The sequence below is a fragment of the Lepisma saccharinum genome, chromosome 24 (genome assembly GCF_977018435.1).
Source record: "Lepisma saccharinum chromosome 24, izLepSacc3.1, whole genome shotgun sequence".
In the NCBI taxonomy this organism is placed as follows: Eukaryota; Metazoa; Arthropoda; class Insecta; order Zygentoma; family Lepismatidae; genus Lepisma; species Lepisma saccharinum.
Window position 1 is genome coordinate 48,851,883 of NC_139252.1, and position 119,368 is coordinate 48,971,250.

Here is a 119,368-nt window from a genome sequence, read left to right on the forward strand (position 1 = left end):
TATTACGGATTATTTTATTACTTATGATTTCATTAAACTACGCTTAATAAAAGAAAACTGAAATTCTAGGTCTTCCGATAATTACCACAAATTTCCAACTCTGCCTGGAAACTCTATCTCCGCATTCAGCGAGACCCTTCTTTGAGTGCCTCAGCTGGTCCATCACCCCCTGGAACTAATTCCAGCGGGTGATGGTTGAACCAGGAAATGGGCGATCCTTAGTCCACAAGGCCATTCTGGAAGACGAATGCAAAAGAGGTTTGTGTGTGGATTCGGTCAGCATGAAATTTCTGGATGAAAAGTGGATATGTTATTGTTTTCTATGTATGTTCGTTTTTTTTAAGTTTCGTCAATCAATAGCAATAATAGACTGTGAGAGTGAAATGAAATTATTCTTATTTTCTAATCAATTGTCACAGGAGAAGAGCGATAGGTATTCCTCGTATTTTCGATTTTTGTAAAAACTAATTTCCAGTCTGTGGTAATAATGAATTATATTATTGTGCGAGATATGTTTAAAATCAATTTATGTTCATCTATGCAGGTGTAATACATAAAGAATGGCCTTCATGATGGCGTAGTGATAAGGTTGACGCCTTGCAATCAAGGGGTCTTGAGTTCGATACCCAGTGGAGGCATGTTGTGGTTTGGATCCCACTTTAAACTGTAGGTCCAGTCCCGATTAGCCTTACTCTGCACAAATGGACTTGAAACACCAACTCAAACTCAAAGATCGTACAATGCAAATTTGCAACAAAGGTTTTATTTTTTCGACTTTATGCCATGCAACAATTGTTGCACCATTGCTACGTTTAATTCTATTATATTGTCGCCAGGAAACGGATGATAAACTTTCTGTAGGGTTTTCAAGTACGTCCGCACTAAGGGTACTATATAGGAAGAGCTTCAGTGGTCTATCAACGTTAAGCCATTTTAATACTAGTTCTTGCAGAGTTGATGTCGCAGTCGCCTAATCATGGAGTTCCGGGTTCGATTTCGGTGGAGCCGAAATCCAGAATCGTGAGTATTTCACTTTAAACTTCCACAATATTTCCAATATAGATTAATTACCAGTTTAAATCTTAGTCACAGACGAATCTAGAATTTTCCCCAGGGAGGGACACGGAACATGTAACATTAGAAATATAATGTGCATATTTATATATACATATATCACATTCACATCCAGGGTTCATTTTAGGTCTAAATTCTTGTCGGATGAACTAATCGGAACTGGACTTTAATTACAGTCTGAACCACTGTGCAATGTACCTCCACCAGGAAACGAATTTAGAACCGATTGACCATAAAATGATAATATTCGTAGTATTTTTTTTAATGGAAGCAATTGTAGGTTATTTGTATTAACAATGATTGCACAAAGAATGAGAAAATTGAGAATTCATTTCCTCAGAAGAAATTGTCACAAACATCGTAAATATTGAACTTAGAATGATCTTCCTTGATGTCATCTGTTAACCACGCCTTGTATTGGGCAAATCAAATAGTTTCGGATTCGATTTTCAGTTACGACTTATTTAAGTGTCTATTAGTATATAGTCGCGATTAATGTCTTTGTGATAGACTTTGTTTTATTTTTTTACTATCTGGAAGAAAACTGTTCGAACATATATTTGTTCCTTGTAATATAATAGGAACATTTTATGTCAAAGTGACCTTGAATCTCATTTTTTTAAATTAAATGCAATGCTGTAACTTTATTCTACTTTGTGGGTCAACAATCTAAAACTGTCATTAGGATAAAAATTCAATACACATAATGAAGTTAAACGGTAGAAAGTATTTTACATATTGTTCGTTCTTTTTAACTTCTTGATTTACTATTGTTTTGTATTGTTTTCCCGATGTCGCAGTGGTAGCGTCCTCGCCTTGTAATCAAGGGATCCTGGGTTCGATACCCGGTGGAAGCACATAGTGGTTCGGATCCCACTTTACACTGTAGGTCCAGTCCCGCTTAGCCTTCCTGTGCATAAAGTGGACTTAAAACAAAATACATGATCGATTGATTGAATTGTTGTTTTAAGTCCACTTTGTGCACAGGAAGGCTAATCGGGACTGGACCTACAGTGTAAAGTGGGATCCGAACCACTAACAATTACCTTCTCTCTTTTTTCATCAGTTGAAAATTCACAGAAATTAAAATAAATATCTTACTAAATAAAGAGGTGGTGTTTTGTCTGCCCACCCGTGACAGAAAATTGTTGACTTATCTGGTAATGTATTGTAACGCCCGTTTTAGACTAAAGCATTTTCTTTGGCATTTCTGCTACGATCGAATTCTATCGTGTAAAATGAAGAAATCTTATAGCATTCTGGTACCATGTCATATGCAATGGAATTATTCACGGGAAGGATTCGTCCTAATTTCTTCAGCATTTCGCGTAGCATAACCAAACAGAAGAGAGCACTAGGTAACGAGTGCAGATGTAATGTCGGCTGAGTGAGGTGTAAACAATGTACCACTTCTCATTTTTAAAACCCGGTAACTATTGAACCGAGAGGAATAACGTTTCCTATAAAAAGGCGTTAGGTACAAATCAATGACGTTCATTAAGTACATACTTTATAGCGCATATAGTGCACGTATGGAAGCTAATACTATAGTTGTTAACAGCTGGCAGCGAAACCAGAGTTGTAAATAAAATGTTGCATTGCTTGGTATAAGGAATGAAAGTATGCATTTGTTGACAAGTTTCGGGTGGCTCTGCGAGGGAGGAAGAATGTTGTAAAACAAGAACCAAGAAACTCTGCTCAAGAAAGAGAAGTTTGATGTTTTGTAGAGAACGGTGGAAAAAAGACCAGAGAGAGATTATTGTTTCAGTCTTTTTTTGAGAGTGGAATACACAAGTTGCAAATACCATAGAGCTACGATAAGTCCTGGTAGGTTCGAATTGAAAGGCATATTCCTAGGCGTGATTCTATGACATATGCTCATTCGTGGCATTTAGTGACGAGCGTAATGAACGATTCAAAGCCAGATGCGATGGGTGGAATACATTGATGCAGGTGCTGTAAAATACGTACATGTAAGAGTTACTTAAGAAATGTTAGCTGTTTGAATTAAACCCATTCATAATGTCTTAAGAATTGGTGACATTTAGACGCTCTCACTTGTATTCGAAAGTTCAACGAAAATTTTAAATAATCAGAGTCTAATCTTGCATTTTGTCATAGAATAGTCAATCCAATTCGTTATACGAGAATCTGTAACTTATACTATGTGTCACTGATTTGAGATACTTTTTGCAAAGAACTAGTTGCTTTTGATTAGGGTTTCGAGGATCCTCATAACAATGACTAAATTGAATAAGTACATTAAAGAGGCAATTAACTGAAGTGTACGCTGAAATGTTTATCATTAAATTTGGGTTTCTGGTGGGACATATTTGTATTGAAGAAAGATAATATACATTATTAAAACACGGTAATTACACAAAATACTGGCAATATTTTTATCCCTTACAAACCATAGCAGTTTATCGACATAGAGTTGTGATTTTGTCAGTTCGTCGAATGCTGAATTTTCTAAAGGTCACGAAAGAGACCAAACTACACATCTTCTCTCGTGGTCGATTAAATAAATCACTGTGGTATTTAGAACTTGTAATAAACCCCATATTTATAAATTTTCATGAAATATGACTCTGATATCGTCTCATTATGAATGAAAGGTGCGTCATAACTTGGATTGCCAATACAGTTAGCAGGAATATTTGGGTGGGGGTAACAACACTTCTGGACGCGAGGCTGAGGTGCACACCTATAAACCCAGACCATCACCCGCAACTGCATACTATACCTCCAGCTAACCATTCTAGAAATTCATTAAGAGCATCAGTTATAAAAATATAAATGTTAACGTTAATATACGACATTTAAAGCAGGTGCATCATTTTAACGAAGTACATAATGTCATTTCTATCTTTGTTGTAAGACAATTTTACTTTAGAAAGTGAATATCGTTGATTTGGTTTTGGATTATGTTACTTCGCTTTTCTGCCACTCTTGGCTTACCGAGAAGATGAGGATGAGTGATGATATGATGAAATTGATGAAGGGACACACACAAAAAGAACAGCTTTGGAGAGGCCGGGATTCTAAACCGGCACCTTTGGTGTCGTAGTGCGCTGTAATAACCACTCCACCACGGAGGCCCGCAAGTGAATTTTGTATTTCGAGATAAAAGCCATGTAGTTTCTTATTTGAATCACTAAATTAGTAATATTTACCCTAAGCAAAGAGATGGACAGATTTTCTTTTATAGTTTGTTTCTCACTTCAAAGTTTGTTACCAAGCAACATATATTGAAAATAACTGGCATCACAATTTACAATGTAAATTTGCAACAAAGGTTTTATTTTTCCGTAGATATGTTTAGGTAATTCTATTATCTTGTCGCCAGGAAACGGATGATAAACTTTCCGTAGGGTTTTCAAGTAGGTCCACACTAAGGGTACTTTATAGAAACAGCTTCAGTGGTCTATCAACGTTAAGCCATTTAAATGCAAGTTCTTGAAGAGTTGATATCGCAGTTGCCTAGTCAGGGTGTTCCGGGTTCGATTCGTGTGGAACTGCAATCAAGAATCGTTTGTATTTCACTTTCATCTTGCACAATATTTCCAGTACAGAGTAGTGAAAAAAAGTATTTCTCCCGTGGAGCTTTAATACTACCCTATGGGAGAAGCATGTATTTCCGCTTCTCTACATCTAATGCACAGTTACCATGTTTAAACAGTAGATATGGTCATATTAGCTTAAATTAGCATGTAATCATGTACTATTTTTTGCTAATCTCGTTATGTAATCGGTTCTTGTAATAAATACAGGTTCGATTCCCGATGGAGGCACGTTGCACAATGGTTCAGATCATGTGACATTTAGCCTGTAGGTCGAATCCCGATTGACCTATCTGAGCATAAAGTGGTATTGGATAGCAAACTTTCGTTGCAACTTTTTTTCCCTATCGCCTTGTAGTCAATGGGTCTTTAGTTTGATCTCCGGCGGAGAAACATTACATAATTATTTTATCCAGGCTCAGCTTTAGAGTGGTTTGGGGCCTCAGTATGCCAAGTGTTCGATGGTTTCAAAAAAGGGCAAACTAAATATTCGAAATGTAGAAATAGGAAATAATAACCCGTGGTGAAACAGCCCCTGAGGGCCATGGCTTACCGACTGTCGACGTCACTTCCACATACTTCAGCAGAGGTAGACGATCATCCAGCCAGTTACGGGGTGACGACGAACCCCCTGTCGATGGTTACGTTTTCCATGATCGGGTTATGCTACTCATTCGTAATTCGTAACTCCACAAGCCCCGAGCCCAAAGCCTAAAAACACTTTAGACCATACGGCCACGGTACGGGACGAAATGTAGAAATAACGATCCGTAATACTGGTTAACAAATTTAAACATTTTTCTGTAATGGAGATAAAAGTAAGAGCTATTTACTAATTCGAAGGCACCAAATTCAATTAAGTTCACAGAAGTGCAAAAGTCACCTTTGTGCCAGGTTGAATGACTAATTCAGGATGCAATTGAATGAGTCGTGTTCCAAAACTGGACTGAAAGAACGGTAGCACAAATGCTTTAACTTTTATCATACACGTGGGCCTAACTTGCAGGCTAACTTTGGGAGAGGGCGTAGAATCGAAAAGTTTTCCATCACGTAAATATAGCGTCCAGGAGTACTTCATTGAATAACTATTATACACTTGCAAAATCATAAAAAATACCCTTAACTTTTAACCTAACTTGTAAATTTTAATAATGTTGGCTGCAATAAGTTACGCCTATGATTATACATAAATTGCATTCAAAGTTTGTTAAATTTGTGCTTAATTTTGTACAAATCACTGGAATTTCCCTCATGCTCAACTTGTAACAAAAATGTGAGATATATTACACTGTAATGTGTTATTCTCTTGACGGAGAGAGACTTCCAGTGTTTCCACATTAGATTACGAGAACTAGAACGAACTGTATAAATACGGTATTAATAATTGATTTAAACTGTAGCCGTAATGCTACAGTCCATTCAAGATCTCGTGTCAAACGTTCTGTGTTCGGGCCCAGACCAGGAACCGTTAACATTTCTATCTGTTTCATCTAATAACACTGAGGAACAAATTAAAACTTTTTGTTTTGCCGCTGGATTAAAATAGGTGATCTTTAATAAATCGGGTGCACTGATTTCAAAATTCATAACTAAAATGCTCTATCACGTACCATTTCTGGCGGAAACCAGTTTGAAAAATTTTCGCCCTACATTAAAGAAGGGTAAAATATAGCATTTTGCTCCAAACCTTAATATGATAAAGTGAATTTTAGTAATACATTGGGTTCATAGAATACCAAATATGATTATATTATTATGATGTAGTTATGACATGCACTAAAATTTGCAGTTGCAGTCAAATAGTAAACATTAAAGTAAACAATAAAAGTAATAAAGTAAACAGTAAAAGTAACACACGTTCAAAACATATTTCTGTATGATTTACGCTTGTAGCAGGCATGTTGAACATCTAACACTGTGTTCCAACAGTAATCCGCTAGTAAACTGGGAGACGATCTGCCTTTAAGCTTATAACGTTTTTCCATTTCTGCGATTTGTTGGTGAAAGAGCTCACCCTGCTCGTCACTCACTGCACCCAGATTATTGGGAAAAGTCTAAATGGGAACAGAGAGACACATTGCATCCCATTTCTTTGTATGTTGCCAGCATATGTTCTACAAGTTCAGAGTAATTGTGAGCCCTATGGTTGCCAAGGAAATTGCGACACACACTTTTGAATGCACTCCATGCTGCTCTCTCACATTCACTTAACAGTTCTTTAAAATTGGGATCATTCATTACCTCCCCGATTTGAAGGCCAACAAAAATGCCTTCTTTTATTTTAGCATCGCTTACACCAGGAAATTTGCTTCGTAAGTACTCAAACCCTTTTCCCCTTCTTTGTTCATGGCCTTCACAGAGTTCTTATTTAACCCCAACTTGATGTGCATTGGGGGGGGGGGGGGAGTAACACATTGTTGGCGTCGACAAGAGGTTTGTGAGAGACATTTTTTTCACCAGATGTGTAACACTCTCTGGGAGGCCAGTGTTTAGTTTTGTAATTCATGTCCTTTGCTCTGCTATCCCATAGACAGAGAAAACAACAGAATTTCGTGAAACCTGATTGCATTCCCAAAAGAATTCCCAGTACCTTCAGATCAGCACAGATTTTCCACTGGTGTTTGTCGTAGCTAACACTTGTGAGATTCAAAGGAATGTTTTCATATGTTTCCTTCATTTCACTCGCATGAGCAACTGGCACTGAAGGTTTCTCATTTTCATTATGCAGGAGGACCGCCTTCAAGCTAGTTTTTGACGCATCGATGAACAACCTCCATTTGTCTGATTTATAGTTTTCTCCCAACTCCTGCATTAATCCAGTGACATTGTTGCAGTATACGAGGGACCCATTCATAGAAAAATGAAAGAACATTTTAGTTGACGTTTTCTGAATTTAATACTTGTCCCTGGTTCTAGCAGGTTCCACCCTTCCAGTCTTGAACCCAGCAGTTCCGTTTCTTTCTTTGTAAGGTTCAAATCGCGTACTAAATCATTTAATTCTGGCTGGGTGATAAGATGCGGTGTCTTCCGCAACTCTTGAAAGTCAGGATCATGTCCGAGAGAAGATATCGGTTCATCTGAGGAAGTTTCTGTTTCCTCTTCCAAAGACCATTCCAATTGTGGCTTTGGAGCATCATGTTGCACTGGTCTTATCGCAGAAGGTAAATTTAGATACTGTAGGATATTTTTGGATTTTCTTCAGAATCCCATAACATTAGTTAAACAAAAGTAACAATCAGTAACGTGATCTCGAGGTTCGCACCATACCATGGAAACAGCGAAGGGCATAGATAGATGGGTACCATGTAACCACCCTCGTAAATATCGCGAGCATCTACTGCAACAGACATGAGGAGCTCACCCTTTATCTTGGTCTTCGATTTTGCATCCGAAATATAGCTCGTAAGCTTTCTTCACTATTGGTGTAATTGAGTTTCGTTGGGATTTTGTCGTGAACTCCCTACACACATAGCAAAAGAGATTGGGTGAATTTACACAGTTACAAGGCATCACTGCACTATTTTCAAATACCACACGAAAAAATCGCAATGAAGCACACAACCTACACTTCCAGCGAACAGAACGCAACTGATAAAGACACAGTAGAATAAGTCACCTTGCCTCTAACAGACTTTTCTCTACTCTTATCTTATCTGGTCAAAAGTAAACAACAATGTTTGCCCTTTTTTGTTGTCGTTACAATGCTTTCTTCATATTATGCAGGAAAAACAGCCACACGTGTTCTCTTGAAGAATTCCTGTATATCATGTGGCGAAAAAAAGCTTTGTCACTTTTACTTCAATTTTGTGTTATTTCAAAAACTAGACGTGGTGGAGGAAAAAGAAAATCATTTTCGTGTTCAGCAATTCAAAAAACATAGAAATAGGTTGTTTTCCGGTCGCGGCAAATTTCATTGTTCCTCAGTGTAATCATTCATGCTCACTGTCGCAATTATAAAATTGTACAAAACCGTTAAAGAACCAAAAATACAATATAATAAAAGTTAAATAAGACTCAGGGGCGGCGCCAGGGTGGCGCGAGGGAGTGCTTGCGCAACCCTTGATTTTCTTCCGCACCCTCTTCAGCACACCCTACGTTCAACTAAAAACACTAATTCCTTAGAGTGTCATATTATGTCAGGTGGTCATATTGAGCGCCGAATGTTAAGTACTGCTAAGACCGTTAATATTGCAACAGGCAAGCACTGAAAGAGATGTCGATACACATACTTTCCTGTACTGGCGGCAGCCTCTATAAGGAGCAGCAGCCGTTTTTAATTTCGTCAGCATTGTTGTTATGAATATTTCTTCATTTGCTTCGTCAAGTGGTCTGTTTGGTTCGATAATTGCCTACAGCTTAATGTGAGTTGTTTATTTTCCTCCTGCTTGTTCTTCCTGGAACTGAAACAAAAATTTCAGCTGCTTTCAAAGGTAAGGTATCGGGAAATTGTAGTTAATGCGAGTTGTAACGTGAAGGGTAGTTTTCTTGTTAACACGTTCTGTGTATTTGTTCCACGTAACATGTCTAGTAAACGTATATATTAAGTTACCTTGAAACGTACCATTTCAAGCTTTTTTTTTTTTTAAAAAAAAAAAAAACTGTTAGGAAGATGCCCAATGTTCACGAAGAAATTTTACAGTTCGTTGTTGGGGATAGTGACGAAGACGAAATTGCTGTGCACTTCGCGTTTTGTCCTGAAGTAGTAGACGGAAGGTACCATCAGTGGCGGCTGCTTAATACGTGCTACCGTGCTATAGCACGTTGCTAAATTTGTTAAAATGAAAAGAAGAAAAAAGCAAATCTCACAGATGCAAGAAGTTTAATGAAGCCCCAAAGTGAAATGAAACTAGCGGCGCCACGTATTTCCCTCACGCTGGCTATAAGGAATAGCGTACCGTGCTAAAATCTCAACAGCACGTTTTCGCCCCTTTTTCATCCCTCCGCGCATGAATACTGTACACCCCCACTCCTCGATTTGTACGGGGGATAGGGTCTCCGCTCGAGAAAAATCGTCTGCTATAACTTGACAAGTTTAAAAACAAGACGCTGCAATCCATTGTTTGCGCACCTCACATCACATTTCCCCTCTCCATTGTCTGCGGCGACGTTCGTTCGCAGTGTTGCAGCCCGGAGGCAGCGGAATTGTCTGTGAATTTTCAACGAAATTTGAATGTGAAAGGCATGAATGAGTATCCCCTAACCTACGCTACCTATTGATTACGCTAAATTCTAAATACATTTTGATATTATCCCTTTAAACCTTAAATGAATTAAGTTATATTAGGGATATTTCTTACCAGCATAAGAAATGTATGAAATACAACGATAGAAAAATGAAAAATATATAAACGATAGAACTGAGCTCACCTTCTAAATGTTTTCCAGTTTTCCTTCTTCAGTTTCACTCTCTTACTCATCCGAGTCTGTGTCTACCGATGAATCTGTGTTCGTGTCTGAATCGGCTTCACCAAGTCTAATTATCAGTTCATCGTCCATAAGTCCATCTCTTTCAAAGTTTCAATGCTTTAGAAAATAACACAGGCAAGCGTGTTATCAGATTGCCTTCTCGTAGTGATTGTTGTACGATAAACGATAAACAAACGAACCACCACCCCACTCGGTTAAAAAAAAAAAAAAAAGAGGCCACTGCTCGATGTCGCATTCAGAAAATGAAGTCAATCGCCCTGTAGTGTCTCTTTGTTATAAACCTTAACGCACGTGCGTAACACTACAGTTTGCGATCGGCGCACCGCACGCATTTTCAAAGGCCGGATTAAATAAAATGAACCACTGATATAATAGGAGCCTGCATGCAGTGGCGTGCCCAAGGAGGGATTGGTGGGGGTTATAACCCCCCCCCCTTTTGGTCCAGTTTTTTTTTTTAAAGAAGGTCAAAGGCAGGAAAATATGGCAAAATGAGGACTGACTACTTAAAAAACGTGCGCATAACCCCTCCCTTTCGCAAATCCTGGGCACGCCACTGCCTGCATGCACCGTCACGCTAAAAAGTGAAAATCGTTTGTCATATTTGTTTTAGCTTAATTTTGCTGAGTTCGCACCACTGGTATTCTCAACGCCAGACCAGTGAGAAGAAGAGTGGTGGGGAGGATGACGTAATAGGAAGTGCTCCGCAGCGATCTGCGCATATCGGGACTTAACTTGTCAGGCTATAGCGTGCTACAGGACGACTCAGCACGGTAAGTGTGCCATCTCAGGATAAGAAGAAAGTCTACGACAACCTATTGCCTCTGTCAGAACAACGTTTTTTAATGTCATTTTCAAACGTTCTGTACGTTATCAGTGTAGAGTTATGTAATGTTTGTAGCATGTCGTATACATTTGCAGCACCTGCAAAAAAGTTGGAACGCGAATTGACACAACCCCTCAGCCTTGAATCTATTTCGGTGGTAAGTTGTAAAGATTGCAACTCTGAAACTATAATCCGTGCCTTTTTTGCTTCCGAAAGTGGATTCTGCTACGTAATTTATGTTTAGGAAATTCTAATTTTATATTTTATCTAAATTACCTGTTTTTAAATGCTAGATATTTTCTTGTTTATGTAGCACTTCAATAGTCAAGAAACAAACTTACAGAGTTACAGAGTACCGTCATTTTTCCCCGGCTTCCAGACCCGAAAATTTTCCGCGCGGTTCATTGTGTTAAAATCGCGTGGCGCGTGAAGTGCTGGTCATTGTTGTGAAGGATTAGCTTTTTGTTGTTGTTAGAAGTGAAAGTGAGTGTGTGTGTGTGTGTGTTAGTGTACCATGAATTCGGTGGATTCTTTGTTGCAGCGACCTTTCTCTTCAAGAACACTTGAAGAAAAGTTGGAAATAAAAGCGCTAGGACGGCCGTTGCCAGATTTGGATCTATCGCAAAATGCAAAGGGAGGTAAGAACGCTACGCATAAAAGACGATTTAATAGAAAACTGTAATATAGCGAACCATGGCATCAGGGACGTCGTTAGGGGGGGGCCTGGGGGGGCACTGGCCCCCCGAAACGTTCACATGGCCCCGGCAAACTGTTCTACATTTGCTGAAAATTTTACTTTCATGACAAATATTGCAAAATAGTTTTTCAGAAATTTTTTCTTTCAGTTAGAAACACTGTTCTTAATTTGAGTGGCACGAACCCAAAACCACATTTCTTTCTCGTTTTTCTGGTTCTAGCTATAGTGGATGTCAGTGTAGGAACCTAGAACTTCGTCGTTTCTCGGAATTTTGAGAGAGCGGTCTTTCCACCCCTAGCAGTCGCAGGTCGACAACAGGCAGGGTTGGCCGTTAAGTGTTGCCGTTGCGTCCAACCAATGTTTTGAGCTTGAGTAGATTGAAGAACGATCGCTTGTACAGCGGTAAACCACATATATGCAAACAGTTACAACTGGTCCCGAATCAGAGCGCAATACACGCTAAATAAGTATAATGGTGGCAGGATGCCTCATATCTCCGGGTAAGTAATATTATTCGCACCAAATATCTATTCTACTATTGAAACAGTCTAAAACACCCAACGTGTTAAAAGTAATTATCTTCACAAACTTACGATTTCTCGAGTCACATATTTTTCTCGATATCGTGAAGACCGATTTTGAGAATCCTCCTTAACAAACGATGCCTCTCCGATTGCGCAGTGATAGCGTTGTTGCCTTGTAATCGAGGGGTCCCGGGTTCGATACATGGGTGGAGGTACACAGTGGTCCAGATCTTACTTTAAACTGTAGGTCCAGTCCCGATTAGCCTTACTGTGCATAAAGTGGACTTAAAAACACCAACTCAACTCCTTAACAAACTATTCGAAGAATCGAAAATTTAAACAAGAACAAGTAAATACATTTTTGTAATTTTGAAGTAAATTATTATTATTATTGTTATTATTTTGGGTATTTTTGGTTCGTATGAATCTGCCTCACACAGTAAGCTTATTTTGTTGAGTCAAGTACAATAACAAACCCTTGCAATAAGTCACTGGAAAGACATGTGAGGTTGCACATATATTTAAGCATCTATAAATAAATAATAACCCGTGGTTCGACAATCCCGGAAGGGCCTTGTCTATCTCCCGACTGCCAGTCCCTCCCACAATCCTACCTAGAGGTGTGGAGATCTTTAACCAGTAATGGGGTGACGTGGGGTCAGCACGTCGAACCCCCATCCGTTATAGGGGATATCCGTAAAGAATAATTATATTCTTGTGGTAAGGAGTCGTTGTCATTTAACAAACTTTATTGATTTATTCTATCAGCATTATTTAAAATGTAATACCATACTGAACTTACCAACTTAACAAAGGAACATTAATTGCTAAATGAGGCATTTTCCTTGTGTTGCAGAACAGGTTCAGTTTTTGGAGTACCGTTCGAAGAATTTTGAGAATATTGATGTTTTGTCAAAGGGACCACCCCCGAATAAATTTCTGTGGATGTTTTACAGGTTTCATCGTATTTAAGAAGGTAATTTTTCCGGTGCAACTTTCCTCCGTACATCATGTCTTTTGCCACTCAAGCTGAAGAGCCGATTCATAGGTGCAACGACCGTGGCAGAAAGAAACTCTGATTGGCACCATGTTGACAAAAGACTCAAGAAATCCCGCAACCGACAGTACTTGAAGCGCTCGGATCCTACGGTGACATACACTTTGGTTGAACACAAACGGATGCATTGGTAGGAAATGCAGTGATTTTATGGGCCGTCGGGGACCTTTTGAAAACACACTCCCTTCATGCACACCAGGGGTCCTAAGCCAGATGCCAGGTCACCCCTTCCCACAAAATCTTCTCTTCATCTGGCTCTGGTTATCGGCCGCACCGAAACGCACTGCAGGTAGCTAGGACTTTCTGGTTTAATTACTTTATGGTTCAGCATGGACATAGGCTTTTCAAATTGCAAGAGACAAAATTCTACTGTTTGTCCCTTTTCTGGCGGGAGATGAATAACAAAGATGTCACGGTTCCTTCAGGTTCCCACACTCAACCCTTGTGCTCATAACCTGCAATGAAGGGAAAGGCCATAATAAGCCTTTGTAATGTACCAATTTTATATCCTTCCTTGGTAACTTTCAACTCATTTTGAAGAAACATCTGCTTCTTTTTTCCCTACTGTGTTGATTGGTCGACAATTGATGACTGTCAGCTAGTTCGAAGAACAGTTTGATCCAAGAAGTGGTTTCATAGTTAGCTTCTGTAAACGTGAGATTCCGGTAGGATCACGGACTGCTTGAGATCTCATTTTCATGCATTGCGAGTGAAATTTCGATTGATTTGGTTCATTTTACTTTGCTCATCTACCACATTTGGCTAATTGCAAAGATTGGGATGAGTGATATGATTAAATTGATCAATGGACACCCATGCTCAGTCCAGAATTCGAACCCGGCACACCTGGCATCATAGCACGATGTGCTAACCACTCCGTCACGGGGGTAGGCGAAGTGAAATTTCGAGTGTGAAGCTGCCAGCTCGTTTTCCTCTCGAAAAAGTTGAAGTAGGATCGACTGATCGACCAAATGTCCAGCACATTGACTTTCTAAATTGGTGTCCGACTACCACACAGGAGACCGCGTTTGACTCCCAGGGCGGTTGATCTCACATGTGATGAAGAATAAGTCACATTTCAATTAAGGAAGGAAACGAGGTATGTAGTCAACTTTATATAGTAGTGTGCATGCTCTATAAATAATACGTTTCAAAATTCTGCATATTTTGTGATTTTTCTTCATTTAGCCTCCACCAGGGTTGTCAAAGGTTCATCTACCCATAACTTCTATGGGTTTTATTGGGTTCCGTTGCAGGACCGGAACCTTTCTTCTCGCACAATTTTAAATTCGGTCTTAGTAGTGTATTGTTCCATTAAAAAAAGGTTACCGGATCGTATTTAAATTGATCCGGAAAATATTCCAGCACCGAATTTAAATTGATCCTGGAAAAAAGGTTCTTGGACAGTGTTTAAATTCAGCCGCAAAAGAAGGTTCCTGGACCGTATTTAAATTCATATGGAAAAAAGGTTCCTGGACCGAAATGAGGCCTAGAACCCATTTAGACTTGCTGATTTTCTCTCCCGGATGGGAAATGAATTTATTTACAAAACCTGGACCTGGACCATGAATCTAGTTTTGATCCATTTTAATGCGAAAACATGTCGTTTTCTGCGAAGGGATACAATGTATTTTTTTTGTATAAGTATCAGAGTGTCACAGAAATTCTGGTGAGGGATTGAGCATTAAATTTGTTGGATGCTTCTTTTTTTTTTTTTTTTTTTTTAAGTTAGCTCCGTGAGAAGGTTGTATCTTCAATTCGGCCTGAGATTTAAAATGACTTATTTTGTGTTTTATTTATGGATGGCTAAGTGAAACGGTAAATGTCTGTTATGTCGGACACACTTTTCTTCGAATTTACAGGAGAAACTACTTACGGAAATGAGTTTCTGTTGCATTTATCAAACTTTGTGGAGATATTTTGTCACTATGGAATGCTGCACGGCAGAAAGTAGGCGCTTTTGATGTAATAAAGTAGCCTTTTGTGCGAAGCGACAACATTATAATGTTGTTTCCATTACGTACCTGCAGATGGCGCGAGCGTCGAAAGTCATGCGGTCTCGCCAGTGTTTCCAAACGTGTCTTTTTTTTTTACCAGAATTTTATTTATTTAACTATGCTTATCTAACCTAACATAACCTTGCCGGAAATGGTTCGTGGGGCTATCGTGAAGGGTTTTTGGGGCTATCGTGAATGGTTTTTGGGGCTATCCGTCAATGGTTTGTGGGGGCTATTGTGAATGGTTTTGGGGCTATCCGTCAATGGTTTGTGATGACATAATGAACACGAAAGTAGGTATAAAGATTATAGGGAACGCATACATTCTAATTTGTTCTATAGGATTCCGTTATAGGACCGGATCCTTTTCTCTCGCACAATCTAAATTCGTACCAAGTTGCGAATTGTTTCATTTCAATACGGAACTGTGACCCTATTTAAACTGATCCGGGAAAAAAATGTTCGTTGACCGTATCTAAATTCTTCAGGAAATAAGGTTCCTGGACTGAAATTAAATTCATCTGGAAAAAATTCATGGACCGAATTGAAAACGTTACAGATGAAGAGGTTCTTTACGGTCCAGAACCCATTTACGCTTGCTGATTTTCTCTCCTGGACCGGAATTGAATTTATTTAAAATTCCTGGACCTTTAACAACTCTGGCCTCCACCCGCAAATGCAGATGCTGTGGCTGCTGCTTAGGCGGGAAAGTTGACTAGACATACAAATAAAATTAATCCAAAGTTATATAACGAATAATAGTTACTTCCATAATAATATCATGAAATATGGAGAGCCAAATTACTTATCAAGCATTTTCTGTTATTTGCCTATCCTAGTGGGAGCGAAAATCTTTTGCTCTTGGTGGTGAACTCGGTTCCTGCGAATTCAAGACGGCATTTTCTCATTTTCATTTCTATTTGGGCCGACAACTCCATGGTGGAGTGGTTAGCAGGTTACGCTAATGTCCCGTGTTCGAATCCCGGCCTGAGAATGTCTTCTTTGTGATGGTCCTTTCATCAAGTTAATCTTAACTCATTCTTATCTTCACGAGTAGCCAAAAAGTGTCAGAAAAGTGAAGTAAAATGAACCAAGTCAATCAATAATTTCTATTTCGTTATTTTATGCCGTTTTTTTACCTTATGGGTTAAATGCGACGATGAGATTGAATGATGATCCGAAGGAATAGCGATGCGAGACATGATGCAACCACACCTGTCCAAGATCCGAACCTTGGACCTCTGGTTTCGTAGTGCGTCATGCTCATGTTTCGGGAGTGGAATCCTTTGAATGAAAAACTATAAAAGTAGGGTGAAAGAAAACAACATTGTACTGTGCATAAAAACCATGTTTAGGTCCTCTAAAGAAAACTACAGTTATTTAGTAAAATTAATTTTGAAAGACAAAGCCTCCGAAGTGTTTTTCCATTCCGTGACGCGTGGTAATCACATCGAGTCCCATCTAGTTTTGAGAGTGGAATTCGCTTACATATTGATTTCAAGTAGCTTCTCAATTGTCTTCACGATGTTAGGCCATCACAGAAATTTTGGAGTTCCTACCAGGGATCGAACCTTGAAAGACTAGAGCGCAATAATTTGAGCACGTGGAAATTTTGTTGTTTTTATTGCCATCATATATTCAGTTTTGCACGCGCAAAGAAGATTACTTTTAACAAACTAGATGTGTGCATAAAATTTCATATATATCGTCATCATTCTCCAATGTGTACAGTATGACGCCACAAAAGACTCGTGCATGTCCCATAGAATAGTGGTTAAGGGTGTCACCTTGCACTAAAGGCCGCCGAATTCTATTCTGGTATAAAAAAAAAAAAATGGGATGCCTATCTTGAACTCATTACACAAACATTTCATTTTCGCACCGTTGTCATACTTGTGCACCTGATTCCAGTACCTTTTTATATCTAAACTGACGGAAGAGGGTTTTCTATACTTCTCAATTTTCTTCGAGCAAATTTACAAATCTAAGGAGTAAGGACTAATGAAATTGTACTTGGTGTCTCAAAAATCTGACATAAGAGAAAATACATGGATTTTTGAAGACTGTCTAGAAATTTTTGGGGGCTACAGGAGAAAATAATGTTCTCTTCCAACAAAATTTTATATATATATATATACACACACACACACACATACTGTACATATACTTATTGGATTGATTTGGATTGGATTGATTTGGTGTTTTAAGTTCACTTTATGCACAGTAAGGCTAATTGGGACTGGACCTACAGTTTAAAGTGGGATCCGAACCACTATGTGCCTCCACCGGGTATCGAACCCGGGACCCCTTGATTACAAGGCAACGACGCTACCACTGCGCCATCGGGAAGGCCCTACATATACTTATGTAGGCCTATATGGTATATTAATAGTTTGTTAGTTTTTAATGGTTTGATAGAAAAAAAAATCTTAAGTTTTGGCCCCCCCGAACTGATCAACCTAGCTACGTCCCTGCATGGCATTGTGGGTGTCAAATTCGAAATGCATTATTCTGTTTTCCTTGCATACTTTTTGGAAGTAATGATTCGTAGTCTAAAGGAGGGGTAAAAGATCTAGGACATTTATGTGAATATATGAGAAAGCATAGTGAAAGCAAAAAGCACATGAATAATGAGTTAAATTTTGTCTCTCTCGGAACTGTCAACATAGCAACGCAGTTAAGCCACGTTTATGTAGAATCGCATAATGAGCAAGTTGAAAAAAATCGCCACGTCTTGTCAAAAATCATAGACTGAATCAAGTTCTGTGGAGCTTTTGAATTGGCCCTGCGTGGCCGGCCACGATGAAACAGATTCCTCCGCAAAACCTGGGGCATTTTTAGGGCTCCTTGATTTTGTCAGCAGTTTAGACAATGCTGTTAAAGAACATCTAGACAACAGCACTGTATCTAAAGGCACTCGATCTCGCCATCGAAGTTTCGGGTTGGAGTCTCGGCCCGGATATGGGTATTCTTTGTAATACTTTGTAATAATGAAATTAATGAAGGGGCATTCACAAACAATACCCATACCCGGGCCGAGACTCCAAACCGGAACTTCGATAGCGAGATCGAAAGTCGACCACTTAACGCTCGTGGCCACAGAGCCGGCACGTATGTGTGTGTGTGTGTGGGGGGGGGGGGGGGTTTAGGGGCATTATAAGTACATGAAAAACAGCATCAGTTGTAGCACGCATCTTTGAAAAGTCACGAGCCGCCGCTGGGTACCATGTATTTTGTAGTTCCTCCATTGGTTACATTGAAAAGGTTCAAAAATTGTTTTTAAAGACAAGGGTAATTTCATTTTCTATTTCACTACATAGTTCAATAAGACTGTAACCTGTATCTGAATGTTTGCACTGTGACCACTATCTTGGAGTATAAGACTTAATACATATCATCATGGACGTCCAGGGCTAGGGCAAGGGGGCACAGTCTCCCTGGAAAATGGATGTCAATCTAAAGTTACATATTTCATTATATAATTTCATTTCAGTCAGTAATTTATGATATTCAGAGGCGGCGATTAGGGGTGTAGTTGTTCCCCGCTTTTTGCTATTTTTGCCCTTGCAGCTAAACTTATCTACCAAGAGAAAGTAAACTGTCCTTGCCTCCCTTCCCCAGTTTTGGCACTTTGTTTCCCCAGTTTTCAATGGTTGTATGTGTGTTTCATGTTTTCTTCATTTTCAGCATCGCACCCCCTACATTTCTTTCCGCACCCCCTCAGCACCCCTAGATGATTAATCCTGGCGCCGCCGCTGATAAGACTGTAGAGAATTGATCTATATTTTCGATAATGATAAACAAACGTAAAAATCACACACAAGGCTCTGGCCTTATACACAGTCGCCATCTAAAGGCGAAAAAGTGGTGGGGTGGGGGGGTTAGAGAACCTGAAGATAAATATCTCACTATACTACAACTTATTTTTAAATGTTTAATCCTGCTAAGGAAGTAAAATTAATTTTATTATACACTATTGAACTTAGATATTTGTAGGATTTTGGGAGGCCTTCAGACCCCGAGCCTCCCTTGGTACGAGGAAATATTGTAGTTCAAACACCAATTGCCGTAAATAGATGAAATCGTGCTTTTTTGGAATGACAGGGCTTCTAGCAGAAATGAAATTTCTGTGGCCGAGTGGTTAGCACATTGCGCTGCGACGCCAAGGGTCCCGGGTTCGAATCCCGGTCGGGCTTGGTTGTTTGTGAATGTCCATTCATCAACTTCATCATTTCATCACTCATCCCCATCTTCGCAAATTAGCCAAGAGGCACAAAAACGCGAAGTAAAATAAACTAAATCAAATAAAAAAAATCAAATCAAAGAAATGAAATTTATACATACTAAGTTCTCACCTGGTCCCTCTGATGTACACAATTTCATATAAACGTATCTTACTAGTAAGACATTCGAACTGAACTACAAACATTTAAGTGAAATTATGCCTCGTGTCTGTTAGTCACGAACATGGAAGAAGTGGTAAGTGGCTATCGTCTGTATCACATATCGACGCACCAATGCAAGATCCACGATATGTGCTAAATCTTAGTTTGAGAAAAAAAAACATTTTTGTATTCGATGTCCTGGCGAAAAAAAACGTTTTGCATTTGGTTAAATGTTTTCATCCGTAAAATATGAGTCCACTTATGACTGTTAATTAGGTGATATAAGTTAGCATTTGAATCTATCAACAAAAACTAGTCAGACATTGCTATAGATGAAGAACAAAAAAAAATAATAATAATATCCGTGGGTTTGGCATTGCGGCGACTAGTATATGATACAAGGTTCGTCCTGTGGCGAAGAGTTCCTTGAGAAGCGGTGGTTAGAAAATTTGAAATACCTCTATTAACTGGCTGGTTGGTTGATTTGGAGCTAAAGTGCAATCTATGCTCTCTAAGGCTAATCGGGACTGATCCTACAGTTTAAAGTTGGATCCGAACCACTGTGTGATCCCAACGGGTATCAAACCCGGGACCCCTTAATTACAGAGCGACACGCTACATACGGGCCATCTAGGAGGCCCTGAAGTATTCCTAATAAATATGTATATAAAGTACTGTAATTAAACATTTTAAGATTATTTTCTCCGAAGAAAGAGGTATAGGAATATAAAGAATTTTTCCTTAAACATGTGAGAGGGAGTGGTGGCTGCCTCGTAATGATTCGGAATAACTAGGTAGAATGTCTTTATAAGAAGGTGAATGTCAGGCTATAATGCATAAGCGACCCTATATATTTTACCGTTTCGGCGTACTTTTTTGATTCTGTTGTTACACACATGGCTAGCGTGGTTTTCCGTTTCATATAACGGATATAGCCCGAACCGGATTAGTTCGGTGGCAATTACCCACGCTATGCAGTGGGTTTAGTGTGTGATGTGTTTAATAATGGGAATTCTAAAAATTATTGAGAATAATTTCGCTGATTAGTATTCAGAATATGACCTCTTAACACACTGCATGCAGTTAGATGAACGTGTAATTCTAGGATTCTGTTGTTACGCACATGGCTAGCGTGGTCTCCGTTTCATATAACGGATATTGCCCGAACCGGATTAGTTCGGTGGCAATTACCCACGCTATGCAGTGGGTTTAGTGTGTGATGTGTTTAACAATGGCAATTCTGAAAATTATTGAGAATAATTTCGCTGATTAGTATTCAGAATATGACCTCTTAAACGCACTCCTTGCAGTTAGATGAACGTGTAATTCTAGGATTCTGTTGTTACGCACATGGCTAGCGTGGTTTTCCGTTTCATACAACGGATATTGCCGAACCGGATTAGGTCGGTGGCAATTTCCCACACTGTGCAGTGGGTTTAGTGTGTGATGTGCTTAACAATGAGAATTCTGAAAATTATTGAGAATAATTTCGCTGATTAGTATTCTGAATATGACCTCTTAAACGCACTGCTTGCAGTTAGATGAACGTGTAATTCTAGGATTCTGATGCTACGCACATGGCTAGCGTGGTTTTCCGTTTCTTATATCGGATATTGCCCGAACCGGATTAGGTCGGAGGCAATTTCCCACGCTATGCAGTTGGTTTAGTGTGTGATGTGCTTAACAATGAGAATTCTGAAAATTATTGAGAATAATTTCGTTGATTAGTTTTCAGAATATGACCTCTTAAACGCACTGCTTGCAGTTAGATGAACGTGTAATTCTAGGATTCTGTTGTTACGCACATGGCTAGCGTGGTTTTCCGTTTCATACAACGGATATTGTTCGAACCGGATTAGGTCGGTGGCAATTTCCCACACCGTGCAGTGGGTTTAGTGTGTGATGTGTTTAACAATGAGAATTCTGAAAATTATTGAGAATAATTTCGTTGATTAGTTTTCAGAATATGACCTCTTAATCGCACTGCTTGCAGTTAGATGAACGTGTAATTCTAGGATTCTGTTGTTACGCACATGGCTAGCGTGGTTTTCCGTCTCATACAACGGATATTGCCCGAACCGGATTAGGTCGGTGGCAATTTCCAACACTGTGCAGTGGGTTTAGTGTGTGATGTGCTTAACAATGAGAATTCTGAAAATTATTGAGAATAATTTCGCTGATTAGTATTCTGAATATGACCTCTTAAACGCACTGCTTGCAGTTAGATGAACGTGTAATTCTAGGATTCTGTTGTTACGCACATGGCTAGCGTGGTTTTCCGTCTCATATAACGGATATTGCCCAACCGGATTAGGCCGGTGGCAATTTCCAAATGTATGCAGTGGGTTTAGTGTGTGATGTGTTTAACAATGATAATTGTAAAATTATTGAGAATAATTTCGTTGATTAGTATTCAGAATATGACCTCTTAAACGCACTGCTTGCAGTTAGATGAACGTGTAATTCAAGGATTCTGTTGTTACGCACATGGCTAGCGTGGTTTTCCGTTTCATACAACGGATATTGCCCGAACCGGATTAGGTCGGTGGCAATTTCCCACACCGTGCAGTGGGTTTAGTGTGTGATGTGCTTAACAATGAGAATTCTGAAAATTATTGAGAATGATATCGCTGATTAGTATTCAGAATATGACCTCTTAAACGCACTGCTTGCAGTTAGATGAACGTGTAATTCTAGGATTCTGTTGTTACGCACATGGCTAGTGTGGTTTTCCGTTTCATATAACGGATATTGCCCAAACCGGATTAGGTCGGTGGCAATTTCCCACACTGTGCAGTGGGTTTAGTGTGTGATGTGCTTAACAATGAGAATTCTGAAAATTATTGAGAATAATATCGCTGATTAGTATTCAGAATATGACCTCTTAAACGCACTGCTTGCAGTTAGATGAACGTGTAATTCTAGGATTCTGTTGTTACGCACATGGCTAGTGTGGTTTTCCGTTTCATACAACGGATATTGCCCGAACCGGATTAGGTCGGTGGCAATTTCCCACACTGTGCAGTGGGTTTAGTGTGTGATGTGCTTAACAATGAGAATTCTGAAAATTATTGAGAATAATTTCGCTGATTAGTATTCTGAATATGACCTCTTAAACGCACTGCTTGCAGTTAGATGAACGTGTAATTCTAGGATTCTGTTGTTACGCACATGGCTAGCGTGGTTTTCCGTCTCATATAACGGATATTGCCCAACCGGATTAGGCCGGTGGTAATTTCCAAATGTATGCAGTGGGTTTAGTGTGTGATGTGTTTAACAATGATAATTGTAAAATTATTGAGAATAATTTCGTTGATTAGTATTCAGAATATGACCTCTTAAACGCACTGCTTGCAGTTAGATGAACGTGTAATTCAAGGATTCTGTTGTTACGCACATGGCTAGCGTGGTTTTCCGTTTCATACAACGGATATTGCCCGAACCGGATTAGATCGGTGGCAATTTCCCACACCGTGCAGTGGGTTTAGTGTGTGATGTGCTTAACAATTAGTGTTGCCCACGAGACGAGACGAGACGAGACTTTGGTCTGTCCCGTCCCGTCTCGTGAAAATGCTGTCTCGTCTCGTGTCTCGTCTCGAAAATATTCGTTTGTCCCGTCTCGTGACCCGTCTCGAAGGGTTCTGTCTCGTCTCGTCTCGTCCCGTCTCGTTTTGTCTCGTCTCGTCTCGTAAAAGTGATCCGGGATATCATGCCAACAAAAGTCAAAAGTAGCAGAAACACGAAATATTTTTCCGGAAAGTGGGATAAAGCTCCAAATATTTTACCCATTGCGTGGTGATAATAAATAAGGTTCGTTAATCATGAGGACATTAATATTAAAAATGCAGTTTGTTGGTTACTGATTGCTAGGTATCTTATGAAATCTACCTTGTGGTTTTTCTCGCTTCATACAACTATCTATCCATCGTACATTTATACCAAGTTTGTTAGAACCTGTCCCGTTTCCCGCGCTAGCGATCGCTCGCCAGTTTTGGTGCCAATGAGAAACGAGAAAAAAGTCGTCTGCTGGGCAGCGAGGAGCGAATGGAAGCCAGAAGAGAGGAGCTTACGTAGACGTTGTTGCCACGTTGCGTATTTTAATTTGCTGCCTGGCTTTGGCTTTACCCAGCACGGAGTTCAGGCGGTCTTCAGCAGCAACACCGCTTGGTTTATGCTAGAAAAGCCAGCGATCAGCTACCGCGGGAAGCCGGAAAGGTTGTAACAAACACGGTATAAGTGAGTGCTCTCTTTCATTACTGCTATACTTTTTGGAAGTCTTCAAATGTTTTCCAATAGACCTTCTTTCTTTCTGAATGTCGAACTTCCGTGCACTATGAAAATGTACATTTTTTTCTTTAAATTCTAAGCTTGGCGCTGGGGAGCAACAAAAAAGTTTTTAAATGTGTAGTACGAACACAAAAGACTATTTAAAATTTCAATATTTAGTATATTACAAATAGAAAGCATTTATTGTTCTTAATATTGTTAAACATCTTCTATGACATAAGTTTCAACAAGTGTTTCTTTGTGATATTGTGCTGTTTCTTATGCTCAGCTTATGACGCACATACTTCTTTGTTTTCTCTTTAGCCTTTAAGTCCGGTACCACCACCGCTTGATCTAATTTATCCTTCGGCAGGCACGCATCTAGAAATATATGTCGGGGGAGGGTGTCTGAGCCAAGTGTTTCAGAAAAAATGATAATAATAATAACATTAACGACAACAATTAAGCAAATGTTTAAGTTAATGCATTAATTAAATTCATAGGTCTATTAACTTGAATATGTAAATTAATCAATTCTGTTATTGTTATTGCATGACATGTTACAAAGATGGTAGAAGAATAGTAATATAACAGCACAAATATTAGCTAATATTTAGCTTACGTGTAGTTAAGATCGTCAAAATCTGCATAAAAACAGCTGTCCTGGCAAGAATATTAATGTCAAAAAAGGTGATGAATTGAATATTTGCTGAATAACAAAAGACGATGTTACATCCAGTTGACGAAAAATAAAGTTCCTGATTAATATTTTATGCTCATTATTATAAGTAATAGCGTACATAAAACTTCATTGATACTGTCATTCAAAGCAGTATGATCCTAATAGAATCCTTGTTTTCTAGTACGTTCGGCAGGAATATGTAACCGTCGATTATGCTAAACAAATATATTTTTTGTTTAGCTTGAGCAAGGCCCCAGGAAGAGGCTGGCAACAAAATATTGTAAGGGGGCAGTCACATTAAAACGCCCGAAAACACTACACATATATATACTTATATAATAATAATTATTATTATTATATTCATGTATGGTGTTTTGTGTGTGTCTTTTATTTAGAGTGGACGTTTACTGCCTAAATTTACTTCTTGATTACGAGTTTATCTTCACATGATTCGTTTTAAGAAAGACATTAATTCTTTTTTATTGGTAAGTTGCATTGTCTCTAGTGGCCTATTTCAGTATTGAAAGACATTCATAATTTTATAATTCATCGTCTTTCTTGAGATGAAACTACTGATATAAATATTTAAGTTATAAGATAATAATATAAATTATGAAAATAATGCTTCTAAGAGTTTAATTTTCTTGCAAAATAAACGTGACGTTGGAAGAAATGAATCTTCTTAAGTATTAGAAACAATGTGAGGTACTTAGTGAAGTGCAATTCTCTTGTAGTAGAAATCTGCTCTATGTGCTTTGGAGAACACATTGCGCACCTTTGGTACGTCCAGGACTTGACATTTCTTCTCAATGGCAAGAACAGCCAAATGAGGCAGTTTGGATCCAGCATCCTGTTTCGAGCAAGCCTTTTCAAAGATTTTAATTACAACCATCTTCGTAACGCTGAAGAGTTTTGGGCAAAATTTGTGTTTCACCTTTCAGGGAAATGTTATCACAGATAAAAAATCAGACAAAGGTTACAGTTATCTCATAATTCAAGAAATATTCTGACCCTGGTAATACTTACTCTTACTCTGCCACTCCAACGTATGTCTGTGCTACCCAATTACAGGCACCTATGGAGTTTGTGGGAAGAAGTTCTTCGATTTTGATATGTACGAGAAAGAGCGAACCTGCATCTAATGATTGAAGAGTGGCAAATCCTAATAAGCGTTCTTTTACCTGCCCGCGATATGTTTTGAATCGAATTTTAAGTGTAATTTGCATTTTAAGGTTCACGTTCAATACATTTCCAAACAATATCCCCCATTAACTTCAAGAGTATCGAAGAAATCCCCTTTGTTAAGGTTTCCTCAGACTCGTCATCTCGAAATTCAAGTCCCTGAATAGTAAGAAACCGCGATGAATCCACAACAACTGACATGCAGTGTCGGGTTTTCTTCGATCACATTTGGTCCCAGGTTCGATACCCAGTGGAGGCACTTTAAACTAGAAGTCCAGTCCCGATTAGCTTTACTGTGCATAAAGTGGACTTCAAACGCCAAATCAACCAACCAACCAAATCTTGAATCAACTTTGAATGTCTTTTAATAATTAGCGTTGTCACTAACGACCACGATTAGAATAATTTGCCCGTACTACAGATGATGTCTTGTGGTCCTGAAAATATTCGTGATGTTTTAAAATCATCCACATTCAACACTTTTTCCCAGTTCTTAAGACTGGTTAAAACTTAGGTTAATCTCGGCTATTACAGGACATAAATGAATGAGAAATCACCTATGCCCAGGTCGGCGCTCGAATCTTGGACGAAGCAAATTAATATTTGTTAATCAAGTTGGTATTATAAGCAGGAAAGTGATATCATGCAGAATACACCACTTTGAAAAGGTGAAAATCGTCATACTCTTATAAATGAACTCTCTTATTATTCGATATTTAATTAACTTCAGATGGGGGCCCTGGTGGGGGGGCGAAGTGTCTGACATGGGGCGTCCCCTGCCCCCTCTGGCGTCGTCACTGCTTCCAACCCTCTTATAACTTCGCTGCTGATAGCCTCACCTTCGAAATGGAAGCTTGTGTGTTGGCGAATAATACAAAGAACTTGTGTTCACTGTCCCTCTTTCATTCAAAGTCTGCCGTTTTCCTTTTCAGCTTTTCCTGAAAAACTTCCTGTCAGCAAGCAAACCAAATTACAGAATTTTTATTACCCCTCCCTTGCATCAACTTTCATTCCTACTTTAGGCCTGGATTTATGGCACGTACCCGCTACTGCAGGTCAACCTCGCCCTATGTTTGGTGTTTGCCCCCTGAAGCAACGGTGTCCATTGTTCAAAGCAAACCTCTGTCAGTGGGGAACGGCGAAAAATAGTCTCGGAATACACCCTGGTCGTAAACAAGCTACCTCCACCCTGACATTGCTGTCAGTTTCCCTCTGAAGTTCGATAAAACTACTTTGTGAAATGTGTTTAGTAACGAGTGAAAATGTAGACAGTAGATACTACATGTATTTTGCTCATAACTTGAAGACTAAATTTACAGAAAAGAAAATAACAGCTACAACATTCCTTCATCTGATTTACAGAAAGGCTAATCGGGACTGGACCCACAGTTTAAAGTGGGGTTCAAATCACAATGTGCCTTCACCGGGTATCGAACCCGGGACCCCTTGATTACAAGGTGACGACGCTACCACTGTACCATCGGGGAGTCCCCTCATAGAACAAATTTTCCTTCTACGACGATTATACAGAACTTAGTGCACTTCCTTCATTTGAAATCTATTCTATATCAGCCTCAGTATTTCGTTATTACAATCCAAGGAATAGTATTCTCCTTAAATAAGAAAGAAATAAAAAAAACATTGGAAATAATCTTCAAACAGACGTAAAAAAATCGAATCCAACCACCTGCAGAATGCCTGAGGGAAACAACAAGAATTTTCTCAACAAAGACATATCCGAAATTTCTATAACATTCTAATAATTTCGCAACCCGTGCAAATAATCATGTGGTACAATCTTGTCGTGGTTCCCTGTAAACACTAAAATCACCAATTTACTTCTTTCCATATTTCCCGTATTTTCTCCTCCTCTTTAGCTCTCAGCTGTTCGGAGTGGGATAATGCAAGATTATTTGTCCCTAATTATCTCCTTCTCTTAGTCTTGCTGTATCTTGGACTCCTTAATAACTTTCCCAACAACTCCTTATCAATTTGTACTGCCATGTTTCCTACAATGCTTTTCCTACTTCCTAATAACAACCACTTCTGTACACCCTTTGATGTAAAAATTAAATAATAAAAATAAACCATATCCGTCGGTCCGTTTATCTTTCCAACCTATAGAGCTGAGACTATTTTTACAAGATAAACCTCGGACGCAGACATTCCACGATCTTTTGGCCCCTCCTTCCACCTTCTCTACCTGTCCTTTTACTTGATGTTATTCAGAATTGTATTAATATCTGGAGTACTATCGTAACATAAAGTTATTAACCTGGAATTTTTTTTAAAAAAATGGGGAGTAACGCTGTGTTTCGAAAGAGTATAGGAAATAATTTTAGGTATTCATTCATGCCTCTCTCTAGAATAGTCTTCTTATTTTGACTTAATACACGCTTATCAACGTTTCTAATTGAAATACTTTATTCCAAGCAAACAAGTATTTGCAACTGATTAAAAATTTTGCTTTTATTTTTTCGAGACATTCGAGACGAGACGAGACTTTTCAAAAGCCGACCCGTCCCGTCTCGTGTCTCGTCTCGAAAACGAGACGAGAAAGGCATTCCGTCTCGTCCCGTCTCGAATTTCAAAAGGCTTGTCCCGTCTCGTGTCTCGTCTCGTTTTCGAGACGAGACACGAGACGAGACGGGACATGTCCCGTCCCGTGAGCAACACTATTAACAATGAGAATACTGAAATTTATTGAGAATAATATCGCTGATTAGTATTCAGAATATGACCTCTTAAACACACTGCTTGCAGTTAGATGAACGTGTAATTCTAGGATTCTGTTGTTACGCACATGGCTAGTGTGGTTTTCCGTTTCATATAACGGATATTGCCCGAACCGGATTAGGTCGGTGGCAATTTCCCACACCGTGCAGTGGGTTTAGTGTGTGATGTGCTTAACAATGAGAATTCTGAAAATTATTGAGAATAATATCGCTGATTAGTATTCAGAATATGATCTCTTAAACGCACTCCTTGCAGTTAGATGAACGTGTAATTATAGGATTCTGTTGTTACGCACTTGGCTAGCTTGGTTTTTCGTTTCATATAACGGATATTGCAGAACAAAATTATGTCGGATGCAATGTAATACGCTGTGCAGTGGTTTTAGTGTGTTATGTGTTTAACAATGGCAATTCTGAAAATTATTGACAATAATTTCGCTGATTAGTATTCAGAATATGACCTCTTAAACGCACTCCTTGCAGTTAGATGAACCTGTAATTCTAGGATTCTGTTGTTACACACATGGCTAGCGTGGTTTTCCGTTTCATACAACGGATATTGCCCGAACCGGATTAGGTCGGAGGCAATTTCCCACGCTATGCAGTGGGTTCAGTGTGTGATGTGCTTAACAATGAGAATTCGGAAAATTATTCAGAATAATTTCGCTGGTTAGTATTCATAATATGACCTCCTAAACGCACTGCTTGCAGTTAGATGAACGTGTAATTCTAGGATTCTGTTGTTACGCACATGGCTAGTGTGGTTTTCCGTCTCATATAACGGATATTGCCCAAACCGGATTAGGTCGGTGGCAATTTCCAAAGGTATGCATTGGGTTTAGTTTGTGACGTGTTAAACAATGAGAATTCTAAAATTATTGAGAAAAATTTCGTTGATTAGTATAAAGAATATGACATCTTAAACACACTGTTTGGATGTAGATGAACATGTAATTCATGGGTTCTGTTGTTACGCACTTGGCTAGCTTGGTTTTTCGTTTCATATAACGGATATTGCAGAACAAAATTATGTCGGAGGCAATGTCCTACGCTGTGCAGTGGGTTTAGTGTGTTATGTGTTTAACAATGAGAATTCTGAAAATTATTGAGAATAATTTCGCTGATTAGTATTCAGAATATGACCTCTTAAACGCACTGCTTGCAGATAGATGAACGTGTAATTCTAGGATTCTGTTGTTACGCACATGGCTAGCGTGGTTTTCCGTTTCATACAACGGATATTGCCCGAACCGGATTAGGTCGGTGACAATTTCCCACGCTATGCAGTGGGTTTAGTGTGTGATGTGCTTAACAATGAGAATTCTGAAAATTATTGAGAATAATTTCGCTGATTAATATTCAGAATATGACCTCTTAAACGCACTGCTTGCAGATAGATGAACGTGTAATTCTAGGATTCTGTTGTTACGCACATGGCTGGCGTGGTTTTCCGTTTCATACAACGGATATTGCCCGAATCGGATTAGGTCGGTGGCAATTTCTCACGCTATGCAGTGGGTCTAGTGTGTGATGTGTTTAAAAATGAGAATTCTGAAAATTATTGAGAATAATTTCGCTGATTAGTATTCAGAATATGACCTCTTAAACGCACTCCTTGCAGTTAGATGAACGTGTAGTTATAGGATTCTGTTGTTACGCACATGGCTAGCGTGGTTTTCCGTTTGATACAACGGATATAGCCCGAAACGGATTAGGTCGGTGGCAATTTCCCACGCTATGCAGTGGGTTCAGTTTGTGATGTGCTTAACAATGAGAATTCTGAAAATTATTGAGAATAATTTCGCTGATTAGTATTCAGAATATGACCTCTTAAAAGCACTGCTTGCAGTTAGATGAACGTGTATATCTAGGATTCTGTTGTTACGCACATGGCTAGCGTGGTTTTCCGTTTCATATAACGGATATTGCCCGAACCGGATTAGGTCGGTGGCATTTTCCCACGCTATGCAGTGGGTTTAGTGTGTGATGTGCTTAACAATGAGAATTCTGAAAATTATTGAGAATAATTTCGCTGATTAGTATTCAGAATATGACCTCTTAAACGCACTCCTTGCAGTTAGATGAACGTGTAATTATAGGATTCTGTTGTTACGCACATGGCTAGCGTGGTTTTCCGTTTCATACAACGGATATTGCCAGAACCGGATTAGGTCGGTGACAATTTCCCACGCTATGCAGTGGGTTTAGTGTGTGATGTGCTTAACAATGAGAATTCTGAAAATTATTGAGAATAATTTCGCTGATTAGTATTCAGAATATGACCTCTTAAACGCACTGCTTGCAGTTAGATGAACGTGTAATTCTAGGATTCTGTTGTTACGCACATGGCTAGCGTGGATTTCCGTTTCATATAACTGATATTGCCCGAACCGGATTAGGTCGGTGGCAATTTCCCACGCTATGCAGTGGGTTTTAGTGTGTGATGTGCTTAACAATGAGAATTCTGAAAATTATTGAGAATAATATCGCTGATTAGTATTCAGAATATGACCTCTTAAACGCACTGCTTGCAGTTAGATGAACGTGTAATTCTAGGATTCTGTTGTTACGCACATGGCTAGCGTGGTTTTCCGTTTCATACAACGGATATTGCCAGAACCGGATTAGGTCGGTGACAATTTCCCACGCTATGCAGTGGGTTTAGTGTGGGATGTGCTTAACAATGAGAATTCTGAAAATTATTGAGAATAATTTCGCTGATTAGTATTCAGAATATGACCTCTTAAACGCACTGCTTGCAGTTAGATGAACGTGTAATTCTAGGATTCTGTTGTTACGCACATGGCTAGCGTGGATTTCCGTTTCATATAACGGATATTGCCCGAACCGGATTAGGTCGGTGGCAATTTCCCACGCTATGCAGTGGGTTTAGTGTGTGATGTGCTTAACAATGAGAATTCTGAAAATTATTGAGAATAATTTCGCTGATTAGTATTCAGAATATGACCTCTTAAAAGCACTGCTTGCAGTTAGATGAACGTGTATATCTAGGATTCTGTTGTTACGCACATGGCTAGCGTGGTTTTCCGTTTCATATAACGGATATTGCCCGAACCGGATTAGGTCGGTGGCATTTTCCCACGCTATGCAGTGGGTTTAGTGTGTGATGTGCTTAACAATGAGAATTCTGAAAATTATTGAGAATAATTTCGCTGATTAGTATTCAGAATATGACCTCTTAAACGCACTGCTTGCAGTTAGATGAACGTGTAATTCTAGGATTCTGTTGTTACGCACATGGCTAGCGTGGTTTTCCGTTTCATACAACGGATATTGCCCGAACCGGATTATGTCGGAGGCAATGTCCTACGCTGTGCAGTGGGTTTAGTGTGTTATGTGTTTAACAATGAGAATTCTGAAAATTATTGAGAATAATTTCGCTGATTAGTATTCAGAATATGACCTCTTAAACGCACTGCTTGCAGTTAGATGAACGTGTAATTCTAGGATTCTGTTGTTACGCACATGGCTAGTGTGGTTTTCCGTCTCATATAACGGATATTGCCCAAACCGGATTAGGTCGGTGGCAATTTCCAAAGGTATGCATTGGGTTTAGTTTGTGACGTGTTAAACAATGAGAATTCTAAAGTTATTGAGAATAATTTCGCTGATTAGTATTCAGAATATGACCTCTTAAACGCACTGTTTGGATGTAGATGAACATGTAATTCATGGGTTCTGTTGTTACGCACTTAGCTAGCTTGGTTCTTCGTTTCATATAACGGATATTGCAGAACAAAATTATGTCGGAGGCGATGTCCTACGCTTTGCAGAGTGTTTAGTGTGTTATGTGTTTAACAATGGCAATTCTAAAAATTATTGAGAATAATTTCACTGATTAGTATTCAGAATATGACCTCTTAAACGCACTGCTTGTAGTTAGATGAAGGTGTAATTCTAGGATTCTGTTGTTACGCACATGGCTAGCATGGTTTTCCGTTTCATACAACGGATATTGCCCGAACCGGATGAGGTCGGTGGCAATTTCCCACGCTATGCAGTGGGTTTAGTGTGTGATGTGCTTAACAATGAGAATTCTGAAAATTATTGAGAATAATTTCGCTGATAAATATTCAGAATATGACCTCTTAAACGCACTGCTTGCAGTTAGATGAACGTGTAATTCTAGGATTCTGTTGTTACGCACATGGCTAGCGAGGTTTTCCGTTTCATACAACGGATATTGCCCGAACCGGATTAGGTCGGTGACAATTTCCCACGCTAAGCAGTGGGTTTAGTGTGTGATGTGCTTAACAATGAGAATTCTGAAAATTATTGAAAATAATTTCGCTGATTAGTATTCAGAATATGACCTCTTAAACGCACTACTTGCAGTTAGATGAAAATTCTAGGATTCTGTTGTTACGCACATGGCTAGCGTGGGTTTCCGTTTCTTATATCGGATATTGCCAGAACAGGATTAGTTCGGTGGCAATTTCCCACGCTATGCAGTGGGTTTAGTGTGTGATGTGCTTAACAATGAGAATTCTGAAAATTATTGAGAATAATTTCGCTGATTAGTATTCAGAATATGACCTCTTAAACGCACTGCTTGCACGTAAGGATGTAATTCTAGGATTCTGTTTGTTAATGACATGGCTAGCGTGGTTTTCCGTTTCATATAACGAATGTTCCCCAAACCGGATTAGGTCGGAGGCAATTTCACACGCTTTGCAGTGGGTTTAGTGTGTGATGTGCTTAACAATGAGAATTCTGAAAATTATTGAGAATAATTTCGCTGATTAGTATTCAGAATATGACCTCTTAAACGCACTGCTTGCAGATAGATGAACGTGTAATTCTAAAATTCTGTTGTTACGCACATGGCTGGCGTGGTTTTCCGTTTCATACAACGGATATTGCCCGAATCGGATTAGGTCGGTGGCAATTTCTCACGCTATGCAGTGGGTCTAGTGTGTGATGTGTTTAACAATGAGAATTCTGAAAATTATTGAGAATAATTTCGCTGATTAGTATTCAGAATATGACCTCTTAAACGCACTCCTTGCAGTTAGATGAACGTGTAATTATAGGATTCTGTTGTTACGCACATGGCTAGCGTGGTTTTCCGTTTTATACAACGGATATTGCCCGAAACGGATTAGGTCGGTGGCAATTTCCCACGCTATGCAGTGGGTTCAGTTTGTGATGTGCTTAACAATGAGAATTCTGAAAATTATTGAGACTAATTTCGCTGATTAGTATTCAGAATATGACCTCTTAAAAGCACTGCTTGCAGTTAGATGAACGTGTAATTCATGGATTCTGTTGTTACGCACATGGCTAGCGTGGTTTTCCGTTTCATATAACGGATATTGCCCGAACCGGATTAGGTCGGTGGCATTTTCCCACGCTATGCAGTGGGTTTAGTGTATGATGTGCTTAACAATGAGAATTCTGAAAATTATTGAGAATAATTTCGCTGATTAGTATTCAGAATATGACCTCTTAAACGCACTGCTTGCAGTTAGATGAACGTGTAATTCTAGGATTCTGTTGTTACGCACATGGCTAGCGTGGTTTTCCGTTTCATACAACGGATATTGCCCGAACCGGATTATGTCGGAGGCAATGTCCTACGCTGTGCAGTGGGTTTAGTGTGTTATGTGTTTAACAATGAGAATTCTGAAAATTATTGAGAATAATTTCGCTGATTAGTATTCAGAATATGACCTCTTAAACGCACTGCTTGCAGTTAGATGAATGTGTAATTCTAGGATTCTGTTGTTACGCACATGGCTAGCGTGGTTTTCCGTCTCATATAACGGATATTGCCCGAACCGGATTAGGTCGATGGCAATTTCCAAAGGTATGCAGTGGGTTTAGTGTGTGATGTTTTTAACAATGAGAATTCTAAAATTATTGGGAATAATTTCGTTGATTAGTATTCAGAATATGACATCTTAAACACACTGTTTGGATGTAGATGAACATGTAATTCATGGGTTCTGCTGTTACGCACTTGGCTAGCTTGGTTTTTCGTTTCATATAACGGATATTGCAGAACAAAATTATGTCGGAGGCAATGTCCTACGCTGTGCAGAGTGTTTAGTGTGTTATGTGTTTAACAATGGCAATTCTGAAAATTATTGAGAATAATTTCGCTGATTAGTATTCAGAATATGACCTCTTAAACGCACTGCTTGCAGTTAGATGAAGGTGTAATTCTAGGATTCTGTTGTTACGCACATGGCTAGCTTGGTTTTCCGTTTCATACAACGGATATTGCCCGAACCGGATGAGGTCGGTGGCAATTTCCCACGCTATGCAGTGGGTTTAGTGTGTGATGTGCTTAACAATGAGAATTCTGAAAATTATTGAGAATAATTTCGCTGATTAGTATTCAGAATATGACCTCTTAAACGCACTGTTTGGATGTAGATGAACATGTAATTCATGGGTTCTGTTGTTACGCACTTGGCTAGCTTGGTTTTTCGTTTCATATAACGGATATTGCAGAACAAAATTATGTCGGAGGCAATGTCCTACGCTGTGCAGTGGGTTTAGTGTGTGATGTGCTTAACAATGAGAATTCTGAAAATTATTGAGAATAATTTCGCTGATTAATATTCAGAATATGACCTCTTAAACGCACTGCTTGCAGTTAGATGAACGTGTAATTCTAGGATTCTGTTGTTACGCACATGGCTAGCGTGGTTTTCCGTTTCATACAACGGATATTGCCCGAACCGGATTAGGTCGGTGGCAATTTCCCACGCTATGCAGTGGGTTTAGTGTGTGATGTGTTTAATAATGAGAATTCTGGAAATGATAAAGAATAAGTTTACTGATTAGTATTCAGAATATGACCTCTAAAACGCACTGTTTGCAGGTAGATGAACGTGTAATTCTAGGATTCTGTTGTTACGCACTTGGCTAGCGTCGTTTTCCTTTTCATATAACGGATATTCCCCGAACCGGATTAGGTCGGTGGCAATTTCCCGCGCTATGCAGTGGGTTTAGTGTGTGATATGTAGAGCTAGGGATTTTAGGTGCAAAAATTTGCCAATAAAGGTGCAAAAAAGGTTCCAATTTTTGTATAAAAAAGGTGCTTAAATAGGTGCTAATTTTCAGATGTAAAATGTATTGTGAGCAGTGCATACATATTTGATTCAACTTGTCTGGATAGACACATAGAGTATTCTCTGATGGTAAATCGTTTAATATAACTAAGCAAAGAAAATTCTCTGATACATTAGAAAACGACATAAAGGAAAACATGCTTCTTCTTACTTGCTTAGAATTAGTCATTTAGAAAACTGTTAAAATAGATTACATTCAAAATTTCTATGATCTTCTGAGTGAGGCTACATCTGCGGTCACTGAGCAGATACTTGTAAGTTGAAAAAGAACGTTCAACGTCAACAGACACATACGATGTTCTACCTATTTATTTGACTTTTACGATGGTCCAGAACCCAATTAATGTCTCCGTAATCAGAGGCGAGGGCCACCTGCACCAATCACATCATGAGAGCATCCAAACAATCCTCTCAACACCAAAATTACAGCAACTTCAAATTTATGTTTCGGATAGCTCCCACGAGTTCTACCTAGTAACGCCGGCAGCGCTGATTTGTTGTATACTGTGGAGAACAACTGACCTCGAAAGGGATTCCTTTTATGTGAACAATATAAGTTTACTTAATAAGATCAATATTCAAATAAGAATATGCCTGTCAGCCACCATATAATTTAATCTTGGATATCAAATTCAGAGCTAGTACAAATGTATGTGATGCAGTTTACATGTTTTATCCAGTCTACTTCCATATCGTTCAAACCTGTCTAACGGAATACCAAATTTTGTAGTAACCCAACAACCTGATCTTTCCCTAGCTGATTGCCAAACCAATTACCAGCATGAAATAATATGAGTTACGTTGGCAAAACACACAAAGTTCTTCCCTCTGAAAGAAAACACACAATATTAAGATATGTCAACATGCAATTATCACATACCGATTTTGTAAGCATATATGGAATGAAATAGGAGTTTCGAAATAATTAAACATTTATTATATGAGAAATTACACCTCTCCCTGATCATTAACAGGAGCTGTTTATATTTTCACTTGCACTCAGCTCGTAACTGAATTTAGTACGAACAGCTGAATTAGAATTAAATATCTTCACCGTGCGTCTGATTTGGCAACATCGCCTCATTCAAGGTTATAACTCGTCAAGTTTATATAATTAACCCAGATAATTTTACACAGACAATTTCAAGCAATTGCACATTTCTTACTAACCGTGCAAATTTTCACTAATTCGTCTTTCTGCCGACTACATACCTGCATTACGACATGTGACCTTGAAATATTCAGACGCAATAAAATACCTTTTGTCTCTGATTACTACCCAGATTTAAAATTATAAGGATAAGCACTTATTCAAGGTTCTCTGGATGTATTGTATCAGATCATGTTCAAATTATTAGAGAAAACTCCATTTTTACATGTAACGGCATCGCCCGCCATTAGCTGTCAACCACGAGATACGGAACGCTAAATTTTCGATTTATTTTCCACACTAGATACACACGCTAGCATGCTTTATTCGAAACGTACTTTAGATAGATCTACCTTTGAAGTATATAAACATGAGCTCATGAAAAGTGATTAAACTGCTGCAGCTTACCTCCTGAAACGGTGGGTCACGTGATCCTTTTCACACCCTACCTTTGTAATGGAACTGCCTAATCGCATCACCTTACTTCCATTAATTGCTCGATCCAACGGCCGATCTCCTGTTGTACAAAGTGCAGTACATTCCTTCACTGTCGAACACTTATCTTCCGTAAGCTAAACAATGAGGATTCCTTCCCACATGGTTCCGTTATTTCTCTCCTGCTTCACCATTATACCGGCTTCCTCCTTTCTCCCGTTTTTTTTTCTTCTTTCTCCTTTATACATCACGTTTTCTGCGTGACACGAGAAGTTCTACTGAACATAATATTAAGTACAAATATTCATATATGTATGTATTAATAATCAAATGTCATAAAGACTTAATTGATTATAGTTATTTTATTCAAGCACAATAATGGAGAATACTACGCTGTAAATTTTATAAGTTTTCGCCATCACTGCAAATTGTCCTTGCGTGCAGCCGCCGTCACAACAAAATGTCCTTGTGCATAGCGAAAGCAAACTGTTTTGGCGGTAAATTTTATGACAATGAGATATACAACAACAAGAGATTAAAAATTGTTACAAAGGCACTTGCAATACCATGACTTTGAATTTAACTTCGAAATAACATTAACGAACAATGTGATTTTAAAATTTTACAATTTATAATGAATTACAAATAGTGCCATCTAGCGTTATTTTCTGAACTTCGTAATGTACCGGTTTACGGACGTAAGTAAATTATTTAAATGTTCTCAGCATTCATTACATTCTTGTAATTTTATGATACCATATGACAATAACCGTCATATTTGGCGCCCAACAAGGGGCTCGACCCCTTTCAACAAGTTTACATCATCAAATATATATATTTTACCTTTACACCAGATAACCTAACCATTCGTCAGGACATATACACCTAAAACATACACTCGCATGATTACATTCATAAAATCTTGATATAAATACAATATGTACAATACAATTGTTTCTTACCGGAAGGAAGAACTCCGTGCGTGCCCCAGATGTAACCCTTCTTTGCCATTTATGCCCAAAATTTTAAGATCAGGAAATCCCTTGCAAACCCAAGAAAGAAAATTTCAGGCCCACACCTCCTGTGCTGGTGCGCCGCAGAACTGCACCTACTTGGTTCCTTACCCGCCGCAGGTACAAATTTCACTTCACCCACAGTAGAATGTTCCAAACCTCAGTCCTCACTACCCCCGACCTCATCTTGATTGCCCTTAATGGCAACACCTTGTGTGATGCTATCTCTCATCATCTGCAACCATTTTTCCGTATCCTCTAAACCCAAATCTGATAACTTTTTCATCCATACCATCAACTTATCCTCGGAACAATTCCATATTTTACAATTTTCAATAGATTGGTTCTCTATTTTCTCCCCATTAATACAATCTACCAAAGACAGTGTAGAATCTTTGTTGTTTTTTACGCAAAGGTAAGGACCGACAAAGAGCTCACAATATTTCCGTATAACTTTATCCCCTATACCACTCTGCGCTTGATTTTTAACAAAGACCAATCTACCTTCGTCAACTACAGGATTAGTGACATGTCTTGCGTTAAGTACTTTCAATCTTTCTCGCCTTTTGCTGATACTGCCTAAACTTGCCATAACCAATTTTTCATCCCACGTGAGCCTATTAATTTCTGCTCCCAACAACGGTATTTTTGTTAAACTCTCTTGCATGTTTAGCCTCAACTCAGCTGGTGAATAACCCGTTTGAGAGGAGATTGAACCATTGAGGAAGTTAAGGGCTTCTGGAATCCTTTCTGGCCATTTGGCATGGTTGGATATACATAGTACCCTCATCAGCCGATTTAATTCCAAGTGATACCGTTCCACTAAATTTGAGCACGGGTGGTACACAGGAGTGTACAGGAGTTGTACTCCCCAGCTTTTCATGACATCCTGAAAATTTTTTGATTTGAACTGGGGTCCGTTATCAGACATTATCTTTTGTGGTACACCTAAATGAACAAAGTATACTTTGGTTAATCTATTTATAATTGTGGCCGCATTACTGTTAACGACCGGATATGCTACTAAATATCTCGTGGCCGCATCCAACACGGTAAAAAGAAATCTTTCACGCCTTGGTCCTAGTACAAAGGGACCTTGCAAATCGATAAATAACAACTGGCCTGGTTTGTCTGTGACATGCGACCTAGCAACGAACTTGGCCGGATGCTTATTAGGTTTGGTGCGTTGGCAGATATCACAATCTTTAATGTACGACTTAATATCAGATTTCATGCCTTTCCAATAAAATGCCTGATAGATCATTGCAAGAGTCTTAGCAACTCCAAAGTGCCCCATGTCATCGTGACAAGCTATTAAGACCTTTCCTATCAAGTTTACGGGAATGCAAATTCTATGACGTGAATTGTCATGGAAGTCTTTGATGTAGAGTACGCCACCATTCAAACAGTAAGTTTGATTCCAGGACCTAGAACGAGCATTTATCTTTTGAACCACTCCTTGTAGGTGATTTATTATTTCCAGCAAACCTATATCCTTGTGCTGCAAAGTTATCAATTCTTCTTTGGTAAACAACTCTCGAGCAGCTTTCATAACCGTAGATACGTTCACCAAGAACTGAGAATCCGGAATGTTTGGAAAATTTCGACTAAGTGTGTCCGCTAAAACATTATCCGCCCCCTTGCAATAATGCACACTGAAGGAGTATTGCTGAATTTGTATGAACCATCTCGTTAAACGAGAGTTCCAAGAGTGAGCCGATTCGAGCCACGTGAGCGACTTGTGGTCTGACACCACGACAAATTGTCTGCCTTTGAGAAACGTAGAAAATTTCTCTATCGTAAACAATATGGCAAGAACCTCTATTTCTGTGGACGTGTAAGACTTCTCGTACGTCTTCAACAATCTACTAACAAATCCTAACGGCTTGATGTTACCATCCACAATTTGGTAACAATAACCACCAATTCCAATTAAAGATGCATCCGTTTGGATATATAATTTGTTGTCAAAATCCGGATAATTCAACGTTACCTCTTGAACGACTAATGTCTTGAGGAGCTTAAAAGCATCTTCCGCTTCCCCTGACCAATGCCATTTGGACTTATGTTTCAATAATTCATAGAGAGGTTGTGCTGCATGAGCGTAATTGGGAATATATTTGGATAGCCAGTTAAAACACCCTAAAACTCTTTGAAGCTGTTTCAAATTTTCCGGTATGCGCAAATTAACGATGCTCTCAACATACGAGGGATCCTTTTTAAACCCTTTTGTCGTGACCACATGCCCCAAGAACTTAAATTCCTTAACCGCAAACTTGCATTTCTCTAATTTTAAAGTGAAACCTGCACGTTTCAATCTTTCAAGCACCAGACTAACATATCCTGAGGTGAGATTCAAAATCTTTTGACTTAATAATTATGTCATCCACGTACACCACTACGAATTCTAGGAATGACCCAAGCACGCGATTCATAACGTCGACAAACACTGCCGTACCATTGACCGACCCAAACACAACCCTTTTAAATTGGTAGAGGATCCCCTCGAATGCAAATGCCGTATATTTTCTGCTATCTTCATGCAACGGAACCTGCCAGTACGCATTTCCCAAATCTAGCGATGTGAAAAATTGACAACCAATGAAGGACGTCAGCAAATCATTGATCTTCATTGGCGTGAGTTGCATAGGTTTGACGTGTTGATTTATTTTTTTCAAATCCACACACAGTCTAATTTCCCCATTTGGCTTCGGGACGACTAGCAGGGGCGAACGATACTCAGAAACTGAGAGTTCAATTACTCCCCATGCTAACATTTGACTTAAATGTTCCCTGACCTTATCCCTATATGCAAAAGGTATTGGGTAATTCCTAGCAACTATTGGCACGCTGGTATCCAATTCCATTCGATGAACATACTCACCACATAAGCCCGGTTTCTCTGAAAACATCGGTTCAAAATTATGGATCATATCAACGAAACGCGAACTCAAGTTATCCTCCAAATTCAGAGAGTCCTTCACCTTTTCAGCAAAATTAGTCCTATCATTCCCTGAAATTACATCTTTTAATACAACCTTAGAAACTGACACATCCTGCTCTATGCTGCCTGTTTCAACAAGCGGAGTAAATTTTAGAAGTGCCCTTCCATTGGGAGTTCGATAGAAGAACGCATTATTGTTAAAATTTAATTCCCCTTGAATACCATAAATGACATCTAAACCTAAAATTATAGGTACACTTAACTTTTTTACGACAACTAATTGAACATAGAATTCATAACCCCCAAATTAATATTCAACTTAGTGATACCCTCAACTGATTTCGATTTTGTGCCAGAGTAGTCCACTAGCTTGATGTTGGAGGCAGACTCCAACCTGGGCCTAGAACTTAAAGACGAAACCGATCTCCACGTATTGTATTCAAGGAGACTGACCTCAGCACCGCTATCACAGAGGGCTACATATGGCCTTCCTAAAATAGTAACGTCAATCAAAGCTGATGCACCACCTTGCGGACCAACATTGATTGGGGTAACTAATTTCATGGCATCATCTAAATCACACTCCTCACCGCCGTCAATAATATTTACAAATAATATGGCAGGCCGAAACATTACGCCCTCACCCCCTGCCCATTGGTAAGGGACCTCTGACGGTTTTCCGTCTTAAATATTTGTCGACTGTCACTAGGATACTCCTCAATGGCGTGAACCTCCGCCTCTACCACGAACTGAGTACCACCGATGGAGTTCACCTTACCTAGTTTTTTAAACACTCCCTTTCTTTGAAGGAAATTCATAACTTGTGTTATCCCATCCTTATTCCAATGTACCTTGTCTACCTTACCACGGGAAGGATTACCCAAATATTCTTCATACAAATTCCCCTTAATTGCTCCCTGATCATTAAAGAACAGAGAAGCAATATCATGAACCTTTACGTTTTCACCATTATGAAACGACATTATAAATTCATTGACTCCCTGCCATTTCCGCCAGATGCCTGAGTCTTTGTCCCGCATGATACGCGCCAAGGGTGGCAAAGTCAACCAGTTAATTTCTTTTGTACGCTCCCCCAGCAGCTTCAAAATTTCCAACAAGTTCTCTTTGATGGCCTCTGCTGATTTGAATTGAAGAATATCATTTGTTCCTATCAAAACAATCACTGCGTCCGGCAACTTCGGACATGAACGAAGTTTGTCAATCAATTGCCCAGTGGTTTGCCCACTTACCGCCCAACCTATTTTTCGGCAGCCTCTTTCGTCAAACGTAATTTTGTAATTTCCAATCGTTTGCGCTAACCTGACTGACAAACTGTCTCCTATCAATAGCTTGTCTTCAAACATCGGATCCATTCCTCGATAACTGTCTTCTACTTCCCTACAAACTCGCGTATATGTCGAAGGCCTATGATCCTTGGGAGGATTACCCGCAAACAAACCCACATCACCTCCTACGATGTGAGTTCCTCCTCGTTTCCCAACGAAGATTCGCTAGACATACTACCCCTGCCTGAAACGTGCCGTTTGGACTTCGGACTATTCTGAGAATCTTTCCATGCACCCCTGGGTGAACTCTTTGGGAAGCGAGAGTCAAGATTACCCTTATTTTCAGGACTCGGAGACTTAACCCTTACTTTGTTTATTCCCCCTTTTATCCCTTTACTTTTGGAGGGAAGAACCCATTCCTTTTTGACAACTGCATCCTTAAGTGATTCAAAATTTTCGATAACATGGACAGCCTCTGTAAAAGACGATATGTCTTTCATTACGAAATGTTCCCTTAACTTGTACGGCAAAAGCGCGCCAAGCTGAGCCACAATATGGGACTCTTCAGCCTTAGGTTGGATGGAACGCAATAACTTGAAGTTCCTGGAGAAGTAAAGCAACACGCTCTCCTCAGATGTTTTCTGATACGGTGAGCTCAGAACCTTAGCTAGACAGGAACTTCGCCACCTTGAGCTTTCGTAATGACCGATAAACTCAGTTTTGAATAGGTCATAAGAAATCAGTTGTGACTTCTTTTCTGAAAACCAAAGTTTTGCACTTTCTGTTAGGAGTTTTGGAACATAATTTATATATTGAGCTTGGTCAACTCCATACAACTCCAAGAGTTCCTCTACCTTTTCAAGGAACTCAGTGGGAGTTATATCAGTGATCAAGCCATTAAATTTGGGAAATTTTAATAAGTCCTGAGGCTTGATACTAAATTGCTTCCCTCGAGCTAAACCAAGACTAATGCTAGGATCAACTTGATCCACATTCCCTAACTTCAACTTTTCCTGATCATTTCCTGTTCCCTGAAACCTACTGATCTTAGCCCTTTTATGCCTGGTTTTAATATAACCTTTCCTGTTTGAAACGAAACTCTTTTTGCACGGTCTGTCAGTGTCAGATGCAGATTCTGCACAGGAATCGCTGATGCCCGCCAGTGGCTTCACTGTACTACTCAACCTACCAGGTACGGTATCGGAATCATCTGTGGACGTAGCCTTATCTACAAATTTCCTTCCCACAAAATCCGGCACTTCCCGATCAATTACCTGAACTTTACTCTGCTTTACGCCAAAGTCACGACCATTACAGGTATTTCGCCGTTCCCATCTGGCCAGAACCTGATCAACCCTTTCCATCGACTCCTCAAGAGATCGCAGCGTAACCATAACTTCTACGGGCACATTATTTACCACCGAAGCCTTACTACCCTTATGTTCAGAAGAAATATTAACCACCGGCCGAGAGGGTGAAGGAGATTCCCTTTTTATTTCCAACAACTCACTTTCACTAACTGCTTTTCCTAACTGAGACCCGATCGTGACTTGACCCAACTCTTCCTTCCTACAGACTAACCTTCCCCACACTTTCTCAACAATTTTCCCTTCCAAAGAACTGATATTAGTTTCATTATTAATTTTCATCTGTTCCATAGACTTTTGCATGACCTGAACTTCCGAATCTAATCTACCTGTCAGTACTTCCAACTTTTCTTCCAACGCCTCTGCCCTGCTCATACATTCGACCCTATACTGAGAGACTGACAGAGTGAGATCTTGAAGACCCTCACTCGTCTTAACAATGTCTTTCTGCAAGTCCAGAATACATTTGTTGGTGTCATTTATATTAGATTGTAGTCCACCCACCAAACTGCTTGCATGAGCTGTAAGTTCTGACTTCAACGAATCAGCGTTTTCCCTGTTTCTCTCATCACACTGCTTGATGAAAGCAAACAAGGATTCAATTGTAACAGGCTCTTGTTCTGTTCCCATTTTTTTTTTTTTTGTTCAAACTTATTATTCAGATTTATTTGTTCAAATTTATTGTTCAGATTTAATTGTTCCCAACCGCAACAACTAAACCATTGAGTCTACATGATCTTTTACGATGTTCTACCTATTTATTTGACTTTTACGATGGTCCAGAACCCAATTAATGTCTCCGTAATCAGAGGCGAGGGCCACCTGCACCAATCACATCATGAGAGCATCCAAACAATCCTCTCAACACCAAAATTACAGCAACTTCAAATTTATGTTTCGGATAGCTCCCACGAGTTCTACCTAGTAACGCCGGCAGCGCTGATTTGTTGTATACTGTGGAGAACAACTGACCTCGAAAGGGATTCCTTTTATGTGAACAATATAAGTTTACTTAATAAGATCAATATTCAAATAAGAATATGCCTGTCAGCCACCATATAATTTAATCTTGGATATCAAATTCAGAGCTAGTACAAATGTATGTGATGCAGTTTACATGTTTTATCCAGTCTACTTCCATATCGTTCAAACCTGTCTAACGGAATACCAAATTTTGTAGTAACCCAACAACCTGATCTTTCCCTAGCTGATTGCCAAACCAATTACCAGCATGAAATAATATGAGTTACGTTGGCAAAACACACAAAGTTCTTCCCTCTGAAAGAAAACACACAATATTAAGATATGTCAACATGCAATTATCACATACCGATTTTGTAAGCATATATGGAATGAAATAGGAGTTTCGAAATAATTAAACATTTATTATATGAGAAATTACACCTCTCCCTGATCATTAACAGGAGCTGTTTATATTTTCACTTGCACTCAGCTCGTAACTGAATTTAGTACGAACAGCTGAATTAGAATTAAATATCTTCACCGTGCGTCTGATTTGGCAACATCGCCTCATTCAAGGTTATAACTCGTCAAGTTTATATAATTAACCCAGATAATTTTACACAGACAATTTCAAGCAATTGCACATTTCTTACTAACCGTGCAAATTTTCACTAATTCGTCTTTCTGCCGACTACATACCTGCATTACGACATGTGACCTTGAAATATTCAGACGCAATAAAATACCTTTTGTCTCTGATTACTACCCAGATTTAAAATTATAAGGATAAGCACTTATTCAAGGTTCTCTGGATGTATTGTATCAGATCATGTTCAAATTATTAGAGAAAACTCCATTTTTACATGTAACGGCATCGCCCGCCATTAGCTGTCAACCACGAGATACGGAACGCTAAATTTTCGATTTATTTTCCACACTAGATACACACGCTAGCATGCTTTATTCGAAACGTACTTTAGATAGATCTACCTTTGAAGTATATAAACATGAGCTCATGAAAAGTGATTAAACTGCTGCAGCTTACCTCCTGAAACGGTGGGTCACGTGATCCTTTTCACACCCTACCTTTGTAATGGAACTGCCTAATCGCATCACCTTACTTCCATTAATTGCTCGATCCAACGGCCGATCTCCTGTTGTACAAAGTGCAGTACATTCCTTCACTGTCGAACACTTATCTTCCGTAAGCTAAACAATGAGGATTCCTTCCCACATGGTTCCGTTATTTCTCTCCTGCTTCACCATTATACCGGCTTCCTCCTTTCTCCCGTTTTTTTTTCTTCTTTCTCCTTTATACATCACGTTTTCTGCGTGACACGAGAAGTTCTACTGAACATAATATTAAGTACAAATATTCATATATGTATGTATTAATAATCAAATGTCATAAAGACTTAATTGATTATAGTTATTTTATTCAAGCACAATAATGGAGAATACTACGCTGTAAATTTTATAAGTTTTCGCCATCACTGCAAATTGTCCTTGCGTGCAGCCGCCGTCACAACAAAATGTCCTTGTGCATAGCGAAAGCAAACTGTTTTGGCGGTAAATTTTATGACAATGAGATATACAACAACAAGAGATTAAAAATTGTTACAAAGGCACTTGCAATACCATGACTTTGAATTTAACTTCGAAATAACATTAACGAACAATGTGATTTTAAAATTTTACAATTTATAATGAATTACAAATAGTGCCATCTAGCGTTATTTTCTGAACTTCGTAATGTACCGGTTTACGGACGTAAGTAAATTATTTAAATGTTCTCAGCATTCATTACATTCTTGTAATTTTATGATACCATATGACAATAACCGTCATACACAAGTGGTGCGTATTTTATTTTCAACCGGTAATCCACATCCTTGTTGGTTGCGACTTCTTGAACATCAGGGTTTTTGGCTAAACTTTGTGCTAACTTCTCTTTCCCGACCCCTTGCAGCTCTCGTTGCACATCCATCGAAATAGCCCACTGTGCTTCCTTTTCAGAACACTGCTCCTCCAGTTTTGTGATTGCAGTAGTAAGGAAAGAGAAGCCATGTACAATATAGAGTTCATCTTGCAATTCCTGTTTTTGTGCAGGTTTTTTGGCTTTTTCTCCACTAGGCAAAGCATCTAAACATTTCGATAATGGAAATGATTGCAAATAAACACTGCAGCTTTTAACCATGTACCCCATCTAGTGAGGATGGGAGAGGGTGGTAGTGGAAGTTTCGTAATTTCTACGTACTTCTGTATTCTAGAAGGAGCCTTTTTCAGTATTTTCTTAATGCTAGAAAAAAATTCGTTCACATATTTATATTGATCTTTAAGAGCTTCACAAACTCGAAGCAAAGCATGAACAATGCAGGTCACATGTTTTAAGTTAGGATACATATTCTTCAGATTAGAAAATGCAGCTAACATGTAAGATGCTTGGTCTGTAAGAACTAACCCCACACTATCATCTTTTACGCCCTCCGGCCACAATACAAAACATGCATCATTGAAACTTTGCATTACACTTGCATTATCTGTTTTGCTGAGAAAATATGTTTTTAAAAGCATGGGTTTCACTTGATGTCCATTGGGAGGTGCTACTAAAATGTTCAAAACGTACCTGTTTTGTCTATCTGTGGTTTCATCTAGTATGAAATAGACTGGATGGTCAGCTACTACTTGCCTGATCTGCGAGATTTTAGCTTCATAAAGAGGTTGAAGGTAAGATTTCCTTAACGTGCTCTCATCTGGAACTGACTTTCCAGTATATTTTTGCAAATATGATTTCATGACAGGATTACGTTTCGAAAGAGGCATTCCACACGCTATAAATGTCCTTGCTGTCTCACTGAACAATTCATTTGTATTTCTGGAACTCGGAAGATGCAAGCGCCTTACCAATGAATTGCTGTCGCTTCCCACCTTTACCATCTCGTAGTTCTTTATTCCTGACGTGCTTCCCACTTTGTAGATGCTGCACAACCCGAGTGTGTTGGTGTTTGTCATCAACAGCAATAGAAATATCACACACATGACACCTCAGAACAGACCCATCACTCTGAATGCCGTCACAGCTAAACTGTTTAGCAATGTTCTGCAGTTTCCCAACATTTACTTTGTGTTTTAGCATGGTGAACAAGTAAATCCGATGCATCGATCAGTCGATCACAGGCTGCAGTTACCTTGCTCGCTGAGACGGGAAAAGAAAACGAAAACAAAACAGCTTTCCTACAACAATTCGTAAACAATACAGCATAGGACAAAAAGAGCACAACATCTAGCCTGACAAGTTAAGTCCCGATATGCGCAGATCGCTGCGGAGCACTTCGTATTACGTCATCCTCCCCACCACTCTTCTACTCACTGGTCTGGCGTTGAGAGTACCAGTGGTGCCAACTCAGCAAAATTAAGCTAAAACAAATATGACAAACAATTTTCACTGTTGAGCGTGACGGTGCATGCAGGCTCCTATTATATCAGTGGTTCATTTTTATTTAATCCGGCCTTTGAAAATGCGTGCGGTGCGCCGATCGTAAACTGTAGTATTACGCACGTGCGTTAAGGTTTATAACGAAGAGAAACTACAGGGCGAATGACTTCATTTTCTGAATGCGACATCGAGCAGTGGCCAGTTTTTTTTTGTTTTTGTTTTAAAAAATAACGAGTGGGGTGGTGGTGGTTCGTTTGTTTATCGTACAACAATCACCACGAGAAGGCAATCTGATAACACTCTTGCCTGTGTTCTTTTCTAAAGCATTGAAATGTTCATGCTCTTTACTCTTGGCTGCAAAGATTCTTACTTTGAAAGAGATGGACTTATGGACGAGCGTGTAGATGAACTGAATTAGACTTGGTGAAGCCGATTCAGACACGGACACAGATTCATCGTTAGACACAGATTCGGAGCTCAGTTCTATCGTTTATATATTTTTCATTTTTCTATCGTTTTATTTCATACATTTCTTATGCTGGTAAGAAATATCCCTAATATAACTTAATTCATTTAAGGTTTAAAGGGAAAATATCAAAATGTATTTAGAATTTAGCGCAATCAATAGGTAGCGTAGGTGACGGGATACTAATTCATGCCTTTCACATTCAAATTTCGTTGAAAATTCTCAGGGGATTCAGCTCCCTCCAGTTTGCAACACTGCGAATGAACGTCGCCGCAGACAATGGAGTGGGGAAATGTGATGTGAGGTGCGCAAACAATGGATTGCAGCGTCTTGTTTTTAAACTTGTCAAGTTATAGTAATTGTAACGCGTCATTGTTGACACCGTTTAAAAGTCCGTGCGCTTACTACATTAACGTCCAAGGACTGCAGAAAGCCGATTCATTGTTGTGCGGTAAACAAGAATCGCGTGCCAAGAAGCCATGCCTCGAATGTGGGTGGGGTTAAACAGCGCGCGAGTTGTATTTAAAAAAATGATAAAGATGCAAAAAGGGCAAAAAGGTGCAAAAGGTTCTGAGATTATAAAAAAGGTGCAAAAACGTGCAACCGAAACACCATGAGTAGAGTTCAATACGTACTTATTTTGGGATTGAGTCACTTTTTTACCCATTTTCACACACAAAAAAAAATAAGGTGCAGCACCTAAAATTCCTAGCTCTAGTGATGCGTTTAACAATGGGAATTCTGGAAATGATAAAGAATAATTTTACTGATTAGTATTCAGAATATGACCTATTAAACTCACTGCTTGCAGGTAGATGAACGTGTAATTCTTGGGTTCTGTTGTTACGCACATGGCTAGCATGGTTTTCCGTTTCATATAACGGATATTGCAGAACAAGGTTAGGTCGGAGCCAATGTCCTACGCTGTGCAGTGGGTTTAGTGTGTGATGTGTTTAACAATGGGAATTCTGGAAATTACAAATAATAATTTCGCTAGTTAGTATCCAGAATATGACCTCTTAAACGCACTGTTTGCAGTTAAATGATCATGTAATTCTTGGGTTCTGTTGTTACGCACATGGCTAGAGTGGTTTTGAGTTTCATATAACGGATATTGCCCGAACCGGATTAGGTCTGAGTCGTAGGCAATTTTTCATTCTATACAGTGGGTTTAGTGTGTGATGTGTTTAACAATGGGAATTCTGGAAATTATAAATAATAATTTCGCTAGTTAGTATCCAGAATATGACCTCTTAAACGCACCGTTTGCAGTTAGATGATCATGTAATGCTTGGGTTCTGTTGTTACGCACATGGCTAGAGTGGTTTTGAGTTTCATATAACGGATATTGCCCGAACCGGATTAGGTCTTAGTCGTAGGCAATTTTTCATTCTATACAGTGGGTTTAGTGTGTGATGTGTTTAACAATGGGAATTCTGGAAATTATAAATAATAATTTCGCTAATTAGTATCCAGAATATGACATCTTAAACGCACTGTTTGCAGGTAGATGAACATGTAATTCTAGGATTCTGTTTGTTAAAGACATGGCTAGCGAGGTTTTCCGTTTCATATAACGGACATTGCCTGAACCGCATTAGGTCGGTGGGAAGTTCCCACGCTATGCAGTGGGGTATTGTGTGATGTGTCTGACAATAGTAATTCTGAAAATTATAGAGAATAATTTTTTTGCTGATGTATGTAACAGTCTGAATTCTGAAATTAAACAGATAATATTCTAGAACAGCAATGGGAACATGATCTTCTAAAACAAACTGTATGCGGGTAAATTAATACTTTCCTTTAATATTTTGTTATTAAGCGCTATAACTGTGAAGTGTTGTATTTATTTCTCCAGTCAGACTCAGGAAGCGACTTTGTCAGGACTGAACTAAATAGGATGTTTGTCCCCACGCTTTCCACTAATGGCATTATCGTCGCAAGAAAATGTTGCAGATGTTCATGGCATTGAAATTCTGGCATAGTAGAAATAATTATAAGAAAAAAATTAATATACATTAATAACTATCGTAATCTCATAAATATGAACCAGTTTTATTCCAAATTTTACTATTATTATTTTTAATAATATATCCCGGGGAAGAATTTTCCACTCAATCAACCATGTGAATGATTATCACCCGCAACTGTTTTCATTATTTTATTTTATATTTCGTACACTTAGTGTAGTGAAGTGAATAATTTTTATATTTTGTTACTAACTTTTATCTACCTCGTCTAAGAAAGATCTTTAAAAGTTAGAGTATTTTCCCTACCGTTTTCATGTCCGCATAAGGGTTTTTCTCTGCAACTGTTACAATTGTGTAACTACTTATTCTTTGCATTAAATGGTATAACAGAATAAACACTGGTTCATGTATTTTATACAGAACTCTTCAATATAAAGCTATGTTCACTTTGGTTATTCTGCATAAGTACTATCATATTTTCATATAAACATTCTGCTGGTTCGTAACTTTAAATGCACGATGCCAACTTCTGTGAGGGTCAAGTGAAGGGCAAGGTGCGAAATCCCGGGGAAACAGGAGGGATTCCCCCACCAACAAGTTTGACCTAAAAAATCCCCCCACCAAAAAATTCCGGGGGGAGAGTTTTTGTTGTAACAATAAATGATAAGAAATAGGTTTTTTCTTAAAATAACTTTACTAATGATAATAAATAATAATAATAGCCCACGGCTCGACAGCTCTCGAAAGGGCCTGGGTCTATCTCCCGGCTGCCAGTCTCCCTCCCACAATCCTACCAAGAGGTGTGGAGTTCTGTAACCGGTAATGGGGTGACGTGGGGTTAGCACGTCGAACCCCCAGCCGTTGTAGGAGATTTCCGAGACCGAGTTACGGTACTCACTCGTGGCTCCCCAATTTCCTCACGATGGTGGGTTGCCACCAGTCCTATACACAGGCCGAGAACCCAGAGACTGAACCAGGCGGACTCGTCCCGTAGTCGGAACCCAAAGCACAGCGCCTTAGACCGCACGGCCACGGAGGAGGACTACTAATGATAATACCGAAAACAAAAGTAGTGTGGCTTTAAGTGTTGCAAGATTTGTCTCTCTCTATCTTTCAATAGATCCACACCAATAGCAATATGTGCACAATAAAAGCAAGACGAATATAAGTATGAAATCGAACTGATTTATGCAGAGCATTCCCTGACATTCGCTACGAGACTCGGCGGAAAGCGGCCCGGCATCAGAGCTTGTCTTTCCCGGTGAACGGGTCCGCGACAGTCGCTAGAGTCGGCTATTAAAATTACAGTTTTCATATTGTGTACTAACTTGGACTACAGAAGGTGTTGAAAATGATGTCCCTCTGCTGCAACACATTCTTGGCATCTCCGAAAGAAATTGGCATTTACACGTGCAAGTTCGTCTACTGTAATTCTCGTACAATACTCTCTTTTAACTCACGGATGATTGTCTTTGTATACTTTATTTTTTAGATTTCCCCAAAATCTTTCGAGGTTTAATATAGTGGTCCTATGTGAAACGGGAACACCAGGAAATTTCGTTGCAAAACGTCGTCGCACTTCTCCACAATTCCTCTTTCCGAAGTAACACTCGACAAGATAAATCCTTTGTTGTAATGTAAACTTTTGTGGTGCCATATTAAGCCACGATCTTCAACACACGGACACGACACAACACAACTTCCGAGGAAGGATTATACTGGCGTCAGTCTGAAAAGTCAACAGAAGGGGAAAGAGAGCTAAGGCAGGGAGAGCGAAAAAAAAATATGTAGCGTGCGACTGTCGCGGACCCGTTCACCGGGAGAGACAATCGCTGATGCCGGGCCGCTTGCCGCCTAGTCTCGTAGCGAATGTCAGGGAATGCTATGTATTAACAGACATCAAAAACTAGACATAAACTTATCATACATAATAAACCAATTTCACCATTTTTTTAATAAGGAATTTGCTACTTTTATAAATAACAGATTCATATATTTACATGTAACAAATTAATTCCAATGAAATTTCCCAACTTCATATAAGTAGCTGACTTTTGTTCCTCAGACTCATGGACCGAAATTGCCAGAACCCAGGTAAGTTCCCACTCTATACACTGCCGCAGTGGCGTACGCAAGGGGGGGTTACCGGGTTTAAAACCCCCCCTTGAGCTTTTGAAATATTATGGAAAATGCTGTAGAAAAAAATTAAAAATGGCTAATTTATCACAAATTAAAAATGGCTAAATTATCACAGTCAAAGATATGCGACAGTAATAATAATAATTTGAATTATTATTCCCATGCAGCATGAAGAAAAACACAACAATCTAAGCGGCCGCAAAGTTCAATTTTGCAATTTTTTTTTGCAAAAGTTGCGCATTGACTCTCGCGAGAATTGTGAAAATTCCTTGCTTCGTCGCAGTGTGCCGACGTTCAAACGTTCTTCCCGGTACTGATTTCACATCCCCTTGTGAACTCTCAAGTGATGCTGAGTCTACATCCCCATCATTAAATAATGTTGAAGAAGTGCTTTGTGAATCACCTAGAAGTGATAAATGTGTTGGAATGTCTATAAACTTACTTTTCAACTTAAACATGAACTCAGTGGAATTTAGCAACATGTATTCTCGCGCTTCATCATCATCCTGGGCGAATTCCATAGGTAAAGGTAATGTAAATTACCCCGTGCATATAGCACCGTGCCATGAAGGTACACGTAGTGGTGTGGTGGGCCCCAAAGATTCTCGATCTCGAACTATTTTGCAGGTGATGTGATTAGCACCATGCTCCGGCAGCCTTCATTCCCCAGGGTTGCTCTCAGGTACCCATTGCTATGAGGCTGGGTGCGGAGACAAGGCTGGATAAATTCCAACCAATTCCTGGAATCGAACCTGGATCTCCCACGACGTTGTCAGACTAGACCAGCGCGGATCCTTGAATGAGTTTCATATTTCAATTATTTCAATAAATTTAATATATTTGCTTGTTTTTATGGATTTTCTTGACACTTAAAAAAATGTCTGACTTATCATATACAAATAACCGTTGACTAGACAATTATTTTGTAACAAAGAAACAAAAGAAATTTAATTTTGTTCTATTTCTTTAATAAATAACAGCTGCATTAGTAGTAATTATTAGTAGTAATTAAACTAATTAATTAATTATAAGAATTATTAATTAATTTATTATTAATAATTAATTAAAGTATAATAAAACAATGGTAATGTGAATTTGTAGAAAGTTTTCGAAATAACACCCCCCTTGATGAAATCCTGCGTACGCTACTGCACTGGCGTGTCGTTTGTGATGTGACTAGCACTCGGAAGTCCTAAAATTCCATACAATATGTATTACTTAATAGCATTAGGAATATGACTTCTTAAACGCAGTGAGTGGGGGTAGATGAATTTGTAATTTTAGGTAAAGGGCTTGACTCTCAAGGGCTTTTGTACAGGGAATACTGTTCTCTTGAAATCTCTCCTCAACAGTGCGTTACTCTCAATAGGGCCTCCCGATGGCGCAGTGGTAGCGTCGTCGCTTCATAATCAAGGGTTCTCGGATTCGATGCCCGATGGAGGCACAAGTGGTTCGGATCCCACCTTAAACTGTAATTTCAGTCCCGATTAGCCTTACTGTGCATAAACACCAACTCAACCAAGTATAACTTGCAAGTATCTCTACAAAAAATACTGTGCGCTTACAAGCAGGAGGCTCAAACCTGAGCGAGTCTCGTAGCACGTGTCCAATTCCTGACGCCTTAGACCGGATGACCACGACAAGGATCACATGTTCTAGTAACGTAAAATTAATCATTAAGTCAAGATTCCACTCTTGGGTGGGCATCTTTTTTGTTTATACGTTAGCAAAACTAACTTTCCAAATCGACACAAATATAAATGATTATTTCGAATAAAGGAAATGACAAACTTTATTTTAGAAATAAATCAATCCGCTCTCCAGAGGAGACCACCCAATTATTTTCAACAACATCACCCAGTTATGTGTAAAGTTACATCACTGGTTACACCCAGTGGTCAGAAGTAGCGAGCTACTTGTAGCGTCGCTACTGTAGCTAGCTACAAAATTTGTAGCTGTAGCTGTAGCGACGCTACATTTTGAAAATTGTAGTTGCAGCGGTAGCGAAGCTACAAAATTCCTGTAGTTGTAGCGAAAATTTCGCTACAGCTACATTTTTTCTCAGCATTTTGAGGTGGATTTAATGTGGCAACAGCGTCAGAAAAATCGACAATAACCCTTAATTTTGCAGGAGGTTCATTAAGACAGTCTGTTTCATGAAGACACAGATTATCTAGATTGTAGATTATAGATATCTGTGTAATTTATTTAATTAGTATCTGAATAATTTAGATATCCACATAACTAACTGACATATATGAATATATTCCAGCTAACAGCTACGTTTTTTTTTATCTGCATCGCTATTTTGGAGAAAAACATGCCTCGTTTGCTTCACCCCCGGAACAAATCCTGTGGATATCCATGGTGTAAGATACATCAAAATGTCATTAATTGCTGTGTAAAATATAACTTGCAGTGCAAAAACGAGCGATGGATTTTCCACTGCACTGACAAAGGAATAGTGCCAGCAATAAATGGCTCAGTACGTTAACAGCATTGATCATCGTCAGTATACAGAATCTCACCAGCAAGAAATTATTGTTACAAGAATGATATACAGTTTCTGGAATTACAATTATTTTCGCGATAATTTTTGTTCACAAATTTTAAAATTACAATACGTTTAGAACACTCAGGTTTACACGACAGTTTCCTAAATATATTTTATCATATTGCAAAAAGTATGCAGAAACGACAATTTTCTTTAGTTAATATTCATTGTTTTCAAATTTATGTATTTTTCCTACTTTCCTGTAACTTTTGCTAATCATGACATTCTCATCATCATCATCATCATCCTTCGCCGTTTCCTGCCTCTGGCTGGGTCGGCATAGAAGTCAAGCCACTTCATTTTTTCCTGGTCTTCCACCACTCCTCTCTTTCTACTGTGTTCCAATCTTGTCCTCTTCTCCTAACACTCTCTGCTATCTGCTTTTTTCTCCAACATCTTGGTTTCCCCCTTGGCCATATTCCCACTCCTTTTGCATTATAAGCTCTTACTGGTAGTCTTTCTGAATCCATCCTCTTCATGTGTCCGAACCATCTCATGTGTGCCTGATCTAGTCTGTCCTGAAGCTTCACCACACCCACTGCCTGTCGGATCTCCTCATTCCTTATTCTATCCCTTCCTCAAAAGACTCCTTAAAAATTTCATCTGCACTGCCCGCATCTTCTTTTTGTTTCTCTATGACATTGTCCAAGTCTCTGATCCAGTAATTACTGGCACATAGCATGTGTTATATATTACCTTCTTGCATTTCATAGGTACACCCCTGTTCCATATTAATCTTCGAACGCTTTGATATAGTCCACTACCCATTTGTCCTCTTCTGTTTACCTCTTCATCTATTCTTCAACTTCTCTCAATCATGACAATGAGTATGAATGGTTTATTTAATTATTCTCTTATCTAGTCGCTTTCTGCCACTTTCCGCTAATTGTAAGTACGAGGAAGAATGTTGAATGATGAGCAGTGTGGGGAATGGAGGAGCAGGACGATCCCATCCTCCCAACTTGGCGTGTTTCCTAGTTTTTGTTTTGAGTCCATTTTATGCATAGATAAGCTGATCGAGACTGGATCCGAACCACTATGTTCCTCCGCTGGGTATCGAACCTGGGGCCCTTTTGTAATCAAAGGGCTCCAGGTACTTTTAATTCAAAATGCTGCCTTCCTATCAGTCTACAAAAAATGAAATATTTATTCTGAAGAAAAATATGTTGATGTGAACATGAATACGTAATCCTACCAAATTTTATTTGTGTATAGTTGTAATCATTAATTTTAATGATTTTAATGATTTCAAATTTGAATTGATATGCCACTTGCATAAGTATGGTATTCTCAAAAACTATAGTAAAAATAAGTAACTGAAGTGACCATGCTTTCAAAATTATTGAATAATGGGAATCATATTAATAAATAACAGAATTTATTTACCAGTAGTAGGAGATTTTTAATACCCATCCATATGGTTGTTTTTAATTTTTTTATGCAGAAGTAGCGCAAAAGTAGCGAAGTAGCGAGTAGCGCACGTGAGTAGCGTAGCGAGCTACTTTTTGGTAAATGTAGTTGTAGCTGTAGCGAAGCTACATTTTGGAAGAGTAGCTGTAGCTGTAGCGAAGCTACTTTTAAAATGTAGAGTTCTGATCACTGGTTACACCCACTGGTTTCGCCTGGAAAGAGACGCAGGGAACTTTAATTTTAATTTCTCAACTGGCTCGAAAATGTCACGTTAAATTAAAAAGCCTCAATACATCACGAACTATATAAAGCAGGAACGATTTAGCCCAAAGCTGCACATTTCAGACATTTGTTGATACTGTATTTCAATACCACACACTATAATTATATAAAGCGAGAGAGATATTACAAAATAGTTGAAATGTTTAATTGTTTTTTAAGTATTCGATTTTATTTAATTCTTGTTTTGTGCTAATGATTATCAATAAAATTTCATACTTGTATTAGTCTTGCATTCGTGTTATATTGTTGTTTTTTTTTTGTTTTTTTTTTTGGTACCCAGAATTTCCTTAAGAGTAGGGATAGATCCGAATATGTGGAACAAAGAGGATCAGAAATGCTGTGAGAAATGTTATTTTAGGTTGCTCTTCTACCAAGTTTATCTAATCGCGACAATGAAGATGAGCAATGATATGATGAAATTCATGAAGGGTCACTCATAAAGAACACCTATGTCCAGGTTGGGATTCGAACCAGGAACTCCCTGCGTCCTAGCGCTACAGTGGTAGCCTTATCAATGATTATAAAACTTAAGCTACTCAATATTGCAGACTACAGACTTCTACACAACAAACACATTCATTTATGCAAATAAAAAATGAAACTTTTACAAATTTGTTATTTTAGTAGCGTTTATAGGTTCATATTCAGATATTTCATGGTTCGAGGGGGCATGGCCCCTCCTCTGGGTACGGGCCTGTTGAGAGTAATGCACTGTTGAGGACAAATTTTAAGAGCACACTATTCCCTGTGCAAATTTGATCTGGTGTTTTATGTCCACTTTATGCACAGTAAGGCTAATTGGGACTGGACCTACAGTTTAAAGTGGGATCCGAACCACTATGTGCCTCCACCGGTATCGAACCCGGGACTCCTTGATTACAAGGCGACGACGCTACCACTGCGCCATCGGGGAGGGCCCAAAAGCCCTTGAGAGTGAAGCCCATTCCTCACTCACACGTGCCTCTGCAGAGGTAGTGGATCATCCTACCAGTTACAGGGTTAGCTCGACGACCCTCCAATCGTTGTTACAGGTTTTCTATGACCCTGTTAACGGTACTTGTTTGTAGCTCCCTCATCTCCTCAAGATGTTCGGTGCTAACTGGTTGCATAAACTGACTGTACAAGCAGAAGTCTCAAATCTGAGCCCTTCTCGTAGCCCAAAATTCTGGCGCATCTAGGTATATTGGATGATAATCTGCCGACGGAGGTCGTTCGACGATGTTGCCCGGCGATTTCAATGTCGGTTGGAGCCGGAGCCAAAATCGACCGACGTTTCAGCGGCAAAACATCAAAAAGAATCAGCGTCGTCGAGAAACCCATCCCGAATGGAAAACATTTTCCAATGTGTACCCATGCTTGGCAACATCGGCCGGCGATTTCTCGATTCAGTCAGTGGTATGGTCTGTTTACATCGGGGCGCATAATTCTCGGAAGTAATAAAAATATATTAATAGTGACAATTATATTTTTATGAATAGTTATATAAGTATATGACATAGTAATATACAGAAGGTCGATCCGCGTATATGTGTCCGATTTTGGACTAGCACTAACCTTATGAAAATCCACGGGATCACCATCAGTTGGCCTCAATGTGATCACCGTGTGTCTTGGCAATAGCCCTGCACCATAACTTCTACTGTAGGAGGTTACGATGAAGTACAGGAAGTGGAATCTTCTGCCATTCCTCCTGACAGGTTTTCCAACAGGCCCCGGAGAGTGGTCACACGATGAGAGGAAAGTGCTAGTTTCAGTAGACCAAACCCACAGAAATTCATGGGACTCGCACCCGGTGACTTCACCAGTATATCGTGAAATGAAATACCCCGAATGCCGATGCCTGTCGCCATATGTGGCAGAAAGTTCTTAGTATAGAACGAGATGTATGTGATGAGACCTTACACCGATAGGCCTCACTGAGGTAATGTTCACGGCTTTTAAATCCTTCCGGAGGTTTAATTTCTCACACAGGTTGTGGTTCACAGTTGACTGGGCCACGTGGAGTCGTGTGACTATCACACGTTGCGTCGGGAGGTTTCCTTTAGTGCCATTCGATGCAGCTTCCGAGACACGGGTGACATCACTGCAGTGCAAGCTCCCTTCCTCGTCCCCCTGGCGGGCGACTGAATAGCTGGAACCTCGTGGTTTTTATGCCGCTTGATTATGTTTTTGATGGTCATCGAACCCAAGGCACATCCATGTTCTTTGCACTGTTTCTGAATTTTTGACACCGAATATTTGGCGTGGAAAAGTGCAACTACGTACCCCTCCCAAAAACAGTTCACCTGTGGAGCCATGATGCACACAACAAACACTCGTGATAGTGCCACGATACTACAGGCTCGAACCATCCTCCCATGCTTTTAACCGCTTAGATCGGTCGATTCTGTGCACAGGGGTGACGGTTCAAAATCGGACACATATACGCGGATCGACCTTCTGTATACTAAGGGTACTCACGATTTTAATTGAGCATGTTATTTTCTAAGATAGGTTAGGTACACTCCTTGTTATCCAACAATACGAAACCGGGTTTTTCACAATAAATAAACAAAACAAAACAATTAAAGAAATTAAAGATTGAAACACGTTTGGTAATTTTGAGAGCTACCAAACTAAGTAACTTCTCAGTCAGATTTCGACATTCGCACGAAGTTTTTGAACGAACTTCCATCGTTTAGCAAGAGTTCGGCCAACAAACTCATCGCTGTTTTCCCCGTTTTTAAACCGGTCTCTTTTCCGCCATCGTTTTTTCTTTGGGGGGGGGGGGGCTTATCACAATGAACGCAGCCGCAACACCACCAGCAGTAAGCAGATCCATTGTTTATTCCGATACGTGCCACCACCGGAGTTTGAAATCTGGCATCTGCGTCGGTCAAAACCTTTTGCTACGTGGACGTGCACAATCGGTCGATTCTACCGCACGATCGTAGTCGTTGTGGACTCCCCGATGGCGCAGTGGTAGCGTCGTCGCCTTGTAATCAAGGTGTCCCGGGTTCGATTCCCGGTAGAGGTACATAGTGGTTTCCACTATAACTGTAGGCATAGGCGCCGACTCCATGGGGTTTTGGGGGCTCGAGCCCCCCCCCCCAATGTTAATGATGTGGGGGCAGAGCCCCTCAAATAATTTTGCTTAAGAGTGGCCTGGAGGTTGGCATGAAAGTAGTTTCGTGGCCCGATGCGATACAGAGACACCTAGCGACATATCAGAGGACTAGGAAGAGAACCTTCCTCCCTTCACCACCCCCTCCCCTCCGCGTGACTCCCGCAGTGAGGTTTCCAGGAAAAGGACACCCACCTGTTTCTTTTCATTCTGGTTTCGGAGGCTAAAATTTCTCCACTGGCAAAGCAATTCGCATTTCACTGCTTGCTGGCTGACTCTTGCATGGAGCGAGACGAGTGGCAGGCTCCCGAGACAGAACCTTCATCGCTGAGGTTTTGACTGAATAAATTTGGTTGATTACAGTGGCTACTATAATTATGTTGAATTTTCTTGTTGAGGTTGGAATTATCATTTGAGAGTAAAGGAGGAGGTAGAGAATATCAGTTGAAAGAAAGAATTTTTTTTAAAGGGGGTGTTCTTTTATACAAAATCGATATATAATAATAATGATAATAATAAGGCAAAAATTAGTAACAATTATTATTTCAACTATTAACGAATCGAGTCCCTATTAGAGATGGGCAGGAGCGAAACTACCTGGAATTTAAAAAGGGGAAACGTGGACATGCGTAATAACATATGGAAAAACTAAAAAGGAGAAAGACGGACAAAACAATGTAACAAAATGTACAGTAGTAACAAAGATGTCAGGAAACAATAGTATAATATTGAACATACACTTTGATGAAGTAGTTTTCTTTGTTATGATCTGAATTAAGTCCCTTTGCACAGTTCTCATCGTTGGAGTTCACAGCAGCTTTAATCGGCCAATATTGATTGATTTTGTTTATTTTACTTCGCCTTTCTGCCACTCTTGGCTAATGATGATATGATGTAATCGATGAAGAGACGCTCACGAAGGACACGTATGCCCAGACCGGATTCGAACCCGGAACCACTGGCGTCGTAGCGAAATGAGATAAATACTCCACCACGGGGCCGGCTAATCGGCCTAGGGTGGGGACAAACTCTCAGTGGTGATGGGAATCCCCTGTGGAAACATATGACCAGTTCCTGCATCACATTAGTTGCTTTCTCCTATTGTGATTTTTCACAATGTTAATTGATTGCTTCCCAAGTGAAATTTCAGTCCAACTAATGATAGTATGATCTTCAAGGTCAGCACTATACGTGTTATGAAGAATTCGAAGTAATAATTTGTCAAGTTAGAAAGTCAGCAAAAATTATGTTTTTATACTAAATTTTACATTAATTGAAGATTTGCAAAGAAACAGTAAACCTTTTTGTTGGTTGATTGATTTAGTGTTTTAAGTCCACTTTATGCACAGTAAGGCTAAGAGGGACTGGACCTACAGTTTAAAGTTGAATCCGAACCACTATGTGCCTCCACCGGGTATCGAACCTTGAACCCCTTGATTACAAGGCGGCGACACTACCACTGCACCATCGGGGAGGCCAGTGTAAACCTTTTCGTAATCGTTCCACTCCAAAAACAGATGTTTCTGTAAGAGCCACATCAAGTTTGTTTGGAAGTAGTGATGTTCTATGACACACACACACATATATCTCCTCAACAGGTCCTATAGACCAGCAATGTCAAACTCAATTCGTGAGTAGGGCCGCATAACGATAATGTCAAAACTATCCGGGCCACACATCTAGAACCCCAACACCTTAAAATCCAGAACTAAGTGGTTCGACCCAAGGGGGCCGAAGGGAGGGGGGGATTCCAGTGATTATTATTGCAGCATCGATATGTAAATTATATAGACCTCCCCCCATATTTTTTCATGGTTATAGTATTTTACATGTTACTTTCGAGTATAAATTGGTTACAATTGTAACCGTTTGTGTGCAATTATAGTTTCGTTTCGCACAGATTTCACTGTTTTTTTTAACAAGCTTCTCAAAAGTGTGCAATAAGTTTTTTGTTAGCATGAAACTCTTAATGCAGACAACAAATGTTTTGTCAGTCATTCTTGACCATTCGGCTGTTTCATTAATCTTCATTATGGAAAACAACTTTTCACCAAGGCAAGTGCAACCAAAATTAATAAAATTTCTACAGCATAATAGCTTATTCGAGGATCCTGCTATGGGAGATATAAGAAAAATCAAGGATAGCCCACCTATACGAGTTGCACTGCAATTAAATAAGTTCCATTCGAAGTCAGGACTTGCACACGCATCATCAAAAGAAAAGGGAGCAGAGCAGAACAAGATTATTGCCCTTCGCACCCTCTGAAGTCTTGAAACCTGTTTCCAACTTCATCACGTAGTATTTTTACTGTGGACAAATATTCCTGTCATTCCTAGTATTCCTGAGAAGTTGGGAAGGACAAATTATAACTTTATTAAAAAGTTTTAATATAACGGAAGACTGTAACTTTGCAAAATGACCTCCACGGGGAGGAATCATTCAAGTAGTTTTACTGTCATATCGAGATAAGAATCGCATCCACGAATGAAGGGAGCTAACCGAGCTAGCTCACAGACGTGCGTAATTTCGCATATTGTGAGGGAAAAGGCAACAACACGAACAATTTTCGCTTTCAATTGTTCATTGACTAAGTCATAAATCCTCTCCTCAACTGTATTTCTGATGTTTTTATTAGCGTTGCTTTTCTGCCACGTTTGCCTAATGGCGACGATGAGGATGAGTAATGATATGATGAAATTGATGAAGGGACACCTACAAAGAAAACCCATGCTCAGGCCAGGATTCGAACCCGCAACCTCTGGTGTCGCAACGGGTTGTGCTAACCACTCCGCCACAGATTATGGCAAATTTATTTCGTGATAAAGAAATACTTCTGAATGGATTTATTTTATCAGGGTACAAAAGTTCTACGCTTTTCAGTATTCACTTCACAACAAAAGTAAGCATTTCACTTGAAAAATCTGCATTCCTCTTCTATAGTCCTTTTCTTACTCCAACGAAGTTTGGGCAGCGATATGGTTCTGAAACTTTTACAGAAACTGGCTTTTCTTCCAGGTAAATCCTTGAAAATCAAGAAACAGACTCATAGGCGACAGAAAGTATGCACGCTGCTCTCCCCCAGCTGGCAAGATATTTTCGTACTTCAGAAGTAACCTGTCAATCACCTTGCTTAGTTGACACAACACCTACTCTATAATGGAATGTATACCTGTGTAGGGAAAATTGGTCAATGTGTTGAAGTTTGGATGAGTCTGGTCTTGTATCACGAGAAAAGATAAAACGGGATAACTACAAATGTATAGAGAATTTCAAGCATGAAGTGTTAAGTGGGGCCAAGGCGGGCCGCATTAACGTATGCTGGGGCCTACATGCGGCCCGCGAGCCGCGAGTTTGACTGGCCGAAATATCAGGAGAAAAGTTGTTACGCTTCTCCCAGGAGACTCGAACCTGCGCGCGTCCCGTAGCTGGAGCCCCAGGTACCAAACTCGGGACCATTTGACATTATGAGGTTCATCTTTACCATTACGCTATAGGGGAGGCAAAATATATCCGAAACTAAGAAGACATTTTGAATGGACATGTAGAATGTAGGAGGCAGGGTTCGCGCTGAAGAGGAAGGAGACAGGGAATTCTCCCTCCCCTTTCCTAACCTGTACATCTCTAATGTAATTCTCAACCAAGCCACGAATCTTGTCCTTCTACATTTTATGTCGCTTTTGTTATTGTTAATGAAGAATTCAAATTAATAATTTCTTTAAATCTCAAGTTAGCAAGTCAGCCAAAATTATGTTTTTATACTAAATTTTACATTAATTGAAGATTTCCAAAGAAACAGTAGACCTTTTCATGATCTTTCCACTCCAAAAACAAATATTTTGTAAGAGTCACATCAAGTTTATGATTGGAAGTAGTGAAGTTCTAGGAACCACACACACACACACATATATGTAAGCAACAACAATAGTAGGCTATTGTAATTTGGAGAGGATGTGATTTGTGAGCGGAACAAGCATGGGAATTTAACGAAGTTCCTTTGCGAATCATCAATTGTGTGTGTGTGTGTGTGTGTGTGTGTGTGTGTGTGTGTGTGTGTGTACACGTATTTCCTATCTGCACAAAGTACTACATGTGAGGTAAAACTATCGAAATGTAAAAAGAGGAAGCGCTACCACCCTCCCCGCCTTTTCTACATTTTATTCAAATCGAACACGAGGCACGTATCTAGATATATATTTCGGAGGGGCGTCCTAACGTAATGTCCCAAAATAATAATATTAATAATGTTAAATTAAAATAAGTATAATTATATTAAATTAATTAATATATTTTTATTACATGAATAGGTAAGAAGGCGGTATAACAACAGTGCAGTATAACATCACGTATTCATTATCTAGCTTACGTGTAGTTAAGGTCGGCAAAATTTGTAAATAAATAGAAACTGCCCTGGCAAGGAAATTAATATCAAATAGATAAAGAATATAATATTTATTGAGTATGAAAAAATGATGTTAGATCCAGTTGACGAAAGTAAAATTCCTGGTAATATTTTGTTTGCATATTATTATAAGTAGTAATAATTCTTGCATAAATCTTCTTTGGTACTGTCATTCAAAATCGTATTGCTTTCCAATATTCTTGCGGAAATAAACAATTTGCGATTAAACAACCACCTTATTTTCATTACTTAATTGAAGTTATTTTATAATCTCATTATTTTCATTATTTAATTTTTGTACTTGGTAAGTCTTTCGGGGGGAGTTGGGACACCTGGACCCCCTAAATACGTCCTTTGCGGTAGGGGTCGAGATAAAGTTACTGTGTCACTGGTTGCAATTCACGGTAAATATGCTCTGCTTCTCTACACTCAAACATACACAAACTCATGGCCTTCCTGCTTTCTTGGTTTCTTGCCTGGGAAAGAGGCAATAAATTAAGCTGTGACAGCTACGGGACCTTCTGACGAGGGGACGGAACCCAGCTGTGCAGAGAATTAAAACACCCGGGCGAACTAGCCCTCCCGTCACCCTGGGGCAATTTTCGAACAGAGACATCTAGTGGCCAAGTGGCGAACTATCATGAATGAAATTCGGCTGAAGCGGCCGTATCTTTCGCCGTCGATAATACATGACATTTTTAAACAATCATTTTGGGCTGTGCAAGTGACTTTTGAAAGAAAAGCCCTCCCTAGCTTAGTCATAGAAGGATTGAGCATTACGTTAGTATGCATCATAATGGCCATTTTCGTTGGTGCTACCCACAAATCCTATAACCATTCTGTGCTTATTTACGTATTTCCTTATGGGAAATTGAAAAAAAATAATGGAATTTGTGCACATTTATCGAACTGAAATTGCATAAATGTGTCATGTACTCAAAGTTTCATAAAGTAAGTTCACATCTACTGCGTGTTTTCCGGCAAATTTTTGTCCTAAAACGTTATATTCAACAAAATGCAAAAAAGCCCATGTTAAATTTAAGCACTTTTCACGGCGACTTTCGCCAAACTCCACCTCCCTCTTAAGAGGATTTGATGTATTGTTTTGCTTCTCTTGTAAAGTTTACTCTGAATTGGGCAACATGAACTTAACTTTAAATACACATTTGAAATGTTCTAGACCATCAACTTTGGGGGGGTGAGACCGCTAAACCATCAACTTTGGGGGGAGGGGGGTACGACCGGAGGCAGCAAAACACATGACTTGTTAATATTTTTACTAAAAGGAGTTTCAAAATAACGAGGTGATATGACAATTACAGATACCAGTATGTTGTTTAGTGAATTCTGGACAATTTGAGGTCGTAAACACGACTTTCAGGCAATATTCATATGTAAGATATTTAATTATCCTCGAAATATCTTCCTCTAGTACAAAGAATAAGGGGGAAATAATTCTAAAGCCTTTGAGTTTATTTAACACTGGCTTGCAGTAAAGTACGCAAAGGAAAGCTTATGAAAAGTCTGTATTGCGAAAGCGGGAACGGCTATGATCGAAGATTATTGCTAAAGCACAGCGTGCTATGTGTTTTTTTTTTTATTATTGCAAAAATAAATTTAAAAAGGAACATATTGTAGCAAGAACAAAAAAGTAAAATTAATTTTCCTGCGATTTGTGTAAGCATTAATGTAAATATTTAAATAAAACTGTTAAATATTGTACATATTCGTTATTTTTATGGGTACGTCAACACAAAGGTTATTTGCAACCGTCATATGTCCTTTCTTTACAAGTATGTTGCGGACATTAAAACACACCCATGCCCTCGCCTGGGACTCGAACCCGAGACCTCCGGATCAAAGCGAGTTGAGTCGACCACCCAACACGTTCGGCTACCGAGGCCGGCATAAAACTGTTATGTTGACCTCTTAATGTAAATACATAGCCTACTTTTAAATAAAAATGTTAATTGTTATCTTAAAAACAAATGAACAGACACAGAAGACATAAAGAGAGTTTCAAACATTTTCTAAAAGTTTTTCATGTTACATTTAATTTGCATGAGGAATATAATAGCTGCTTAAAAACTACTATACGAAGACGTAATTTTTATTTTTAAAAAACGGAGGGAGTGAGTCATTCATTCATTTATTTCAGTGATCAGAGTCCCCCCCCAATAATTTTGACAAGTCGGCGCCCCTGACTGTAGGTCCAGTCCCAATTAGCCTTACTGTGCATAAAGTGGACTTAAAACAACAAATCAATCCAGTCGTTGTGCCCGGATGATTTGGCGACGATCAGAATCGGCGTGCGGTGGGCGTAATCGTCCAATGTATAGGCTACATAGCTTTAGACCTCACGGCCACTATCGGGGACACCAATCCCACTCACGAAAAGAAAATGTAAACATTAGCTCAGCATTCGCCTCTCAGGCGGCACTTTCAATTCTCATGTGTTAGGCAAAGAAGATTTCCAACAAATGGTTATTTCGAAAAAAGAGCAAATACACATTGCATGCTGTTGAAATAATCAGAATCCCCTCTTCAGACGAAACCACGCAGCTGTTTGAATCAATCGTCGCCGAAATTATATCACCTCCAAAGAGATCCCAGCACACTGTCTTCTTTACATATATGCAGATAATTTTATACTGAAATAAAATTTAAAACGCAAGGAAACATTATTCGCATTGCGACACATTTGGAAAAACTCTAAAATGAATACGTTTCCCTTTCCAGAGTGTTCCAACAGTAAGGTTCACACTACGATGGACGTATAAACATTTGGATCGATGACATCACAGCCACTTCTCTCTGTCACAACCATAGACGTCACAACCGTCCACCCAGACTGTCAAATGCAAATGTGAGTTATCAACTCTCCAGTCCAGGTCTCATGTTTTTAAACACTGAAACGGGAAGCAACTTGCTTGCACATTTTGTAAATGAATTTGAAGCTTTCCGATGAAAGAGAGATAACATTTGATCGAATTCCACAAAAAAACTAAACAAAAATGACTCACTAGCAATAGGAGTGTTACCAATCCAAAGAAAACACATTCTTGCAGCTTATTTAGTTTTGAATTTGCAATATTTACGGAAACGTAAAACTTCCGAGAACAAAAATATATATTGCGAAGCTACAAATTACCTTTATCATTTCGAAAGCCGAGAAAAAAATAGTTTCACGCTTCCAGTAGGTGACTCGAACTTTCGCTTAGACCGCGCACGACCACGGCGAGGACCATAGTGGTTGTTCTTCTACAGATGGTATGAAACATGTCAGTACATTATATTATAATTAAAAATTATTTTCAAATAAGTACAAGCATATATGTGTGTGTGAAGATATACATAACATTCAAATACAAAACTTACATTATAAATTGGTTTGATTGATGATTCTTGGGATTCTTTCTCCTTGTTTTCATTAATTTAGATAGGGTGACCAGACATACTCTTTTTAAGAGTATTATACTCTTTTAGAGGTTCTTATGCTCTATACTCTTTTCAATTTGCAAAAATCCCCAAATATACTCTTTTCCTTGCTAATTAATTTCATTCATTATTTTACGCGTAAAAATGCGTTAAAATCCACAGAAAGGAAATAATTAATGATGGGTAAGTGGAGGTCAGTGTACAAAGATTTAGTACAGGCTGGGTCAATTTTAAAAGTGATTGTGCCTCTTATAAAATTCTTGGTACAAATGTTGATTGTGTGTTATTAAAACTTATTCGCGAGAGGAGGAAAAGTATACTCCTGGTGTCAACACTCTAACAAGTAATGAAAGTGAAATCCAATGTGGACATGACCTGTGAAGAGTTTGGACTGGCAATAAAGTACGATTTAAACATACTCAAGAAAGCCAAATCATACCAGAAGTATGAATGATGGTGCCCATTGGTGAGTAAGTATTTGTAATTAGCTAATTACATTAGACCCATAAGTAATTTGAATCTGTAGAGTGTATGCCTATTTTATAGGGGCTATAATAGAAGCAATAACAAATAGGCATGCTTATTTTCGTTTTGTTTTTATGTTTTGTGCATGCGCACCTTCAACCTATAGACTATACTCTTTTTGGTCAACAAATATCTGGTCACCCTAATTTAGATGCACATAATAGATACATACATATACATGTCCTATGAGTTAATTAAGGATTACACAAAACTAACTTTCCAAAGCGACACAAATACAATGATTATTTCGAAGAAAGAAAATAACCAACTTTATTTTAGAAATAAATCAATCCACTCTCGCGTTGCGTTTTGATGTTGTTTTCTGGGTGTCACTCATCGCACAAGACTTAACCAACCTCCCGCCTTCGCCTTCGGAGTATGACGTCTGCCGATTGTTGGGCTAAATGCCTTCGTTATTAGGTGAGGCTTGTTAGTTTTAGTTCTCTTAACACAAGTACCGTAATACATTTTTGGTCAAGCCGAGAATAACTGCAGAGAAGGCGAAAAGTGGGAGGTTAGTTAAGTCTTGTGCGATAAGTGTGACCATTGTTTTTCCATGTCTGCTGCCGCCCATGGCATGCTGTAGATCGTGTATCGTCCTGTTTCATCTGCTTTTATCTTCAGAAAGTCAGAAGTGTGTTCATAGTCAACGATAAAGTAGTAGAAGAACACGGAAATGGCGGGCTTCCAAGAAAAGTTACGAGAGTTGGTGGTGCAATTACATGACATTCATGCACTGAAATTCGGCGATTTTAAGATGAAAGTTGGTATTAATTCACCAGTATACTTTGATTTACGTGTAATCATCTCTCATCCAAAAGTGTTGGTAAGTTGTTTTTTGTAATTGATGTCTGTATTTTAAGCCCAATTTACAGTGTAGAGAACGATTAGATTTTAGTCTTGTGCACTTTATTCAATCAGGTAACGGTTCCGATTTTTTCAGGATTTCACCTACCACAAAGACTAATTATCGGATATTTTGTGTTTCGCATGGTTCATACTTACCAATTGTGTATTGCGGAACATAGTTCAAGGTGCCATTATGCTTTTTACACGAAAACAAACGCAATTTTTCACATTCTGAGTGCTTTTTTTTATTATGGACTCGCGTTCTGGGTATGCAGTGTTTCAAACTTCTTCACCGAAAAATACCTACTATCGTGTTCGTCACCGGTGGAAATTATATATTATGCACAGGTAGCTGACGGATATCCCCACGAACCATTTCCGATAAGGTTAGGTTTGGTTACGTTAGGCAAGCATAGTAAAAAAGGGGGGTTGAAACACTGACAGGGGCTTACGTCATCAAACGTACGCAGCATCCAGTTGTCATAGGGCAAGCAAATGAAAGCAATTGCAATTGTGCGTCTGTGAGATATTTCTCTTGAAAAATACATGATTTCCCGGTCAAAAATATTACACAATGAAAGATAATACCTCGACGAATGTTGTAAACCTTGGAGAAATTCATTTCCATAAGTAGTTGCTTGTGTAAAATTGAAGATGTACTACTTTACTATACCGGAGACACCTATCAATGATTTATTTCGCAATTTTTTACATTGCTAACGTACTATTCTGCATTGTGGAACATTTCTTTAGGTGAAATAATGAATTTCTAACGAAAATAATGTCTATTTCTTGTTCCTTATTTCCAACAAACCATCCACGGGTAGCCCCAAAAACCATTGACGTTAGCCCAAAAATTCACTATAGCCCCACGAACCATCACGGGGACGAGGTATGCCTACTAGGTTAGGTTCCATTAGCACTCCTTTCGTTTAATTTAGCATATACGGACAATACGAGAGCGTATTGTGCTCTCGTGCAGAAAGCAAATGGCGGCAGCAGCAATAGCGCGTTTTCGTAGAAAACCACATGCATTCACATTAAAATGGATCAAAACTATATTCCCGAACATCAACAACACTACAGAAAATGATTTGCGTAAGTACTTTCTCCTGTAAATTTGAAGAAATCCGTCTCCGGTATAGTAAAGTGTTACCATTGAAGAAATATGTCTCCGATGTATGAAACTGTTACCAATTCCTCTTAATTGCTTGTGTTTTTTTTTTAGCACCATTGATTTGTCATGGAATTTTTTCCCATGTAAACAATAACAGTGGCTTACGAACTTTACTTTCAGTGGGTACTACAACAGACCGAGGAACCTTGTTCTGCTGTGCATTGTACCACAACACTGTACTCGTAACTGGGATCATCAAAACATTAGGTATATTTGTCATCAAACAAATCGCTCAAAAAAGGCTTAGAAAGTTCTTATACCCTTCCTCTTTTATTGCAGGAGTTACTTGCAGAGCTTCTATGGGAGCATGCAAAATCACATGTTACATATGATAACCTATGTGGAGTCCCTTACACTGCACTTCCCATAGCAACCCTGATAGCAGTTAAAAATAACATACCAATGCTTATGCGAAGAAAGGAAGCAAAGAGCTATGGAACAAAGAAATTGATAGAAGGCAAAATCAACAAAGGAGATCGATGTGTCATTATAGAAGATGTGGTGACTAGCGGTTCAAGCATTTTGGAAACTGTTCAGGTAAGATTTTGCCACAAATTTTAGTTTATATTGAATCATGAATTGGGTAAGGAGCATTTTTGGGGCTTTTTACCCACCATGCCCCCTCGAGAATTACGTTGAAATTTATATTAATCGACAGATTTTGATGTTTTGCGCAATATAAAATTCCAGCATGAGGAAAATGCAAATAACTGAGATATTCGATCAGAAAGTATGACCAGCATAAGCAAAAACCTGCCATTTCGGAGTGCTTTCACCACTTTTTTATTATTAAAACTCTTTGTATGCACACTCAAATAGCGAAAGAACACGTCGATAATAACTTGGTACAGAACCTAACAATCCTAACCTAACTACGTAAAATTATAGTTGCTGTTGTGGAATGTCGTTTTGGGTGCTAGATTCACTTGCACGAAGGCCTCTCCGATTGCGCACTGGTTGCGTTGTTGCCTTGTAATCAAGGGTCCCGGGTTTGATGCCCGGTGGAGGCACATAGTGGTTTGGATTCCACTTTAAACTGTAGGTCCAGTCCCGATTAGCCTTACTGTGCATAAAGTGGACTTAAAATACCAAATCAATCCAATCACTTGTGCGAAGCCTTCAGACTGTTTTTCTTCACGGTAAAGTAACACGCTAAGGTAACAGACATACTTTATTTCACAATAACACAATTTCCACGAGCTAAAATCAACTGAAAACGTTCATGAACAACAATATATTCATATACCATGCAAAATATTTCACTTTATCTAGGGGGTACAGAGGGTCAAAGGTACCTATTTTTTCTTATGTAAACCATCAAAAAGTGAAATATTTTGCATTCTTTATGAACATTATGTTGTTTATTTTATGTTTTCAGTTTTTTTTGCTCATGGAGATGTGCTGTAGTCAAGTAAAGTATGTCTGTTACCTTAACGTGTTACCATACTTTGAAGCAGAACAGCCCTGAAGGCTTCGTGCCAGTGGATATAGCACCCAACATGCCATTCCACAACAGCAGCTATAATTTTACATCGTTAGGTTTGGAGTTGATAGCAATTTCCGATGTGTTCTTGCACTATTTTAGTGTACATACAAATTATTTTTACTATAAAAACTGGCGACAGTACTCGGAGATAGTGGGTTTTTACTTACGCAGGCCATATTTTTGGATCAGATATCTCCATAATTTGGGTTTATCTCATGCAGAAACCAGTTTCACATAAAGTATAACATTGAAATCAGTTGATGTATAAAAGGTCAACATAAATCTCAAGGGGGTACAGTGGGCTAATGGCCCCAATTAGCACTGTCGAAATGTCCAAGGAATAATATTAGAATCCCATGACGATAATTTGTAAGTGTAATATCAAAATATGCACAACTAGTATGCAGGGATATTCTTGTAACTAAGATGATTATTGACCAACGAGTTGTTTTGGTAAATATGTAAAGGTGCGCAGCGCAGCAGAATGGCTAGTGTTCTTGATTTTGTGAATCATAAGGACAATTGGAGACTTACTTGAAGATAATATTAAAATTTTAGTATTCGCCAAACGTCTGAAATTCCTTTATTTTCTTGTTTTTCACATTGCAGCCATTCCGGGTAAAGAGGGAATTATACCAAAAAAAATTAATAATCAAAAATATGTTCTGTTTGCATGCAATGAGTAGATAAAACTTCTCATTTAAGCATTCTGCTGAGATATTTTGAAAAATAATATATTTGATATGTTTTATTGTTACAAGAAATAGCTGCTTTTAGTTGGCAATACATGGGCAGTAGCATTCACTAAGTTGGCAGCTCCCTTATAGACATGCAGTTCAACTGCTGAGTTTATGTTTTGAGAGTCTACACACTGAATTTCAGAGACCAAGGTGAGTAAATTTAGGAATTAAATGTAAAACAGTAATTAGATGTACATGGTGTAACATCCGTGACAAAAAGAAGATACTTTTTAAAAATACAGAATTGAACTAAATTTGTTTTTGTCAAAAGTAGATAATGTTGACATTCTAGTAAAATACTTGCATCCTACCATCTTAAAGATACTATCTGAGCTTAAATAAGAATAAAATAGATGTCACGGATGTTACATTTCTATCACCACTGATACTTTTAGGTTTGGGTTGTCTAACTTTATGAACTATAGTCCATGTTACATAACCTATTACTGGTATAATTCAGAGATATTTAAAATATGTTATTGATGTGTAGAACTTGATTTTATTAAGTCATAGAGTAAAATGAAATTATTTTTGAAGAAATATGTTTTGCGGATACTAAAATTTTACCAGAGTTTTATTTTTCGTTCTCCTTCAGGACCTCCATAATGCAGGGTTGCATGTGACAGATGCAGTAGTTGTTGTGGACAGGCAGCAGGGTGCAACTGTCAACTTGCAGAAGAAAGGCATCAACATGCACAGCTTGACAACTTTGCCACGTGTGAGTATTTTTCTTCTTCTTCCTCATCTGCAGGCATGTTCCAAGAGTTACACTAATGTAATGTGTTGAACAAGTTATGCCCATTGGCCATTCCCTAAGTCCTATTGTGAAGTTGTGAAGTTGGGGAGGATCATCATGGCGTCCTCAAGTCATTTTTCTTAGCAATGTATGAAGTTCATTCTTTCACAAAACGCATGGGCCGGAGGTCGGTTTTTCCCAGTGAGAATTGCCTGCTACTTGTAGACAACGTTCAGAAAATAGTATATCATTTGAACAGAGAGCAATATAAAGCAAAATGCACAAAATGAGTGTGCCTTAACTGTTCTTACAATGTGATTAAAATGAGTAACAATGGCTGCAGTAGAGTTTATTTCTGCCAGAAAGATATGCCTTCCACTGGGTGCCACGTGGAAACTTTCTATGAACAAAACACCCTTTTGCCTAGGGCGTTCCTTAAGTCTGTAAAATAACTAGTTTCACGAGGTTCACCAGCCAAGTTATTATTGAATTCATTCTTTTTGTTAATACAGAATGCACCCTGCATCTCTTTTATTGAATGAGATAACAGAAGTTTAGTCTCTTCTGTTCGTAAATCCCAGTACCTGATGATCAAGCATGATTCACATACATAAGCCAGCCTGCATGAAAAACAATGTAAGTTTTCCACTCCTCTTTTCAAGGGATGTTTGAATTTCTGATACATGAATATAACCTGAAATTAGCATGTAAGAATCTGTACAACAAATCTGATGTTTGAGCCGGTCCCAATTCTAAATTTCGTATCCTTGAAAACTTTAGTATTATACGGACTACCTCATTGCATTGCTCAAGTGATTTATTGCTTTGTGTAATTGTGTAATCGACAATCATTATGATAAGTTCCTAACCTAATGAAATACAGTGTTCCTATTATGTCCATAAGTGTTTCTTTTGCTTCCCCAGAAAGCATGTAGTCCGTATAATACTAAAGTACCCAATGTTACATTATTTTGCTGCAATAGAATAAGAATTATGAGTTTCATATCCTTCAATCTTTGATGATATTTCTAATTACAGAACGTTTTTAAAATTGAATTTATACTTACAATGTTGGAAATGCCATTGTGTTCTATTAAAAATTATATGTATATAACGGTGAAGCACTGATATTGAAATATTTCCAAAAAGAAATATAGGCGAGGGTATTGCAGGGATGGAAAATGGTAAATAAAGTCATTTTTGTTTGTTTCATCGTTGTCTGTAATATACAACTGAAAACATGTCAATATAAATGTGAAAGCTGTTCCTAAATCAACATTCATTTGGCTTCAAATTCAATTTATCACCACCATAGCAAAATGGCACGGTGCCTGTAGAAGTCAGTAAAGTGCTAACTCACTAACCACAACCCTACAGGTCACTTTGTTTAGTTGTGTATACGTACTAATTATTTTGTTGCAAAAAATTAGTAAACTATGAATATATCGTGGAAATAGATGTGATTTTTCCCAAGTGATGTAAAATTAATTTTCTGTTATACTTTTATTTATATGATATTCCAGATTATGGACATACTTTTCACCGAAGGCAGGGTGGAGCAGTCTGTTGTTGATAGTGTCAAAAGTTACCTACAGGCTAGTCAGGTTATGTTGAAGGAGGAGGAGAATAATCAGAAACCTGATGGTAAGTTCATGCAACTAACTAGAAAAATTCACTGTCCCTATTTATCAGTCGGTTTATAACACCCCTAAAACCATGCCATTTAAAATTATTAGTAATAGTCTTCATTTTGGCTGTTATAATAGCAAATGAAAATTATAAAGAATGAACCAGGTCCTGCCAAACTGTTTTTCATTGGATGGCACGTGGTCAGCATACATATCCCATTGCTTTGGTTTTCTGTTTTTTGAGACCAGAGTCGGCTCGTGCTTTTAAGTATAGGGCTAGTCTTCTAAGCATCACCAGTTCGGTAACTTTGACACAACCTCAGAGGAAGCTGATCGGACACGTATCTGGTTTCGAGCCACCACCTGTTTTTCGGAGAAGCGCTGTTGTCACTTTTGCGTGTTGTGTTTAGACATTGACACGTCCTTTCCCATTGCACTGATATTTATTGTTATTAATTATCTTTTCTCTTGTGCAAATGTTTATTGTTATTTCCTCTTAATTTCTGTGATTTACCTATCACTGATAATGTCAAGTTAGTGACTAACCTGTATGTACTTATCTTGTTAAGAGCTGTTGCCATGGCAATTACGAGTGTCTTTTGTCTGGACTTGGAAGTTCGGGCTCGGTTTTTGGAATAGAGTGATCAAGTTGAATTATAAGAAGTTTAATTTATTTGAGTGACATGGATTATATGTTAGGCATATAAGTATTTAGTTTGCAAAGAAGTAAAATAGACTTCCTTTTTCTTAGTGCAAACTTAACACAGCAAAGATAAAGAACTGCAACCTCACGTTCAGTAATCTCGAAAGAAACCGAATTGTCAACATCTCATTTACTCCACGTGGAGTTGACAGGATACGGTCAGTTCTTGGACGAACACTATTGGTGGGAAAGGTTTCAGGGGAGGATTTACTGGACTCCACGTGGACCTGATGTAGTTTGTAAGAGGGAAAATTGATCTTTCGGAACTTTCTTTGAAGTAAAGTGAGGTTGGTTCGAAGACCAGAACTATAACTCCACACTTGCCTTTATAATGCTGGGAAGGCTTCGGAAATTCCATGGGAAAAAAGGGGAGGGGAGCTATTGTACTTGATGGGTAAAATACACATAAAATACTTACAATATGTAAAAATACATAAAACATGTAAAAAAATCATGTAAAACACACAAAAACCTTATAAATTCACAACTTCTTAATGTGCTATCCCCAAAAAATATAACAATCTGGATATTACACATTCTTCACTGTTATTTAACCATTGACCCTAAAATCAAAACAAGTAGGTTACAGTTTGCAGATTGTAATGCTTAAAAATTGTGGAATACTAATCAATATGCTGAACAACTTTTAATTGTTACAATTTTCAAGTGTCACTTTCGGTGTCTGTGGAAATGGGTGTGTTGAAATCAGGTCAGCCGTAGTAGGAATCATGTTACTATTAAGCGGCTGTGGAGGCTAGCATGTTAGCAAACTTGAATAAAAGTAGTTTGTAGTACATGATTAATACAGTTATGCGTCATTTACTTTCAGGTTCTGTACAACGATTGAGAATGACCTTTAAGCAGCGAGTGAAGCATGCAGAAAACCCTGTCGCAAGAACGCTGTTTGAGTTGATCGAGGAAAAGAAGACCACTCTGTGTGTGGCTGCAGATGTTACAAAGAGCTCAGAGCTGATAAACATTGCTACAGCTGTCGGGAAACACATCTGTATTCTGAAAACCCACATCGACATTATTGAAGATTTCAGTGAAGATCTGATTAAGAAGTTGCTGCAACTTGCACAGCAGGAGAAGTTTTTAATTCTTGAAGACAGGTATGTGGCTGGCTTCATAGCAGTAACTAAGAGATTGTTATTTTGGTTGGGCGAAGGTTCATATTTGGAATTAGTTACACTGCCTCTATGGCTGAGTATTATGAAAGGTTAGGGTTACCAGATCGCTATAAGGGAAATGTAGGACACAAAACATTCGCAATAAATAATAATACACATTTCTACAGAACATGTTAAAAAGTAATTTAAAAATGACACTTTTCAGTTTAAAAAAATGAATTCGTAACAAATTCTTAAATGTACTGTAATATACTAAACAATGCACTTCTACTACATGTTTAAACTGGTACGTCTCAGAAGAGAAAATTTTCTCAAAATTGCAGGTTTAATCAAAATATATTGATGAGAGCGACTGAACATTCTATCTTCGAAGTTATAGGGACCAACACCAAACCTTTTACAGACTTTATGAAAAAAAAATCTCTCGTGAGTCTATTGTGCTGATGGTAGTGAAAGTAGCCTCTCAACATTTGCATTATGACCTGTAATGGCTAACAAATATTCAGCAATTACCGTAGTTTGAAATGGTATTTTTAGTATAATTACATTATTTCTACCAAAATATCAAATCCAAAATTCTTGTCTTTATCAGGACTTTTCTTCATTTTGGTTAACCTTTATTTATTCGATCCCTACTTTGGTAAAGTTGGAAATTAACAAATAAGAAAATACATATCTATGATATTTAATGAAACCCCCTACCAAATGGACAGTTAAGATTAAAACTGAAGCTATATTCAACAAGAGAATTCGACTTGCTTCATCTATTAATGCATCCTGGACTGTATTTGGCAGACTAGTAAGGTTCTAGCATCTGGATTCACAGCCAGTATAATCTTATATGGGGCTTGTGTTGTCGTCCCTGTGTGTATGTTATTGTTTCTTCATCCAATTCATCTTACCACCATTCATCCTCATCTTTGTGATTAGCCAAAGGGGCAGAAAAGTGAAGTAAAATAAACTAAATCTACCTTCAGTAATTGTGAAAAATTTTTGACCACAAATATAATTTCCTGATTTTTATTGACTTCTTGACCTATTTGTTGATTTCTTTACTTCTTGACTTTCATGACTTTATTGACTGGTATCCACCCTGAATAACTCTGTTCTCTATACCCCCTGCTTTACAATCAAAAATATTGAATAAGAATGGGAAACACCTTGCTCCATCAGCATAAACATAAACTGCAAGGCAAAAAATTCCGCTCAGGCACTGAACAGTAACATCAGAATGTAGACCCAAAATTTTGTTCATTAGTTGCTTCCTTTTTCTTGTTTGTTCTCTAGCAGGACAAACTTTTATTTTCATTTTGGGCAATGGACTTGTAACTTGCATGATTTCCCTTTGTTCCTAATTAATACAGTGACGTTCAAAATATAGGATATTTATGATATTTTTCAAATTCCTCCCGGATTCTGGACATAAGGCTAAAAACGTAGGACATGTCCGAGAAGAATCGGACGTCTGGTAACCCTATGAATGATACTCATGATCTGACCATCACTGACCAAATCTGTATAGATAAAAAAAAACATAAATCTTACAGATTACTGCACTGGCTCATGAAAAAGAAGTGAAGACTGGCCCTTATATAGGGACATTGAATTTTCACAATGCACAAAAGTGCAAAATGGGAAAAACAGGTAACATTTTTAGAATGTTACAAATAATGGTATCCCCCAGTGATTAAATGTGCACAAATTTTATTTGCAAAGTAACAAAGTAGCATGCAAAGTGTGGAGCATAAAACAGGAATTTTAATTAAATTTGTGCTGCAGAAAATGACTTCCTTTCAAATACATTTTCTGAATCCTCAAATGAAATTGAGGTGGAGTTGGCACTTTTTATTTCATACATTTATAGGTAGGGAACCCTCGGCATTTGGAACCAGTACCATTATCAATTCCCATTGATACCAAACTGTGGAGTTTTTGCATGTGAAATACCTGGAATTATCCAGGATTTTTCATGAAACATTGTGGTTTGTTACATATTATTTTAATTTTTGCAGAAAATTTGCAGATATTGGCCACACAGTGTCCTTGCAGTACAGCAGTGGCATTCACCACATCGGAGACTGGGCAGATCTTGTGACGGTCCATGCACTGCCCGGGGAGGGAATCCTCGAGGGGCTGAAAGCGGTTGAAGCCAAAGCACACAGGGGTTGCTTCCTAGTTGCTCAGCTTAGCTCTAAAGGAAATCTCATCGACCAGGAGTACACCGCAGGTAAGGGGAACATGTTAAATGTTTTGTAAATAAATGCCATTGTCCACTTTATGCTGAAATAGGCTAATTGGGACTGGATCCACAGTTTACAGTGCGATCTGAATCACTATACACTTGGGATCAAACTCTTCATTACAAGGCAATAGCGTTATCTACTACACCATAATTCTCGACTTCAAGAATGTGACTCGTTCTTTTTAAAGTTGTTCACTGACTGGAGGTGCTTGTTTAATGAATTAATTTCCCCTTCAATGTGTCAACTATTTACAAGTCTGCAAAGTTCACAATTATATAAACATTTACCCTTATAAAACCTTTGTACGTAAAGCTGAAATGTTGCTACACAAAGCTTTGATGCTTCCTTTATTTTTATTGAATTTAGTAGTATTGATATTAACAATTGTTGCATACATAAAAGAAGATAATTACTTTTCAGAGACTACAAAGTTTGCAGAGAACCATCGTGACTTCGTAGCAGGCTTCGTCAGCCAATCTCCCCTGAATGGCAGCCCTGGCTTTGTCCAGCTAACCCCCGGAGTGAAGCTTGGGGCTACAAAGGACAACTTGGGCCAGCAGTACGTCACTCCCCGTGATGCCGTGATCCAGCGCGGGGCAGACGTTGTCGTCGTGGGCAGAGGAATAACACATTCTGAAAATCCTGCATCAACTGCCATTCTGTACAAGAACGAGCTGTGGAATGCATATCAGGAGAGAGTCATTGCTAATTAAGATGTAAAGTGCCTTTTTATTATGGATATTGATGAATTTTTATTGCATTTATATCAAAAAATTGTTTAATTCAGTACAATGTAGAGTAATGTGATTTTTTTTTTACGTATCTTGCCTTGAGAGTAAATTTTGTAATTGTATGACCTATATTTATGCCTAAAGGCAAAAATATGAGGAGTAAATATAAAAGTTAGACAAATTACGGAAACAGAACAGAAGGGACAAGTTTGAGATTACTTCCACACACAGTTTCTTACCATTCCAAGTCTACCACGTAATAGTTGGAGCCAGTAAAGTGAAATGCTATAGGTCGGCCGCTTTGCATATTTAGTTGAAAGTTAATTGGTAACTATTATACTTTAAAGATTACATCAAAGCTGATATGTTTTACAGATAATTGTGCCAGTATCCTTATCGATTGGACTTGTCTAAGGGAGAATTATCATTGAAGTGGCACAACATGTTGCTCATATCGCTTGAACAAACCCGTTTTGCTTAGATCATGTGTCATGTCACCTTAGTCTGTTTTTCATGCATGCACTGTCACTGTGAATATTTTTTTTCAGACTAGAGGAAATTGACTACTCAGGGGTGTGTAGTTGAGGGTGAGAAACCCCAATGTCACAACGTACTTGTAATTAGGAAAGGTTTTGTGATACTGGAGTACCAGTGGAAGATATAGTAATAAAAATAACCAATCCTGGATTGATACAATATAAATTTAAGCATTTAGTACACAACGTACTGATTTACCTCTAATAATAATACACACCAAGTAATTTTTCCCTTAGGATTTTCTTTGGTAGTATTTAGCTTTTAAATTCATGTGCCAATAACAAGACGACTGAATCTAGGAAATTGGTCAAGTTATTGGCAGAAATATTAGATCCCACAGTTTTATCCACAAATTTACTAATAGTATCTATCAGCTAGTTGGTATATTCCTAATTTATTAGACTTAATTGTGCCATTATCACAAAAATACAACAAATTCATTTTGCATGGGATTGCTGATAAAATTTGAACCGACATCAGTATCGGCTTGACTGTAAGGAAGATAGATCTTTAGTACAACTACCTCAAATACCTGCCTTGTAGCCTGTGTTAGGTTCCAGTGGCAGCTCATTAAAGAAAATTGATTATGATGCATCTTATAAAAAACAGAGCAGAGAAATTTAGGTAACTTTTGTAGGTTAATATGTTGAATTAGGAGTCCTGACATTTCTCATAAAAGAAGAAAGAATTTTTCAATTTTACATTCCTAGCCTATATTTTCCTACGTTGTAAGTTCTTTAGATAAAATTACATAAAAATAACATATGATCGAGGTTTCACCGTATAGGCAGCTTGACAGATTTTGATTAAATAAAACAAGAACTTTTCAATTTGAATTGAGGTAAAATCAATTTATAGAAAGAATTTCCACTGACAAGTTCTTCATAATGTACCTTGGCAATGCCACTTCTAGAAAAAACACGTTATTCTTGCATCCCCACAAACAAACATTTGCTTAACATTTTATAAATATCAAAACTTGAAGTAAAAGATAAAGCCAAGATCCTGCCCATATATTTGAACAGTTCTTGTAATTACATTTACATGTTGTGAAGTTTCGATAAATACCAATCAGCCTTAGAAATGTGCATGTAGTGTTTGTGACTAGCGTATGTCAATTCTTAAGAACAATAATGTAAATTGTGATAATACATTCTAGTTTGATTTTTATGATGACTTATGCAATGCAGAAATTAAGATGTGCCAGAAATGCAAATTAATACATGCTCAAGTATTTATTATGCACATTACTCTGTGAAAACCAACTTATGCAATTCTGTAGTGACAAATCTTAGTTCTTTCCATGTAAGTATTATATAGTTTTTGTATTACTGACAGTGCTGGTCTGTGAACTGGTAACTGGCATCTACATTATGAAAAACTTATAACAATATAAATATTTGTTTTATGGGAAGGAGTGTATGCAGCATTAGTTGTGATTTTATATATTCACTGTATGCTTGAGTATTATCCATTGATAATGTGCATGATTTGCCACATTTTTGAGCCAGAACATTCCAGTATTTTTCATTCCAGTGTCATTTGTGTATATTTTGTTTGACCCATTTAGATTTTATATGTGTACAGGATAGTTGCCCATAATACATACTTTGTAGGTCTGCTTTTTGAGAGTCACATGTACACTCCTCACAAAAAGTTTGTGATATTGTTATATTAGGCAATAGGTGATAGGCACGGTGGCATATATCGGCAAATAGACGAGAACGTCCACCAGACAGATACCATGTGTTGTTGCATTCCAAGGCCATGTCTTATCACCTATTGTCTAACGTAACAATATTCGAAACTTTTTGTGAGGAGTGTATAATCTTGGACTAAGTCTAGGAATTTGAAGACAGGCCTGCAACTTTAACATTCCAAAATTGTTAAAACTAGTTATAAATGTTATGAGTATTACAGTTACTAGAGTTTTGCTTTAAAATATTCCTATAAATATAATGGAAAGAAATATTCACTTAACCATGAAACTTGTTCTGGAAATTATCTGAAAAATTAATTTTACAGATAAGCATGTACTTTTTCCAGTATAAGTATTTGCTACCATATTTTTCATTCTCTGTTGTAACGTGAAACATATCCATATATTCACATTTTTCATAATTACCAAGACATATGAACTCTATGCAATCATTGTTTGGTATCTGTGAGTACTAGCCCGAACCTAATATAACTGGGAAGAAAGACATTTGCTATACATCTGTATATCTACAGTATCTGCACGTAAAGACAAGCAACTATAGTTTGCATGAAAAATATGTTCTTTTCTGGAAAAGCATCTAATGTTAATACACTTTGCAGCAATATAGGAGCATTCGCAACTGGCCATGTGTATCTAGTTATAATCACAGAAATGTTGATATTTTGTCAAAACCCAAACTATCAAAAGAAATGTGAAATACTCCAAACCAGTATAAAATATGAATGCTTTGCACTTTTTTCGTGTTTCTTCCCGAGAAAACATTTCTTACATTCCAGTTTTAGTAAATTTGATTACTTTTTCTGGATACACAGTTATTTGCACTAACATTTTATTGTTGTTCACATTACTTAGGCTAGAACATTCCAGTATTTATCACTCTACAGGTATTTTACTTTATGTGTGTTGTATTTTGTGTTACCCAAGTTGAAATGCAGAATCTCATACATAATGTTTATAACTAAACATTAAATAAGATACAGCATAAGATTCACATATGTATTATTTCTACAGTACTATAACCATGCTTGTATACTCCCAAGGTTAACAGTTTTGTGTGTGTGAACATTTTATGATTTTTCCCTGGAGTCATTACAGCTGAATTCCCAGTTTCTTTAATATTGCTCATGGATAATTCTTTCGGATTCCTTGATACTTTAACCCTACTTTAGTATTTGGTGTTACCGAAAAGGTATAAGTACAAAATTTTAATTTGCCTTAATAATCATTTTTGAGCCCATTACATTCTTGGTTTTACATGTTCAGATTCTTCCCTTTTTCCCCTGAAAAATGTAAATCGAGGTGGCAATTCATAAACGAACTTTCACAAGTTGTTGATAATGACATATTGTCATCTCTGTTAATGGAATGGTTGTGCTTTGCTCTTTTTTTTTCTACGTAATAGTTCATGTGCATCCATACTGTTGTAAAAATAATATGATATGTTTTTCTAGGGGAAACTGTTATGTTCTCAAGTATTTGTAATGTGTGAAACAAAAAGAGAGATGATTTTTGGGTGCATGCAGTATGCTTGTGGGTATATTTGACAACTTGCAGGACACTCATTTACTAGTTTTGTATTCATTTGAACATACCAAGTCTCTCACAAGTTGACTCTAATATATGTTGCATGAAAATCTTCTGCAGATAGTTTTTTTTTTTTACGGTTTTATGCCACAGTATGCTTTTCCTGTCCATATGAGATACTTAGCCTCTGATATTGACAATTAAATTATACATCACGACAGCCGTTCAAGAAGCGTACCCCATTATCCATTTCGTGTTGCAGATTGTAGTGTAAAGGGCTTGTAATGTAAAATTATTTCATAAGAACTAGTTTTAGCTTAAATGGCCACAGTATCACTAAAATGTGTAAACCTTATTCCCTGGCCATCTAGTCAACTAAAATATTAAAATGCCTACCAGTTATAAGTATTTTCATGGAAATTTATGGATATTACTGAGGAGATGTCAAATAACTGTAATGTTCCCCCAAAATGTTATTCCATAATTTTTTGTGCATTTTTATTGTAAGTACCGTTGCTGTTGATAGCAGTTATATATAATAAACTTGTGTTCTGAGGCAACTGCGTGAGAATATTTTATCAGTATGTAATTTTCTTAAAGCATTTTGTGACAAATTATGGTGGTGCTACTGTAGTTTAGGTGGTGTCTGGAGGGTGCAAGGGGGTTCTTGGACACCGATTGACTTGATCTTTGCACCCTTAAATTCCAGAGGTCCAAATAATAAATTGTGACAGTCGTGTGCCTCAATGTTTGACTGAGATGATCTTATCCAGACTGTAGGTCCATTCCCAATTAGCCCATGTGTAACACGTCTAACATTCATAAATAACAACTTTTAAAGAAGCATGAATGATCTCTTTCTTACTGTTTTAGTTAACTTCCTATGTAAGTTAGTAAATTGCTTCTAATATTCTTTTTCATCATATATTATTCTCTCTTTTCACATTCTATATTGTGGTCTTTAACATATTTTAAGCTGATTTTACAGCAAATAATAAAAATGTTACTATAAACCACACTGTAAATTAAACTTAATAAGTATAGAAATGGCAGGATTTTTTCGAAGAAATACACATTGTACACCCACTTACATAAACAGATCTTACAACTTCCTGTATAAAGGCAATAAATAAATGTTTATTGCAATTAGCAGGTTTTCTATTTTGATCTGAAAACACAAACAACTTTGGAGTAAATATTACTGCCACTAACATGCATAAATTGTTATACTTGTGTGACTGGTTCTGAAGCAATCAAAACAAAACAGTTTTCTTGCCATTTTTATTTTTTTTCTCTACTGTTGTCAAGAGAGCAAGCAGCAGCAATTTTTGTTCACTGAAAATAGCAACACTGCTAATGGTTGTGCTCGATTTTTCTGCTAGAATTTGTTGCTCAATAGAAATGGTGACATGTAGTTCATAATCACATAGCTTTATTAAAATTCTTAATTTGATATTGTGATTTGTGACACACATGTTACATTATGTTTTGCATTATTGAGAGTATAGGCCTATTGATCAATAATATTTGGAGTGATAAAAATAAAACATGAAAGTAAGTCACATGGTATAGTAGTTAAATCATGTCAAGAACACCAAATGTGTTAAGTTGTTTTGCACATTTAGAATTATAGTAGCATTGCATTTTTAGAGGAATATTATTACTAAATTTTGTTATTCATATATATATATTATTGTATTAATAGTTTATATGATCTATTAGAGGATAAAAACTTTATTGACTGAAATATATATTTTTGTAATGGATTAAACAATGTTACTTTTGCTCATTGATGTATTATATGTCAAGTATTTTGTTTGATTAAAGAATAATTTTTCCAACTTTATTATTTTGTTTTAATGTTTAATATCATTCAATATTTGTTATAAGTGGTAAGGGTCTTGTAAAGCAGCACAATTCAAATAATGAAACATTTATTTTTCAACCGAGTTTTCTGCTATTTTGGATGGCAGAAAGTGGTGTACAGTATCCACAACATAGGGCCAACATCCATAGTGGAGGGAGTGGTTAGCACCGCATGATATGACTCGGTGGTCCTGGGTTTGATTCCTGACCTGGGCATGGATGTTCTTTGTGTGTGTTCCTTCATCAAATTCATTGTATTCTCACTCATCCTCATCTTCATGATTAGCCAAACGTAGCAGGAAAGGGGGGGGGGGGGGTAAAATTAACCAAATCAATCAACATTGGCTTTTCTTAAGCATATACCCTAGTGAACAGCAGTAGGCCCTCAAATGGTGAGAACTTGCATTATTTTCATATATACTCTTACTGATAAGTTGTTCAAAATACTTACTAATATTAGTGTCAGTATTCCACTCCTAATTATATGCATCAATTTATCACAAATTTTGCTTTAAAATATTCAAGAATTACATCAGAAAATTAAATTATATGTTATGTAGTCACAAAATTCCGTTTTTTCACACAAAACTCATACAAAATGAAAGATACTTCCAATCTTTTATAATTTCCAGGATAGATTCTGCAAAGTGTTTGGTGGCATATTTTGCTGACCCTGTCAGAGACCAAAATGCAAAAAGATATCAGCCATTATCGGTAAATAAATTTCAACCAATATCTTCTGATAATGCACATGTATTCAATGATTGAAACCAGTATGTATTCAACTCAGAATAGCTCAAACTACTGAATCTACTCAATCTTTTAAAACATTTTTCCAAGGTGGCAGGGAATTTTTAAATTATGCACATCCTTCAAAAATCCTGAAATGCTAAAAGGTGAGAGAAAATTTGATAATTGCTTTACACCCTGCTTGCCTTGGAGGTATGACATTCAAAATTAATAGAGGGGAGATGTCATTGGTCCAAGTAAATATGCAAATTCTAAATTTTTGTAACCAATCAATAGACACGTTGGCCAAAGTCGACAGTGTTTTGTCGGACAGGGTCAGAGAAAGAACAACAACAATCAATAGACTAGTATGTGTGTCACAGGACAATAAGCAGCACCATAGCTTCCACAGCATGCCCATTCCTACAACAGAAATACATACAGGTAATGGACAAAATAATATGAACACCTTGGTTTGCAAAGGCCTATATACGCCGTCGTGGAAAAGGAACAACACTCAGCAGAGATTTCAACCATCTAGTGGCGATGAAAGCAAACATATCAGTCTATCAGAAGCTGGTGTGAGAGTTGCATGCGAGCAGTCAGCTATCCGTCAAATGCAGGTATGTCCGACCTTTCAGACTTCAAAAGAGGCATGATCATAGGAGCCCGCCTGGCTGGAGCATCTGTGATAAAAACAGCTACACTTGTTGGTGTAGCACGGAGCACAGTGTCAACTGTTCTGACAGCCTACAGACAACATGGAAAGACAACGTCTGCAAAGGAGAATAGTGGGCGAAAAACAAAGTTATCCAATAGGGATCGACGTGTGTTGAAGCGAATAGTGACTCGAAAGCACAAGACAACACTGTCCCAGATAACCGCAGAGATGAACAATCACCTCCAGGACCCTGTATCAACGAAAACCATTCAAAGGGAACTGCATTCTGTGAACATTCATGGCAGAGTTGCCATCCCCAAACCGTTGGTGACTCCACGTAATGCAGTGACACGAAGAAGGTGGTGCCAAGAGCACAAGAATTGGACACAGCAGCAATGGGAACATGTTATATGGTCAGACGAATCGTCTTTCACATTATTTCAGACCACAGGATGTGTTTATGTGTGGAGAACTCCTGCTGAAGCATTTGATATTGACTGCTTAGTGCCTACCGTGAAACAGACCCCCCACCATGTGATGGTTTGGGCGGCTATATTTTGGAATGGTGTTGGCCCACTTGTCGTCCTGCGTGGGAGAATCAACGCAGAGAAGTACTGCACCATCCTGGGTGACCACCTCCATCCCATGGTTCAGACTTTGTTTCCCGATGCATGCCCCATCTTCCAAGATGATAACGCCCCTATTTACACTGCTAGGTGCGTTGATGCATGGTTTGATGAGCACAGTGATGAGGTAGACCATCTCATCTGGTGTCCACAGTCCCCCGATCTTAACATCATTGAGCCTTTGTGGGGTATTTTGGAGGGCAAAGTGCGTAATCGGTTTCCACCTCCAATGACACTTTCGGAACTTGAGACTGTTTTGTGCGAGGAGTGGCTATGTATTCCAGTTCACACTGTACAGGACCTTTATTTGTCTATCCCACGTAGGATACAAGCTGTCATTCAGGCAAGGGGGGGCCCAACCCCCTACTAATACAAGTTTTCTGCAATTGCATTGGTGTTCATATTATTTTGTCCATTGCCTGTATTTAAACAATGTTGATTCCATGAAAAATGAAAGTCAACCAGAAATTATATATTTCACACAATTTAATTTGCGTTAATTATAGTGAGGTTGTTGCAGAAAAATAATACCTTCCAACTGAAGCATTGTTCTCGTGTTTTTTTATGGGGGGAAATGTGCCTCCTTTGCTCCCCTAGAAAAAATACCTTGCTTGCCCCTTCCTGGAAGAAATCCTGCAGATGTCCATGGTTGAATGTATTTGTATACAGGTTTGTATTTGTGTAATCTGAGCCAAGTTGCTAGTTTATTGTACATCAAAAATTCATGGGAGGAAAAAAAAATATCGTTCAACAAAACTTACATGCGTTACCTTAAGGAATAAAGACATTCTGTGCCTCTTTGCTAAAAAGGCTGGTCTTGATCCTGATTTTGATCCAATTCTTCAAATAAGATGATTGCTTTTAATTAAGAAGGTTTTGTCATTCCTAGCATTGATGGTATGTATGGGCCATCAATTATTTTGAGCTGCTTATTGACTTGCAACAAATGTAATTGCATTAAATATACTAGTCACCCTGTAGATGGGTTACTAAAGAACACTAATCTTGCATACTTATATGTTAAACATCATGTGAGCACGTATGATTAAGGATTATACTTACCTGAATTTCATTCCAATTGGTGATTTCATGCTTCAATGCATCCAAACTAATGTAAGAGAAGGAATTCATAATAATAGCAGGACTTCACTCACTATTCAATGTCACAACAACTTTCACTTTACATGTTTTTAGTAATGCGAATCCATGCTTAGCATAATTATTTCTTAGTTTCTGGTTAAATATATATCAAAGTCCTGATTCTTTTTTGTGAATGTTCTACCAAGCCCCAATGTTACCAGATCCTTTCAAATCATCACTTGCAAGCATACAATAAAAATATTGATGCTCAAATGTTTTAAATATTAAATGTGAAGACGTAATTGTTTTTTGGAAACCAGTGGTATTAAAACTGGTTTAAATATTAGCATTAAAGCCTAAACATACAATTTGTAACATGTTTAACAAATTTTTCAATAGATATAAGAATTTCATAATTTGAAGTATCATGTAGTAAATTTTTATTACAACTGGTTCATTCATATTCTGTGGAATGGTTATGGACACACCTAAATGTAAATATCTCGCTCCATTTAGTTGAAATTGACATTTTCCAATACATCAACATTATCTCTCAAAACAATAGAAATGGTCTTAAAACAAATTGAATTTGATACATGGAAACACATGACAGCAAGCTGTGTTCACTGTCATATGTGCAGATGCTATCCTGGCATTCATTCAACCCCCAGCACACAAAAAAACTAAATGCATGTTGTTGTTTTATGGTATGTTAAATATTACAGTCCCCCCCCCCCCCTACCTCCCCATCAATTCTTTTTCTGGCACCTTCATTGCTTGAAATTGAGAATATCAGAAAAAGGTCAACCCACTTTATTTAGTCTATAATAGCTTTTTTTCAAGAACCTCATGTTAGGCACATTACTCAACATTCTTGCGAAGAAATAAAATGCAACTCGTGTTAATTCAACAAGTTATTCTAGTGTCAAAAAAACAGTACGCTATTCTCTGGATCTTTTCTTTTAGATGTTCTATAATGCATGTGGCCCTAATTTTGTTTCTAAGTCTGCTTTATGCACAGAAAAAAAAAAGTTCAAAGTAGGAGCTGAACCACTATGTCCCTCCACCAGCTGAACTAATCTTAACTGATGCACTTAGTACGAGGGTAATTCGGAAAGTAACCGCCGTTGTGGCATGGCACTAGTAGTAGTGGGCAGAGTGCAACCATTGTTACATCATGCAATCTGTGATTCAGTAAGCTTCCAGCTGTGCTAGTGAGAGCATCTTAGTGCCGCACGTGTGCTGGTTATAACATCACAAAATGTGTGCTGCCATCAAAAAATCCTGCCAAATGCGAGGTACGCAAAGTGATAAGATTTCTGTGGGCAACACGAAGAGGAGGAGTTTTTGAGCAGAATAGTGACTGGCGACGAGACTTTGGTGGTGTATGTGAACGTTCAGACAAAACAAGTCAATGTCATGGGGTCATAGCGGTTCTCCAAACAAGCCGAGGAAAGCCCGTCAAACTTCTCAGCGAGGAAGGTTATGGCCACCGTGTTTTGGGATGCTAAGGGAATCTTGCTTGTCGAATTCATGGAACGTGGTACGACAATCACTTCTGAAGTTTACTGTAACACACTGCAGAAAGTGAGAAGAGCCATCCAGAACAAACGTGGCGGTCTGCTGACATCTGGGGTTGTGTTCGTGCACGACAACGCTCGCCCTCACACAAGACCTTTTGCACAAATTCAAATGGGACGTTTTTTATCATCCCTGTACAGCCCGGACTTGGCTCCATCTGATTTTCATCCGTTCACTTCACATGAAGAAGTGGCTTGGGACACAGCACTTCGCTGACTATGAGGATCTTCAAAATGCTGTGACAGGTTGGTTGAATTCCCAGTTGGCCGAGTTTTATGCAGAAGGGATTGGTAAGTTGGTGAAACGCTATGACAAGTGCTTGAATTTACATGGCAACTATGTTGAAAAATAGAGGATAGCTGTACCTTTCAGATGTAAAGTTGAAATTTGTTGTATCCGTGTGTTTTTTTTTATTTACAGCCAAACGGCGGTTACTTCCCAAATGACCCTCGTATATGAAACCAAACTTCTCGCAGAAATTATGCACACAACTTTAGCAGATGAGAACCTCATCTGCATATGTAGCCTCTCCAGATGAAAACTTTTCAAGCCTGCACTATTCAAACTTGCCACGATGGACAAAAGAAAATCATAGCTCAAGAACAAATTGTCGTAGAGATATGAAATTAGTTTTTTTTTTTTTTATAATGAAAGTGCTCTCAGCAGAGGTGAAATTTATACACTGTCCCTCCCAATAATAAAAGTTAAAGGAAGAAAAAGAAAACCAAAATTTTACAACAAAAAAATGGTGACCCTGTGGTTAACACAATAGTCCAAAGTGAAGAGAAAAAAAATTGCATGCAGCATTGGTCCATTCCTATAACCATGCAAGTTGCACTGAAGTGAGCTGATATTTCTTGTTGAAAAAAAAAATAAAAACAGTGTATAAGCAAAGCAGCGTCAGCTTATGGAAAAAAAAAAGAAGAGAAAATTAATTTTAGCGTTGGCCCTATTGACGCTTGATGGACCAAATTTGCAATGAGGAACTACAAAAGACCAATCTTTGAGCTTTGAGGATATGTAATAACAGTCGCCCAATTTTGGAAAAACAAATAAGGAAAATATGCAAAATTTTAGGAAATTGTAATTTTTCGGTTATTAGGACCCCTAATTCCCCACATTGCAAACAAGTTATTTTGTTTTCATTATTACATGTAAAAGTAAAATATATCAGCAAAAAGGGATGGTTGAAGAGTAATAACACCATTTATAAGTTCTACCCCATAATGTTGGTAAGGAAAGAATCAACATTTTTAAATTCCATTTGTTAATAATAGTAACAATTGATATATTGTTTTGTCATTCCAGTTATCATACTCTCGTTATGTATATAAATTAATAAAAAAGACAACTGAATCATTACACGTAGTTTTCGAGAAATTATGTCTTAATTGCTACCATGTGGTGGTGGTTTCATTCGAAACTAGTTATCTTGAAGCATGTAATTTGGGTGGTTTCAAATGAAACCGGCAGTCTTCTAAATCTGTCAATTATGCACAAAATTAAGTAGCTGCTAGCCATATTTTGGAAGTATTAAGTAAAAGGGTTAATAAATAAAGTATGCTACTATCTTCCAATTCAACCACAATTTGGGATTTATTTATACATCAATTTCACCAAATTATTAACTTCCTCCATATCTGCACAGCCTTTACACAAATAAGTTTCACATGGTCAATCACTAGACCAATACATATTATGGAATCCACAGTGTACAAATGATCGTAAACAATTTTTATAGTCAAAAGAAAATTACAGTAGTTAAATATAATTTATACAATAAATATTAATTGAAACTAAGACTATGTTTATAAAATGCAGCACACTGAATGTGATTACCAATGAAACAAACAAAATTTTGTACCAAAATATTGAGGAAAATTTTATATAATAAAAAATTACTGACATTATACCAGCAAAAATAGATTTAGTGAATATGATTATCTGTAGAGTACAAGCATCTTCCTACTGCTTTTGTGGCTGGAAACAATGATTATGAGAGATGAAAATTGTCAAATATTTTCAAATTTTTCTTTTCTTGTAATTTGGTTCGTGGATATGAAGGAAAGAGGATCGTTGGGATGAATTAAGGTTTTTCCTAATATACAAATGAATTCTGTGTATGTGTAACATATTTAAAGATAGAATTTTTGGCCTTAAAAGAGTTTAAAATCATTTTTATGCAAGATACAAGTGTCAAAGTTTCAAATTCAAAATCATAATGAGGGGTAGGGGATAAAGAGTTGTGCAGGGAAATAAGAATCACTGTGAATTTCTGCAGAAACTGTTACAGATTCCTGCTGGTACTCGTGCTTGAAAATTTAAATAATTAATAGTTGTTCAAAATAGTGATTCATGTTAAGCGTGTGTTCCTTATTTGCATCAAGTTACCAAGAGTTTTGCTTTGAAATATTCAAGAATTGCATCAGAATGTTAAAATATTCAAGAATTGCATCAGAATGTTAAAATGCATGTTATAGAATCACAATTTCAATTGTTTAACACAAAACTGGTGCAAAATATAGAGAAACTTTGAATTCTGCACAATTTAAAAGATAATTAAACTCCGCAAAAGTGTTGCATTGCATTTTTGCGGAACCTGTGAAAGATAAAAATGCAGGAAACGTATAAGCCAGTATCAGTAAAATAGTTCCAACCGATACCACTGGTATTAGCTGATAACAATATTTCAGCAATCATATTGTAATGATCATAAAACTATTTTTACCTGCTGATTTTTGGACAACCTTAGGCACTCAAAACTAGTTGCCTACATTCAAGTATATATAAATGCAGCTGTGCTGTCCTATTGGTTCCACCAGCATGCATGGGTTTGGATGACTCGCAGATGACTGTCTCTGAATAATTTAAGCATGTCGATTCCAAAAATGAAATCCATTTTTACCCATCACGTCTAGTTTTTTCACAAAACAGCAATATATTAACTGCTTTAATTTCACAATCAAATGTGTAGTTCTATCATTTCCTCAATAGGTGGCTCTGTTTAGATGGTGATAAATTATTGGTTTTCTACAATACAAATCCTCCAATTTTGAACTATAAATCACAGAATAGTAAGCATTTAATCCAACTTCTATCTTCACCAGACACATTGGCATGAAAATTGTAAACTTTGATTATCTAAGTTCCAGTTTTGAAATCCATCATAAAAATTTCCTTCACAAAATGTCCAAAACTCCAATGTCATAATATTGTGGGCTGATTGAACTTAATGACGTGGAGAAAAATCCTGATCTAGGAAAAATCCTGACATGGGAAGAAATTTACATCCTGTCCGTCATCAGCATTCAAAATACTTCCACAATCACCTATTTGTATGTAAATAACCGAAATTTCCTTTGTTGAAATTTATTTTATTGTGTTCTGTAATAGGTGTAATGGAATGGCGAATATGAGAATTTTGATTGCGAAATTGTAAAAAAATCCTGGCATGGTGGGAAAAAATGGATGTCATTTCCATGATCAGCATTCAAAATACTTACAGAGAGATAATAATTTAACTTACAAAACTAATTTCATTCCACACTGTTGTAAATACAATGAAAATTATGCATTTTATATATTTCAAGGTTTCTGGAAAGTATCAGCTGGTGTCAATGATTAAATTCCAATCAATATTTTCTGATACTGATACCACTTGTATCAACTCAGCCAATGATCATCCTAGTTGTTTTTGTTTTTTTTTTAAATATATGTATATAACTATATTATTGTGAAATTATAAAGTAGAGATTGCTCTGTAAGTGAGAAACTCTGTCATCATTCCGCAAATTACAGCCAGAGAACAAATTAGGAATTTTGGAATTTGTCCTTTATTCTGTTTTACTGGTGATTCCTTCATTCAAATTTTGTTTTCAGTCTATCTTGGAAAATTGATTACGAACAGTCTGAAGATCAAGTGTATAAAAAATGAACTAGAGTTATCAACTGCATTTCTCTCAACATTTTGGTACGAAAAAAGGAAAATATCTTAGTTCTATCTTCTATTAAATAACATATTCCTTCAAATCAGGATTCTGATATGTATTTGTGCTGTAGTCAGTGTTTACATCATCTGCGTACCTTCTGTCATTATTTTAATATACATATTCTTTAACCTACTAGTACAAAAATCATTTTATATAAAAATGAAAGCTATCTAGGCGTGAGCAAGGATCTCCTTACAAACATACAAAGGCTCTACATCTGTTGCAAAAAGATCTTTAACATGAGACTAGGTTGTGAACCCGATACAATACACTTGACCCGTATAATACTTGGATGCAACTTTTGCATTAGCTAAGCTCTTGCAATACATTACAATTATAGTTAGTAAAACTAAAAGGCAGTGTTCACATTACATCATTCTGGTCTCATCAGGTATTGGGTATGGGGTGCTGTCAAAAAGTTTTGGGAAACACTGTGCCAATGAAATTAGTTGCCTGCTGGACTTTAATACTCTTAGAAGTGTACCAGGTGTTTTTGTGTAAATAGTGTCATGTCAGTATTCTGTCTCTGTAAAATTAATCTAAGGTACCCAGTGTACATGCTTCTGTGAAATTGATTGAAGGTGTTAACATAAAAATTTACAGGGACAAAGCATTTGAATTCGTTTAACCATTAATTTAGAGAAGAATATGTCATGTTTTAAAAAAAGCTACTGCACGATCTCCATAAAACCTGTGTCAGTTCTTCACCCTACCTACTCACCACACCTGGCACTGTAAAACATTAACAGATTTGAGTGCTTGATAAGACTTTGGAAATACATTTCAATATGTGATTCAAAAAGTCGTATGGCTTTAGAAGGTTACTGCAACAAATTAAAGATCAAACCTTTTTTAACTATTCCTGGAATTCTTTGACTGCACCTCATAGTACACAAATTTGTGCAATAGCATCCAGTACAGTAATGCATGCACCTTCATTTGTGCTATGCAGTGTTGTACTATAGTGTGTATTGTCTGTATGAATTGCAAGCCACTTGGCATGTACACTTCCTGAATCTATACAATGCACAGACAACCAAAGCTATCTTTTGTCTTTTCAATGAAATCAATAATGTTCAATAAACTGAACACACATTTTCTCGTAGTCTGACTACAAATGCATGTCATTTCAAAACTAACAAGTTTAGCCAACTGCAAACCTAGAAAATTCAGAACAAAGGCATTTCCCAAATTTCAATCAATTTATATACTTGTAATGTGTGTCCAAAAGATTCCTAAAAACAAATATTTATCATATTTTTCATGTCCAAATTTTTCACTTCTACATCAATCCTGAATGTACATTTTATGCAGGATAAGCTCTGGTATATGTGAAACATGCTTTATGTTGGCAATCAAACCTAACATTATATTACTAGAATGCAAAGATCAATTTGAGCATAAAAAGACTAAGAAAGAACAGTTTACATTCAGTAAGACTGGCATCACCAAAACTTAACATTAAGAGTTGAAAACAACTAAAACATTACTAAAATTAAATGTAGACCTAGCTTGGCCAACTTAACATTAGTTTTCAGTCTACCTAGTTTCATTTCCAACTTATCTATATTTTCTTGCCCTTGAAACTTAAGTTTCCTTTTGCTTTCACTTTTCAGAGCCACAAACAACTGTCCTGTTATTAAATTAAATGTAGACCTTAAGTTGTGCATCTTTCCATGAGTTCTTAACAACCACAATCCTTAACATCCACAAACAAGAATAAAGAAACATTAATTTTTGTTTTAAAAGTTGAAATAATTTTTTCTCTTTCTTAACAGATAGCACGTATATTTAAAAAACTACCACCTAGTAAACATTTTGTGTGTTCGCACATTGTGAAAATTCAATGCCCCTAAAGATCAGCTTCCGACTTTCATTTGATGCACTCACTCATTCAACATAAGATAACATTAAGCTACCATGGCGTCAATCAGCAGATAGGCACAATTTCTTTCTACCAAATTAAAATGCTTCGGGAATGGTTGCTGGTGCACAAATCTAGAAATAGTATATATTCTCATGGTTATAAAGAAAATAAGAAAAATAGTCAAGAATGCCATTTTATACAGAAACATAAGATATACACAAACAGGTAAGGTATTCTAAGTTACAAAACTGTTTGATTTGAAAGCTGGATAAAGTGGGTACCATTTCATGGCACTGTGCATAACTACAATGCTATCTGGGGACAACTGTTAAAAATGCTAGTTATTAAAGGCAGCAGGCTCTTTGTAGTCAGACACAAAGCAAATCAAAATGCAAAACGGGACACTGAAGAAATACAATATGACTAGCTATGAAAGAATATGGCCAATACAGTTTCACAATCCAGGTATCCTAGGAAGTATGCAAAATACAGAATGTTCATATTTTGGCACCCTCAAATTTAATTCAAAATGATTTATTTTCTTACATTCTATCACATGGGTGCATCTGGGATAATTTTACAGTATGTAAGGATTTTTCTAACATTCTAACTCTCAGAATTACTGATTTTTTTACATATTGGCAGTGTTCTCATAGTAATTATGACTGTTTTGTAACTGTCTGATGAAAAAACTTTGCCTGCATGATAATGGCAAATCTGTAATTTCTAGTTTGCACACCAGCTACAAAGTAGCACATCTTATTCAAATGCTGAACAATCCTTCTATAAACACCATTTCCACAAAGCATACCATAATAGATTCACATACATTCCCCCATAATGCCACAAACACACAAGTAAATATCTTTAGATATCAGTCTTTTTAAATATTAAAAACTGCAAAAATAACAACACATTATCTCTCATTACAAATTATAATCCTGAAAATAATATCTTGTTTATGACTTATGGAAGTTATAAGATAAAAGTCCCAGGAACATAAGTAGAACCATAATACACACTGAAACAAATTACCCTTTTTCCCAAAAAGACCATAATACAGAAGTATTATCTTTTTACATAACTTTTGTAACACAATTGGCATACAAAGTGTATTTTCTTGTAATATAGTACACTGACGTGCAAATGTATGCATAAGCATACTCTCTCATCAATTCACTTCATAAGCAATGTCTACTCTACTGTAATGCAACAATTTCAATAAAAAATAACTTTTAAAAAGCTCGTAAAAAGAATAACATTTTTCAATAAATATATATTTTCTTCTCCATCTTCAAAAATTCTCAATGTGATCAACAGACACTAGAATCACGCATGCTAGCGCCCACACTAACACGAAGTATAACCATGCATTCCTGTAAAATGGAGACGTGAAATTGTTTTTCACTCCCATTCCAATCACCTGGAGTGTATGTTTCCGAGCACAGTACACAAGCGCTGCTGGAATGACATATTGAATCCCCGTTCCAGCATACGATCCCGTTATCCCCACTAGAAACTCCAAGTTCTTCGTGATAAATGCAACACCAACTGGAGGAACGACGGCAAGTATAGGAAACACCATCCGTCTCAAGCACCACCTGTAATGTCGACCCTCGGTCAAAAACAGCGACTTCAGATTGTTCCGTAAAGTGATCGCTATGATTGGGAAGTTTGTACTCAACGTAAACACCGGAAACAGAGCTAAAAAGTACTGAATTATCAAAACGAACACTCCGTCCTTAGTCGAGCTGCATGCATTCGGCTGGAAGTCTAGCGTGTAAAGATCGTCCAAATGTTCAAAGGCAAATATGCCGGTAAATGCCAGGAGGAGATAGAAGACTGCTATCATGCCGTAGTCAAGAGCGAAAAACTGGAAGAGTTTGGATTTGTCTGATATCGGCGTCACGAGCGCAGGCAGCGAATGATGGCACATGAATGAGTACACACACACTCCAAACAAGTTTGGGATTCCCGCAAAGTTAGCTGGACTTGGATGACCCCTAGGTCCATCCGAGATAATTTTTTTCACTGCGTATATGATCATAATGCTGAATGCTGAAAGATATGAAAGGATATTACACCAACATATACACTTGAAAGCTACAAAACGACACGATTTCCATATTTGACAAGATAAAAACATAAGTAATCAGCTGAATCATTAAAGTTAATTTACCAATGTCATAGTTATGGCCAATAGACAAATCAACTAGGAAAATATTTACTTTTACTTACTGCCTACATGATTACTTTTGGGCACTTTTTTAAAATTTTCTGACTGTGCCAGCTACTAGCTCCAAAATGAAATTAATGAAGAATTTGATGTTCTTACAGGATAAGTTTCATATATTTCAGGGATATTAAATAGATTTATGGTGACAATTTTCCCCTTTACTATAAGTAAATTTGTTTAAGCCCAATCTCTAGCAAATATGACACTTCTTTCCTGTTATTTTACATACAAATTTGGATTAAGGTAACATGGTACGACCAAAATGCTATCCTTCATTTAAGATCTAAATTGCATAGATTTGATTGCAAGTGAACACTTATCTCTCAATAGTAATAATTTTTAAAATGTTAAACAACTGTAAAACAAATATGCTATAGAATGTTTAGTTTCTGGTAGTTAGTCTGAGCTCTGAGGTATTTTTCCCTCATGACAGAATCAACTTGTATATAAATGATATACAGTGTGTTCTGTTCAGATCTCCCTAATTTCAATTAATTACTGTGAACGAAGTACGATGAATTGTGAAAAAACTAACACCAAATGAAAGGCCAGATCTTCAAGTTTTGTTTTCATGACTTAAAGTTGTCAGTTTGCTCACTATGCAGCACCACGGTCACATAAATAAAAAATGGCAACTGTTCAACAACGCACGCAGGCAGTGGTGTGGTATGCTGAGACAAAATCTATGATTGCAACGAAATTTCAGACGATTGTACAGAGGAGTTGCACCTGATGGTAAATCAATTAGGCTGTGGTTTAGTAAGTTTCTAACAACCGGCAGTGTCCTAAAACAACATGGTGGAGCTCGCCATCGTGTGTCAGAGGAAAAGATGGAAGAAATTTGAGCGGGGTTTCAGAGAAGCCGAGTAAATCCATCCGCCAGGCATCTAGGCAATTCAATTGCCTCCAACAACAATGCATCGAGTTCTGCACATGCAGCTTCGGTTACGTCAAAGATCGTGTGTTTGCGACTCCAGTGAATAACATCCCAGAGTTACAAACCCGCATACATGATACGATTGCAACATTAACAGGGGACATGAAGTTGAATACAGACCGGATATTGTTCGTGCTACCAATGGGGCACATATGGAGGTGTATTAGTGTGCGGAAAATAAAATATACGTGTTTCTCTTCAATTCTCTGAAATTTCATTGCTCTATCATTCATACTTTCTTTTCTACGATTAATTGAAATTAGGGAGATTTGAATGGAACACCAGCTCTATATATATATATACAGGAAGTTGCAAAAGTAGATATATAGTTGTTACTTGTACATTGCTTTATGTTCTTTTGCTCTATTGATTGATATAAAATCATTAGTTAGTGTTTCTAATAGTTGTTCATTTCTCTAGTAACTTGTAGGAAGATTTCCCTGTCATCATAGCTGGTAAACTGATAGTTTTTACTTGCACATTCCATAACTGTATACTTTTGCCACACCCTGTATATTAAAAAAACAGCAATATGTTTATAATAATAAAAACTCACCTAACCATCTCATCACTGTAGTAAGCATTTGCAGATACTTGGTCTTCTGGACATTAAAAAATACAAAAGGACCTAATGTCGTTACAAAAAGGCCCTGAAAACAAAAAAGAAAGCGTGAATTACTGAAAGGACAAGAATAATGGAAGAGATATTGCCAGAAATATCTTACATTGATTTCTCATGTCAATTTCATAGTAAATCACGGTTATTGCTGAAGATTTGAAAACAACCATTACATGGTGCATAAAATGCACATAAAATAACACTGGATTCTTTCATGGTAGATCATACATGTCATAAGGGAAAGAGTGTCCTTGATACAATGTGATTGACAAGGCAAGAGGCAATACACAGTGCAAAGTTGTTTGTCAGCAGAGGTTGAGTTATTTTCTTGTAGTTTACGGTTATTACAAGCATAAGAAAACAGTTTTTCTTTGTGACGTTTCAGGAGAACACACACTCCTTTCATCAGACATTTATTTTCATTTTGACTAAAGATACAGTTATAACAATGGTTAGTAATTTTTAAACAAAAAGAATCCGTTATATAATGGACGTTGTCAATGTTACATTGTTGTAATATAGCAACTTAACTGTGAAAAAAAAGCAGTCTGTTGTATTTTTATTTGAGATTTTTTTAAATTATGAATCCCAAATATCATCAGGTAATTCAAATTCATCATTGTTTTCACACAGTCTCTTGATGTTTTCTGTTACATTAAATTTCAAAGATGGTGGCTTACTCCATTTGTGAAAAAGAAAACTCCATACTGGATCTATGTTACCATTTTCATTATTTAATTTATTCCAGTGTTCTTCTGCAATGAACGAAGCTTCCCAGACATTCAACTCTGTGTTTCCCGTTAATCTTTTTAAAACCCTTCTCTTTTTAATCAAATGCTTCTCTTCGATGATATGAGTTGACAAACCTGTTCTTGGGTTTAGATTTATAATGTCCAAATCATGTTCGTGCCATCTTATTGCCATTTTCCTTGCTGTTTGTCCCACATAATCTTTTGAACATGAACAACTTATATTATATATTCCTGTGGTTTCCGCATCTGGTAGAGAGTTTCTCATTTTGAATTCATTAAATGTACATTCCAAACTTCTTGGTGATTTAAAAACAATTTTGAAATCAAAACTTCTGAAAATTTTTGCAATTTTATGTGAGAATCCCTTGTGGAATGGAATGCACACAAATTTCTTTTCAACAGATTTTTCATCTTTGTCTGTATTTCTCTTTTCCTTTAGTTTTCTTGCTACTTGTTGAGGTTGAGTTGTTGGAATTTCAGTTCCTAAAATGGAAATTAACTAATGCCTATACAATATTCAAGAAATAAAATAATACAATTATTACACCATTAAGCTTAGTTTCCATGATATGAAAAACTAAATATGCTGAGAGGCTACAAGACAGGTTGAAACAACATAGGGATGATGTACAACTTAAGAGAGATAAATGCGATATTTAAACACACGAGAGAAACAGGACATGACATAGAGTGGGATGAGGCTAAGCAGATAGGAAGGGAGAAGAGGATGCTAGTGAGAAAATGGAAGGAAGCCAAGGAAATAGAGAAGAAAGGTGAAGAAGAGACAATGAACTGGAATGGGGGACTGAAGTTAAACAAAGAATGGAAGAAGGTGTTAGAAAGAGTGGAAAGGACAAGAGAGAAAGAGGAGAGAAGAAGGAAGAATGAAGGAAAAAGGGCGTGAGATAGAGTCTCCAACCACATTCTATGGAAGTAAATATGTTTAGCCTTTTAGGTGAAAGTACAGTTGACAAGGGAAAGCCACCTGTTAGAATGTTCCAGAACAACTTTCTAATAGTCTGGAGGGGAGTAATGTTTGTGTATATATATTTGTCCTGTTTTTGTATCTTGTTACATCTGTACTTGGTGCAGAGTCTGAAGAAGACCTTGCTAGAAGGTTGAAATGTTACGTTTAGTTTATGTTTTTAATAAAATAAATTACTGCTTGATCAGCATAATGAAAGCAGTTATGCAAAATACAAAAGCACTAACCAATAACATAATCAGACGATAAAATTACAGGTGATTATGGGCAAGTCAAGATAGGTGGGTTTTACAGGAGAACAGGTGAAATGATGTTTATTTCATTAATGTCGTTTTAACCATTTACATTAAGTAGAATGAGCGGGTTAAGGATGATGGGCAGACAGGAACAAAAATGGTATTTGTTAAAGATATTACAACAGCATTCATCTGTACTGGCTGAGGCAAAACCGTGGTGACCCTAATGCCAAGTATGTGAAGACGAAACACTAAGGAAATGACCCAGTGCTGATGCAAATAATGAAACATGCTCTTTTAAAATGTACATAAAAAATCATCAGGTATGAAAACTGGACAATCAAGTTTGTATTTTTAAAATATATCCATTTAAATCCTTGACCACATTACACACATGAAATGCAGAGAAACACAATGTAAAAATGTACTTTTGTGAATGATACCTTTTTGTTCATTTGTTATCATATACAAATAAATTTACATTAACATACAAAAAAAAATCTTTTCAGCACTAGCATGCATGCAATATACGTACCAAGAAAATGCGGTAAGCATCTAAACGAGTGATCTGTGTCCCTTCCCAACAAAGAACATCATCTGGCAGGGTTGAATTACAGGAACTATTTTCAGGCAAGTATGTACTGAAATACACAAGAGCAGATTCTAGAAAACCAGCAATTCCTATTATGATTTCTTACCAGCTATTTCTGTTCTCATTTCATAAACATTGCCATGCAATCAAGGGACAGTTAAAATTGAAGCGACGTAGTGTTGTTATACTTAGCTTTTGTGCACAAGTGAATTTTCTGCTATGACTGCATAGTATATTAGACACATTCAGGAAGAAAAGTGGAGGTCTTTCTGTCCTATATACACAACTGAATTTGAGTTACATTCATTGTTTTTTAACGAACATGATGAAAACGAAGAAAACTTATTTGGTGCATATTTTATATTGGTTTTTAATCTTAACGTTATATTTAAGAGTGAATTGAAAAAGGATGCAGCAATATTTGTGATAAGCCTATCTCCTGGTACGGTCTCTATCGTCCAGAGATAATAGATGAAGCTGGAGGCTCAAACCAAACACATTATCTGCACCTCTAGCCAGTAACCATATCTCAGGGAGACAAGAGACTAAATGGTGGAGGCAACGATCCCGGTACCTTTCGCTTTGCTCAACCAACATTGGACATGTTCAGTAAAGAATAATTCTCTGTTAGCAACAATAGTGATAATTACCCATTGTCTAATGTTTTTAAATACAGTAAAACCTCGTTAATGCAGACTAATTTGGGGGATAAGTTGACCGATTTAACGAAAGTCCGGATTAACTGAAATAACCTAAAAGAACAGTAGAAAGTGCATTAAAACTCAGTTTATAGCAACAAAACACGTTTATTATGGTGTATTTAAAGGGCATAGGGCTAAATACACTATACAGTACAGTAAAATGGTATGCAATACTGTACATACAATGCAGTACGCTATATGACTAATGCAATTGTTGACTTCTAGCCACATTTAAAACCTTGCATTCTGCGCCTGTCCGGATTAAGCAAAGTCCGGCTTATTGGGGTCAGGATAACGAGGTTTTACTGTATACTTATTCTAACACTACATTTTAAGAGAATGCATCTTTTCAGATGAACAAATTTATTTTTCTAGTGGTAGGGATTGAACCTACGGTAGACCTGTGATTGTACTACAAACTCAGCGCACTAGCCAACTGCTCCAAGGTAACCACCAGAATTCTATGCTGATTCTTGCTCCATTTACGCTAATAATTCCATTCTCTAAAGAGGGGGGGGGAGGGGGCCTATTTGCTTGAATTCAGCAACACAACAAATCGAGCAAAAATAAATAAAACAACTGAATGCATACCAACGATGTACTTATCTCAAACCTACAACATTATTTCATCTACGTTTCTGTCTACTACCCTTTTAAGTGTAGACTCGTCTTCTTAAGCTAGCCTCCTATTCGCATGTTATGTTAAGTCCTTTTTGTGTATTCTGAGCTACAGATCTACAAGTTTGGAGAAGTTGATACAATTTCTAAAGGGGTTTAGCTTCCTACTTTTTTTCTTTTTCTGTTGTTTCAACTCCACATAGTGTTTGTAATTGAGTTCTCTGCCATGTTTGGATATTCATGACGGTGACGCTGAATGATAATTATGCGAAATTTATGAAGACACACACGTGAAGGAACATTCATGCCCAGACAGGGATTCGAAGTTGCAACGATTGGTGGCGAGATTGTGAGTTAACCATTCAGCTTGGCCATCAAAATAGGAGCAGTAGTTAACGTTATAATGGAATCATTCCAACTACTTATGCTTATTACTGGAATAAGCACAAATAATATGGTAAATATACCACATAGAGTTGACTGCGAAAAGAAAGAGATAAATTGTGGCAATTCCTTATCCTGTTTCAATAATTCCATAACAAGGCAAATTTCTACCAGAGTGTACTATGCATGCTTATACTTACCAGGTAACATCCCCAAGAGATTTCGCAACTGCTGCACAGTATATGGAGAGGTCGCCATACAAATACACAGCAATGCAAATGAAAAACAAGGTACGACCACCTGCAATACAAAGAATACTACATCAACCCCACTGCACAAAATGGGACAAGACTGGCTAGACACCGAAAAATCATGCTCTTTGGACAAATTGACCCATTCTCAGTTTTTCCTTAGATACTAATATTTGAATTTCAAAACATCAAACATCACAAGCAAGAAGAATTTCATTAACTGTAAATAATATTTTTTTTTACATAAACTACAAAATTACAATCACAGTTTCTTACCTCTACTGAAAAATAAGGTCGCCATCTGTCCCTGCAAAAATAAAAAATAAAGAATTATTTCCCTAACAGACAGGTATTGTCATCATTTACACTGTACAATTCTTAAAAAGTACAACGGTTTATGGTGAAAATACAGTTACGATACTGCATCCTATTTATGCACTTGGCACATACATTATTTTTATACAATATTTCAACTGCATCTTAATGGTCATAAATGGTGATTAAACCAGGAACTATTACCATTAAAAATTAGGAGAACAGTGAAATAAAGTTTTAACTAATACTGGTAAAGTACTGGCAAGATGTCGGTGGAAAGAGCAGATAGTGGAGTGTGTTAGGAAAAGAAAACAAGATTGGAACACCGTGGAAAGAGAGGAGTGGTGGAAGACCAGGAAAAATGGAGAGGGTTCATTTCTATGCCGACCCAGCCAGAGACAGGAAACTGCAAAGGATGATGACTGGTAAAGTACAGAGCATTCCCTGACATTTGCTACAAGACTCGGCGGCAAGCGGCCCGGCGTCAGCGCTTGTATTTCCCAGTGAACGGGGTCCGCGACAGTCGCTAGAGTCTGCTATTAAAATTACAGTTTTCAAATTGGGTACTAACCTTGACTACAGAAGGTGTTGAAAATGATGTCCCTCTGCTGCAACACATTTCTGGCATTTCCGAAGGAAATTGGCATTTACACGTGCAAGTTCGTCTACTGTAATTCTCCCGATTTCTCGTACAATACTCTCTTTTAACTCACGGAGGGTGTGCGGATTGTCCTTGTATTCCTTATTTTTAGATATTTTTTTTATTTTTAGATTTAAGAATTTTAGCAGCTCTAAATGCTGTGGTTTTTGAAACATCCGTTTCTTGTGAGAGGCGGCAGATAGATTTCCGAGGAGACTGTTCTAACCTTTGTCCTATCTCATCGAGTTTTTCCTCAGTAAGTACACGTGGGTTATTCTTTCCACTTTTATTGAGAACTGACCCTGTTACTCTAAACTTTTTACGAGTTTTAATATAGTGGTCCTATGTGGAACGGGAACACCAGGAAATTTCGTTGCAAAACATCTTCGCACTTCTCCACAATTCCTCTTTCTGAAGTAACACTCGACAAGATAAATCCCTTGTTGTAATGTAAACTTTTGTGGTGCCATATTAAGTCACAATCTTCAACACACGGACACGACACAACACAACTTCCGAGGGAGGATTATACTGGTGTCAGTCTGCAACGTCAACAGAAAGTGAAAGAGAACGAAGGCAGGGAGAGCGAAAAAAAAAAACAGACTCTACGGTGCGACTGTCGTGGACCCGTTCACCGGGAAAGACAAGCACTGATGCCGGGCCGCTTGCTGCCGAGTCTCGTAGCGAATGTCGGGGAATGCTCTGTAGATATAAAGTTTACTGATAGCCATTTGTCCTTCAGAAAAGAAACTGTTTATCAACAATTTATTAAAGGAAACCAAGGTGCATGAATTAAACATTTATGCACATTAAAGAAAAGTGAAATGGCAGAATTATACACACGCTAATTTACTGGTTAATTATAAGCAGTTTTAGTGATACACAAATATGCTTATAATGATTGATACCGATTGAGTACCAATGAATAGACTGCCTCTCCATTGTTTTTAGCAACAATTGTAAAATTTCTGAAAATCTCACTGTTACACTTCATTGTATGAAGTAGCAATTTCACAATAAGGAATTTGAAAAATGAAAGTAATTTATTCCTTATGAATATTGAAATTTTAAAGTTCTTTTCATGAAATAGATTATCTAAAAATATTGCTCAAAAATAAAATTACGAAATTGTCAAAATAAATTACTTACCAATTCAATTTTCTCTTGAATAACATAGTAACGATGAGGCTGTCTTGGGAACTTCTCCAGAACATCTGATTGAAAAAAGATTCAATACAAAATTACAATCACCCTCTCACACTTTATGCTAACATACAAAAATTATGTCTCGGCCTATTGTTACAGTGTGTATTTATATATACATATATAGCTCATATCAGAAACCATCACAATACAAATTCATAGCTTATCAATTCGTGTATGTGTTGTAATTTCACAACAAACATTACATAATAATGTGCAATAACAAAAGAAGTGGGTGTATTTCATTATCTCAAAATGTTAGGTTATATTTGTTTTTTGGGGGAGGGTTGAATCATTGTTACATGCAGGCAACTTTGTATAATTCTTATGTGCATAATAAATAACAGTTATTACAGGTTATAAACTGTTACTGTGAACTGTAATAACTGTTCTCATAAAATTTAAACTGCAACAGTTTATGAAGTGTAGCTTTTGTCCACTCTATACTGATGAGATGCTCAAATGTTCATTCAGTTTAGCTTAAGAAACTGCAAAAATACATTGGAACTTTATGGACATAATGTATCTATATAAAAATACTGGGCAATAATTACATTGGCAAGGGCAGTGTTAGGAACTAAATTCTGAAATACCTGCAGAGAACAAAGGTGTATCCTCTAACTCATTGTCTTCCTCTTGAGATTCAGCCGATCTCATGTCGCACACCTGCAGAGCCTGCAATGGCAAACATTCTGATAAACAGCCATGGTCACATTGCACCTGTTCAAACAGAAAACCACTGAATACATGCACTGAAAATTCCCAATCTTACTGTAAGAGATACAACATTATGCCATAAACTACTTCTAGTGATCAGTTAAAATAAATTATCACAGAGAACCAGTAGCGTATGAAGGATTTCGTCAAGGGGGGGGTTATTTCTAAAACTTTCTCCAAATTCACATTACCTTTGATTTATTATACTTTAATTAAATAATAATAATCACAATTAATTAATAATACTTATAATTAATTAATTAGCTGAATTACTACTAATAATACTACTAATACCACTACTACTATTATGTAGTAGAGATCTACATAAATATACCATTTATGAAAACAATAGAAAGAAATTACTTTCTAATCATTCAATTTTTATCAAATCCTGGGAGCATTTTTTTGTTTTTGTTTTTGTCTGGTCAACGAGGTGAGACATTTTAAGGGTGAAGAAAATCCATAAAACAAGAAAATATATTAAAATAAATTGAAATAATTAAAGTATGGAACTCATCCAAGAAGCTGCGGTGGTCTGGTCGGTAGAGCATCTGACAATCACGCGGGAGATCCGGATTCGATTCCCGAAATTGGTTCGATTTTTTCCGGCTTCTTCCCCGCATAAATGTCCCCGATAATTCACATCTGGATTGTCTCACTGTTCTTACCAACAAAACATTTTCCAATAGTTAAGCTTATTGTCGTTTGAATAATTGTCTAGTCAACAAGGTGAAACATTTTAAAGAGAGACATTCAAACGTGCTGCGGGAAATAATACAATGGGAAGGCAGACTGGTGACTGTATTCTTGTCCGCCTAGCCTTTGTCTATACAACGAACCAAGAACTTTCTTTAGTTAAAAAAAAAAAAAAATACATGTTCGTTGAACACTGGCGTACGTAGAGGCATGGCCGATGGTTAGAGGCACATACTTTTGGTAAATAAAAAAGCAAAATTTCAGTATAAAAACAGAGTCAATTTCGGGTTCAAAAGCTGTAAATGAAATGAAATTTCGCTGTTAAAGCGGTATATAAAATTACATTTTGGTTTTAAAAATGTGAATATAATCGCACTATTACACAAAATAAACATATCCCTTCTAATAGCACATTAAATCATTACCAGAATATTAAGTTTATTATGGCCGCGGTGGCTCAGTCGGTAACGCGTCTGACTACCATGCTAAAGGTCCCGGGTACGATCCCCGGCCGGTTCAAATCCGGGAACTTTTCTAACGATGGAAGCGGCCCCGGCGCCCACCCAGCGTTGAATAACATGGGTACCTGGGGGAAACCCTGGGGGGTAAAGGCGGTCAGGGGCGTGATGCTGATCACATCACCCCCACTCACGACCGGATCAAGAAAGTGTGGGGCGTTACCCCCACACCCCCTATATGCCTTAATGGCGTGGTGCTAAGCACAGGGGAGCACTTTACCTTTTTTTTTAACCTTTACCTGTATAGAGGAGTCAATTTTTGCTTTTCAAATATTTACAGCAAAATTAATCAATTTTCCTTGAATTGCATAACACACAGGATGCTTCAGACTTCAGAAAGTGTAGCGTCGGTATATAAACGGTAAATTTCGTGTTTAAGAGTCTATTTCGCATTTTGCAGTTCATTTCGCATCATTTTGAGACAAAACAGGGTAGGAAAATGCACCTCACACCTTTCAGAAACCTTAAAAATTAACATTGCAATGTGTTATTTCAATTTCGTTTTCTTTTTGTCAAAAACGAAATATGCATGCCTCTACCGATGATGCTACAGCCCCTACCAAAATTTTGAGAAAGTCAGAATTTTCAAATAAAAATCCGTTAAGAACTTTAAAAAATCAAAATGTGTAAATACGAAACCTCTTTTTTAAGTGAGTCCCGATTAACATTTTTGTCTTTGAATACAATTTTAATAGACTGAAAAGCTACAAAAATACGAAATATTTTATTATGCATCCTGCCCTCCAAAATGAAGCCATGTGTTATCCACATTTACTATTCCGGCCCCTCCCCCCCAAAAAAAAACTGCGTACGCCAGAGTATTGAACATTGTTGCAACTCAAATACAAAACATTTTATTTCTCTTTTAAAGCATAGTTACCCTCATATTTCACTTTCAAGAACTTGTGCTTATTTTCAAGGCATCACTCTGAAAGACGCGTGCGCTTGGAATGCTGTGCTTTTCTCCATGCTACATGGAAATAATAATTCAAATTATTATTATTATTATTAGTGTAGTAGTAGTAGTAGTAGATGTAGTAATAGTAATAGTATTGTCCCAGATCTTTGACTGTGGTAAATTCGCCATTTAAATTTTTTTCAACAGCATTTTTCATTATATTTCACAAGCTCAAGGGGGGGGGGGGTTTAAACCCCGTAACCCCCCCCCCCTTGCGTACGCCACTGCAGAGAACAGTTACCGTATTTGCCGGCATAAGATTGGTTGGACGAGGAATTAACTGTCTCTAAGTATTTAATATATAATTTTACTTTAAGGTGAAAACGCTTTATTTTTTAGCACCTCCTTTCTTGTACACATTCTTGAGTAAAAAGCTTTATCACCGAATATTATAATTAATTTACAGTATTTCAAATATAAAGTGCCGGACCCCATGGCGGAGTGGTTAGCACGATGCCAAAGGTCCCAGCTTCGAATCCTGGCCTGGGCATGGATGTTTGTGAATGTCCATTCATCAATTTCATCCCCATCTTCGCAAATTAGCCACAAGTGACACAAAAAGTGAGGTAAAATAAAGCAAATCAAATATGAAGTAATATGCAGGTCTAATTAATACATTATCTTCTTCATCACACACAGCAAGGAAGCAAGAAAGAAATAGTCTAACTCAGAACAGAGAAAATTTCCAGAAATCAAGATTATAAAAAACTGAGTATCTGCATATAAGACACACCCTGTTTTTCAGACCTATTTTTAAAGGAAAAAAGTGTGTTTTATATGCCGGCAAAGAAGGTACTTAGAGTCATTGTTTTATCCACTTTTATCCCAGCTTATTCAAAGGAGCCTTGTAACATACTGACTACAATTAAATAGGGTTTCCATATTTCTCCTTTACCAATACAGAATAGACACTGAACAGGAATGTCAAAACGTGCTATTTTTTACATATTCTAATACATTACATTAAAATAATATATAATAGTAACTTCCACAGAATATAAAAGGAAACTAGAATTTGATTGATTGATTTGTCGTTTTAAGTCCACTTTATACACAGGAAGGCTAATCAGGACTGGATCTGCAGTTTTAAAGTGGAATCAAAACCACTGTGCCGTGTGTCTCCACTGGGTATCGAACCTGGGACCCCTTGATTACAAGGCAACAACGTTACCACTACGCCATCTGGGAGGCCCTCAAACTGTAGATTACAATGTAACAACAGGATGTGTGGCAACTCTACATTGGAAGGAAAAATAACATGTAAATAAGAGGGAGCAATTATTGTTTACGCAAACATTCAAGAATATTTAAAAGAAATTTCTGCCTCTCTACCATCCATCCCCAGTTTTCGCTACTTTTCCCCCAGCAGTATGCTAAATCTTATCTACAAAGGGAAATGTAATGGCATGGGTATCATCAGGAATTTCAAAGGTGACAAAATAGTCTGCCTTTAAAATTTAGAGAAAACAAAAACAGCAGAAATTCCTTACCCTTTTGAGCTGCTGCAACCTTTTCCACTGAACTATTGCATTTGCTGAAGCCATGGCCTCGATCACAAATGTGACAGTCATGAAACTGGAAAAGAAAGTACACTCTGTTCATTTCCTGGAAGTTAGAGCATTTCACCTACAGAACCCTAAGGGGTACAAAACTATTCTCTGCTTCAAATTGAAAAAATTCATATCAGAAATCTCATCTTTAAATAACAGCAACAACAATGATGATGATCCTTGAGGCTCTGCTGGGCTTTTTGACCGATGCCAGCAGAGCAGTTTTCGAATTTTCCTCTCCCTTCAAAAACCGCTATGATATTCCAATATCTCAAAAATATCATCTGCTTAGAATTCCTTCTAGAGCATTCAAGTGAATCTTCGTGTAGTTTGCTTCCAACTTAACATGCATTTTCAACTCGGAAGTCACAGGATTGAGAAATTATTTCAATTTTTGCCACACTTTCATCTAATAAGGAGTCTCTTACAGCAAGTTTCACTGTACAAAAGAAACTGACATATCCAGAAGAAACAATCTTTTTTGTAACAATGGATCACAAAATTACATAATCAGATTCCTTGACTTTTTAAGGTTTTGCAGATACTTTTAAACAACCTTGCATGTTAATCAAAAACAAATATACTGTTGGAAATAAATAGTGGAGAAAGAATATTTTTACATGAAATATTCCCACAAAAAAATACAGCGGGAAGGTAAGTGAAATGAATTTTCAGTTTATAAGGCTAGAGTCTAGTTTACGTCCTTCTTCCCCGTTTACAAAACCGTGCTAGCAAACAGCTGGCGCTTCGGCATCTCGTAGTAAGTAAATTTTTCTTTTTACACTTTCTGTCACTAACCATTCACGAGAACAAGGTATGCCTACGAGGTTAGGTTAGGCCTGTTAGGTTAGGTTCCATTAGCACTCATTTCACCCCTAAATATGTGCTTCATCATCGAAAAATGTCCTCAGTACGTTCAATCACTAATATCCGGACAGCATCGGTTTTTCTCGATTTTCTCCTCCAGGAAATTTTTCCTCGCCTTGGGATTTAGTTTGTTGAATTCCTTATACAATAACCTTTCCAACGATATATGACAAGTATTCCTTATGAAAAGGACGTAAACTAGACTCTTACCGTTTATAATTCTGGCAAGCAAAGAAACCATTCAATTTTCCAGATTTTCTAGATCACTGGAAACATTATGAAATTCACTGATGGGATATTATATCAAGTTCTCCGGAATAAATACGGGATACATATAAAGAGCATTCGAAACACATGTTCTACAAAACCATTATCACCTGAAACAACAACAACTCACCTGATAAAGGCCAAAACACTTATGATGCTCAGTCCGAGTGCCCATCCCGCTCTGGAGAACACAGCTGGGAGAGTCAGAGCTCCTGTGCCAACAATCAAGTTGAACACATACACCAAGCCCGTCTGAAATTAAGTGGTGATCAGTATTTAATAGACATACTCATCAAAAGTGTGAAGTTTGAAACTGGATATGAAATTATTCATACAAATATCTACTCTATATAGTAATAAATTATCATAATGAAATCAATTGTACAATTGTGAAACATGAGGCACTGAATTTTGAATTTGAATTAAAAATTTTGGGTGCATCACTCACCACTTAAAGGTCCACCCAGCTAAATAATGGACTTGAGGAAACCCCAGACTTTCCACCTCCAGTTTAAGGGAAGGAAAGCAGTGTTGCTGCCGATTGCTACATGCATGATTTTTGTCCAGTCGTACACAACACCTCTTCCTGTCAACATGCCCCCTTTGCTTGCATTTCAGGGGGAGGCAGGGAATCGCACACCCATTCACTTGCTGTGCTGTGGCAACCGCCATGCTTGTCCTTTGCAATGCCACCGGGTTTCGAAAATGACTCGAAACGAAAAATTTGGCAATGCAGAATACCTCGAGAATTTCCCCTCAGCACTGCAACTGGACAAAGCAGATTGGTTCAGCGGTTTATGTGACCCTCCCTCGCATTCGACAGAAAAGATAAAAATATAATTTCCAAGTCCATTCTTTGGCTGGAACCATTGTAGGCTATTTTGCACACTAAACAACCTTATCATAACAAAAATTAAACAAGTTTCCGAGGATTAAAATTTTCTTTCTTTGGTTAAAAGCTGAGGCTGTAAAAAGGCACTCAGCACATATAAAGACAAAACACACGACAACCCAAACACAATCCTACAAAGATTATACTGGCCATAGGTCTAGATGCCAGAGCATCGTTAGTCTGCAAAATGCAGTCCAGGGTGTACTATGTGGAGGTGAGGTTGACAATTGGGTGTACTATATGGAAGCACCACCCCTTAACCCCCCCGCCCCACCCAGAGACACTGAAATTGTGCATATCCACCGTTGGATTGTAAACACTACAGACTTTGAAGGTAAGCTTAGTGTTATTTGAAGTATGTTTGCCTAGCCTAACGTTACGTGAAGTGAAATTTTAAAGTTACAGACGTGACCAGGAAATTGTAATGTCAGATTCGTGTTCAGGAGGCCTCATGTAGAAAGTATACAAAATTTCAAACAAATCGGGGAACACTCCCGACATCTTCAATTAAGACAAAAAATCCGTAAGTATGTGAAAAATCATGTTTCTTTTCGTATAAAAAGCATAATGGCACCTTGAACTATGTTCCGCAATACACAATTGGTAAGTACGAACCATGCGAAACACAAACTATTCGATTTTAATGTGTCTCCGATACACTAAACTGTTACCGTAGTTTCTTCTGTAGAAATTAAGAAATCTGTCCGAACAATAGTAAACTAGTACCCCTAACTCAACCTAACCTTCCGTGAATGGTTTGTTGATCAATTTTCACTTAAAAACCTTCTGTGAATAGTTTATGTGGCATTTTTTGGGTACACGCGGTAGTTTTACAAGATGACGTATGTGTGAGCAGGTTTTCTTTTTTTCAATTTAATTTTCTATGTTTGCCTAACCTAACTGACACTAATCTAACATTCCATGAATGGTTTGTGGATCAATTTTCGCTTAAAAACCTTGTGAGAATATTTTGTGCTACATTTTTCGGTTCATAAGTTTGGAAACACTGCATATCAGCTGACGATAGACAACCTGAGTCAAGATTTGCCCGCCATATTGTGTGTAACGAAAGCGAATTAGCAACGAACAATAAATACTTGTAATGTGAAAAATTACGTTTTTGGTAACACTTTACTATACCGGAGACAGATTTCTTCAAATTTACAGGAGAAAGTACTTACGCAAATCATTTTCTGTAGCGTTGTTTATGTTCGGGAATATAGTTCTGATCCATGTAATGCGAATGCATGTGGTTTTCTACGAAAATCTATTTCCGACGTGCTATTGCTGCTGCGGCCATTTGCTTTCTGCACGAGAGCACAATACGCTCTCGTATTGTCCGTATATGCTAAATTAAACAAAAGGAGTGCTAATGGAACCTAACCTAACAGGCCTAACCTAACCTAGTAGGCATACCTCGTCCCCGTGATGGTTCGTGGGGCTATAGCGAATTTTTGGGCTAATGTCAATGGTTTTTGGGGCTACCCGTGGATGGTTTGTTGGAAATAAGGAACAAGAAATAGACATTATTTTCGTTAGAAATTCATTATTTCACCTAAAGAAATGTTCCGCAATGCAGAATAGTACATTAGCAATGTAAATAGTACATTAGCAATGTAAAAAATTGCGAAATAAATCATTGATAGGTGTCTCCGGTATAGTAAAGTAGTACCACGTTTTTTTCAGTGAAAAAAGCATAATCCCAAGTTCAAAAATGTTCCGCTATGAGTAAGAGGCAAGCACAAATGTAAATAATTAGGAAATCAACGAGTGAAATTGTTTTCACTATACCATACTGTTACCATGAAATTACGTACAAAAATTAAATTTGGTCAGGGGTCTCTCCGATGGCGCATGTGCTAGTGTTGTCGCCTTGTAATCAGGGGTCCTGGGTTCGGTATCCACTGGAGGGCCACAGTGGTTCGGATCCCACTTTAAACTGTAGGTCCAGTCCAGATTAGCCTTACTGTGCATAAAGTGGACTTAAAACACCAATCAACATCTGAAATAGATTTGTTCAGCAAGTGACACATTCTTTCTATCTATATTTTTGCATTTGCTTACAAAGTTATTTTTCCAGTTTATAGAATATCCCAGATTATTGCCGCGCGGTGGTTAAACAAAATGCCTTTTATTTTTTAATATTAAAATTTAACATTTAATTTACAGATATAAAAGTACACAATCTATATGATAGAAACTTACCCATGTTGAATACTGGTCCTGATCTACACTTCCAGGCATTCTTCTGTCTACGACGGTTCACGCTATTAACTTGTACAAATTAGACCTTGACCTTTGAAATGAAAGCATCTTTAAATTGCCAATAGCCTGTATATAATATCAGAAAATCAAATTTGTCATGCCTCTCCAACAATTCCTTCAAATACACCTACATTTCTCCATTATTTTAACGAGACAGCTGACTGCTGACAGCTCACACAGAGGCAGCAGCTGTTAGGCTTACCCGGGTTGCGCAGAGCAGAGCGCTGCCTACGTAGCAATTGCTGATATCGTTGATGAGTCATCATGCCAACCGATCAGTTGTCACAAAAAAAAAATCCTCTTTTCAGTCGAGTCCGGATGCAGAAGACTTCTATCGCCGACTGGCGGATTTACGATTTCATTGTGTATATGTGTGTGCATATCACAGATTACTACTTATGAGGGAGGGAACAGGGAAGTCCTGTGTTGGTCCTCCTTATGCATAGGCGCACCCAAGGAGGGTTATAGGATTCCCTTCAGCCTTAATTTTCTTAGGGAAAAATAGGTTAATATAATAAATTATTTATCTTTTCGGCATGAATTTACATTACCGGACCACGGTGATTGTCTATAGACAGCAATTCAGAACCATCTTCCTTTCGCAATTCGTTAATGGTCTTCCTTTACGCACAAGAATCTTGCTGACGTCAGACGAGGAATGCCTACGAGGTTAGGTCCCATTAGCATAAATACAAAGAAAAAAATAATATTTTAGCTTGCCTGTTGATTTCTTCATGTTGGGAAAATGGCGTCTTCCGTGGAGCTATTGTTCTTATGGTAGGGTTACGTTACGTTAAGAAAACATAGTTTATTTAGTTTTTTTTCTCGATTTCCATACTTGATCGCCAATTATTTATTACATGCAGATTCGTGATTAGGAGTTCACAATTAGTGAGTAGGCGAAATTTCATAGAAATTGGAGAGTGGTCCGGTAATGTAAACTCGTTCCATGTTTTCCTGTCCAAAATGGCATTTAAAATGCTATTTCAGCAGCTGAACCACAAACGCATTGTATACACGATTTTTTCCCTGCTGCTTTGTAGGTAGCATTTACTGTTTTTAACCTTGTTTTAAAAGTTGTTCAAGGACAGATGGTAATCGGAGGTCATTTTAATGTAGTATTTGTTCAAAATTCCGGGAGGGGCTGTAGCCCCATCAGCTTCTCCCTGAGTACGCCAGTGAGCTGAACATCCCCCTTATAAAATCCTGGTTGCACTTAAGCAACGGACAAAGACATCTGCTGATTAGCCAAGAGGGGAGCTGCCGCCATGCACGTCCGGAAGGGGGGGCCAAGGAAGCCACGCCCCTCCCCTGGAAAATGAATGTCCAAATGAAATGTGTGTATTTCACACAACTTCATTTCAGTAACAGTAACTTATGTTAATTATTATAAGGACGTTGAAGGAACATGATAATTTCAGACGAAGCAGTGTGTTTTGAGGAGGCATCACAATTATTGGGGAAAATATGCCTCCTTTGACACCACCCCTGGAAAAAATTACCTTGCTTGCCCCTCCCTGGAAAAAAATCGTGCGGACGCCCATGAATGCCGCCTTCCTTGAAATTATCATTTCATTTCTGGCACAGTAAAAACGACTCTGGTAGTCGTAATGGGGACATTTTTCAAAATCAAACAGTTTTAATTTTGATTAATTTCTTTTCAATTTTAAGTTGTTTTTTTTTCCACTGATAGCCAGGAAGGAACTATATCAGAACAAAACCTCCATCCTACAATTATTGATTGGTTTGTTGTTTTAAGTCCACTTTATGCACAGAAAGGCTAATCGGGACTGGACCTACAGTTTTTAAAGTAGAATCCGAACCACTATGTGCCTCCACCGGGTATCTTTGATTACAAGGTAACGACATTACCACTACGCCATCGGGGAGGCCCTCATCCTACAATTATGTCCTTACATTCAATGTAAATACGTCCATGGCCCATGAAAGAGCACAGTCCTATCTTGGAACAGTGGTGTAAACACAAAACTATTATCCATATATTAAGAAACACTGTCTCATGTAAAGCATTCTGTTTCTAACTTGGGACACCCTTCAAATCATGCCGTATTTTAATTCCATCAAAAATTAGCAAAAAATAAACACATGAGTAAAAAGCAGTGGTGTAGTGGCTGCCCCCACAATGTTCGCCACTCCAAAATACTGAATTAACTTAATTACTTGCAGGTGGCCATCAATAGAGGGTAAAAACTCATTTCATACCTGTACAGAACGATTATTGTGAACTCCTAGGGAGAATTCACACTTTGGTGTGAATTCTCCCATAGTGTGTCCATTGCCAAGCCAGTCTGTCTGTCTTTTACTGCCACATAATAAGCAATCAAGCTTGCTAATTCATGAACTTTACCACTTTCGCATATGATATTTGAAATTAACTTACCACCAAATATTTTCAAATGGGCCTCAGGTCTTTTTCATATTCAAACAAGACAAATTTCCCATGTGTTTCATACCTGTTATGTGGTACACCCAACAACAAAATAAATAGTAGGCAAATTGTACATCATTTTCTATCAGTCTGTCTTCCACAGTGGGAGGATCATTAATTGAAATAAAAACGTCGATAAGTAGAAGGGGATAACATCTTATTCATATCCATCCTACAATTATTGATTGATTTGTTGTTTTAAGTCCACTTTATGCACAGAAAGGCTATTCGGGATTGGACCTGCAGTTTTTAAGTGGAATCCGAACCACTATATGCCTCCACCGGGTATCAAACCTGGGACCCCTTCATTACAAAGTGACTGTATTACCACTACGACATCGGGGAGGCCCTCATCCTACAATTATGTCCTTACATTCAATGTACATTTGTCCATGGCCCATGAAAGAGCACAGTCGCCCAAACTTGGAACAGTGGTGTAAACACAATTCTATGTATTATCCCTTAACTTGTGAGGTGCGGTCTTACAGACCACTTGAGGTGCTGGAAATTTCACATTACAGCCTTTCATTCAAGCTAGTGTCGATACCTTCCATCTACCTTACGTAATAGTGTCCTTGGACCTCCTCCTCAGCATGAATTTCTTGCCAGCTTATCGCATCCAAGGAGTGAAGCTTTGTTTATTGCCAAGTTTGGTCTGCCTAACGTGCCTCACAAGAAGCATCATGGCAAGTGAAGCGCAGTCTTCTATTATAATTACAAAAAATTTTTTTGAACACTTTTGCATTCTGTAGTTAATTGCACTTACTACTTGCCAAATATATCATAAAAGGTTATTTTTTGTGTATATTCTTGACAGTATGACAAGTAAAATGAATATGTTCAAATTTATAAAATTTTTGTTGATTAATAAACTAATGAATATAGTATATATATATAGTTGGCGAGAATACGAGAGAGAGTAAGGACTGCGGATTGTAAGAGAGAAGCTAAGGGGAGAACGATTATTGGACGATGGTGTGTGATGAGATTGATGTCTGACAGGGAGGTCAGACAAGTGATATTTGAGAGGACAAGTGTGGGAATAATCTTCATCTACTTGTAAGGCAAGCAATATCATTTTCTAAACTAATCCATATCGAAAGAAAGAAAACCATGTTGAAATCAGTCAGTTACTGATTGTCAGTGAGACATGGATTTGAAGTTATGTTGTGATGTGTTTGTGTGTGTCTTGTGTAGTAGTTGTGATGTGTTTGTGTGTGTCTTATGTAGTAGTTATGCTGTCTAATGTGTTTGTGTTCGTCTTGTGTAGTAATTGTGCTGTCTAATATGTTTGTGTTTGTCTTGTGTAGTAGTTCCTCCATTCATATTGGGGGTTAGGCGTAGAGCTGACAACTCTGCACTGTAAAAAGACATGTCAAGAAACAGCAATATAAGGCCATGGATGTTCCCAAGGTAAAATAGTCCCCTGTTCGGATCTCCGGGCTGAATTGTATAATTTAAAAATAAAATATACCTGGTGACTGCTAAGATCTACCCCACCTTCCTGACTACTACAATTTCCTCAGTTTTTACATACCTTGAGATTCCACTGATTTTTCTCTGGTTATTCAGTTTAGGAAACCAGTCTGTGTTATTGAACAGAATGTCCAACAAACTACTGTTACAAAACTAAACTAGAGAATAGTAGGTTGCCTGCTGCAACGAATGATCGATTGAGTTGGTGATTTTAAGTCCACTGTATGCCCAGTAAGGCTAATTGG

General features: G+C 37.7%; 2 protein-coding genes across 4 annotated transcripts; one reads left to right on the forward strand and one right to left on the reverse strand.

Moving 5' to 3' along the window:
* The first annotated feature begins 918 nt into the window (after nt 1-918).
* Nucleotides 919-85,380, forward strand: r-l (rudimentary-like). 2 transcript variants are annotated; one of them, XM_083110982.1, is made up of 7 exons: nt 919-1,020; nt 70,702-70,959; nt 73,244-73,366; nt 74,908-75,028; nt 76,545-76,827; nt 78,858-79,072; nt 79,509-85,380. In XM_083110982.1, exons 1-7 carry the CDS (start codon nt 958-960, stop codon nt 79,799-79,801), a joined length of 1,356 nt encoding a protein of 451 aa, XP_082967108.1. In that variant the 5' UTR covers nt 919-957; the 3' UTR covers nt 79,802-85,380. The 2 variants fall into 2 exon arrangements, with proteins under 2 accessions (XP_082967108.1, XP_082967107.1); XM_083110981.1 differs by lacking the exon at nt 919-1,020 and adding an exon at nt 68,839-69,222.
* An 8,451-nt stretch (nt 85,381-93,831) lies between these two features.
* LOC145978337 (putative sodium-coupled neutral amino acid transporter 12) lies at nt 93,832-115,557 on the reverse strand. 2 transcript variants are annotated; one of them, XM_083110920.1, is made up of 10 exons: nt 115,139-115,557; nt 112,172-112,293; nt 110,848-110,932; nt 107,062-107,143; nt 106,415-106,479; nt 104,587-104,617; nt 104,260-104,359; nt 102,300-102,405; nt 99,729-99,822; nt 93,832-98,057 (listed from the first exon to the last, which is right to left on the reverse strand). In XM_083110920.1, the coding sequence occupies exons 1-10, from the start codon at nt 115,175-115,177 to the stop codon at nt 97,294-97,296; spliced, it is 1,488 nt and encodes a 495-aa protein (XP_082967046.1). In that variant the 5' UTR covers nt 115,178-115,557; the 3' UTR covers nt 93,832-97,293. The 2 variants fall into 2 exon arrangements, with proteins under 2 accessions (XP_082967046.1, XP_082967045.1); XM_083110919.1 differs by having other exon boundaries at nt 107,062-107,188.
* Nucleotides 115,558-119,368: the final 3,811 nt, after the last annotated feature.

Excerpts from the sequence above, each read along its gene's own strand:
- LOC145978337 (XM_083110919.1), bottom strand. The coding sequence starts at position 115,177 with ATGCCTGGAAGTGTAGATCAGGACCAGTATTCAACATGG. Across the intron at positions 112,294-115,138 it reads AGGACCAGTATTCAACATGG|ACGGGCTTGGTGTATGTGTT; the intron begins GTAAGTTTCTAT and ends ACTTAATTTCAG. Across the intron at positions 107,189-110,847 it reads GGTTGCAGCAGCTCAAAAGG|GTGCAATGTGACCATGGCTG; the intron begins GTAAGGAATTTC and ends CTGTTTGAACAG.
- r-l (XM_083110981.1), top strand. The coding sequence starts at position 69,073 with ATGGCGGGCTTCCAAGAAAAGTTACGAGAGTTGGTGGTGCAATTACAT. Across the intron at positions 70,960-73,243 it reads GCATTTTGGAAACTGTTCAG|GACCTCCATAATGCAGGGTT; the intron begins GTAAGATTTTGC and ends GTTCTCCTTCAG. Across the intron at positions 79,073-79,508 it reads CGACCAGGAGTACACCGCAG|AGACTACAAAGTTTGCAGAG; the intron begins GTAAGGGGAACA and ends ATTACTTTTCAG.